This window comes from Oncorhynchus clarkii, chromosome 28 (genome assembly GCF_045791955.1).
Source record: "Oncorhynchus clarkii lewisi isolate Uvic-CL-2024 chromosome 28, UVic_Ocla_1.0, whole genome shotgun sequence".
Lineage (NCBI taxonomy): Eukaryota > Metazoa > Chordata > Actinopteri > Salmoniformes > Salmonidae > Oncorhynchus > Oncorhynchus clarkii.
In genome coordinates, this window is record NC_092174.1 from 41,462,855 (window position 1) to 41,607,033 (window position 144,179).

Consider the following 144,179-nt stretch of genomic DNA (forward strand, 5'->3'; position numbering starts at 1 on the left):
GGGTTCAAATCCAGGCTCTGGCTGGGCCACTCAAGAACATTCAGAGATTTGTCCCGAAGCCACTCCCGCGTTGTCTTGGCTGTGTGCTTAGGGTCGTTGTCTTGTTGGAAGGTGAACCTTCAGCTCCCTGACCAAGGCCCATATCCCCCGATTGCTCAGTTCGGCCGGGCAGCCAGCTCTAAGAAGAGTCTTGGTGATTCCAAACTTCAATTTCAGAATGATGGAGACCACAGTGTTATTAGGGACCTTCAATGCTGCAGAAATGTTTTGGTGCTGTACCCTTCCCCAGATCTGTGCCTCGACACAATCGTTCCTGTCTCGGAGCTCAACAGACAATTCCTTGGACCTCATGCCTTGTGAGGATCAGGTGATGAGTGGCTAATATGCCTATGCCTCCTGTCCTGCTAGCTAACGTTCAATTGCTGGAAAATAGGTGGGACGAACTTAAAGCACATATATCCTACCAACGGGACATTAAAAACTGTAATATCTTATCTTTCACTGACTCGTGGCTGAACGACGAAATTAAGAATATACAGCTGGAGGCTTATACATTCTTACGGCAGGATAGAACAGCAGCCTCTGGTAAGACACGGGGCGGGGGCCTATGCATATATACAGTGGGGAGAACAAGTAGTTGTTACACTGCCGATTTTGCAGGTTTTCCTACTTACAAAGCATGTAGAGGTCTGTAATTTTTATCATAGGTACACTTCAACTGTGAGAGGCGGAATCTAAAACAAAAATCCAGAAAATGACATTGTATGATTTTTAAGTTATTAATTTGCATTTTATTGCATGACATAAGTATTTGATCACCTACCAACCAGTAAGAATTCCGGCTCTCACAGACCTGTTAGTTTTTCTTTAAGGATCCCTCCTGTTCTCCACTCATTACCTGTATTAACTGCACCTGTTTGAACTTGTTACCTGTATAAAATACATCTGTCCACACACTCTATCAAACAGACTCCAACTACATGGCAGGACCTGGTCAATGGCCTGAAGAGAGCTGGGACCACAGTCTCAAAGAAAACCATTAGTAACACACTACGCCATCATGGATTAAAATCCTGCAGCGCACGCAAGGTCCCCCTGCTCAAGCCAGTGCATGTCCAGGCCCGTATGAAGTTTGCCAATGGTCATCTGGATGATCCAGAGGAGGAATGGGAGAAGGTAATGTGGTCTGATGAGATAAAAATAGAGCTTTTTGGTCTAAACTCCACTCGCTGTGTTTGGAGGAAGAAAAAGGATGAGTACAACCCCAAGAACACCATCCCAACCGTGAAGCATGGAGGTGGAATCATCATTCTTTGGGGATGATTTTCTGCAAAGGGGACAGGACGACTGCACCGTATTGAGGGGAGGATGGATGGGGCCATGTATCGTGAGATCTTGGCCAACAACCTCCTTCCCTCAGTAAGAGCATTGAAGATGGGTCGTGGCTGGGTCTTCCAACATGACAACGACCGGAAACACACAGCCAGGGCAACTAAGGAGTGGCTCTGTAAGAAGCATCTCAAGGTCCTGGAGTGGCCTAGTCAGTCTCCAGACCTGAACCCAATAGAAAATCTTTGGAGGGAGCTGAAAGTCCATATTGCCCAGCGACAGCCCCGAAACCTGAAGGATCTGGAGAAGGTCTGTATGGAGGAGTGGGCCAAAATCCCTGCTGCAGTGTGTGCAAACCTGGTCAAGAACTACAGGAAACGTATGATCTCTGTAATTGCAAACAAAGGTTTCTGTACCAAATATTAAGTTCTGCTTTTCTGATGTATCAAATACTTGTCATGCAATAAAATACAAATTAGTTACTTAAAAATCATACTATGTGATTTTCAGGATTTTTGTTTTAGATTCCGTCTCTCACAGTTGAAGTATCCCTATGATTAAAAAAATTACAGACCTCTACATGCTTTGTAAGTAGGAAAACCTGCAAAATCGGCAGTGTATCAAATACTTGTTCTCCCCACTGTATAAACAACAGCTGGGGCACAATAACTAAGGAAGTCTCGGGGTTTTGCTTGCCTGAGGTAGAGTATCTCATAATAAGCTGTAGACCACACTATCTACCTAGAGAGTTTTCATCTGTATTTTTCGTATCTGTCTGCATACCACCACAGACCGATGCTGGCCCTAAAACCGCACTCCATGAGCTGTATACTATATAAGCAAACAGGAAAACGTTCATCCAGAGGCAACGCTCTCAGTGGAGCGGACTTTAATGCAGGGAAACTTGAATCAGTTTTACCTCATTTCTATCAGCATGTTAAATGTGCAACCAGAGGGGGGGAAATCTAGACCACTTTTACTCCACACACAGAGATGCGTGCAAGGCTCTCCCTCGTCCTCCATTTGGCAAATCTGAACATAATTCTATCCTCCTGATTCCTGCTTACAAGCAAAAATTTAAGCAGGAAGCATCAGTGACTCGGTTTATAAAAAAGTGGTTAGATGAAGCAGATGCTAAACTACAGCACTGTTTTGCTAGCACAGACTGGAATATGTTCCTGGATTCTTCCGATGGTATTGAGGAGTACACCACATCAGTCACTGGCTTCATCAATAAGTGCATTTAGGACATTGTCCCCACAGTGACTGTATGTACATACCCCAACCAGAAGCCATGGGTTACAGGCAACGTTCGCACTGAGCTAAAGGGTAGAGCTGCCGCTTTCAAAGAGCGGGACTCTAACCCAAAAGCTTATAAGATATCCCGCTATGCCTTCCGGCAAACCATCAAACAGGCAGAGCATCAATACAGGACTAAGATCAAATCGTACTACACCGGCTCCTACACTCACCGGATGTGGCCGGGCTTGCAAACTAATACAGACTACAAAGGGAAGCACAGCCGAGAGCTTCCCAGTGACATGGGCCTACCAAATGAGCTAAATCACTTCTATGCTCGCTTCGAGGCAAGTAACACTGAAACATGCATGAGAGCATCAGCTATTCTGGACGACTGTGTGATCACTCTCTACGCAGCCGATGTCAGACCTTTAAACATGTCAACATTCACAAGGCCGCAGGGCCAGACGGATTACCAGGACGTGTACTCCGAGCATGTGCTGACCAACTGGCAAGTGTCTTTACTGACATGTTCTGCCTCTCCCTGTCTGAGTCTGTAATACCAGCATGTTTCAAGCAGACCACCATAGTCCCTGTGCCCAAGAACACTAAGGTAACCTGCCTAAATGACTACCGACCCGTAGCACTCACGTCTGTAGCCATTAAATGCTTTGAAAGGCTGGTCATGGCCCACGTCAACACCATTATCCCAGAAACCCGAGACCCACTCCAAATTGCATACCACACCAACAAATGATGCAATCTCTATTGCACACCGCACTGGCCTTTCACACCTGGACAAAAGGAACACCTATGTGAGAATGCTATTCATTGACTGCAGCTCAGCGTTCAACACCATAGTGCCCTCAAAGCTCATCACTAAGCTAAGGACCCTGGGACTAAACACATTCCTCTGCATCTGGATCCTGGACTTCCTGATGGGCCTCCCTCTGGTGGTAAGGGTAGGTAACAACACATCCACCACGCTGATCCTCAACCCAGGGGCCCCTCAGGGGTGCATGCTCAGTTCTCTTCTGTACTCCCTGTTCACTCATGACTGCACGGCCAGGCACGACTCCAACACCGTCATAGAGTTTGCTGATGACACAACAGTGGTAGGCCTGATCCCTGACAACGATGAGATAACCTATAGGGAGAAGGTCAGAGACCTGACCGTGTGGTGCAAGGACAACAACCTCTCCCTCAACGTGATCAAGACAAATGAGATGATTGTGGACTAAAGGAAAAGGAGGAACGAGCACGCCCCCATTCTCATCGACGGGGCTGTAGTTGAGCAGGTTGAGAGCTTCAAGTTCCTTGGTGTCCACATCACCAACAAACTAAAATGGTCCAAGCACACCAAGACACGTGTGAAGAGGGCACAACAAAACCTACTCCCCCTCAGGAGACTGAAAATATTTGGCATGGGTCCTCAGATCCTCAAAAGGTTTTACAGCTGCACCATCGAGAGCATCCTGATGGGTTGCATCACTGCCTGGTATGGCAACTGCTCGGCCTCTGACCGCAAGGCACTACAGAGGGTCGTGCGTACGGCCCAGTACATCACCGGGGCCAAGTTTCCTACCATCCAGGACCTCTATACCAGGCGGTGTCAGAGGAAGGTCCTAAAAATTGTCAACGACTCCAGCCACCCTAGTTATAGACTGTTCTCTCTGCTACCACATGGCAAGCGGTACTGGAGCGCCAAGTCTAGGTCCAAGAGAATCCTAAACAGCTTCTATCCCCCCAAGCCATAAGACTCCTGAACAGCTAATAAAATGGCTACCCAGACTACTTGCATTGGCCCCCCCCCCCCCTTTTCTTCGCTGCTGCTACTCTGATCAATGGAAACAAGATGCACCTGAGATCAATTTGGAGTCTCTTATCACATGGTCTGAAGACTTATGTAAATAAGGTATTTCTGTTTAAAAACTAATTCTGAATTAGCTAAAATGTAAAACAAAAAAAATGTTTTTGCTTTGTCATTATGAGGTATTGTGCGTAGATTGATGAGGAAGAAAAATAATTGAATAATTTTTAGAATAAGGCTGTAACGTAACAAAATGTGGAGAAAGTCAAGGGGTCTGAGCACTTTCCGAATGCACTACATTTTACATATTGTTGTGGTTCATTTCTTTACTATCAAATGAGGAGAGACAAACTGATCACACAAGTCAGAGTTGTACTTAAACTAAATCTTGAATCACTTTTTAATAATAGTGCAGGTCAATACAACGCACACACATAAAGGGAATCGATTGAGTGCTCTATCATAATGTTGGTTGGTCGACGATTCACGGTCAAATGATTCGTTGAGAGCCCCGGGACAAAAGTACAAAGGTCTTTTATGGCCAAGATACACCCCTTTCAACCTACATGACGAACAACAGATCTATAGAATGGGTCACAAGGTTAAGATTTGTATGAAAGATACCTATGACACATTGCAGACAGTATCTGCTGTGTCAACAGTTTTCATTGTATAGACCAGTGTTCGTCCCTCTGACTCCAAACTGGAGCCATCTCTCCCTGGTAGGGTATAGAAAAGCAAAATTAATCCATGCTCTGGAATGCTCTTTAGGTTTTATCACCCAAAATACATTGTAATTTTCCTGTTAGTGTTATCTCCCATCCTCAGTAGAACACACACACACAATAGTTAAGAATACTCTATTCTGTCGAATAAAACAACCATTTGATAAAAGTACTTTTACAGAATCTTGCAATTTTTCCTCTCACAATATGCATTTGACATTTTATTACTGAACAAAAATATAAATGCAACATGTAACAATTTCAATGATATTACTGAGGATATCAGTCAATTTAAATGGATAAATTAAGACCTACTCTATGGATTTCACATGACTGGGCAGGGGCTTAGTCGTGGATAGCCACTGGGAAGCCAGAGCCAGCCAATCAAAATGTGTTTTTCCCTACAAAAGAGCTTTATTACAGACAGAAATTCTCCTCAGTTTCATCAGCTGTCCGGGTGGCTGGTCTCAGACGATCCCGCAGGTGAAGAAGCTGGATGTGGAGGTCCTGGGATGGCATGGTTACATGTGGTCTGCGGTTGTGAGGCCAGTTGGACATGCTGCCAATTTTTCTAAAACAACATTGGAGGTGGCTTATGGTAGAGAAATGAACATTCAATTCCCTGGCTACAGTTCTGGTGAGGACCAACACTTTACATGTCGCCTTTATATTTTTGTTCAGTATACAGTACCAGTCAAAAGTTTGGACACACCTATTCATTCAAGTTTTTTTTTTTTTTTTTTTTTTTTTTAAACTATTTTCTACATTGTAGAATAATAGTGAAGGCATCAACACTATGAAATAACACATGGAATCATGTAGTAACTAAAAAAGTGTTAGTAAACAAATCAAAATATATTTTACATTTGAGTTTCTTCAAAGTAGCCACACTTTGCCTTGATGACGGCTTTGCACACGCTTGTTATTCTCTCAACCAGCCTCATGAGGTAGTCACCTGGAATGCATTTCACCTAATAGGTGTGCCTTGTTAATTTGTGGAATTTATTTATTTATTAATGTGTTTGAGCCAACCGCTGCGTCTTTGTGAGACGCAGAGTAGGTGGAAGGATGATCTCCGCATGTGTAGTTCCCACCATGAAGCATGGAGGATGAGGTGTGATGGTGTGGGGGTGCTTTGCTGGTGACACTGTGATTTATTTAGAATTCAAGGCACACTTAACAGGCATGGCTAACACAGCATTCTGCAGCAATATGCCATCCCATCAGGTTTGCGCTTAGTGGGACTTAGTGAAGCTAGTTGAGAGAATGCCAAGAGTCTTCCTTTTTTGTGGCGGTCCTCATGAGAGCCAGTTTCATCACAGTGCTTGATAGTTTTTGCGACTGCACTTGAAGAAACTTTCAAAGTTCTTGACATTTTTTGGGTTGACTGCCCTTCATGTCCTAAAGTAATGACGGACTGTCGTTTCTGTTTACTTATTTGAGCTGTTCTTGACATAATATGGACTTGGCTTTTTACCAAATAGGACTATCTTCTGTATACCACCCCTACCTGGTCACAACACAACCGATTGGCTCAAACGCATTAAGAAGGAAAGAAATTCCACAAATAAACTTTTAGCAAGGCACACCTGTTAATTGAAATGCATTCCAGGTTACTACCTCATGAGGCTGGTTGAGAGAATGCCAAGCGTGTGCAAAGCTGTCAAGGCAAACATGGGCTACTTTGAAGAATCTCAAATATAAAATATATTTGGATTTGTTTAACACGTTTTTGGTTACTACATATGTGTTATTTCACAGTGTTGATGTCTTCACTGTTAAACTACAATGTACAAATAAAAAAAAACACCTGGAATGATTAGGTGTGTCCAAACTTTTGACTGGTAATGTACATACATATGTAACAGTATAACTTTAGACCGTCCCCTCGCCCATACCCGGGCTCGAACCAGGGACCCTCTGCACACACCAACAACAGTCACCCACGAAGCATCGCTACCCATCGCTCCACAAAAGCCGCGGATCTTGCAGCGCAAGGGGGACCACTACTTCAAGGTCTCAGAACAAGTGACGTCCACGATTGAAACGCTATTTAGCACGCACCACCGCTGACTTCTAGCCGTTTCACATCCGTTACACATACATACATACAGTACCAGTCAAAAGTTTGGATACACCTACTCATTCAAGTATTTTCTTTATTTTTTAGTATTTTCTACATTGTAGAATAAGGCTCAATCTGACCATGAATCTGATTTTAAAGGTTAGGCAATGTTGTATTTGAGCTAACCCTAACCCTTTTCCTAAGCTGCTACGTTAATTATCCTAACCTGCTGCATACATTATCCTAACCTGCTATGAAAAGTCAATTTTGACATAAACTCTGCACTATCAATTCAAAACAATTTACCACTGGATCAGCGGAATTTAGTTCACCGGAAGAGGAATGACCGAGCGTGTGTTTCGTGGTCTCATCTGATTGGTTAAGGATGATAGCGTTTGAACCAATGAGAGGCAGACATCTGTTCACTCGAGCAACTCCGAAATTGCTTTCCCTTCCTTGTCATTCAATGAAATCACAAGACATTACCTGGAAGAGTCTCTTTTGAGGACAACGTTTAAGCTTTAGGCGGTCAAAATGCAGGTCTTGGGATCATTCGCGATAATTCTGTCCATATTTTCTGTTCATTCTACCGTTTATTTCCAAGAACAATTCCTTGATGGAGGTAAGTTCGTGTTATTTCTGACGTTCCACCCTCGTCTAGAAACGTTAGCTAGCTAGCTAGCCCACTTACTCAGGCCATGCACGAGTTTCAAAGATGGACCTGGAAATGTGTTGTCACACTGCCTTCTCTTCAATTTAACTGTATGCTGCATATTTTGTTGCACATGCATTACTTACATGTTAATGCTAGCTATAGTGCTACATATTGAAAGAAAATTAGCTTTGACAATGTAACATTTGCAGACTTAGTTAGGTAACTACAGTCACGTTAGTTAGGCTACACTGGTCTATTCAGACAGAATCATGAGTTCCATTTGTAACATTTTGACTCACCATACCTAATCATCAAGCCATTTGTTTTTGTGTATGTCATCAGAGAAGTGGCTAGTGGCACCTTTAAAAAAATAAACTGAAATTAAGGTTTTTGCCCTCATCAGATGGTGTCCAGACTGTAAAATTACTGTGTTTGAGATGGAGAAGGCCTTATGCCATATTTTACACTGTAAGGCGATATCAGTGACTGGTCTTCATTTTTGATGATTCTGACTGTTCATTGGTTGGTGTATCTTTCTGCAGATGCCTGGAAGACTCGCTGGCTGGACTCTAAGCACAAGGCAGACTACGGAGAGTGGAAACTGACAGCTGGTAACTTCTATGGAGATGCTGAGAAGGACAAAGGTTAGTTCATTATTGCCTCCTGGGTCCATGACCTTACTGGGTCAGTTTCTTTATTGTCTCCTGGCTCAGTGCTGCCTAGCAGTGTTTGGGGTCATTTCAGGAAGTGAACTGAAATTCCTACACTATCTTTTCGGTTTACTTCCTGAATTGATGGAATTTACCACAATTCTGCAGCCTGCTGTTTGGCTGGGGTCTTGAACATGTTCTGTTATTAACTAAGATACTGATAATGGCTGTTGGTGATTTGTGACTATTGTGTTGTCAGCCATTATGACTGTTATACAGCGAGTATTCATCAGTGTTACCATGCAACACTCTGGCTGTGTCCCCAGGTCTACAGACGAGCCAGGACGCCCGTTTCTATGCCGCGTCGGCCCGCTTCGAACCCTTCAGCAACGAGGGGAAGACTCTGGTGATCCAGTTCACTGTGAAACACGAGCAGAAAATTGACTGTGGTGGCGGTTATGTCAAGGTGTTCCCCTCCACCCTTGACCAGGCTGAGATGCACGGAGACTCCCAGTACTACATCATGTTCGGTAGGTACCTCTGTCTGGTCTTATGGGCAGTGCTCTGGCGTGTATTCATTAGGGCACATCATAGAAAATTGTAGCCAAACATTTTGCAACATAAACAAGAGTTCTTTTTTAATATATTATACAAATTCAGGTAGGTCCCTCCCTGTTTTTGTTCCATTTGCTTCCATTTGGTTAGTGAATACACACAGGAGTTTTTCCTAAATTTAACACGTTGTGACATGACCAGGGAAAACTCTGGGTCCTTATTGGAGCCTATGAGTAGGTTTATTTCCTAGTCTAATAACATGGGCAGGAACATCAGGACTGGTGTGTGTGTGTGTGACGATGACTCAATTATATTGGACAGCTTTGTGTTTATTGGATGGAAGGTCTCTACTAGAGGTCGACCGATTATGATTTTTCAACGCCGATACCAATTTATTGGAGGACCAAAAAAAGCCAAAGCCGATTTTATTATTTATTTTAAATATATTCAAACACAAGCTTAGCCTTTTGTTAACAACACTGTCATCTCAGATTTTCAAAATATGCTTTTCAACCAAAGCTACACAAGCATTTGTGTAAGAGTATTGATAGCCTAGCATAGCATTAAGCCTAGCATTCAGCAGGCAACATTTTCACAAAAACAAGAAAAGCATTCAAATAAAATCATTTACCTTTGAAGAACTTCAAATGATTTCAATGACGAGACTCTCAGTTAGATAGCAAATGTTCATTTTTTCCAAAAATATTATTTTTGTTGGCGAAATAGCTCCGTTTTGTTCATCACGTTTGGCTAAGAAAAAGACCGGAAAATTCAGTCACTACAACGCCAAACTTTTTTCCAAATTAGCTCCATAATATCGACAGAAACATGGCAATTGTAGTTTAGAATCAATCCTCAAGGTGTTTTTCACATATCTATTCGATAATATATCAGTCGTGACAGTTGGTTTCTCATCAGAAGCAAACTGAGAAATACTGCAGCTGGAGATTACGTAATAATTGCAACGGAGGACACCAAGCGACCACCTGGTAGATGTAGTCTCTTATGGTCAATCTTCCAATGATATGCCTACAAATACTTCACAATGCTGTCAACACCTTGGGGAAGCGACAGAAAGCCTAAGCTCATTCGTGGCCCATTCACAGCCATATAAGGAGTCATTGGCATGAGGCGGTTTCAAAAAATGCGGCACTTCCTGATTGGATTTTTATCTGGGTTTCGCCTGTAACTGTAGTTTTGGAAACGTCAGTGTTTTCTTTCCAAAGCTGTCAATTATATACATAGTTGAGCATCTTTTCGTGACAAAATATCTTGTTTAAAACGGGAACGTTTTTCATCCTAAAATTAAAATAGCGCCCCCTATATCCAAGAAGTTAACAAGTTTTAGGTTGTAGCTATTATAGGAATTATGACACGTCGACTTTCTCTCTATACCATTTGTATTTCATATACCTTTGACTATTGGATGTTCTTATAGGCACTATAGGCACTATTGCCAGCCTAATCTCGGGAGCTGATAGGCTTGAAGTCATAAACAGCACTGTGCTTCAAGCATTGCTAAGAGCTGCTTGCAAACGCAGTAAAGTTTGAATGAATGCTTACTAGCCTGCTGCTGCATACCACCGCTCAGTCAGACTGCTCTGTCAAATCATAGACTTAATTATAATAAACACAAGTACGAGCCTTTGGTCATTAATATGGTCAAATCCGGAAACTATCATTTTGAAAACAAAACGTTTATTCTTTCAGTGAAATACGTAATTGATCTGTATTTTATCGAACGGGTGGCAACCCTCAGTCTAAATATTGCTGTTACATTGCACAACTTTCAATGTTATGTCGTAATTCTGGAAAATTAGTTCGCAGCGAGCCAGGTGGCCCAAACTGTTGCATATACCCTGACTCTGCGTGCAATGAACGCAAGAGAAGTAACACAATTTCCCTAATTAATATTGCCTGCTAACATGAATTAAATTCAACTAAATATGCAATTAGCACCTCTAGTGCTAATTTGATCATACTCTGTCCTGTGACCTGTACAGGCCCTGACATCTGTGGCTACAGCACCAAGAAGGTCCACGTTATCTTCAACTACAAGGGCAAGAATCACCTCATCAAGAAGGAAGTCAAGTGCAAGGTAAGGTGCTCTGATTTTGAGTTCTGTCCTCTGATTACCGTCTCACTCTCACACACACACACCTACTTTAACCTAAGCGATCTCTCTTCCCCCTCTTCAGGATGACGAGCTGACTCACCTGTACACGCTGATCCTGAACCCAAACCAGACCTACGAGGTGAAGATCGATAATGAGAAGGTTGAGTCAGGCACTCTGGAGGAGGACTGGGACTTCCTGCCGGCTAAGACCATCAAGGACCCCGAGGCCAAGAAGCCCGAGGACTGGGACGACCGCCCCAAGATGGATGATGCTGAAGACACCAAGCCAGAGGTACAACCACTGTCTTTAAACACCATGTGGCACCAAGCCTATTCAAATCAAACTTTTATTTAAACTGCATTTAGATCATATGACACTTATCATATGACACTTTACTGTAAAATACACCCAGTAAAAGAAAGTAGAGGACAGATGCCTCATTATTACTATAGTCAGTGCAGGAGCTGAGTGTATTTTATTTAACTAGGCAAGTCAGTTAAGAACAAATTCTTATTTTACAATGACGGCCTATTCCCCCTGGCCAAACCCGGATGACGCTGGGCCAATTGTGCACCGCCCTACGGCCGGTTGTGATACCGCCTGGAATCTAACCAGGGTCTGTAGTGATGCCTCTAGCACTGAGATGCAGTGCCTTAGGCCACTGCGCAACTCGGGAGGGGCTAGTAGCAACACCACCTCAGATGTTTCATTGTTTGAGTTCCTGTTCTTCTGATAGACTATTAAACTCAAAAGTATTGTGGAGCTCCTGCTCTTAAATATAAACAGGACCAGAGTACCTACACCTATTTTCGTCCAAGTCATATATTATTATTGGTTTTACCATGATATAGTGAGGCTGACCTCGACGTGCCATAGCAGGAAGTGATTTTTATGTTGTGAGCTATGTGTCCAGGATTGGTCCAGTAAGCTATACTGTAGTAGTTAATGACTGTTGTTCCAGGACTGGGATGTGGCTGAGAACATCCCTGACCCTGATGCCAAGAAGCCTGACGACTGGGACGTGGACATGGATGGAGAGTGGGAGCCGCCTGTGATCACCAACCCAGAGTACAAGGTTTGTGTTAAACTAGGCTGGGGCGGTGATCAGTGATCACACTATACCAGTGTTCCTCAACTCCAGTCTACAAGCCCAGAACAAGTGTACCTAATTCAACTAATCAAAGGCTTGCTATAAGTAGTTTGACTCAGATTTGTTAGTGTGGTTCTGGGACAAAAATGTGCAATGGATGGTACTCGAGGACATTAGTTGAGAAACACTATCAGCTTATCAAACTGAACCAAGAGGAGTGTTTTCAGCTAATTTGTCAATGAGATGTGCTTAGCCAGAGTGGTGTTCAAGACCGCAACGTTGTAGAAACATGTTATTCTTGAAAGGGAAGTTCTAGCAACATTGTTTTGCAACAGCTTTTTGTTGCCATTCAGTTTTTGTGAAGCGGAATGGAGGAAGTTGTTTCCTGAAATAATGCCACACAATTTGGACCGTTTGTTGCAAAACTGGTTAGGACTTAACCTTTGTGCAACTGGCACAAGTTGAGGAAGACTCTATAGACATTATCACACTGCATTGTTCTTAGCCCCAGGGCTAGATGCATTGTTCTTAGCCCCAGGGCTAGATGCATTGTTCTTAGCCCCAGGGCTAGATGCATTGTTCTTAGCCCCAGGGCTAGATGCATTGTTCTTAGCCCCAGGGCTAGATGCATTGTTCTTAGCCCCAGGGCTAGATGCATTGTTCTTAGCCCCAGGGCTAGATGCGTTGTTCTTAGCCCCAGGGCTAGATGCATTGTTCTTAGCCCCAGGGCTAGCTTAGCCTGTATTCACATGTATTCCAAAGCCCTGGGATAACGGACAAGTGACCAACATTTTTACTTGGCATTTTAGTAATTTGGTAGATACACTTATCCAGAGCAACTTACAGGCGCAATTAGGGTTAAGTGCCTTGCTCAAGGGCACATCAACATATTTTTCACCTAGTTGGCTCGTGGGATTTGAACCAGCAACCTTTTCGGTTACTGGCCCAAAGCTCTTAACCGCTAGACTACATTTTGTCTCTGACATGCGACCAACTTAGTAATGCCATTTCCTCTTGCATCTTTTTATTTTTTATTTTATTTGACCTTTATTTAACCAGGTAGGCTAGTTGAGAACAGGTTCTCATTTACAACTGCGACCTGGCCAAGATAAAGCAAAGCAGTGTGAACAGACAACACAGAGTTACACATGGAGTAAACAATTAACAAGTCAATAACACAGTAGAGAGAAAAAAGAGTCTATATACATGGACCAGCATTTGATTTCCAACAGTGATGGTTTTTGCTGTCTGACCTCGGAAACTGTTTTTTACTTTTGATATGCGATCTCGCCCCTGTACAGAGATGAATCAAATCAAACTTTATTTGTCACATGCGCCGAATACATAAAAGCTATGAAAAGTGTTTGCTGCCCTTCTAGCAGTTGCTTTAGTTGGGTAAGTACGAAGACATTAGCCAACCTGCATGGCAAACATTTTAGTTTTTGCACGTATTACAGTATTTTGCTCAGATTGAAGGATGAAATGGTATGATTTTACTGATCAAATTAAGTTTCAGTGCAGCTTTTGTGATTGGACAGTGAGCATGCTAGGCATTGTTCTTGACCCTGGCTCACACTGGCTATATTGGCACAGTGTTTCTGGGGCTAACTCCGAAAAGTCGGCGCTAACCGTGCTCCGGAGCAGGGCCAACTAGCCCACTTCTAAAATGTGCAAGAGTGAACATTCGCTTAGCCCCGGGCTAAATATCTTCCTTAACCCTGGGTTAAGGTGCAGGAAGAATGCGCCTACTGCTTTTAAAAACAATGGCTAAGACTAAAGCAACAACCATGCGTTGTCTGCAGGGGGAGTGGAAGCCCAAGCAGATTGACAACCCTAACTACAAAGGAGCCTGGGTCCATCCTGAGATCGATAACCCAGAGTACGCCGCTGACTCTAACATCTACAAGTTTGATGACATCAGTGTCCTGGGCCTGGATCTGTGGCAGGTGAGACTGGACACCACATAATTTTAAATATAACATAATACATTATACATAGATGCTACATCTTTCAAATATGCATTATTTAATTAAATGTATGCATTTTAATGGTGGACACCTGTGAGAAACTCCTATTTTTACCCTCAAGTTTTACCTAACCATGTGACCTTGCCAAGAAACTCCTCAGGGGTTTACTACTAAGGGTCTTTGAAGCTAGCCGACTTCAGTTCGCTTACTACAAAGCAGGGGTCAATGAGCTGGCCAGCTAACGTGCCTAAATATATATAAAAAATATGAGCTTGAAATGGGAACGATCTAGCGGACTCGACAGTCAAAAACACACCGAAGTTTAGCTTTTATTAATGACCCTGAAGATTTGTTCTGGTTGTTTATCAATGTTAGCTGGCGAACCCTCATTGAAGCTGCTTTGTTGTAAGCTAAGCTAACTGAAGCTGGTTGGTTTTAGAAGACTCGGAGTAGATCTTGCTTCCTTTATACTTTACCCCCTATGGACTTATGACGATCTATAGTAATGCTAATTGTAGATAGTAGGGCCTTTTCCTGGTCATGTGAGAAATAAATAGCTTTTTTAAATTTTTATTATCAATGTAGTTAAGACACCAACATCATGAGTTTCTTTTCAGGTGAAATCTGGCACAATCTTTGACAACTTCCTGGTCTCAGATGATGTGAAGGAAGCAGAGGAGTTTGGAGCTGAGACATGGGGTGTTACTAAGGTATGTGATAACTATACTGTGTTGAACTGGCTGGTCCTCTATTCTTCTATGAGTGTGCTTTGTACATTCCCAATATTAACACACCATGTTTCAATTCATCAACCAATCAACTCCTTGGTTATTTGAATCGGGTGTCCTAGTGCTGGGCTCGAGCAGAAATGTTGAACATGCCACCTACCACAATAAGGCTTCCAGTTCACTGTCAATACATGTCCATCTACTGTTACCACCCCTCTTTACACATGTCACAGGAGCCAGAGAAGAAAATGAAACAGGAGGAAGATGACAAGAAACGTAAAGAGGAAGATGAGAAAAACAAAGAACAAGCCACTGAGGCAGAAGAGGAAGGTGAGGATGAGGGTGAGGATGAGGAAGGTGAGGACGAAGAGGAGGAGGAGACTCCAGAGGAAGGAACTGAGGAAGAAGAGGTTCCAGAGAAAGATGAGCTATAGGCTGGCTTGGACACGAGTGGCTGTCTGAATCCCAATTCAACCCCTAGCCACTACATCCTAGTCTCTGGTGTAGATCTGAGAGATTCAAGAAGGATGTCCACAATTTGACTACAATTCCAACAGAGGGCAAGATTGATCTGCCAATTATGCAATCCTCTGAGATCTACACAAGTACCTATGAGCTAGGGGTTGATTTGTGATTTAGGATGTGTGTCCCGCTCTGGCTCTACTAACCAGGGAGTTAACATGGCTGCTATGCATCCATCCCCTGAGAAGCCAATGGGTCCATTGAGAGTTAAAAGCTTTACTGAAGTGTATCCCAAATGACACCCTACCTCTGATATAGTGCAGTTTTGACCAGGACCCCTGGGTAAAAGTATTGCTATATATAATATATTAGGTGATCGGGTGCCATTTGGGATACAGATTGGGTGGTATTGGACTTAGTGATTCACACATCAGCTTGTATGTTTATAGGTGATTTTTGTTTCCCTTATCCAGATATGACATTCATAGGTCCTCCCAATCCAGTACGTCATGCTTAATTGTGTAGTGTGTTCAGTGTCTTTATATCCAACAGCAGTTAATTTACTTTTGTACCGTGTAACATATTCCCCTTGTCCATCGCCTCTGCCATTTATTTTCCGACTCAACTTAACACACCAAGATGTTCTCTGCTCTGACGTGATTCACAAAGTCACTGGTTGTCATCGTTTGGAAATAAATTGGTTCTTGTACCACTGAATGTTTGTAAAGTGCAACATATTTCTCAACGTGCCTTCTCATCCACCTGGCACTTTGTCATTCACATCAGCTCATTGTTATTCTATTGTGTTCTCATTACATCAATTTGTTTCGCACTGAATTTTCCTCACTTGTTTGTTTGTCTTTACTGTTTGTTTCCATACGTGTTCAATGAGATTACATGCTTGGCCAATTAAAACAGTTGTTGGGTTCTCTGCGTTTTGATGAATATTGTGAAAGATTAGTAATTTATAAATTGTCCCTCCTGTTCAATGCTGTGACTGTCAAATACAGTTGGTTTCTGCTTTGAATTTTAAAATTCCTTTTTTTCCCCCCCCTTGAAAGTATGGTGATTGTTTGATCGTTGAATGGCGTTACATCCTAACAATGCCAAGGGTCTGTTGGACACCAAACATATAATTGCTGTCATGTCAACCCCATGTTGTACAGCAATGTCACCTAGGAATGCGCACTTTTCTTATAACAATGTTATTAATACCAAAGTTTTATTAAAATAATTTAACTGAGGTCTTATTATTGACCCCTACATATTATACTGAAAATAGTGTTTGATATTAGACAGTAGGAAAAATTATCTGAGAAGGGTCTTACTCATGATCAACCAATTAGATTTAATTAAAAATACAAAAATAATGAAACAATTTTGCCACGTGGGTGACAACACAATGAATAACACTGGCGTTTTATCGCTTTGGTGCAGTTTTTACATGTGGTACATTTTCACAACTTAGTACAAAACTCTAAACTGCTCAAACGGCAGTTTCAAAACTATAAAGAACATTTTCAATTGACTAAGTACAAACACAGTCACTTTTTCACATCGCAATACATGTTCATATAAAGTAATTGCCTTTCGCAGTGCAACGCTCACATTACTTTTGATAGGATTCTCTTTTGTTAATATAGATTTGACTATTAATCCGATTGCTCCTAATCGATCACTTAAACATTTGGTAAACCTAAACATTTACATATCTGGTTTGTCTCCTACAGATTTTGAGAACTACATAATGAAAATGTATGTGAAGTAGAAACAAAAAGTGTATATATATAAATACTTGAATCTACTATGATGACTTATGATTGTACTTCACAATATGTTTAAAAAAAAATCTGATATTGACAATATTAGAGATGTGCTTTATGTAACAAATGAATGTTTATTGGTCGCGTACACAGATAGTGTTTGTAGCTCTTACAGTGCAGTAATACAATACCAGTACACAAAGTCAAAAACAAAGAAATGCATCCCCTATACAGTAAACATGTATCCAAAGAAAACGAAGTTGCTAAAACTGCATTGGCTAATACAGAACTGTAATACCGTAATATATTTACGTAGCAGGCGCTTTTATTGAAAGTGAAAATAGTCCACACATTTTGGTATTGATCGACTCCACAACTCTGGTGCTGTGAAAGTGAAAATAGTCCACACATTTTGGTATTAATCGAACCCACAACTCTGGTGCTGTGAAAGTGAAAATAGTCCACACATTTTGGTATTAATCGAACCCACAACTCTGGTGCTGTGAAAGTGAAAATAGTCCACACATTTTGGTATTAATCGAACCCACAACTCTGGTGCTGTGAAAGTGAAAATAGTCCACACATTTTGTGTCCACACATTTTGGTATTAATCGAACCCACAAGTGAAAATAGTCCACACATTTTGGTATTAATCGAACCCACAACTCTGGTGCTGTGAAAGTGAAAATAGTCCACACATTTTGGTATTAATCGAACCCACAACTCTGGTGCTGTGAAAATAGTCCACACATTTTGGTATTAATCGAACCCACAACTCTGGTGCTGTGAAAGTGAAAATAGTCCACACATTTTGGTATTAATCGAACCCACAACTCTGGTGCTGTGAAAGTGAAAATAGTCCACACATTTTGGTATTAATCGAACCCACAACTCTGGTGCTGTGAAAATAGTCCACACATTTTTGTATTAATCGAACCCACAACTCTGGTGCTGCTAGTGCCATGCTCTTACAGTATCACATGTATTTATATTGCCCTTCTTACATCAGCTGATATATCAAAGTGCTGTACAGAGAACCCAGACTAAAACCCCAAACAGCAAGCGGAAAGGCTCCCTAGAAAGGCCGAAACCTAGAGAGAAACCAGGCTATGAGGGGTGGCCAGTCCTCTTCTGGCTGTGCCGGGTGGAGATTATAACAACATGGCCAAGATGTTCAAATGTTCATAATATGTATGAACTGAGCCATGTACAGGACCACTACAATACTTGATTACAATACAGGTGGAAGATGTATGATCGCCACCCCCATAAGCGAACCACCCTCCTTCAGGCCATGGATGATATGGGGGGTGATAAGTGCCAGTTTTAAGCCTCGTGAAGTTACTGATACCTCTCACCAAGTCACCTAATGTCTTCCTAGCGCCATAAAATACCGCCCTTGAATTAACGTGGAATGTCAATGGAGGCAAGTTGTTTTCTAAGGCGTCATACTGCCGACGCGTTTACGTCATGTTCATGTCACGTGACACGTACACGTAATGTAGATGTGGTGTTCGAGTCATGATTTATGTGTTAGTTTATTATGGTATTGACAGATCTTACTATGAATGGGCCTCCCAGGTGCCACAGTGGTCTAGGGCACTGCATCGCAGCGCTAGCTGTGCCACCAGAGACCCTGGGTTCGCGCCCAGGCTCTGTCGCAGCCGGCCGCAACTGGGAGGTCTGTGGGGGACGCACAATTGGCCTCGCGTCGTCCGGGTTAGGGAGGGCTTGGCCGGTAGGGATATCCTTGTCTCATCGCGCACCAGCGACTCCTGTGGCTGGCCGGGCTCAGTGTACGGTGTTTCCTCCAACACATTGGTGCGGCTGGCTTCCTGGTTGGATGCGCGCTGTGTTAAGAAGCAGTGTGGCTTGGTTGGGTTGTGTTTCGGGGGACGCATGACTTTTGACCTTCGTCTCTCCCGAGCCCGTACGGGAGTTGTAGCGATGAGACAAGATAGTAACTAAAATACTACGAAATTGGGGGTCAAATGTAAAAAAATAATAATAATTGTTGATTATGCTAAAATAGGCATTTCACCTCAATCACCTCAAAAATTATTAGGCTAGTTGATATCGCAGCCAGCCACCATTACTGTGTAGATTACCATTACTTTCTCACATCAGTACAGACACAATGGCTTCTTTGTTGGAGGTAAGAGGTAGCCTAGGTCTCTAGTGGCGCATTTAAAACAACTCGGAACTCGGCAATCTCTGACTTCCGACTTCAGACAACTGGGAACTCGAGAAAAAAAAAACGAGCTCAGAATGGGAAAAATAGTTTCCAACGGCCATCCAACTCGGAATTCCAATTCAGAAACTCGGGCATTTTTCTCTGACCTGAAAATCACTGATGTCATGATTTGACCTAGTTTGTTCCCCAAAAGTTCCCAGTTTAACAGACACAATCACTGTCACCATGCAAGACATTTCTGTGGAGCTGTTTTATGGTTAAACACAGGGCCTGAACTGAGGGGGTATGTGAGAATATAGGACTAATCCTTGTTATAGAGATGGCCAAAAAAAAACATATGCTACCGCCTGTTTGCTTAACCTTAGAAAAAACAACGGTCCAGATTATATAAAGAGATCTCGGTAATAACAATGATTAACTCCACCATTATTTCCGTAGTCTACAAGCCTCTCAAAGGTATTGCTCAGCCTCAACATCACAGGAAAATGTGGTTGGTTTATTAAATGCTCCGCAGTTTAGAATATTAGTGGTAGCCTATGCCTACCGCAAAAGAAAAAAAACGATATAGAATCGTATGTGTCTATGCAAAGACCATACAGCTTAACAGATACTTTTTTATTCAGGAGAATCTCATTGAATCAAATCACATCACATTGTAATTGTCACATGCGCCGAATACAACAGGTGTAGTAGACCTGACAGGGAAATTCTTACTTACAAGCCCTTAACCAACAATGCAGTTTTAAGAAAAAAAATTGTTTTCGAAAGTATTTACTAAAATAAACTGAAGTTATTAATGTTTTTACACAAAAAAAATATGAAAAATAGAAAAATAACTAATAATTAAGGAGCAACAATAAAATAACAGTAGCAAGGCTATATACATGGGGTACCAGTACTGAGTCAATGTAGAGGCTATATACAGGGGGTACTGGTACAGAGTCAATGTGGAGGCTATATACAGGGGGGAACCGGTACTGAGTCAATGTGGAGGCTATATACAGGGGGTACCGGTACAGAGTCAATGTGGAGGCTATATACAGGGGGTACCGGTACAGAGTCAATGTGGAGGCTATATACAGGGGTTACCGGTACAGAGTCAATGTGGAGGCTATATACAGGGGGTACCGGTACAGAGTCAATGTGGAGGCTATATACAGGGGGTACCGGTACAGAGTCAATGTGGAGGCTATATACAGGGGGTACCGGTACAGAGTCAATGTGCAGGGGTCACCGGTTAGTCAAGGTCATTGAGGTAATGTACATGTAGGTAGAGTGGGGTGGGGACAATGCAAATAGTCTAGGTAGCCATTTTATTAGCTGTTCAGGAATCTTATGGATTGGGGGTAGAAGCTGTTAAGAAGCCTTTTGGACCTAGACTTGGCACTCCGGTACTGCTTGCTGTGCGGTAGCAGAGAGAACAGTCTATGACTATGGTGGCTGGAGTATTTACCAATTTTTTGGGGCCATTCTCTGACTTCCTCCCTATAGGCTGTCTCATCGTTGTCGGGATCAGGCCTACCACTGTGGTGTCGTCGGCGAACTTAATGATGGTGTTGGAGTTGTGCTTGGCCATGCAGTCATGGGTGAACAGGGAGTACAGGAGGGTACTGAGCACTCACCCCAGAGGGCCCCCTGTGTTGAGGATCAGCGTGGCAAATATGTTGTTACCCACTCTTACCACCTGAGGGCGGCCCATCAGGAAGTCCAGGATCCAGTTGCAGATAGAGGTGTTTAGTCCCAGGGTCCTTAGCTTAGTGATGAGCTTTGAGGGAACTATGATGTTGAATGCTGAGCTGTAGTCAATGAATAGCATTCTCACATAGGTGTTCCTCTTGTACAGGTGGGAAAGGACAGTGTGGAGTGCAATAGAGATTGCATCATCTATAAATCTGTTGGGGCGGTATGCGAATTGGAGTGGGTCTAAGGTTTCTGGGATAATGATGTTGATGTGAGCCATGACCAGCCTTTCAAAGCACTTCTTGGCTACAGACGTGAGTGCTATGGGTCGCTAGTCCTTTAGGCAGGTTACCTTGGTGTTCTTTGGCTCAGGGACTATGGTGGTCTGCTTGAAACATGTAGGTATTACAGACTTGGTCAGGGAGAGGTTGAAAATGTCAGTGAAGACACTTGCTAGTTGGTCAGCGCATGCTCGGAGTACACGTCCTGGTAATCCGTCTGGCCCTGCGGCCTTGTGAATGTTGACCTGTTTAAAGGTCTTACATTGGCTACGGGGAGCGTGATCACAAAGTCGTCTGGAACAGCTGATGCTCTCATGCATGCTTCAGTGTTGATTGCCTCTAAGTGAGCATAGAAGTAATTTAGCTTGTCTGGTAGGCTCGTGTCACTGGGCAGCTCGTGGCTGTGCTTCCCTTTGTAGTCTGTAATAATTTGCAAGACTTGCCAAGACTTGTGTATTATATTTCAATCTTAGTACTGTATTGACGCTTTGTCTGTTTGATGGTTTGTCGGAGTGCATAGCGGGCTATTCATTTCAGTGCAGTTGCTTTCTTGTGCATAACCTTAGCCTAAACGGATCCGAAAACACCCCAGCCTGTTTTGATCACAGATCATGATGAAGCCGGAACATTTCAGCTGTTTGTCATTGATTTAGCCCACAATCACCTAGAGATGTGATACACATGAAAACCTATATTTAATCTGGATTTGACAAACTGTCTGCCTGACAAGGACCCTTTGACTTCTCCTCACGTTATATGTGTTACCAATTAGGCTAAATGTATTCTTATTAATAAACTTTTGTTTTCCTATAAATTTGCATAGGCTAACTATTGCGATCAATGTTATTTACCATCTTCTGCTTTTTATGAATCGGGGTAAAAAATAATATATAATTTCGATGTCCTCCCCCACCCCACACATTAATGTTACTTTCCTTACAGATCACAAAGACAGCTAATTTCCACTCCATTCATATGCAAATACTTTTGATTCATACACTGGCTTGTCTGGCTGTCATGTTTTCATTTTAAACAGGCCTTCCCTTATGTACACTGAAATAATATTATTTCAGTAGTCCTGCATTATAATACAAAATAAATCATAGCTCATTAGTACACCCTTGTGGTTGAATATATATATATATATTATATATATATTATTGTATGTAGGATACAACAATGAATAATGTTGAAGTAACAAATACCATCAAGGGATCTGTTACAATTTACAATAATGAACACCTTGTGAAACAGCTTTGAAAACCAATCTGGCAATATTTAAGATTTAAATACAGTACCAGTCAAAAGTTTGGACACACCTACTCATTCAAGGGTTTTTCTTTATTTTTTAAAATGTTTTACATTGTAGAATAATAGTGAAGACATCAAAACTATGTAGTAACCAACAAATTGTCCATCATTACTTTAAGACATGAAAGTTAGTCAATCTGGAACATTTCAAGAAATTTCAAGAAAGTTAATAGTTCAAGTGCTATTATGAAACTGGCTCTCAGGAAAGGGAGACCCAGAGTTACCTCTGCTGCAGAGGATAAGTTCTTTAGAGTTACCAGCCTCAGAAATTCCTGCCCCAAAAATGCTTCACAGAGTTCAAGTAACAGACACATCTCCGCATCAATTGTTCAGAGGAGACTGTGTGAATCAGGCCTTCATGGTTGAAAAAAACACTACTAAAGGACACCAATAATAAGAGGAGACATGCTTGGGCCGAGAAGCACGAGCAATGGACAATAGACAGGTGAAAATCTGTCCTTTAGTCTGATGAGTCCAAATTTTGTGATTTTTGGATCCAACTGCCGTGTCTTTGTGAGAGAGTAGGTGAATGGATGATCTCCGCACGTGTGGTTCCCACTGTGAAGCATGGAGAAGGAGGAGTGATGGTGTGGGTGTGCTTTGCTGGTGACACTGATTTATTTGGAATTCAAGGCACACATAACAGGCATGGCTACCACAGCATTATGCAGTGATACGCCATCTCATCTGGTTTGAGCTTATTGGGACTATCATTTGTTTTTCAACAGGACAATGACCCAACACACCTCCAGGCTGTGTAAGGGCTATTTGACCAAGAAAGAGAGTGATGGAGTGCTGCATTAGATGAACTGACCTCCAGTATCACTTATCCTCAACACAATTGAGATGGTTTGGGATGAGTTGGACCGTAGAGTGAAGGAAAAGCAGCCAACATGCGCTCAGCATATGTGGGAACTCCTTCAAGACTGTTAGAAAAGCATTCCAGGTGAAGCTGGCTGAGAAAATACCAAGAGTGTGCAAAGTTGTTGTCGTGTTTTTACTATCATTAACTGAAGACTTACAGTTTTTTTCATAGATTCTCTGTAATTAGTATTACGCGATCAACTGATTAATCATGTAACTAATTAACTAGGAAGTCAGGGCACCAAGGAAAAATATTCAGATTACAAGGTTATACAGGACCATTCTGGAAGAAAACCTGATGGAGTCTGCAAAAGACCTGAGACTGGGACGGAGATTTGTCTTCCAACAAGACAATGATCCAAAACATAAAGCAAAATCTACAATGGAATGGTTCAAAAATAAACATATCCAGGTGTTAGAATGGCCAAGTCAAAGTCCAGACCTAAATCCAATCGAGAATCTGTGGAAAGAACTGAAAACTGCTGTTCACAAATGCTCTCCATCCAACCTCACTGAGCTCGAGCTGTTTTGCAAGGAGGAATGGGAAAAAAATTTCAGTCTCTCAATGTGAAAAACTGATAGAGACATACCCCAAGCGACTTACAGCTGTAATCGCAGCAAAAGGTGGCGCTACAAAGTATTAACTTAAAGGGGCTGAATAATTTTGCACGCCCAATTTTTCAGTTTTTGATTTGTTAAAAAAGTTTGAAATATCCAATAAATGTCGTTCCACTTCATGATTGTGTCCCACTTGTTGTTGATTCTTCACAAAAAATACAGTTTTATATCTTTATGTTTGAAGCCTGAAATGTGGCAAAAGGTCGCAAAGTTCAAGGGGGCCGAATACTTTCGCAAGGCACTGTAATTTCCTAATATAACCTTTCAGATATTTTCCTATCTGATCCATAGTCTTCTGATTAATGAATGATTTACTTTACCTCACGTTAGTCTCATTCCAAACGTCGTAAATTGTTGGTTATCTGCACGAACCCAGTCTTTACTATGAGTCATCCATACATCAATTGTCTTAAATCATTTATTTATTACTAACTAAGTAATTCACAGAAATGCATAAACAAACAAACAAACAAACATGGTAAATGTAATGATAGGAGAATGTGCCCTGGTGGGCTAAACCGGCATGGCGGCTTGTTAGACAAAAGGGGAAGTGGGGATCGACTAAGAAGTCACTACAGAGTGATAATTACAACAATTGAAATGCTAATCCTTTACACATGAACACTCACTCATTCGGGAACAATTGCAATCAATATATATATTTACGCTCAGTGTGTCGTCTTGATCGCTGGTGAAAAGTTTGTTTCTTTTGTAGAATTGTCCGTCTCTATCCCTCTCTCTGTCTTGGTTATAGGGGATAGTTCAGAGTGACATTCATTCGTTTCGTTATAGAATGGATGTTTCGGCGGTTGTCGTTCTTCACGTTTAATGATACCGAATTCCTAGCTGTAGACTCGTAATTAATATCAAAGAATTGTTCTTATTCTGTCGGTATCGATAGTGTAAGAGGAATCCTCAGGAATTTACGACGTCTCTCTGACCACAGCAACCTAGTTGAAGGAGGCAAGGGGGAGGCAGGGAGAGGGGGATGGGGCTTGCTATACCCAAAGAGGCCAAAGTTATGACACTGTCATCAAGTCAAAGGGTGGCTACTTTTGAAGAATCTAACATCTAAAACATATCTTGATTTGTTTAACACTTTTTTGGTTGCTACGTGATTCCATATGTGTTATTTCATAGTGTTGATGTCTTCACTAGTATTCTACAATGTAGAAAATATAAAGAAAAACCCTTGAATGAGTAGGTGTGTCCAAACTTTTGACTGTTGGTGTATATAAACGTTGATATTTTGTTAGATATTTTGTCCGATTTTTTGTGCACTCACATGGCAATCATAGACTGTAATACATAATTCTGGTGTGTGGAATAGAGAGGAGGTTGATTCTGTGTGGATGGGAAGTTCTGCCTGTCACTTGTTCTCAACAGGCAGTCTCACTCGAAGAGTGAGACTGCAAAGTTCAGGCGCTGCTGCTCTTTTTGTTCTGAGGTGTTTGTAAAAATACAACATAAAATGTCAAGGTACTCCACATGTTGTGGAGTTAGTAAAAGTCAGAAATAGCGTTATAAATATTCACTTACCTTTGATGATCTTCATCAGAATGCACTCCCAGGAATCGCAGTTCCACAATAAATGTTTGTTTTGTTCAAATAAGTTCATCTTTATGTCCAAATACCTCCTTTTTGTTAGCGGGTTTAGTTCACCAATTCACAAGGCACGGGCAAGTCCAGACGAAAGTCCAGAAGAAAAGTCAAAAAAGTTATATTACAGTTCGTAGAAACATGTCAAACGATGTATAGAATCAATCTTTAGTATGTTTTTTCATAAATCTTCAATAATATTTCAACCGGACAATTCCTTAGTCTTTAGAAATGAAAAAGAACGCAGCTCGCCCTCACGTCCTCGCGCGTGACTTAGCTCATGGCATTCTGCCAGACCCCTTAGTCTAACAGCTCTTATTCGCTCCCCCTTAATAGTAGAAGCCTGCAACAAGGTTCTAAAGACTGTTGACAATACTACCCCCTATCCCAAACAGGTTTTAACAGTGACCCCAGCTAGGAGCGAAAGAGCGGCAAGGCTTCCCAGGTCTCGCCTTCCTTTTGTCCTTCTTCCAAGCGAAGTCATTCGCCCGGATGTCGAAGCACTTGGGTCTGCTTGATTCTCCTCCGGTGGCTCTCCTTCTGTTTCTCGTACACCTTGTCCATGTTCAGTCTTACCTTTATTGATAATAGAAATAACTGCAATTTTGGTTCATATTATATTAAAATACATCTTTTATATACAGAGCCTTGCGAAAGTATTCGGCCCCCTTGAACTTTGCGACCTTTTGCCACATTTCAGGCTTCAAACATAAAGATATAAAACTGTATTTTTTTGTGAAGAATCAACACCAAGTGGGACACAATCATGAAGTGGAACGACATTTATTGGATATTTCAAACTTTTTTAACAAATCAAAAACTGAACAATTGGGCGTGCAAAATTATTCAGCCCCTTTACTTTCAGTGCAGCAAACTCTCTCCAGAAGTTCAGTGAGGATCTCTGAATGATCCAATGTTGACCTAAATGACTAATGATGATAAATACAATCCACCTGTGTGTAATCAAGTCTCCGTATAAATGCACCTGCACTGTGATAGTCTCAGAGGTCCGTCAAAAGCGCAGAGAGCATCATGAAGAACAAGGAACACACCAGACAGGTCCGAGATACTGTTGTGAAGAAGTTTAAAGCCGGATTTGGATACAAAAAGATTTCCCAAGCTTTAAACATCCCAAGGAGCACTGTGCAAGCGATAATATTGAAATGGAAGGAGTATCAGACCACTGCAAATCTACCAAGACCTGGCCGTTCCTCTAAACTTTCAGCTCATACAAGGAGAAGACTAATCAGAGATGCAGCCAAGAGGCCCATGATCACTCTGGATGAACTGCAGAGATCTACAGCTGAGGTGGGAGACTCTGTCAATAGGACAACAATCAGTCGTGTATTGCACAAATCTGTACTTTATGGAAGAGTGGCAAGAAGAAAGCCATTTCTTAAAGATATCCATAAAAAGTGTTGTTTAAAGTTTGCCACAAGCCACCTGGGAGACACACCAAACATGTGGATGAAGGTGCTCTGGTCAGATGAAACCAAAATTGAACTTTTTGGCAACAATGCAAAACGTTATGTTTGGCGTAAAAGCAACACAGCTCATCACCCTGAACACACCATCCCCACTGTCAAACATGGTGGTGGCAGCATCATGGTTTGGGCCTGCTTTTCTTCAGCAGGGACAGAAAATTGATGGGAAGATGGATGGAGCCAAATACAGGACCATTCTGGAAGAAAACCTGATGGAGTCTGCAAAAGACCTGAGACTGGGACGGAGATTTGTCTTCCAACAAGACAATGATCCAAAACATAAAGCAAAATCTACAATGGAATGGTTCAAAAATAAACATATCCAGGTGTTAGAATGGCCAAGTCAAAGTCCAGACCTGAATCCAATCGAGAATCTGTGGAAAGAACTGAAAACTGCTGTTCACAAATGCTCTCCATCCAACCTCACTGAGCTCGAGCTGTTTTGCAAGGAGGAATGGGAAAAAATGTCAGTCTCTCGATATGAAAAACTGATAGAGACATACCCCAAGCGACTTACAGCTGTAATCGCAGCAAAAGGTGGCGCTACAAAGTATTAACTTAAGGGGGCTGAATAATTTTGCACGCCCAATTTTTCAGTTTTTGATTTGTTAAAAAAGTTTGAAATATCCAATAAATGTCGTTCCACTTCATGATTGTGTCCCACTTGTTGTTGATTCTTCACAAAAAAATACAGTTTTATATCTTTATGTTTGAAGCCTGAAATGTGGCAAAAGGTCGCAAAGTTCAAGGGGGCCGAATACTTTCGCAAGGCACTGTATATCTTAGGAGGGACAGAAAATAAATTAACAACAGACAATACTTTTTACCTGGTCGAAAACCTCTTCATCGTTCTGTCTCATCATCATCACCGAATGCCCGAAGGTGGTCCACGAAGACGTTCTGATTTGGTTCGACAACTTCCACCACATCAGGTCGAAATCTGATCAAAATTGAAGTGATCTCAAAGTACGTTATATAAAAATAGCAATAGACAAGTCAATCACAATTTTTTTTATACTAGAGTATTTGCAATCATTTTATATTCAATTGCATTGTTTACCTCAATAAACAGCTGCTGATCCCGTCCGTACAGCAGGCGATAGGGTGAGTGCTCTGGACGCCTGGACGCTGCTGTTGTGTGCAAATATAATTACGTTCAGGTTGTCCTCCCACCATTCCTGGTACCCGTTAAGGGACTTGCACATGGCAGTCCCGTTGGTCCGTTCATCCAAACCTGGAGTCACCATACATCTACACAATCACATTATATATAACTCACTGTACTATCAGTGTCAATTTCGAAAAAACTGCAAATTACTGGAGGCATATGCGAAACAATGCTACAACCATTACATTATTAACCACTAACATGTAAGCAAACATTGACTGAAACCAACTAGCCTAGAGCTAACAAGTGCTTAGCCAAGCTAAATTTGGTTAGCCTCAAGCTAGCGAAATGTTAAACGCTATCTTCGTACAAATATTAACACCAACACATTTTCTCGTGACATCACATATTTACATATATTACATAAAGTAAACTGAGCTTTTGTTCATAGAAAATAAAACAAATTTGATCTAAAACATTGTTGAAAAAAAGTACAGAATGTTCAGACGCCATCACTTCTCTTAAATGTAAACCATTAGCAACCTAGCCAACCTCCATTATGATACAATAAATGGGTTCATAAAATAACAAATGAAATAAAACATCAAAACATATGACCATAAATATGTATGTGTCACATATACACATGGCATATACTTGGGTACCACCTTGACATCTCTGATCTGCTTGCCTCAATAAATGAATGCTAGAACATTGGTAGCCAGTGTTAGCTATTTGTATCTAGTCTCCTAATAATTGCATAACGGTGCAAGTTAGACATGTTAACGTTTGTTTGCATGTGAGCATGACTTTTTGTTGTTGTCAATCCTGTCAATGTTGAGGGATCACACATGCCTCAGCACACATAGAAGGTTACTTTGCCTGCTTGCAAATGTGTGCTAAAAGTGGGTCTGTTTCATAGTATTTCTGATTTTTTTTGTTATTTATTTTATTACAGAAAACCACGGAACCACCACTGCAATATAGGCCTACACTCAGATAAAAAGGTGCTATCTACAACCTAAAAGGATTGTTCCACTGTCTCCATAGGAGAATCCGTTCTGGTCCCAGGTAGAACTCTTTCGGGCTCCATTCCACAGAGGGTTTTTCATGGAACCAAAAAGACTTCTACCTGGAACCAAAAAGGGTTGTCCTTTCGTGACAGGCAAAGAACCCTTTTGGAACCCCTTTCTCAAACATCTGCCTGGTAGCACCACCAACTTTGAAGGTTTTCATCAATCTCTGCTCAGACTTAAATAGCAGTGTTCCAAGAACCTCCACCAGGGGTGCTGTAGTATCCTCAAATGGACAAAAAAGGAGACACAAGAGGGCACCCCATATTCATTTTAGATCCCAAGGGGTCTTTATTTTCATACTTATGCTCTCACTCTCATCGCTATCTCATTTGCCATCCACTCATGTCTTTTCTTGGAAGTCCGTACACACACACACACACACACACACACACACACACACACACACACACACACACACACACACACACACACACACACACACACACACACACACACACACACACACATACAACTATAGCATCTTGTTTACATTTCTCACATTTTAGGCGTCCATCTTTGGCCTTGGTTGGATCATGTTGCAATGAGATGGACACAGAGGTATGTATGTACAGTCTTTTTCAGTCTGGTGTCAAATTAATTGAACAGGAGTAGAGGATGAGCATGCTTGTGGAGGGAGAGCAGTGTGGGTGGTGGGTAGAACAGCTGCAGGGACGGTGATTGGTTGCTCTGGCTCATCACTTATTGACTAAAAGAAAGATCGATTTAGAAATGATTTCAACCTTGCCATAGTTCAACAGCTGAAAAGCCTTCACTAACGTACTCCCAGAGATAGCAAGACATTTAGTATTCACTGAATGAAGTAGCCTCTCCATCCCCATTTACAATTTCATTCATCAATTAAACAAATTATACTATAGCACATTCAATTACATTATTGCTCCTCTACATTGCTGCTCCTCTATCTACCTTGTACAATACCATAATCATTGAATGAAGTAGCGTACTCGTACACATTTACAATTTAAATAAATGAATACTAGCCCATAGACTTACATTATTGCTCCTCGACATTGCTGCTCCTCTATCTACCTTGTACAATACCATAGTCATTTAAATGAATACTAGCCCATAGACTTACATTATTGTAGAATAGGCTATTCTGTTATCCACACTATATTTAGATATCGTTTTGATTTCATTGCTCTTGTCAGGCATGATTTTAAGGTCTTCGATCGAAATTATAAGTTGTACCTCGTTCCCTTCTTCAGTGAAAAGTAGTTATGCATCCCACATTCAATTCCGTTCGAGTGTGAATGCGTAGGCCTAGAGACAGTGGAAAAATAAACCCATAGCTCCAGCACACAGTGGAATGTAGGGGTAGTGTATTACAATGTAAAATATGTACATGTATATATCCTATAGCCCCATGTGTGTATATTTTCATTTACAATGTAATTCATCCATGAAATAAATAATACTAGCACATCAAATTACGTTATTATTGTACACTAGTCTACTCCCCTATCGACATAGTAAAGAATATTGCCTATGCTCGTTGTAGACAAAAAGTTATTATTTTCAAATCAACCAAATTTGCCTTAGCAACACAGTAGGGCTAAATATTTCCTAGTGATATCACAACTTAAATATAACCTGCTTACTCCTCAGTCGGATCAAGGACATCTTGGTAATTCTTTTCATCGTCTCTAAGGAAACTATCTTGGCCAGACACTCTCGTAAATCGAGTGCACGGACCCCCTGGGAAAGCCTATGAACTCCTCTATTCGACTGAAAGCCACGGACACAACTCTTATTGGTTCTCTGATGTAGGCTACTGGGAACTGGTAACAACACAGTCTGTGATTGGCTAACAATATTTAGATCTGTATACAGCGAGATAGGACAACATACCATGCCATGAGTTGTTGAGGGAAAGACAGATGACCTATAGATTGGACATCATCTTTTATAGGCCATTAGCTATAACAGGAAATACACAAGCGGTGGCTCAAGGTGGCTACTTTGGCATGTCGGCGTGCACAGGAAAAACGTTAAGTTTCTAACATTTATGGTTTAATACATTTAAATATAAACTATGCACCTTATGACTTTCATTAACACGCAGGCGTCACGCAGACGTTAGCAAGGCGTTTGTATCATATCATGTCAGTCAAACGTTCAATGGTAGGCGACAGCAGTTGTCTAGGCTTAATTCTGGCACATATCATCCCCCACAGACGAGCCATGCAATGATTTACATCCAGACCTACAGTATGTCAGGCTTGAATTCGCCATGCCAAAAGTTTTCCCCCAGTTGCATGAACAATGAGGATATTTACTGCGATTTCGCATTGTGATTACATTGTGAAAGATGTCTTCAATCATCACACATTTGATCACACATGGGATGGAAATTATAGACATTTGATGTTCAGTCAATTTTAATGGGTACTGCAAGTGTGTTGTCTAATGTGAAAACACTGTAATGTCGCATACTACATTCAAAGGGCAATTTTGAAACATGTATCGTAAATGTTTTGCAATTGGATGAACTGGTTGTTAAAATAACTACATTGAAACGATATAATTATTTTGTGTTTTTATGATTAAACCAATGTACTCATTATATTTCACAGTTAACGTATATTTTGAATGGTTGTGTGGTGAAAGATGTCTACAAACAAAATTAATGCACAATGAAAGGCACAATATGTATGACTAGCTGCGTTACAAGTGTTACCAGTTTTTAGTTCTGTACTACTAAAATTCTCCACATACTTGTGAAAATAGTACCAAAGCAATAAAAAAAAAATAGTAATAAAGACAGACAATAAATTAGAAAAATAGTGCGCCTGTTGAATAACAAGCACAGTAAATTAGCAAAATGCCTCGGAAATAAGTGATCCAACTTGAGTGTTTATTCCCATTTATTGAATGTCTGTGTTCTATGATGACCATCATTTCTTTGCCAACATATTTTTCATAAAAGTTATAAGGAATGGAAAATCAAATCAAAGTTTATTTGTCACGTGCGCCGAATACAACAGGCATAGGTAGACCTTACAGTGAAATGCTGAATACAACAGGTGTAGGTAGACCTTACAGTGAAATGCTGAATACAACAGGTGTAGGTAGACCTTACAGTGAAATGCTGAATACAACAGGTGTGGGTAGACCTTACAGTGAAATGCTGAATACAACAGGTGTAGGTAGACCTTACAGTGAAATGCTGAATACAACAGGTGTAGGTAGACCTTACAGTGAAATGCTGAATACAACAGGTGTAGTAGACCTTACAGTGAAATGCTGAATACAACAGGTGTAGGTAGACCTTACAGTGAAATGCTGAATACAACAGGTGTAGTAGACCTTACAGTGAAATGATTACTTACAGGCTCTAACCAATAGTGCAAAAAAGGTATTAGGTGAACAATAGGTAAGTAAAGAAATGAAACAACAGTAAAAAGACAGGCTATATACAGTAGCAAGGCTACATACAGTAGCAAGGCTATATATAGTAGAGAGGCTATATATAGTAGCGAGGCTATAAAAGTAGCGAGGCTACATACAGACACCGGTTAGTCAGGTTGATTAAGGTAGTCTGTACTTGTAGATTTGGTTAAAGTAACTATGCATATATGATGAACAGAGAGTAGCAGTAGAGTAAAGAGGGGGTGGTGGGTGGTGGGACACAATGCAGATAGCCCGGTTAGCCAATGTGCGGGAGCACTGGTTGGTCGGGCCAATTGAGGTAGTATGTACATTAATATATAGTTAAAGTGACTATGCATATAAGATAAACAGAGAGTAGCAGCAGCGTAAAAGAGGGATGGGGGGGCACACAATGCAAATAGTCTGGGTAACCATTTGGTTACCTGTTCCGGAGTCTTATCGCTTGGGGGTAAAAACTGTTGAGAAGCCTTTTTGTCCTAGACTTGGCACTGAATAGAAAAGGGTGAACAATGGAAAAGGGTGTAGCTAGTTCTATTCTATTGTTTTCTTTTATTCGGTGTTACTGAAAATAACAGGTTTTCCCTCCCCTTGCATTCATGCTCCTCCACACCACTGATGTCAACAATGTCGAGCTGTCAGTGGTGAGGCGCGTCGTAGCTTCAAGGGTGTGCGCGCTCTCGACACAGCAGGAAATATGGCGGCGCTCATGACTCTCACCCAGGTAACTCCAAATGCGTACTTTCCAGATGTTTTTGCTATGGTTAAATGGTGTACATTAGCTAGTCATTCACACATCTCGAAAGTGATTGAATTATATGGTAACCACTAGCCGAGAAGTCATAGATTGATGCATGTCCCCTTGTTAGCTGTCTAGCTAGCTGTTAGCATTTTCGCCTGCAATAGGAAGGGAGCCGACAATGTAGCTCAGTTGGTGTAGCTAAATGATTGCTATCTAGCTGTAGCTATGTTTTCCTAATATCATGAATCACATTGACAATCAATGTTTTACTATCGTAGTTGTGTCAGTAACACTATCACTGTCAAACAATTAGCTACTAGTCTATTTGAAGTTAGCTTGCAGCCAAGTCACCAAAAGTTGAACTGTTAGCTGTTAGCTCCAGTGTTTGTTAGCTCAGCTGTAATTTCCTTCTTTATCTTCCTAATCGTCACTGTTCACACCGTTTCTTATGGCTGTTGACTTGCTCATCTTTATTACAAGTAATGTGGGTTGCTCTACTTAAAAGAGATGGTCATGGCAGACTTGAAACCACTTCATACTGACAGTGGCACAGACTTAGACACTGTTGATTCGCTGTAACTTCACCTGTGACAACATAGGTTACATCTTTCAAGTCTTCCCAAAAATGTGTTGAATGTAAGTAGACCAAAATGTGTAAGTAAACGTGCTAGTTTTTTATTATTTTTTAAAAACTATATCTCCCCTGACGTTTCTTGATTTCTCTGCAGTTATCGAGTGGAAACCCAGTTTACGAAGTCTACTACAGACAGGTGAATGAATGATAATTTGTGCCATTCGTGTTTTGTTTGTTACACCTAAAATGTTGTCAATTTATTTGGTATGTCTCTACATAAGCTATAGCCACTCTGCTCCTTCCTACAATTCATTACAATGCAGTTCCAATTAGGGACGTGACAAATGGACAATATTGCTTTTAAGGTTTAAACGGCCATTTTTTTTATAAATCGGTTTTCCGTTAAAACGATAAGAAAACATCATACAATTCCACATTAATTTACAATGCAGAATAATGGTGCTATTACATATGTATGACCGCAAGGGCTGATTAATGAAGTTATATCTACCGTAACCCGTTACAGACAGAACGCAGCTACAGTATATCATGTCGATAGCGACAATTGATAACTTTTCAGACAATTAAAAAAACCGTGCCGCATCAGGTCTGTACCTTTGCAGCGCCGCAGCTCGATATTATTTGGTTGACGGTTCTGATTGCCGAGTGATGGATTTGAGTCCCACTTCAGAAGCGACATTCCTTTACAGACAAGTAAAACGTCCGTTCATATCACCAGACAATGTTTCGTGTCGGCATTTGAAAACCCGTAGTGTAGCATACCCTCACAGACAATCAAACATGCAGTAGCGGAGACGCTTTCAAGGGGCCACATCCCAATACGTCTGAAAAGCGTAATCGATACAGGCTACTGTAATTTCATATGAGACCAAAACTAAGAGTAGGTTACCCCTCTAAGACATCGGTGCGGTGAATAGGCTAGGATACTATACACACAACAGACCGAAGACTGAACACACTTGCTTCATTAGCGAGCAGACAGGCCAGGGAGAGAGAGGCAGAAGCGTGCTCATATGTTTTGGTAATCTTCATCTTGCAGTGTTTTGTCATGCCTTGCAAATTCACCAAGTAGTGTCCGTTTTGCCTCTTCCTCTCTGGTTGTATTTGAATTGCACAACTTCCCCAGGCCTTTCCAGCCTATTGGCTATAACACAGAAAATAATGTATTGTTATAACTGAACTGTGATTTATAATTAAGTGGGGGTAAAATAAATGGTTTTTCGGTTAGGGATTTTTTGTTAACGTTAAAAGGATCCCAATGTTCCAACTTTTACACCCAATAAGTGTTGCAGTTCTAATGTTGCAGAGTGGCTGTATACAGGGCTAATGTTGCAGAGTGGCTGTATACAGGGCTAATGTTGCAGAGTGACTGTATACAGGGCTAATGTTGCAGAGTGGCTGTATACAGGGCTAATGTTGCAGAGTGGCTGTATACAGGGCTAATGAGCAGAGTGGCTGTATACAGGGCTAATGTTGCAGAGTGGCTGTATACAGGGCTAATGAGCAGAGTGGCTGTATACAGGGCTAATGAGCAGAGTGGCTGTATACAGGGCTAATGTTGCAGAGTGGCTGTATACAGGGCTAATGTTGCAGAGTGGCTGTATACAGGGCTAATGTTGCAGAGTGGCTGTATACAGGGCTAATGTTACAGAGTGGCTGTATACAGGGCTAATGTTGCAGAGTGGCTTTATACAGGGCTAATGAGCAGAGTGGCTGTATACAGGGCTAATGTTGCAGAGTGACTGTATACAGGGCTAATGTTGCAGAGTGGCTGTATACAGGGCTAATGTTGCAGAGTGGCTGTATACAGGGCTAATGTTGCAGAGTGGCTGTATACAGGGCTAATGAGCAGAGTGGCTGTATACAGGGCTAATGTTGCAGAGTGGCTGTATACAGGGCTAATGAGCAGAGTGGCTGTATACAGGGCTAATGTTGCAGAGTGGCTGTATACAGGGCTAATGTTGCAGAGTGGCTGTATACAGGGCTAATGTTGCAGAGTGGCTGTATACAGGGCTAATGAGCAGAGTGGCTGTATACAGGGCTAATGTTGCAGAGTGGCTGTATACAGGGCTAATGAGCAGAGTGGCTGTATACAGGGCTAATGAGCAGAGTGGCTGTATACAGGGCTAATGTTGCAGAGTGGCTGTATACAGGGCTAATGTTGCAGAGTGGCTGTATACAGGGCTAATGTTGCAGAGTGGCTGTATACAGGGCTAATGAGCAGAGTGGCTGTATACAGGGCTAATGTTGCAGAGTGGCTGTATACAGGGCTAATGAGCAGAGTGGCTGTATACAGGGCTAATGTTGCAGAGTGGCTGTATACAGGGCTAATGTTGCAGAGTGGCTGTATACAGGGCTAATGTTGCAGAGTGGCTGTATACAGGGCTAATGTTGCAGAGTGGCTGTATACAGGGCTAATGAGCAGAGTGGCTGTATACAGGGCTAATGTTGCAGAGTGGCTGTATACAGGGCTAATGTTGCAGAGTGGCTGTATACAGGGCTAATGTTGCAGAGTGGCTGTATACAGGGCTAATGAGCAGAGTGGCTGTATACAGGGCTAATGTTGCAGAGTGGCTGTATACAGGGCTAATGTTGCAGAGTGGCTGTATACAGGGCTAATGTTGCAGAGTGGCTGTATACAGGGCTAATGTTGCAGAGTGGCTGTATACAGGGCTAATGTTGCAGAGTGGCTGTATACAGGGCTAATGTTGCAGAGTGGCTGTATACAGGGCTAATGTTGCAGAGTGGCTGTATACAGGGCTAATGAGCAGAGTGGCTGTATACAGGGCTAATGAGCAGAGTGGCTGTATACAGGGCTAATGTTGCAGAGTGGCTTTATACAGGGCTAATGAGCAGATTGGCTGTATACAGGGCTAATGAGCAGAGTGGCTGTATACAGGGCTAATGAGCAGATTGGCTGTATACAGGGCTAATGTTGCAGAGTGGCTGTATACAGGGCTAATGAGCAGAGTGGCTGTATACAGGGCTAATGTTGCAGAGTGGCTGTATACAGGGCTAATGAGCAGAGTGGCTGTATACAGGGCTAATGTTGCAGAGTGGCTGTATACAGGGCTAATGAGCAGAGTGGCTGTATACAGGGCTAATGAGCAGAGTGGCTGTATACAGGGCTAATGAGCAGAGTGGCTGTATACAGGGCTAATGAGCAGAGTGGCTGTATACAGGGCTAATGTTGCAGAGTGGCTGTATACAGGGCTAATGAGCAGAGTGGCTGTATACAGGGCTAATGAGCAGAGTGACTGTATACAGGGCTAATGTTGCAGAGTGGCTGTATACAGGGCTAATGTTGCAGAGTGGCTGTATACAGGGCTAATGAGCAGAGTGGCTGTATACAGGGCTAATGTTGCAGAGTGGCTGTATACAGGGCTAATGTTGCAGAGTGGCTGTATACAGGGCTAATGAGCAGAGTGGCTGTATACAGGGCTAATGAGCAGAGTGACTGTATACAGGGCTAATGAGCAGAGTGACTGTATACAGGGCTAATGAGCAGAGTGACTGTATACACGGCTAATGAGCAGAGTGACTGTATACAGGGCTAATGAGCAGAGTGACTGTATACAGGGCTAATGAGCAGAGTGGCTGTATACAGGGCTAATGAGCAGAGTGACTGTATACAGGGCTAATGTTGCAGAGTGGCTGTATACAGGGCTAATGAGCAGAGTGGCTGTATACAGGGCTAATGTTGCAGAGTGACTGTATACCGGGCTAATGTTGCAGAGTGGCTGTATACAGGGCTAATGTTGCAGAGTGGCTGTATACAGGGCTAATGTTGCAGAGTGACTGTATACAGGGCTAATGTTGCAGAGTGGCTGTATACAGGGCTAATGAGCAGAGTGGCTGTATACAGGGCTAATGTTGCAGAGTGGCTGTATACAGGGCTAATGAGCAGAGTGACTGTATACAGGGCTAATGTTGCAGAGTGGCTGTATACAGGGCCAATGAGCAGAGTGACTGTATACAGGGCTAATGAGCAGAGTGACTGTATACAGGGCTAATGAGCAGAGTGACTGTATACAGGGCTAATGAGCAGAGTGACTGTATACAGGGCTAATGAGCAGAGTGGCTGTATACAGGGCTAATGTTGCAGAGTGACTGTATACAGGGCTAATGTTGCAGAGTGGCTGTATACAGGGCTAATGAGCAGAGTGGCTGTATACAGGGCTAATGTTGCAGAGTGGCTGTATACAGGGCTAATGAGCAGAGTGACTGTATACAGGGCTAATGTTGCAGAGTGGCTGTATACAGGGCCAATGAGCAGAGTGACTGTATACAGGGCTAATGAGCAGAGTGACTGTATACAGGGCTAATGAGCAGAGTGACTGTATACAGGGCTAATGTTGCAGAGTGGCTGTATACAGGGCCAATGAGCAGAGTGACTGTATACAGGGCTAATGAGCAGAGTGACTGTATACAGGGCTAATGAGCAGAGTGACTGTATACAGGGCTAATGTTGCAGAGTGGCTGTATACAGGGCTAATGAGCAGAGTGACTGTATACAGGGCTAATGTTGCAGAGTGGCTGTATACAGGGCTAATGAGCAGAGTGACTGTATACAGAAGCACAACCAGCTGATTACATTACCTCCATTCCGTTCCCCCATTGAAGGTGGATCTGGGAGACACTGGGACAGTAGGAGCTGCAGATGCAGCTCAGTTCCTGAAGAAATCAGGCCTTTCAGACAGTACCTTAGGAAAAGTGAGTAGCAGACACACACACACACACACACACACACACACCACGCTCAGTAAACTGCACACTTCATATCCAAGACTCCAACTACGTACAGTTACACCATATTATTTGACCATTTTCAGATCTGGGATTTGGCCGATCCAGAAAGGAAGGGCTTCTTGGACAAACGGGTAAATAAAATGAACCTCTATTACTTCTTACTACCAATTCATTAATGATTTCCCACATGAACCATTGACCAGATCCTCTGTTCCTCCCAGGGTTTCTTTATAGCGTTGAGGTTGGTGGCCTCAGCTCAGGGTGGCAACGACATCAGTCTCAACAACCTCAATCAGACTCTAGCAGCACCCAAGTTTGTGAGTGATACTTTACTTACTTACCACCAACTATATTGTCCTCGTAGGGAACGTGTGTTTGTAGTGTCCTATGTATTATTATGTTTTTAAACAAAAGTAGAAACATGCACTTGATCGTCTCAATCATTTCAGCAATGAACACAAGATGAATGAGTTATCTAGCTAACCCGCCTATATAATCTGAAATATCTTTGTTTTAGCAGTTTCAGTTTTAAATAGGAATGGTCCAATTGACTCAACAACCAAAAAACACATGTCTAAGTTTATCTTTCTTAATGTATCAGAAAATCAACAGTTATTTCTGGTTGTTTATTAAAGTTAGCTGGCGGTTGATACCCCTCTGTTGATCTTATCTTCATTGGGGTAATCTCAGTCGTCATATCAGTTAAGAACTACCGTGGTCTTTATTGAAACAATCTAAGTTGTTTTTTGTATTGTTGCAGAGAGACACAAATACTCCGTTGCTCAGCACATCGCTGAGTACACCTTCATCTGATTCCCACTGGGCTGTAAGGGTGAGCATTCATACCTGTTGTACGTAGAAATTAATCAATCAATGATAGATATGCTGTGCCTTCAGAAAGCATTCATATCATATCAAATCAAAGTTTATTTGTCACGTGCGCCGAATACAACAGGTGTAGGTAGACCTTACAGTGAAATGCTGAATACAACAGGTGTAGGTAGACCTTACAGTGAAATGCTGAATACAACAGGTGTAGTAGACCTTACAGTGAAATGCTGAATACAACAGGTCTAGTAGACCTTACAGTGAAATGCTGAATACAACAGGTGTAGTAGACCTTACATTGAAATGCTGAATACAACAGGTGTAGTAGACCTTACAGTGAAATGCTGAATACAACAGGTGTAGTAGACCTCACAGTGAAATGCTGAATACAACAGGTGTAGTAGACCTTACAGTGAAATGCTGAATACAACAGGTGTAGTAGACCTTACAGTGAAATGCTGAATACAACAGGTGTAGTAGACCTTACAGTGAAATGCTGAATACAACAGGTGTAGTAGACCTTACAGTGAAATGCTGAATACAACAGGTGTAGTAGACCTTACAGTGAAATGCTGAATACAACAGGTGTAGGTAGACCTTACAGTGAAATGCTGAATACAACAGGTGTAGGTAGACCTTACAGTGAACTGCTGAATACAACAGGTGTAGTAGACCTTACAGTGAAATGCTGAATACAACAGGTGTAGTAGACCTTACAGTGAAATGCTGAATACAACAGGAGTAGGTAGACCTTACTGTGAAATGCTGAATACAACAGGTGTAGGTAGACCTTACAGTGAAATGCTGAATACAACAGGTGTAGTAGACCTTACAGTGAACTGCTGAATACAACAGGTGTAGTAGACCTTACAGTGAAATGCTGAATACAACAGGTGTAGGTAGACCTTACAGTGAAATGCTGAATACAACAGGTGTAGGTAGACCTTACAGTGAAATGCTGAATACAACAGGTGTAGTAGACCTTACAGTGAAATGCTGAATACAACAGGTGTAGTAGGTAGACCTTACAGTGAAATGCTGAATACAACAGGTGTAGTAGGTAGACCTTACAGTGAAATGCTGAATACAACAGGTGTAGGTAGACCTTACAGTGAAATGCTGAATACAACAGGTGTAGGTAGACCTTACAGTGAAATGCTTAATACAACAGGTGTAGTAGATCTTACAGTGAAATGCTGAATACAACAGGTGTAGTAGACCTCACAGTGAAATGCTGAATACAACAGGTGTAGGTAGACCTTACAGTGAAATGCTGAATACAACAGGTGTAGGTAGACCTTACAGTGAAATGCTGAATACAACAGGTGTAGTAGACCTCACAGTGAAATGCTGAATACAACAGGTGTAGGTAGACCTTACAGTGAAATGCTGAATACAACAGGTGTAGTAGACCTTACAGTGAAATGCTGAATACAACAGGTGTAGGTAGACCTTACAGTGAGATGCTGAATACAACAGGTGTAGTAGACCTTACAGTGAAATGCTGAATACAACAGGTGTAGGTAGACCTCACAGTGAAATGCTGAATACAACAGGTGTAGGTAGACCTCACAGTGAAATGCTGAATACAACAGGTGTGGGTAGACCTTACAGTGAAATGCTGAATACAACAGGTGTAGTAGACCTTACAGTGAAATGCTGAATACAACAGGTGTAGGTAGACCTTACCGTGAAATGCTGAATACAACAGGTGTAGTAGACCTTACAGTGAAATGCTGAATACAACAGGTGTAGGTAGACCTTACAGTGAAATGATTACTTACAGGCTCTAACCAATAGTGCAAAAAGGTATTAGGTGAACAATAGGTAAGTATCCTTATTCCACATTTTGTTGTGTTATAGCCTGAATTCAAAATGGATTAGCCAGCTAGCTGGGTAATGATGACAAAATGGTTAATGATGACAAAATGAAAACGTGTTTTTCAATTTTCTTTTAGAAAATGAAATACAGAAATATCTAATTTACGTACATAGTAAGTATTCACACACCTGAGTCAATACGTCTTAGAATCAATCACTTTTGGCAGCGATTACAGCTGTGAGTCATTCTGGGTAAGTCTGTAAGAGGTTTGCACACCTGCATTGTAAACATCTTGCCCAGTATTCTTTTCTAAATTCTTCAAGCTCTGTCAAATTGGATGTTGATCATTGCTAGACAACCATTTTCAAGTCTTTCCATCGATTTTCAGGCAGATTTAAGTCAAAACTGTCCACCGTCTTCTTGGTAAACAACTCCAGTGTAGATTTGGCCTTCTGTTTTAGGTTATTGTCGTGCTGAAAGGTGAATTCAACTCCCAGTATCTGGTGGAAAGCAGACTGACCAGGTTTTCCGGTCATGAAAATCCTGGATAATTCATGGATTTTTTTTTTTTTAAATGGTGTTTTCCATGCCTGGAAAAGTTTAGGAACATTATGAAATCCAAAAAGTAATGGAAATTCATTTCTGTTAATGTAATTTATTTAGGCACAGTTTTAAAATACTTTATCGATCAAAATCAAAGGTATCAGCCAGGATCGGAGTGTCATTTGGCGCTCATCACCTGCGTGTTTGTGAGACAGGTGAGCAGTTGTTCAAGGAGAGTCCATTTACAGCAGCAGGTGGAACTAGCCTATAAAATATGATAAGGAACAGACTAATAGCTATGTAGCCAATTCAAAACATATCGTGTACCCTCTAGTTGACTGTTTAACTATTATTAGCATGTTTTCGTCATGTCCCCCAAAAACTTTACAACAACACTTGCGAACACTATTATTGCACACAGAGTGAGTCCATGCAACATATTATGTGACTCGTTAAGCACATTTCTACTCCTGAATGTATTTAGGCTTGCCTTAATTAACCTCTTACGGATATTGAGACGCTTGCTTCTCTCCTAGCCAATAGCCTGGGGAAATGCAGAGTGGCAAATTCAAATAGTACGAGATAAAAACTCAAACTTTCATTAAATCACACATGCAGGGTACCCCAATTAAAGCTACACTCGTTGTGAATCCAGCCAACATGTCAGATTTTAAAAATGCTTTTCGGCGAAAGCATAAGAAGCTATTATCTGATAGCATGCACCCCCCCCCCCCCCCCCCCCCCCCCCTCCCAAGGGGGTTGAATACTTATGGACTCGAGACATTTCAGCTTTTCATTTTTAATTAATTTGCAAAGAAATTGTAAAAACATGATTCCATTTTGGCATTATGTGATATTATGTGTAGGCCAGTAACAACAATTCTCAATTGAATCCATTTTAAATCAGGCTCTAACACAATAAAATGTGGTAAAATTCTAGGGGTATGAATCATTTTTGAAGTCATTGTTTGTAGAACACATACCTTTTGTTAAACAATTGACCTATACATGTTTGACAATGTATTTTTTTTAATGTTGGAGAAATGCAGTGAGCTTAAATCCACAAAGTGATGACCAGAATTATGATGATTATAAACAGGCATAAGTCAATACTGCACCATTGGTAGATGGGTCCTCTGAGCTTCTCTTTCAATTGGTTTTGAGAAGGAGGTGAGGAGTAACCCCATGTAACATCTCTCTCTGTCTCCCTCTTTCCCTGTTTCTCTCTCCCTCTGTCTCTCTCTCTCTCTCTCTCTCCCTGTCTCTCTCTCCCTGTCTCTCTCTCTCCCCCTCTCTCTCTCTCCCTGTCTCTCTCTCTCCCTGTCTCTCTCTCTCCCTGTCTCTCTCTCTCTCTCCCTGTCTCTCTCTCTCACTGTCTCTCTCTCTCACTGTCTCTCTCTCTCTCACTGTCTCTCTCTCTCACTGTCTCTCTCTCTCACTGTCTCTCTCTCTCTCACTGTCTCTCTCTCTCTCTCTCCCTGTCTCTCTCTCTCTCTCCCTGTCTCTCTCTCTCTCTCCCTGTCTCTCTCTCTCCCTGTCTCTCTCTCTCTCTCTCTCTCCGTTTCGCTCGCTCTCTCTCTCTCTCTCTCCATCTCTCTCCCTGTCTCTGTCTCTCTCCCTGTTTCTCTCTCCCTCTCTCTCTCCCTGTCTCTCTCTCCCTGTCTCTCTTTCCCTGACTCTCTTTCCCTGACTCTGTTTCCCTCTCTCTCTCCCTGTCTCTCTCTTTCCCTGGCTCTCTTTCCCTCTCTCTTTCCCTGTCTCTCTCTCTCTCTGTCTCTATCTTTCCCTGTCTTGCCTTTCCTCCAGTCTGATGAAAAAAGGAAGTTTGATGGCATCTTTGAAAGTCTTCTACCAGTCAACGGTCTTTTGTCTGGAGACCAAGTCAAACCTGTCCTGATCAACTCCAAACTACCCATGGATGTGTTAGGAAGGGTAAGCACATGACAAGGTTCTGTCCAAAAACAATCCCTGCCCCCTAGGCCATACCCCCTACCCCCTAGCCCCTACCCCACCCCATCCCCTAGCCCCTACCCCACCCCCTAGCCACTACCCTAGCCCCTAGCCCCTACCCCACCCCCTACCACCTACCCCCTACCCCTTAGCCCCTACCCCATGGCCCCTAGAAAACTCCCTACCACCTAGCCCCTACCCCACCCCCTAGCCCCCACCCCCTAGCCCCTACCCCCTAGCCCCTACCCCACCCCCTAGCCCCTACCCCCTAGCCATTTCATTGGATAGGTATGTGGTAACAGTGGGAAAGCTAGAGCTTATATTGTTGTTATATTCTGTTCTGTAGATTTGGGACCTCGGTGACGTGGATAAAGATGGACACTTGGACAGAGAGGAGTTTTCAGTGGTAAGTTGATTGGAGGAGAGAGCTCATGGAGTTAAGACGCCAATTAGCCTGGTTACACCTTGCATTAACATGTGGTTTTCGTCATCCTTTCATGACAATCCAATCACTAAGACACACCTACGCAAGGTATAAATGGGGCAAATGAAGTTTGCTGAACTGTTTTCTCCTTTCCCCTCCAGGCCATGCACCTGGTGTACAGGGCTATGGAGAAGGAGCCTGTCCCTTCCGTCCTACCCTCCTCCCTCATCCCTCCATCCAAGAGGAAGAAGTCTGCGGGGGCTCTGCCTGGCGCCGTCTCCGTCCTGCCTCCCTTGTCTGCCCTCTCAGGCCTGTCTGGTCTGTCTCGGACAGTCAGCTCTCCTCCCCTGCCCGGCGCTGTAGCGGCTCTGCCTGGCTTGTCTGGTCTGTCTCGGACAGCAAACTCTCCTCCTCTCAAAGACACCCTACACTCCACTCCATCTCACAGAAGCATCACCTCCATCAACAGCGCTGGCAGTCTCTCTCCTAAACCTTCGTTCAAAGCCCCCTCACAGGTACGGTACAGTACAGAGTACAGTATCAATCCACACCCTGCCTGGTGAATGGGTCGGAATGCTGTTACACTGTCCCATCTGTGTCACAAATGACACACTATTCCCTAATCCCTATGTAGTGCACTCTTTTTGACGAGAACCCTATGCGGTTGTGAGATTTGACGATTTTCGCCTTTAATGTTATTGCAGACTGTCCTTGATTCCCTCTAATTATTTGACTAGCACATTGAGAAGGCATTAGGGTTCATCCTCGGACTGTCGGCAGGGTAGGTAACGAATCTCAGAAAGTGTAAGAGGCGGCTGTGCTTTTCTTAGTAAAGCCAGGACGTCGTTCAGTCTTCCTCCCTGTTCCTGAGAAGTCTGTTAAGGGTTACAGCAGCTATATACCAACCTGAATTTCCTCTACCTCCTATACCCACTGGAATGGTTCATCTGTCATAAACCCTAACTCTTCACCCACTGGTTCATCTGTCATAAACCCTAACTCTTCACCCACTGGTTCATCTGTCATAAACCCTAACTCTTCACCCACTGGTTCATCTGTCATAAACCCTAACTCTTCACCCACTGGTTCATCTGTCATAAACCCTAACTCTTCACCTACTGGTTAATCTGTCATAAACCCTAACTCTTCACCCACTGGTTCATCTGTCATAAACCCTAACTCTTCACCCACTGGTTCATCTGTCATTAACCCTAACTCTTCACCCACTGGTTCATCTGTCATAAACCCTAACTCTTCACCCACTGGTTCATCTGTCATTAACCCTAACTCTTCACCCACTGGTTCATCTGTCATAAACCCTAACTCTTCACCTACTGGACTGGTTCATCTGTCATAAACCCTAACTCTTCACCTACTGGACTGGTTCATCTGTCATAAACCCTAACTCTTCACCCACTGGTTCATCTGTCATAAACCCTAACTCTTCACCTACTGGTTAATCTGTCATAAACCCTAACTCTTCACCTACTGGACTGGTTCATCTGTCATAAACCCTAACTCTTCACCCAATGGTTCATCTGTCATAAACCCTAACTCTTCACCCACTGGTTCATCTGTCATAAACCCTAGCTCTTCACCCACTGGTTCATCTGTCATAAACCCTAACTCTTCACCCACTGGTTCATCTGTCATAAACCCTAACTCTTCACCCACTGGTTCATCTGTCATAAACCCTAACTCTTCACCTACTGGTTAATCTGTCATAAACCCTAACTCTTCACCCACTGGTTCATCTGTCATAAACCCTAACTCTTCACCCACTGGTTCATCTGTCATTAACCCTAACTCTTCACCCACTGGTTCATCTGTCATAAACCCTAACTCTTCACCCACTGGTTCATCTGTCATTAACCCTAACTCTTCACCCACTGGTTCATCTGTCATAAACCCTAACTCTTCACCTACTGGACTGGTTCATCTGTCATAAACCCTAACTCTTCACCTACTGGACTGGTTCATCTGTCATAAACCCTAACTCTTCACCCACTGGTTCATCTGTCATAAACCCTAACTCTTCACCTACTGGTTAATCTGTCATAAACCCTAACTCTTCACCTACTGGACTGGTTCATCTGTCATAAACCCTAACTCTTCACCCAATGGTTCATCTGTCATAAACCCTAACTCTTCACCCACTGGTTCATCTGTCATTAACCCTAACTCTTCACCTACTGGACTGGTTCATCTGTCATAAACCCTAACTCTTCACCCACTGGTTCATCTGTCATAAACCCTAACTCTTCACCCACTGGTTCATCTGTCATAAACCCTAACTCTTCACCCACTGGTTCATCTGTCATAAACCCTAACTCTTCACCCACTGGTTCATCTGTCATAAACCCTAACTCTTCACCCACTGGTTCATCTGTCATAAACCCCAACTCTTCACCTACTGGTTAATCTGTCATAAACCCTAACTCTTCACCCACTGGTTCATCTGTCATAAACCCTAACTCTTCACCCACTGGTTCATCTGTCATAAACCCCAACTCTTCACCTACTGGTTAATCTGTCATAAACCCTAACTCTTCACCCACTGGTTCATCTGTCATAAACCCTAACTCTTCACCCACTGGTTCATCTGTCATAAACCCTAACTCTTCACCTACTGGTTAATCTGTCATAAACCCTAACTCTTCACCCACTGGTTCATCTGTCATAAACCCTAACTCTTCACCTACTGGGATGGTTCATCTGTCATAAACCCTAACTCTTCACCTACTGGACTGGTTCATCTGTCATAAACCCTAACTCTTCACGTACTGGACTGGTTCATCTGTCATAAACCCTAACTCTTCACCTACTGGACTGGTTCATCTGTCATAAACCCTAACTCTTCACCCACTGGTTCATCTGTCATAAACCCTAACTCTTCACCCACTGGTTCATCTGTCATAAACCCCAACTCTTCACCTACTGGTTAATCTGTCATAAACCCTAACTCTTCACCCACTGGTTCATCTGTCATAAACCCTAACTCTTCACCTACTGGGATGGTTCATCTGTCATATAAGTAGACTTGTTTGGCAACATTCTCTGAATTGTCTTCGATCCCTGAGTGGTTCTTTTCTTAGTCATCTGTTTGTAAGGAATGTGTCTGATGATTAAGAGGAACAGGTTTCATTGAAAGGGAAACGATGCCACACCCACAATGTGTCATCATAACCTCAGACACAACAACATGACACTTTTTTAAGAAGGCATGTGAACAACCATAGGACATAGTGTCCCTGCTTTAAAGCTACACTCCATAATTTGAGCACATATGCATACCATCAAAGAGTGTTTAATGCCCATTGATTGACATGAATGCATGATTTCTGAAAAGGTAAGATATGCACACGTACTGTAGTTAGGATTAGGATTCTGTCCAAAGAGTGTATCTCCTATTCTCCGGTCCTGTTTTTCTGTCCTCTCTCCTGTCCTCTCTCCTGTCCTCTCTCCTGTGTGCTAGTCACCTGAGGTAGTGAACTGGGTTGATAGTTCTGTCCTCTCTCCTGTCCTCTCTCCTGTCCTCTCTCCTGTGTGCTAGTCACCTGCGGTAGTGAACTGGGTTGATAGTTCTGTCCTCTTTCCTGTCCTCTCTCCTGTCCTCTCTCCTGTCCTCTCTCATGTGTGCTAGTCACCTGAGGTAGTGAACTGGGTTGATAGTTCTGTCCTCTCTCCTGTCCTCTCTCCTGTCCTCTCTCCTGTCCTCTCTCCTGTGTGCTAGTCACCTGCGGTAGTGAACTGGGTTGATAGTTCTGTCCTCTCTCCTGTCCTCTCTCTTGTCCTCTCTCCTGTGTGCTAGTCACCTGCAGTAATGAACTGGGTTGATAGTTCTGTCCTCTCTCCTGTCCTCTCTCCTGTCCTCTCTCCTGTGTGCTAGTCACCTGCAGTAGTGAACTGGGTGGTCCCGGTGGCAGACAGAGGACGTTATAATGACATCTTCCTGAAGACAGACACAGACATGGACGGTCTTGTCACCGGAGGGGAAGTCATGGAGATCTTCATGCTGTCCAACCTTTCTAAGACCATGCTGGCACAGATCTGGTGAGAGACAGAATGGCCTGCACCTTAGACTTACATATTGTTATTTTAACACCTTACAAACACACTGAGTGCACAAAACATTAGGAGCACGTTTGGCTCTTTCCATGACATAAACTGACCAGGTGAATCCAGGTGAAAGCTATGATCCCTTATTAATGTACAGTGGGGAGAACAAGTATTTGATACACTGCTGATTTTGCAGGTTTTCCTACTTACAAAGCATGTAGAGGTCTGTAATTTCTATCATAGGTACACTTCAACTGTGAGAGACGGAATCTAAAACAAAAATCCAGAAAATGACATTGTATGATTTTTAAGTAAATCATTTGCATTTTATTGCACGACATAAGTATTTGATACATCAGAAAAGCATAACTTAATATTTGGTACAGAAACCTTTGTTTGCAATTACAGAGATCATACGTTTCCTGTAGTTCTTGACCAGGTTTGCACACACTGCAGCAGGGATTTTGGCACTACACTTCAACTGTGAGAGACGGAATCTAAAACAAAATCCAGAAAATGACATTGTATGATTTTTAAGTAATTAATTTGCATTTTATTGCATGACATAACATTTGATCACTTACCAACCAATAAGAATTCTGGCTCTCACAGACCTGTTAGTTTTTCTTTAAGAAGGCCTCTTGTTCTCCACTCATTACCTGCACCTGTTTGAACTCGTTACCTGTATAAAAGACACCTGTCCACACACTCAATCAAACAGAATCCAACCTCTCCACAATGGCCAAGACCAAAAAGCTGTGTAAGGACATCAGGGACAAAATTGTAGACCTGCACAAGGCTGGGATGGGCTACAGGACAATAGGCAAGCAGCTTGGTGAGAAGGTAACAACTGTTGGCGCAATTATTAGAAAATGGAAGAAGTTCAAGATGACGGTCAATCACCTTAGGTCTGGGGCTCCATGCAAGATCTCACCTTGTGGGGCATCAATGATCATGAGGAAGGTGAGGGATCAGCCCAGAACTACATGGCAGGACCTGGTCAATGACCTGAAGAGAGCTGGGACAACAGTCTCAAAGAAAACCATTAGTAACACACTACGCCGTCATGGATTAAGATCCTGCAGCGCACGCAAGGTCCCCCTGCTCAAGCCAACGCATGTCCAGGCCCGTCTGAAGTTTACCAATGACCATCTGGATGATCCAGAGGAGGAATGGGAGAAGGTGATGCGGTCTGATGAGACAAAAATAGAGCTTTTTGGTCTAAACTCCACTCGCCATGTTTGGAGGAAGAAGAAGGATGAGTACAACCCCAAGAACACCATCCCAACCGTGAAGCATGGAGGTGGAAACATCATTCTTTGGGGATGCTTTTCTGCAAAGGGGACAGGACGACTGCACCGTATTGAGGGGAGGGTGGATGGGGCCATGTATCACGAGATCTTGGCAAACAACCTCCTTCCCTCAGTAAGAGCATTGAAGATGGGTCGTGGCTGGGTCTTCCAACATGACAACGACCCGAAACACACAGCCAGGGCAACTAAGGAGTGGCTCCGTAAGAAGCATCTCAAGGTCCTGGGGTGGCCTAGCCAGTCTTCAGACCTGAACCCAATAGAAAATCTTTGGAGGGAGCTGAAAGTCCGTATTGCCCAGCGACAGCCCCGAAACCTGAAGGATCTGGAGAAGGTCTGTATGGAGGAGTGGGCCAAAATCCCTGCTGCAGTGTGTGCAAACCTGGTCAAGAACTACAGGAAACGTATGATCTCTGTAATTGCAAACAAAGGTTTCTGTACCAAATATTAAGTTCTGCTTTTCTGATGTATCAAATACTTGTCATGCAATAAAATGCAAATTAGTTACTTAAAAATCATACAATGTGATTTTCTGGATTTTTGTTTTAGATTCCGTCTCTCACAGTTGAAGTGTCCCTATGATAAAAAAATTACAGACCTCTACATGCGTTGTAAGTAGGAAAACCTGCAAAATCGGCAGTGTATCAAATACTTGTTCTCCCCACTGTATAAACAACAGCTGGGGCACAATAACTAAGGAAGTCTCGAGGTTTTGCTTGCCTGAGGTAGAGTATCTCATGATAAGCTGTAGACCACACCGTCTACCTAGAGAGTTTCCATCTGTATTTTTCGTATCTGTCTGCATACCACCACAGTACCTATGATAAAAAAATGACAGACCTCTACATGCTTTGTAAGTAGGAAAACCTGCAAAATCAGCAGAGTATCAAATACTTGTTCTCCCCACTGTATGTTATTAAATCCACTTCAGTCAGTGGAGATGAAGGGGAGGAGATGGTTTAAAGAAGGATTTATTAAGCCTTGAGACAATTGAGACATGGATTGTGTAGGTGGGCCATTTAGAGGGTGAATGGACAAGACAACATATTGAAGTGCCTTTGAATGGGGTTTGGTAGTAGGTGCCAGGCGCACTGGTTTGTGTCAAGAACTGCAACGCTGCTGTTTTTTTTTAAATGGTCAACAGTTTCCTGTGTGTATCCAGAATGTTCCACCACCTAAAGGACATCCAGCCAACTTGACACAACTGTGGGAAGCATTGGAGTCAACATGGGTCAGCATCCCTGTGTAATGCTTTTGACACCTTGTAGAGTCCATGCCCAGACAAATGAGGCTGTTCTGATGGCGGGGGGGGTTCTAGATGTTATGTACACTCGGTGTGTAATGACAGATGTATCTCATCATAAAATGTTTTTGCAAAATTGAGAAACTATTTTCATTGGCCGATCATACAGTGACATATTGGGCATTGTCTTGTTGGACCAGTACAGTACACTTTAACAAAATGTTACTTGCAGTGATCGTGATATGTCATTTTCTTTCCTGCTGAATGTGAATGCATTATGTTAAATTACTCTGGATTAGAATACACAGTACCTGTTAACTTGACTACAGTGTAATGAGAGTAGCAAAATTCTCTTTTAACTTTCCCCAAATTCCCTGTTTTTTTGGAAATCCCGGTTGGGACATTGCTGTAATCAAGAGGGAATAAGCACAAAACCTGCATTTCTGCAACCAGAATTTAGGGGAAAAGCAGCAAAATTTGAACAAGTGACGGTAATTTAGCAAACCCCAAATGTTTTGTATTTTGTTCCTAGGGGTCTGGCTGACACCAAGCAGACCGGAAAGCTGTCCAGAGAGCAGTTCTCTTTGGCCATGTGGCTGATCCACCAGAAAGTCATCAACGGATTGGACCCTCCCCAGACCCTCACAACTGAAATGATACCCCCCTCTGAGAGGTCCACCACCTCTGTTCTTGTAAGTCACTCCCTCACCCCTAGTTCCTCACCTTCTCCCCCTCCTCGTACCCTCTCCCCCGAAATGATACCCCCCTCTGAGAGGTCCACCACCTCTGTTCTTGTAAGTCACTCCCTCACCCCTAGTTCCTCACCTTCTCCCCCTCCTCGTACCCTCACAACTGAAATGATACCCCCCCCTGAGAGGTCCACCACCTCTGTTCTTGTAAGTCACTCCCTCACCCCTAGTTCCTCACCTTCTCCCCCTCCTCGTACCCTCACAACTGAAATGATACCCCCCTCTGAGAGGTCCACCACCTCTGTTCTTGTAAGTCACTCCCTCACCCCTAGTTCCTCACCTTCTCCCCCTCCTCGTACCCTCTCCCCCGAAATGATACCCCCCTCTGAGAGGTCCACCACCTCTGTTCTTGTAAGTCACTCCCTCACCCCTAGTTCCTCACCTTCTCCCCCTCCTCGTACCCTCTCCCCCGAGGTGATTCCCCCCCATGAGAGGACTGCCACTGCCCTCCTGTGTGATACCCCCCTCTAACCCTTCTCACCAACCCTCTACTGCTCTCCTCCCCTCTCCACTTTCTTGTCTTCATCCATCTCTCTGCACCCTCTCCCATCTCCCTAGCGCCTCCTATCTTTAGCTATACTGTACTGCATTTCAAACTCTCTCTGTCGTGTTACTGTCTGGTGTTGTGTCGTGTTACTGTCTGGTGTTGTGTTACTGTCTGGTGTCGTGTCGTGTTACTGTCTGGTGTTGTGTCGTGTCGTGTTACTGTCTGGTGTTGTGTTACTGTCTGTTGTTGTGTTACTGTCTGGTGTTGTGTCGTGTTACTGTCTGGTGTTGTGTTACTGTCTGGTGTTGTGTCGTGTTACTGTCTGGTGTTGTGTTACTGTCTGGTGTCGTGTTACTGTCTGGTGTTACTGTCTGGTGTCGTGTTACTGTCTGGTGTTGTCTGGTGTTACTGTCTGGTGTTGTGTTACTGTCTGGTGTTGTCTGGTGTTGTCTTACTGTTTGGTGTTGTGTTACTGTTTGGTGTTGTGTTACTGTCTGGTGTCGTGTTACTGTTTGGTGTTGTGTCGTGTTACTGTGTCGTGTTACTGTCTGGTGTTGTGTCGTGTCACTGTCTGGTGTTGTTTCACTGTCCTTTGTTTCACAGTGTAAAGCACAATATTTGTACAGATGTATTTCCTGTGGTGTGTCATGACCTATTGTTTATGTATTACCAATGCCAAGGAAGGAATGAATGCATTCTAGTATTTCCAGCCTCACCTCAGAATGTTACTGTTTTCAAGGCGAACACTGCCACCTTCTGGTGGTCTAGAGTGATAACACCACTGTCTGATTCATTTCACTGTGGAATCTTTCTCTTTCTCTCTCTCAGTTCAAAGGGCTTTATTGGCATGGGAAACATGTTTACATTGCCCAAGCAAATGGAATAGACAAACAAGGGAAACATTAGTGAACATTACACTCACAAAAGTTTATAGATGTTTCAAATGTTATATTATTGGCTATGTACAGTGTTGTAACAATGTGCAAGTAGTTGTAAATAAATAATCGGATAAATATAGGTTGTATTTGCAATGTTTGTGCTCCACTTTTTGACCCTTTTCTCATGGCAACGGCCCACAAATCACGCAACTGTGATTTCACACTGCGGTATGTAGCCTAACAGATATGGGAATTTATCAATGTTTGATTTGTTTTCAAATTCTTTGTGGGTCTGTGTAATCTGTGAAAAATATGTCTCTCTAATGTGGTCATACATTTGGCAGGTGGTTAGGAAGTGTAGCTCAGTTTCCACCTCATTTTGTGGGCAGTCTGCACATTGCCTGTCTTCTCTTGAGAGCCATGTCTGCCTATGGTGGCCTTTGCCAATAGCAAGGCTATGCTCACTGAGTCTGTACATAGTCAAGGATTTTCTTAAGTTTGGGTCAGTCACAGTGGTCAGGTATTCTGCCACTGTGTACTCTCTGTTTAGGGCCAAATAGCATTCTAGTTTGCTCTGTTTTTTGGTTGATTCTTTCCAGTGTGTCAGGTAATTATCTTTTCGCTTTCTCATAATTTGGTTGGATCTAATTGTGTTTCTGTCCTCGGGCTCTGTGGGGTCTGTTTGTGTTTGTGAACAGAGCCCCAGAACCAGCAGGCTGAGGGGACTCTTCTATAGGTTGAGCTCTCTGTAGGTGATGGCTTTGTGGTGGAATGTGTAGGCATGGCTTCCTTTTTTAGGTGGTTGTAGAATTTAGCAGCTCTTTTCTGGATGTTGATAACTAGTGGGTATAGTCCTCATTCTGCCATGCCTGCATTGTTTGGGATTTTGCATTGTACACAAAGTATATTTTTGCGGAATTCTGAATGTAGAATCTCATTTGGGTGTTTGTCCCATTTTGTTACTTCTTTGTTGGCGAGTGGACCCCAGACCTCACAACCATAAAGGGCAATGGGTTCGATAACTGATTCAAGTATTTTAGCCAGATCCTAATTGTGATGTTTTATGTTCATTTTGATGGCGTAGAAGGCCCTTCTTTTGCCTTGTCTCTTAGATCGTTCACAGCTTTGTGGAAGTTACCTTTGGTGTTGATGTTTAGGCCTAGGTAGGAATCATTCTTTGTGTGCTCTAGGGGCAACAGTGTCTAGATATAATTTGTATTTGTTGTCTTGGCTACTGGACCTATTTTGGAACACCATTGTGTTGGTCTTACTGAGATTTACTGTCAGGGTCCAGGTCTTTCAGAATATGTGCAGAAGATCTAGGTGCTGCTGTAGGCCCTCCTTGGTTGGGGACAGAAGCACCAGATCATCAGCAAACAGTAGATATTTGACATTAGATTCTAGTAGGGTGAGGCCGGGTGCTGCAGACTGTTGTAGTGCCCTCGTCAATTCATTCATCATTCATCATATGTTGAAGAGTGTGGGGCTCAAGCTGCATCCCTGTCTCACCCCATGGCCCTGAGAAAATAAATCTATGTTTAATTGCCCATTTTAACTGCACATTTGTTATTTGTGTACATTGATTTAATAATGTTATATGCTTTCCCTCCCAACACCGCTTTCCATAAATTTTATAGCAGACCCTCATGCCAAATTTTGAAATCAACAAAGCGCGATAAGACTTGTTTTGTTTGTCAATTGGGGTGTGTAGGATGAATACGTGCTTTGTCATTGGTAAGAAGCCAATTTGTCATTTGCTCAGGAAGTTGTTTTTACTGAGTAAATGTTGGATTTTCTGAGATTACGGCTGACTATTCCACTGTAATTATTGCGGTCAAAATTGTCTCCACTTTTGTGGATTGGGGTGATCAGATCAGTCAATGTTGTTGAAGAGTTTAAGAATAGCCTATTTGAATTTGTGGTCTGTATATTTGATAATTTCATTGAGGATACCATCAACACCACAGGCCGTTTTAGGTTGTAGGGTTTGATCCTTTACTTCAGCCAATGTAATTGGAGACTCCAGTAGGTTCTGGTCTTTAGTAGCTGATTCTAAGTTTACTAAATGATCATGTATATCTTTTAGCTTTTGTTTCTTTGTTATGTGTCCAAACGGTTGGAGAAGTGGTTTTATCCGTACATCTCCATTTTGGATAGATAGCTCTTTGTGTTTCTTTGTTATCTGTCCAAACGGTTGGAGAAGTGGTTTTATCCGTACATCTCCATTTTGGATAGATAGCTCTTTGTGTTTCTTTGTTATGTGTCCAAACGGTTGGAGAAGTGGTTTTATCCGTACATCTCCATTTTGGATAGATAGCTCTTTGTGTTTCTTTGTTATGTGTCCAAACGGTTGGAGAAGTGGTTTTATCCGTACATCTCCATTTTGGATAGATAGCTCTTTGTGTTTCTTTGTTATGTGTCCAAACGGTTGGAGAAGTGGTTTTATCCGTACATCTCCATTTTGGATAGATAGCTCTTTGTGTTTCTTTGTTATGTGTCCAAACGGTTGGAGAAGTGGTTTTATCCGTACATCTCCATTTTGGATAGATAGCTCTTTGTGTTTCTTTGTTATGTGTCCAAACGGTTGGAGAAGTGGTTTTATCCGTACATCTCCATTTTGGATAGATAGCTCTTTGTGTTTCTTTGTTATGTGTCCAAACGGTTGGAGAAGTGGTTTTATCCGTACATCTCCATTTTGGATAGATAGCTCTTTGTGTTTCTTTGTTATGTGTCCAAACGGTTGGAGAAGTGGTTTTATCCGTACATCTCCATTTTGGATAGATAGCTCTTTGTGTTTCTTTGTTATGTGTCCAAACGGTTGGAGAAGTGGTTTTATCCGTACATCTCCATTTTGGATAGATAGCTCTTTGTGTTTCTTTGTTATGTGTCCAAACGGTTGGAGAAGTGGTTTTATCCGTACATCTCCATTTTGGATAGATAGCTCTTTGTGTTTCTTTGTTATCTGTCCAAACGGTTGGAGAAGTGGTTTTATCCGTACATCTCCATTTTGGATAGATAGCTCTTTGTGTTTCTTTGTTATGTGTCCAAACGGTTGGAGAAGTGGTTTTATCCGTACATCTCCATTTTGGATAGATAGCTCTTTGTGTTTCTTTGTTATGTGTCCAAACGGTTGGAGAAGTGGTTTTATCCGTACATCTCCATTTTGGATAGATAGCTCTTTGTGTTTCTTTGTTATGTGTCCAAACGGTTGGAGAAGTGGTTTTATCCGTACATCTCCATTTTGGATAGATAGCTCTTTGTGTTTCTTTGTTATCTGTCCAAACGGTTGGAGAAGTGGTTTTATCCGTACATCTCCATTTTGGATAGATAGCTCTTTGTGTTTCTTTGTTATCTGTCCAAACGGTTGGAGAAGTGGTTTTATCCGTACATCTCCATTTTGGATAGATAGCTCTTTGTGTTTCTTTGTTATGTGTCCAAACGGTTGGAGAAGTGGTTTTATCCGTACATCTCCATTTTGGATAGATAGCTCTTTGTGTTTCTTTGTTTAGTGCGTATCAATTTTCCCAAAAGGGATTTGATTCTATGCATTCTTAAATCACGTTGAGCGGATTTCTGTCATGCTGCTCCTTCTTTTTCTGTATTATCTGAGTGATTCACCAGAGTGAAGCCATAGGCTCATCTTTTCTGCTTCTCTATGGTTTTATTTGGATAGGTTTCTCAACATTCTTTCTTAGGTTTTTACATTCAACATCGTAGGTTTCTACAATACCCTCCGTCTATCCTTAATATTCCTTAATAGTATGCAGCTTGTTCGGCTTCGATGCTTCGTGGTTGATTATTGCTCCGTTCAAGTAGATTGTGATTTTGCTGTGGTCTGATAGGGGTGTCAGTGGGCTGACTGTGAACGCTCTGAGAGACCCTGGGTTGAGTTCAGGGATAAAGTAGTCTACAGTACTACTGCCAAGAGATGCTATAGGTGTACCTACCGTAGGAGTCCCCTCGAAGCCTACCGTTGACTATGTACTACATACCCAGCATGCGACAGAGCTCCTTCCTGTGTTAACGTTGTGGTGATGCAGCAGTAGTGAGATCATCTCTCTCCCTCAGAGCAGAATCTCTCTGACCTACTCTTCTTCTCTCCTCTGTTTCTCCACACCCCACTCTCTACCCCTTTTTTTTTTACCTTTCCTTCTCTTATCTCTCTTCTGTCACCCTGTTCATCCCTCCCCTCTCTTCCTCATCCTCTGCCCCCCCCCAGGACAGCAGCACTTCTACAGAGTCAGCTGACCTGACAGGCATCAAAGAGCTGGATGACATCAGTCAGGAAATCGCCCAGCTGCAGAGGTGAGCCCCTCCCAGAACACTGAGTATTGAACACTGAGCCCAGAACACTGAGCTCAGAACACTAAGCCTAGAACACTAAGCCTAGAACTTTAAGCCTAGAACTTTAAGCCCAGAACACTGAGCCCAGAACACTAAGCCCAGAACACTAAGCCTAGAACTTTAAGCCTAGAACTTTAAGCCTAGAACACTGAGCCCAGAACACTGAGCCCAGAACACTAACCCTAGAACTTTAAGCCTAGAACTTTAAGCCTAGAACTCTAACCCTAGAACTCTAAGCCTAGAACACTAAGCTTAGAACACTAACCCTAGAACTCTAAGCCTAGAACTCTAAGCCTAGAACTCTAAGCCTAGATCACTAACCCTAACCCCTATTGCTCGACTGGAGGACATCTTTGTTTGTCATTTCTTTTAACAGCCAGGGGGAGATCTTCTTCGTTGGATTAAATCTACTTGGATTGTCTGTTGTTCACAGAAATGTACTTTGTGTACAGAATCCTTGCCCAATGACTGAAGCACAGCCAAGGAGATGAGGATAGGAAGCTATGTTTTCCCTACTGATCCTCGTGCCTTGTGGGTTTCCCTGTAAACCGTGTCCTCTTCATACTGCCTCCTCAGCACTCTTATCTTTTACAGTACTCTTACCTTTTTACACTCAGGTAACCTGGTGACACAAAGGCCTTGTTGCCGTGTCTAGCATTGGCTAGGGCAGTGTTTCTCGATCCATACCTCGCAGATCCCCCAGACACTGCACAGTCAACTAATCTCCAAGCACTTGGGGGAGGTAATAACGTACAATTTGACATGGTCTCCTTCTCACCTAGGTGTGTGTGTGTGTGTGTGTGTGTGTGTGTGTGTGTGTGTGTGTGTGTGTGTGTGTGTGTGTGTGTGTGTGTGTGTGTGTGTGTGTGTGTGTGTGTTGTTGCAGAGAGAAGTATACTCTGGAGCAGGACATCAGGGACAAAGAGGAAGCCATCAGACAGAAGAACAAGGAAATTCAGGTGAGACCCACAGGGAGTCAGGGACCCATTTTATGGATGAATCGTTCTTAATGGGTCTAATCCACGGGAAGGGAACTCTCATCCTGAAGTGTCTCATGGACTACACATCTTGTTCAATCACAACTACTCAAAACAGATTGGAGGAAAATATATGACTCCACCCCCCCTCAAACCTAAACTTCCAATTATTTTTGGGATGGAGGTGAGGAGAGAGAGGATGCAAGGAATCAAGGAAAGACAATTGAGAAAGCGCCTATATCTCTATTGCTGAGGTCTGCGCTGGTCTCCTTCCCTTCCACCATTTCCTCAGGAGATGCAGGGGGACCTGGGGAGCGGTGGTCTGGTCTGATTACTGTATGTATTTTAACAGGAGATGCAGGGGGACCAGGGGAGTGGTGGTCTGGTCTGATTACTGTATGCATTTTAACAGGAGATGCTGGAGGACCTGGACCAGGAGAGCGGTGGTCTGCAGGACCTGGAGGCCCAGAAGCAGGATGCTCAGCAGCAGCTGGAGGAGATGGACCAGCAGAGGAACAAGCTGGAGGGCATGCTAAAAGACGTCCACCTGAAGTGTCAGGATCAGTCCACGCTGGTCAGTCAGCAACACACCTATACGATCATGGTCTAGACAGGAAAAACTCTGTCCCCAGTTAGGGCTGTGACGGGCATAGAATTTTGGATGCTGGTTATTGGTCAACCAAATGATCGCGATCACCGTTATAACCGTTTCGACTAGCCAATGATTCATTTGTTGTACTTTTTTAATTTATTCTCCTCTCCTACGCTCCTGACTGCATGTGCTGCTTCTGCAGGGGGCGGGGTGTTGCCTAGGCATCCAAAGACTCATTTGCTACAACACCTTGCTTGTTTCAGCAAGGAACAACAAAGTTAAGGACGTTGTAGAGTCCATGTTACAGCAGAAACGGACTCAACTGTCCCATCTTCAGTCAGCTGTTTGTTCGATGGTGATCTTCATTGGTTACCCGGTTATATGGTATATGTGCCACCCCTAACCCCAGTTTATAGAGGCTTATCTGAATGTCCGAAACAATTGTCCCCATTTACAGGCCGTCACTAGCGCTTATCACATCTTATTTACATAGGATTCCTCTTCTCCCTCCGTCCAGATCTCATCCTTACAGACCCAGATCCACAGTCAGGAGTCTGACCTGCAGAGTCAGGAGAATGAGCTGAGTCGTACCAAGTCTGACCTGAACAAACTGCAGTTGGAGGAGACGCAGCTAGAGCAGAACCTACTGACCGGACGCATGCAGCTAGACTCCATCATCAAGTCACTCAAGGCCACCCAGGATGAGATCAACCAGGTACGTGGATAGAGAGATGCTGTAGTTCATTATCATAGACAAATGTTGTATTAAATGAACATGGTGTCACGTTTGGAGTAGAATGTAACTTTTTAATGGCCATCCGGAAAATAGAAATGTTCCCTGTTTAATAACTAAATGAAAATGTTCCCCATTTTGCTTCTACCTATCCGATTGCTTTCAGATCTAGCGTGTGGTTCTTAAACTTTTGTAGCTCAAGAACCAAATGAGAAATTGACCGTCCTCCCTTGACCCAAATCGTCCTACAAACGACCCCAATTTAGAAGAAATGGTGTGTGATTTCTAGATGTATTCTCATAACTCATAACTACCCACCTCTCACATGCCCAGGGCCCACTTTGTGTCCCCGCCCGTAGTTTAAGAAACCCTGGACTAGAGGGTACGTGCTAGGGGTTGTTTCTGGATGGGACTCTCACAAAAACAGACAGTGTTATTTTTGTAGACTGACAACGCATTGTTCCCGCAGGCTTTTATTAATAACGTTTTAAATGTAGGGTTGTGGCGGCCATTTTGGCAGCCGGTAATTGTTAAGCAAATAACTGTCGGTCTCACGGTAATGTACCATTAATTAACATTAACACGTTAAGCATCTCATGTCTTCCACACACAGCCTACAAGCCACTGATGCAGACCATGATTTATTTTAGACATATCCAAAGAAACATGATATGAAGAAAATGTAGTCTATTTCAGAAGAACATGCTCGGAGTTGTCCCTTATCTGGCTATGCCATATGGCTGTGGGCTACACTAGTGCTCTGAGTTGTCCCTTATCTGGCTATGCCGTATGGCTGTGGGCTACACTAGTGCTCTGAGTTGTCCCTTATCTGGCTATGCCATATGGCTGTGGGCTACACTAGTGCTCTGAGTTGTCCCTTATCTGGCTATGCCGTATGGCTGTGGGCTACACTAGTGCTCTGAGTTGTCCCTTATCTGGCTATGCCATATGGCCGTGGGCTACACTAGTGCTCTGAGTTGTCCCTTATCTGGCTATGCCATATGGCCGTGGGCTTGGGACTAAAAACTGTTGAGAAGCCTTTTTGTCCTAGACTTGGCACTCCGGTACCGCTTGACATGTGGTAGTAGAGAGAACAGTCTATGACTGGGGTGGCTGGGGTCTTTGACAATTATTTGGGCCTTCCTCTGACACCGCCTGGTGTAGAGGTCCTGGATGGCAGGCAGCTTAGCCCCAGTGATGTACTGGGCCGTACGCACTTCCCTCTGTAATGCCTTGTGGTCAGAGGCTGAGCAATTGCCGTACCAGGCAGTGATGCATCCAGTCAGGATGCTCTCGATGGTGCAGCTGTAGAACTTTTTGAGGATCTCAGGTGCTCCGAAGCACCTCTCACTCGCATGGCTCTCTCAGACATCTCAATTCTTATTAGCCAATGTCCGTCACGTGATCCGGTCCTTCTCACAGGCATCTCCGCTCTGAAGTAGGCTACAAGTTAAGAAAGACACATCAGGGACGCAACTGCGCGCGTTCTTCTTATCGTATTCCGAGGCACATGTTGAACTGTCTACATTTACCTTTTGTCAGCCAACAAGATGAGTAGGCCTAACGACCAGCAAAAGCACCAGCCTATGTTCATCTACTATCCCCCAGAGTACAAAAGTTGACATTTTCTATTGGTCAACTCGTCCTTCTGTGTGAGAAATAAATCATTCAAACATAGTCTGGGACAGTTGTGGGATGCGATTAGATCTCAAATTAATACAACCACTAGCATCAACAAGAAACTTTTCTATGCAATGAGGCTGACTCAACCGATCAGAACATTCATCTTGAAATATGATCAACTATCAGGCTATTTATTCACATTATTTATTTAAGGGGGACAGGTGGTCTAGTGGTTAAGAGCGTTGGGCCAGTAACTGAAAGGTCGCTGGTTCGAATCACCGAGACAACTAGGTGGAAATGTGACGATGTGCCCTTGAGCAAGGCACTTGACCCTAAGTCGCTCTGGAAACGAGCATCTGCTAAATGACTCAAATGTTCCAAAATGCAATCAATTAGCGTGAAAACACCTTCCTCAAGTGACCGCAAATGCAATTTATGCATGTAATGCTTTATTATAAAGGTGCTATTTTATGGTGTAAATGATACTCCCTAATCTTGAAACTCACACGCTGGTAATGTATGCCAGTCTACACCGGTTGTAAAGCGGATTAATAATGTGCTTCATTTTAAGAAGTTATTTGGACACTTTAGTTGTGATACAAACCTTATCAAAACATATAGGCCTATGGGCTAGGCTACATGAGGTATGCCACTATGATTTTAAATAGTTGCAAAAATTTTTACAAAGGCATCCGCTATTCACAAATGATAATACGTCATTCACAAGTGATAATATGTCATTCACAAGTGATAATACGTCAATCACAAGTGGTAATACACCCTTCACAAGTGATAATACACCCTTCACAAGTGATAATACGTCATTCACAAGTGATAGGTGACAGTATTATCAGACTATTCTTAATTTAATCTTGTTTAAATAATATATGTGTGAAATTTAAATAGCGAATGTAAGACGCCTTTCCAGTGGTTTATATTCATGCCAGCTAGGTAGGCTATACTTCTGTTGTAAAGTGAAGCAATATGATTAATATTAGCAGAGATGATAAATAAATATAGTGGGCCTAGCCTATAGAAAAATGATGGGATCCTCCTCTTTTAATTAGAGGCCATCACTCTGTTTTCTCCCATAATTGCGTAGCCAATAGAAATGTTGTGCAACATGAGCTCATGGGCTCTCATGAAGTGCTTGATTTACATGTTCCGTTACATTTGTATTGATGTCAGTGATGACAGGGACAATAGAGTGCCGAGTACCAGGCAGTTAGCAATTTTGGTGGGTTTCTAATAACTATCAGCAGCATCAAGCCTTGTTACCGTGACTAAACGGTCACATGGAGTTTAACTGCGGTCATGACTGGTGACTGGCGGTGTGGCGGTAATATGTTCACCGCAACAGCCCCACATACTTACTCTCTTTTACTAGAACTACCGGTGTTACTGGAGACTCACTGACATCCCTTTATCCCTTTAGGCTCGTAGTAAGCTTTCTCAGATCCAGGACAGTCAACAGGAAGTGACTAAGACTATAGAGCAATACAACAACGCTCTGAACGGAACCCACAGCCAGACTCATGCTGGCAGCATGACCAACCTGGCAGACATGAGCGAAGTAGGATTCTCAGTGAGGGAGAACGGAGAATTTGGCGCCAGGGTGAGTAGTGTTGTCATGAAACCAGGGTCGTGTTCATTATTATCACCATGGACTACAATCCTGTTTTGATGTCACTTGTTAAATCCACTTCAATCAGGGGAGGAGACAGGTTAAAGAAGGATTTTTAAGCAACTCAATATTGGGAAGGTGTTCTTAATGTTTTCTACGCTCAGTGTATATTATTATATACCCAGCTATTCATGTGGAGCGCTCACTGTGTTTAGTGTGACCTCACTTCCTGTTGCTCACACCTGACAGACGTGATACCTTTTTATTCAATCTTCATTATGTTAGAGATTACCAGAGGAAGCGTCTACGTCCAGTTCTGCTTGGTAAAGCGGTGTTGTCCCAACGTTGGGCAATCCAGTTCATTTGAATGGAAGTGGAGAAGATTTTGAGGTTGAGCAATCTGAATATTTTTGTCCCCCCAGAATCAGGAGGACTCTTTCAAATCGAGGATAGCCATGTTCAGCAGCAACAAATCAACACCAGAACCCCTTCCAGCAGCAGACCCCTTCCAGACAGAGGACCCCTTCAAATCAGACCCCTTCAAAGGTAACTTTATAAATATATTATACCAAATGAATGTTTATGCAAAATATTGCTGGAACAATTCTGGAATGATTGTAATTCCATGGCCCAGGACTGTATGTTCCAGAGGCTATGAGGTTCTCTTCCTTTAGAGAAAAGTGTGTGGTCATAAGCAACATGTGCTTGGCTAATGAAGTACACCTGAACAGAACAGAAAGGCCTCCATGTGCTTGGCTCATCAAATCAAATCAAATTTATTTATATAGCCCTTCGTACATCAGCTGATATCTCAAAGTGCTGTACAAAAACCCAGCCTAAAACCCCAAACAGCAAGCAATGCAGGTGTAGAAGCACGGTGGCTAGGAAAAACTCCCTAGAAAGGCCAAAACCTAGGAAGAAACCTAGAGAGGAACCAGGCTATGTGTGGTGGCCAGTCCTCTTCTGGCTGTGCCGGGTGGAGATTATAACAGAACATGGCCAAGATGTTCAAATGTTCATAAATGACCAGCATGGTCGAATAATAATAAGGCAGAACAGTTTCAACTGGAGCAGCAGCACGGCCAGGTGGACTGGGGACAGCAAGGAGTCATCATGTCAGGTAGTCCTGAGGCATGGTCCCAGGTCCTCCGAGAGAGAGAAAGAAAGAGAGAAAGAGAGAATTAGAGAGAGTACACTTAAATACACACAGGACACCGAATAGGACAGGAGAAGTACTCCAGATATAACAAACTGACCCTAGCCCCCCGACACATAAACTACTGCAACATAAATACTGGAGGCTGAGACAGGAGGTGTCAGGAGACACTGTGGCCCCATCCGAGGACACCCCCGGACAGGGCCAAACAGGAAGGATATAACCCCACCCACTTTGCCAAAGCACAGCCCCCACACCACTAGAGGGATATCGTCAACCACCAACTTACCATCCTGAGACAAGGCTGAGTATAGCCCACAAAGACCTCCGCCACGGGGGGGGGGGGGGGTGCCAACCCAGACAGGATGACCACATCAGTGACTCAACCCACTCAGGTGATGCACCCCTCCCAGGGATGGTAATGAGAGAGCCCCAGTAAGCCAGTGACTCAGCCCCTGTAATAGGGTTAGAGACAAAGAATCCCAGTGGAAAGAGGGGAACCGGCCAGGCAGAGACAGCAAGGGCGGTTCGTTGCTCCAGAGCCTTTCCGTTCACCTTCCCACTCCTGGGCCAGACTACACTCAATCATATGACCCACTGAAGAGATGAGTCTTCAGTAAAGACTTAAAGGTTGAGACCGAGTTTGCGTCTCTGACATGGGTAGGCAGACCGTTCCATAAAAATGGAGCTCTATAGGAGAAAGCTCTGCCTCCAGCTGTTTGCTTAGAAATTCTAGGGACAATTAGGAGGCCTGCGTCTTGTGACCGTAGCGTACGTGTAGGTATCATGAAGTACACCTGAACAGAACAGAAAGGCCTCCACGTGCTTGGCTCATGAAGTACACCTGAACAGAACAGAACAGAACAGAAAGGCCTCCACGTGCTTGGCTCATGAAGTACACCTGAACAGAACAGAAAGGCCTCCACGTGCTTGGCTCATGAAGTACACCTGAACAGAACAGAAAGGCCTCCACGTGCTTGGCTCATGAAGTACACCTAAACAGAACAGAAAGGCCTCCATGTGGTATATGCTCCATATTAACACCGTTAAATGACAAATGTTTCCATCCACAAGGATCTTTGTCACGTTTTGTCTCAATCCTCTCAGATCCATTTGAAGCCGATGATCCTTTCAAAGAGAGTGATCCATTCAAGGGTGCTTCCTCAGACTTCTTCAAGAAAACGACCGATGTGTTTGCCTCAGCAGATCCCTTCAGTAGAAAACCTACTCCCCCCATCAAGGTAATACATGTTATTATTTAATATATTATTTTCTATGGTAATTTATTTACAGTATGTCATATTTGAATACATTTATATTGAATTATAAGCTGGGTGGGCCGAGCCCTGAATGCTGATTGGCTGACAAACGTGGTATATCAGACCGTATACCACGGGTATGACAAAACGTATACCACGGGTATTTTTACTGCTCTAATTATGTTGGGAAACAGTTTATAATAGCAATAAGGCACCTCGGGGGTTTGTGGTATATGGACAATATACCACGGCTAAGGCCTGTATCCAGGCACTCCGCGTTGCGTCGTGACTAAGAACAGCCCTTAGCCGCGGTATATTGGCCTTATTGTCTTGCTCCCAGGCAGACTAAATAACTTTTTTGCCCGCTTTGAGGACAATACAGTGCCACTGACACGGCCTGCAACGAAAACATGCGGTCTCTCCTTCACTGCAGCCGAGGTGAGTAAGACATTTAAACGTGTTAACCCTCGCAAGGCTGCAGGCCCAGATGGCATCCCCAGCCGCGCCCTCAGAGCATGCGCAGACCAGCTGGCCGGTGTGTTTACGGACATATTCAATCAATCCCTATACCAGTCTGCTGTTCCCACATGCTTCAAGAGGGCCACCATTGTTCCTGTTCCCAAGAAAGCTAAGGTAACTGAGCTAAATGACTACCGCCCCGTAGCACTCACATCCGTCATCATGAAGTGCTTTGAGAGACTAGTCAAGGACCATATCACCTCCACCCTACCTGACACCCTAGACCCACTCCAATTTGCTTACCGCCCAAATAGGTCCACAGACGATGCAATCTCAACCACACTGCACACTGCCCTAACCCATCTGGACAAGAGGAATACCTATGTGAGAATGCTGTTCATCGACTACAGCTCGGCATTCAACACCATAGTACCCTCCAAGCTCGTCATCAAGCTCGAGACCCTGGGTCTCGACCCCGCCCTGTGCAACTGGGTACTGGACTTCCTGACGGGCCGCCCCCAGGTGGTGAGGGTAGGCAACAACATCTCCTCCCCGCTGATCCTCAACACTGGGGCCCCACAAGGTTGCGTTCTGAGCCCTCTCCTGTACTCCCTGTTCACCCACGACTGCGTGGCCACGCACGCCTCCAACTCAATCATCAAGTTTGCGGACGACACAACAGTGGTAGGCTTGATTACCAACAACGATGAGACGGCCTACAGGGAGGAGGTGAGGGCCCTCGGAGTGTGGTGTCAGGAAAACAACCTCACACTCAACGTCAACAAAACTAAGGAGATGATTGTGGACTTCAGGAAACAGCAGAGGGAACACCCCCCTATCCACATCGATGGAACAGTAGTGGAGAGGGTAGCAAGTTTTAAGTTCCTCGGCATACACATCACAGACAAACTGAATTGGTCCACTCACACAGACAGCATCGTGAAGAAGGCGCAGCAGCGCCTCTTCAACCTCAGGAGGCTGAAGAAATTCGGCTTGTCACCAAAAGCACTCACAAACTTCTACAGATGCACAATCGAGAGCATCCTGGCGGGCTGTATCACCGCCTGGTATGGCAACTGCACCGCCCTCAACCGTAAGGCTCTCCAGAGGGTAGTGAGGTCTGCACAACGCATCACCGGGGGCAAACTACCTGCCCTCCAGGACACCTACACCACCCGATGTCACAGGAAGGCCATAAAGATCATCAAGGACATCAACCACCCGAGCCACTGCCTGTTCACCCCGCTATCATCCAGAAGGCGAGGTCAGTACAGGTGCATCAAAGCTGGGACCGAGAGACTGAAAAACAGCTTCTATCTCAAGGCCATCAGACTGTTAAACAGCCACCACTAACACTGAGTGGCTGCTGCCAACACACTGACACTGACTCAACTCCAGCCACTTTAATAATGGGAATTGATGGGAAATGATGTAAATATATCACTAGCCACTTTAAACAATGCTACCTTATATAAATGTTACTTACCCTACATTATTCATCTCATACGCATACGTATATACTGTACTCTATATCATCGACGGTATCCTTATGTAATACATGTATCACTAGCCACTTTATACTATACTATGCCACTTTGTTTACATACTCATCTCATTTGTACATACTGTACCCGATACCATCTACTGTATCTTGCCTATGCTGCTCTGTACCATCACTCATTCATATATCCTTATGTACATATTCTTTATCCCCTTACACTGTGTACAAGACAGTAGTTTTGGAATTGTTAGTTAGATTACTTGTTATTACTGCATTGTCGGAACTAGAAGCACAAGCATTTCGCTACACTCGCATTAACATCTGCTAACCATGTGTATGTGACAAATAAAATTTGATTTGATTTGATTTGATTTGATTTATTGCTTATATTATATTGTTTGTAATTTTGTTCATATTTATTGAATATATTGGTATTGAAATTCCATCCTGTATTTAGTTGAATGAAAGTATCTGGATGGAGTTGATCTTAGTGGTGTTTCTCTTCCTGTCTCTGTCTCAGCCTGGTGGCAGTCTGTCGGGTAGCAGGAATCTCTTAACCTCCCACAGCCCCCGGCCCAGCCCCAGCCCCAAGCCTGCAGGTACCTCGCCTCTGCAACACACAACCTCTTTTACACACTCACACTCACACTCTCACTCACTCACTCACTCACTCACTCACTCACTCACACTCTCACTCACTCACACTCACTCACTCACTCACACACTCACTCACTCACTCACTCACTCACTCACTCACACTCACTCACTCACTCACTCACACACTCACTCACTCTTGTATCTACATTTGAATGACTGTTTTTAGTCAGTGTAGTTACACTCCCACTCCTGTATCTACATTTGAATGACTGTTTTTAGTCAGTGTAGTTACACTCCCACTCTTGTATCTACATTTGAATGACTGTTTTTAGTCAGTGTAGTTACACTCCCACTCTTGTATCTACATTTGAATGACTGTTTTTAGTCAGTGTAGTTACACTCCCACTCTTGTATCTACATTTGAATGACTGTTTTTAGTCAGTGTAGTTACACTCCCACTCTTGTATCTACATTTGAATGACTGTTTTTAGTCAGTGTAGTTACACTCCAGATTATTCAGCTGCAAGTGACATTTAGAGTAAAAAACAACAACAACAAAGACGAGATAAAACGTGTTCTGACCTCTCAGCATCCTATCAGTTATGAAGATAATGTTCTGTGTCTTTCAAAAAGAAGCGGCTATCAAAATATTTGTTTTCTGCTGTCAGAGAACATTTACAGCCAGGGCTATCAAAATATTTGTTTTCTGCTGTCAGAGAACATTTACAGCCAGGTCATAAGAACTTATCAAAATACTATGTCAGGTCATTAAGTACTCTGAATCAAAATATTTGTTTTCTGCTATGTCAGAGAACATTTACAGCCAGGTCATTAAGTACTCTGAATCAAAATATTTGTTTTCTGCTGTCAGAGAACATTTACAGCCAGGTCATTAAGAACTCTGAATCAAAATATTTGTTTTCTGCTATGTCAGAGAACATTTACAACCAGGCCATTAAGTACTCTGAATCAAAATATTTGTTTTCTGCTATGTCAGAGAACATTTACAGCCAGGTCATTAAGTACTCTGAATCAAAATATTTGTTTTCTGCTATGTCAGAGAACATTTACAACCAGGTCATTAAGTACTCTGAATCAAAATATTTGTTTTCTGCTATGTCAGAGAACATTTACAACCAGGTCATTAAGTACTCTGAATCAAAATATATTTGTTTTCTGCAAAATATTTGTTTTCTGCTGTCAGAGAACATTTACAGCCAGGTCATTAAGTACTCTGAATCAAAATATTTGTTTTCTGCCATGTCAGAGAACATTTACAGCCAGGTCATTAAGTACTCTGAATCAAAATATTTGTTTTCTGCTATGTCAGAGAACATTTACAACCAGGTCATTAAGTACTCTGAATTTCACAACATTTAGAAGCAGAAAAGGATAATCAAACTCCTATCTGTATATCACTGAGATACATCTATCTGTATATCACTGAGATACATCTATCCGTATATCACTGAGAGACATCTATCTGTATATCACTGAGATACATCTATCTGTGTATCACTGAGATACATCTATCTGTGTATCACTGAGATACATCTATCTGTATTTCACTGAGATACATCTATCTGTATATCACTGAGATACATCTATCTGTATTTCACTGAGAGACATCTATCTGTATATCACTGAGATACATCTATCTGTATATCACTGAGATACATCTATCCGTATATCACTGAGATACATCTATCTGTATATCACTAAGATACATCTATCTGTATATCACTGAGATACATCTATCTGTATATCACTGAGATACATCTATCCGTATATCACTGAGAGACATCTATCTGTATATCACTGAGATACATCTATCTGTGTATCACTGAGATACATCTATCTGTGTATCACTGAGATACATCTATCTGTATTTCACTGAGATACATCTATCTGTATATCACTGAGATACATCTATCTGTATTTCACTGAGAGACATCTATCTGTATATCACTGAGATACATCTATCTGTATATCACTGAGATACATCTATCTGTATATCGTTAAGATACATCTATCTGTATATCACTGAGAGACATCTATCTGTATATCGTTAAGAGAAAAGGAAAGTTGTGATAGACTTCTGAATAAAAGCCCTCATTCACTGCTGCCCAGGTGACGTGTTCCTGCACATTTAGACTATTTCTGGGCATTAGTTTGTGGAATACAACTTAAAACTCACTGTAACTTCATATTTTCCTGTGGCGGAGGTCTATATTTAGTAGGCTACCTACGCATTTAACTGCTGGCCAACTAAAAATAACCTTGGAAAAACAGGAGTTGCAGTGGAGGCCAAACATAACAGAAACTGTGTGTCTGCGTGTGTCTTTGTCTGCGTGACTTGAAAATGAACACCAGAACACTCGCACCCCTGCTTTAACCAGTTCAGCTCTCTCCCCCCCTCTCCTCCTTCCCCCTCTCCTCCTCCCTCCTCCCCTCCTCCCCCCTCTCCTCCTCCCCTCCTCTCCCCCGCCCTCTCCTCCTCCCCTCCCCCCCTCTCCTCCTCCTCTCCTCCCCCCTCTCCTCCTCTCCTCCTCCCTCCTCCCCACCTCCCCCCTCTCCTCCTCCCCTCCTCTCCCCCCCTCTCCTCCTCCCCTCCCCCCTCTCCTCCTCCCTCCTCCCCCCTCTCCTCCTCCCCTCCTCACCTCCCCCCTCTCCTCCTCTCCTCCTCCCCTCCTCTCCTCCCCCCTCTCCTCCTCTCCTCCTCCCCTCCTCTCCTCCTCCTCTCCTCCCCTCTCCCCCCGCCCCTCTCCCCCCCCACCCTCTCCTCCTCCCCCCTCTCCTCCCCCCTCTCCTCCCCCCTCTCCTCCTCCCCTCTCCTCCTCCCCTCCTCTCCTCTCCTCCTCCCCTCCTCCCCTCCCCTCCTCCCCTCCTCTCCTCCTCCCATCCTCTCCTCCCCTCCTCCCCTCCTCTCCTCCTCTCCTCCCCTCCTCTCCTCCCCCCCTCTCCTCCCCTCCACTCCTCTCCTCCCCTCCTCCCCTCCTCTCCTCCTCCTCTCCTCTCCTCCTCCTCCCCTCTCCTGCTCCCCTCCTCTCCTCCTCCCCTCCTCTCCTCCTCCTCTCCTCTCCTCTCCTCCTCTCCTCCTCTCCTCCTCCCCTGTTCATTCCATTCATCCTCCTCTATTGAACTGCGAGCCTTTATGCCTCAGTCACTGAGAGGAGGAAGTTGTTTTAAGTTAGGGCTGACACTCCTACGCACCAGTGAAATGACACCCCTCCACAGGAATAAGGGACACACTGTGGGGGAAACTTAGAGCTATGCCACGAGAAGGAAAACACTGTGTAACACACGTCATACTGCCCCTTTATCGTCACACACATTCTCAAGTCACAACAGAGTCGTTTCATGCCATTTCAGATGCCATGACACCCACCATCTCAGAATATTCAGAAATGGTTTCTGTAGTCAGAATCGGGTAAGATTGGCATTCCTAAAACATTATTTTGTTGTAATGTAATTTTATTTCTGACATTACGCAAATTTATTGCACCTAAATTGGCTATTAAAATTTATAGGATTCGGATAATATTCAATAAATATAGAACCCAAAATCTGATTTGGACCAAACTTCTTCCTACCAATGAATCAGACATTAGAAATCTCCAAGAGATGGTCAAAAACCACCCACCGAACCCCCCACACCCCACGCCAATCCCACCCCATCAACCAGTACACAGTATCAGTTCTCTATGTTTGACAAGTAGTATGAAGCTGATGCTTGGAGTATTGCTTCTTCATAATATGTAATGTATTCCCTTCGAATCTGGTGATGTGTTTTTTTCCCCCCTGTTCAGAGAAATTAGTCATTTATGTTGCTTGCATTATTTACCATAAAGTAGTGTGAAAGTACCAGGTTTTGGCCACTAGATGCCGCTGTTCCTGATAAACCGGCACACTCTTTTATCAATTTTGCTGGTCTGTTGTGGTTATTATATAGATCACAACGTTTCCTAAGCAATTTTGGGTAGAAAACGAATAGATTTGGCTCATGATGAAAAATAAATTGTGTGGTCATCCTCACAATTCAAGCCACTCCTTCATGAAGCAATTCAGTTTGACCTTATTTTACGCTTAATCAGTGTCCAGGAAACGACCGCCTTTGTGTGTGGTTTATTCCCTTCCAGAAAGGTTCTGGATTAGCTACTGTTGTGGTCTTCAATGGTAAAAGTCTCAAAGACACACTGTTTAGTGTTTTTCAATTGTTATGGTATTGGGTTGGGTTGGGTTTAATTGTAAATGTCACTAATCATAATACATAGAGGTTTTTCCTGAGAATTTTATTGAAAAACATAAGACTGTCATGCAATTTATTATTTTATTAGGGTTGTCACCAGGTTCACATGGAATACATTACATAGTATAGAGAAGCAATACTCCAAGCCACAGCTTCATACTACTTCATAGAGAACTGATACTTTATACTGTTTGTTGGGTTGGGATTTGCATAGGATGTGGATGGTCCGTGGGTGGCTTTTGACAAAAAAATGGGATTCCTCACGTCTTCCTCATTGGTAGGACAAAGTTTGGTCCATCTCGGATGTTGGGTACTATATTGTTCGAATATTATCTGAATCCTGTAAATTTAAAATGGCCAATTTGGGTGCAGTTAATTAACTTAATTTCTCAGAGATCAAATTACAGTGCATTCGGAAGGCATTCAGACCCCTTGACTTTTTTACAGCCTTATTCTAAAATTGATTAAATAAAACATTATCCTCATTAATCTACACACAATGCCCCATGATGACAAAGCAAAAACAGATTTTTATAAATTTGCACAAATTTATAAAAAAAATTAAAACAGAAATACCTTATTTACATAAGTATTCAGATCCTTTGCTATGAGAACCAAAATTGATCTCAGGTGCATCCTGTTTCCATTGATCGTCCTTGATGTTCCTACAACTTGATTGGAGTCCTCCTATGGTAAATTCAATTGATTAGACATGATTTGGAAAGGCACACACCTGTCTATATAATTGACAGTGCATGTCCGAGCAAAAACCAAGCCATGAGGTCGAAGGAATTTTCCGTAGAGCTCCGAGACAGGATTCTGTCGAGGCACAGATCTGGGGAAGGGTACCAACAAATTTCTGCTGCATTGAATGTTCCCAAGAACACATTGGCTTTCATCAATCTTAGTGCTTGCTGCCCGGCCAAACTGAGCAATCAGGGGAGAAGGGCCTCGGTCTTGGTCAGGGAGATGACCACTCCTCAGTAAAATGCACATGACAGCTCGCTTGGAGTTTATTATTTAAACATATTTTAGGTGGTAGATCAGCTTTAATATTGGAGATAGATTGTAGCTTCCATCAATGAAATTGTCTGCGTCACTTCCAATACTCCATATATATATATATGTTTTGTGTGTGTGTGTGTGTGTATGTATATATATATATATATATATATATATAAACACTACTGTTCAAAAGTTTGGAGCCACTTAGAAAGGTCCTTGTTTTTGCAATTTTTTTTGTCAGTTTAAAATAACATCAATATGATCAGAAATACAGTGTAGACATTGTTAACCTCTCTGGGATATGTGGGACGCTAGCGTATCACCTGGCCAAAAGCCAGGGAGAATGCAGAGCGCCAAATTCATATGAATTACTATAAAAATCAAACTTTCATTAAATCACACATGCAAGATAGCAAATTAAAGCTACACTTGTTGTGAATCCAGCCAACATGTCAGATTTCAAAAGGGCTTTTCGGCAAAAGCAAACGATGCTATTATCTGAGGATAGCACCTCCGTAAACAAAGAGAGAAACCATATTTCAACCCTGCAGGCGTGACACAAAACGCAGAAATATTAATGCTTTACCTTTGACAAGTTCTTTTGTTGGCACTCCAATATGTCCCATAAACATCCCAACTGTTCCTTTATTTCGATTAATTCCGTCGATATATATCCAAAATGTCGCAGTTGATCCAGAAAAACACCGGTTCCAACTTGCGCAACGTGACTACAAAATATCTCTCAAGTTACATTTCAAACTACTTTTGTAATACAACTTTAGGTATTTTTTAACATAAATAATCACTAAAATTGAAGATCAGCGCATTTCAAGTGACCCTCGTTCAAGATGGCCGTACTTCTTCATTACACAACGGAATAAGGGCAGGGTAGGGTAGCCGGGTAGCCTCGTGGTTAGAGCGTTGGACTAATAACCGAAAGGTTGCATGTTCAAAACCCCGAGCTGTCAAGGTACAAATCTGTCGTTCTCACCCTTGAACAGGCTGTTCCTAGGCCGTCATTGAAAATAAGAATTTGTTCTTACTGACTTGCCTAGTTAAATAAAGGTAAAATAAAAAATAACCTCAACCAATTTCTAAAGACTGTGGAAGCGATAGGAACTGCAAGAAGGTCCCTTAGAAATCTGGATTCCCAATGAAAGTCCATTGCAAAGAGAGTGACCTCAAAAAAAAAATCTGAATCGTTTGTCCTCGGGGTTTCGCCTGCTAAATAAGTTCTGTTTATACTCACAGACATGATTCAAATAGTTTTAGAAACTTCAGAGTGTTTTCTATCCAAATCTACTAATAATATGCATATCTTATCTTCTGTGGATGAGTAGCAGGCAGTTGAATTTGGGAATGCAGTTCATCCAGACGTGAAAATACTGCCCCGTCACCAAGAAGTTAATGTTGTAAATGACTATTGTAGCTGGAAACAGCAGATTTTTTTAAATGGAATATCAACATAGGCGTACAGAGGCCCAGTATCAGCAACCATCACTCCTGTGTTCCAATGGCACATCGTGTTAGCTAATCCAAGTTTATCATTTTAAAAGGCTAGTTGATCATTAGAAAACCCTTTTGCAATTATGCTAGCACAGCTGAAAACTGTTGTTTTGATTAAAGAAGCAATAAAACTGGTCTTCTTTAGACTAGTTGAGTATCTGGAGCATCAGCATTTGTGGGTTCGATTACAGGCTCAAAATGTCCAGAAACAAAGTACTTTCTTCTGAAACTCATCAGTCTATTCTTGTTCTGAGAAATGAAGGCTATTCCATGTGAGAAATTGAAAAAAACTGAAGATCTCGTACAACGCTGTGTACTACTCCCTTCACAGAACAGCGCAAACTGGCTCTAACCAGAATAGAAAGAGGAGTGGGAGGCCCCGGTGCACAACTGAGCAAGAGGACAAGTACATTAGAGTGTTTAGTTTGAGAAACGGACGCCTCACAAGTCCTCAACTGGCAGCTTCATTAAATAGTACCCACAAAACACCAGCCTTAATGTCAACAGTGAAGAGGCGACTCTGAGATGCTGAGGCAGAGTTCCTCTGTCCAGTGTCTGTGTTCTTTTGCCCATCTTAATCTTTTATTTTTATTGGCCATTTTATTGGCCATTTATTGGCCATTTATTTTTACTGGTGTTGTACTAACTACAGAAACGATTTCAGAACAATTTGAGATGGTGGCGGTCAGTCCTTTTTCTTGTGCTATTTGAGGTGGAACTATATAAAATATTTTGTTACAATGGTTTATTTATTTTTTTGAAACCTACAGTTGGAAAGGTATTTGTTAAGTCAAAAAGGCATACCACTATGTTAGTAACCCACCACAGCGCTGCTCACAGTAACCCACCACAGTGCTGCTCACAGTAACCCACCACAGTGCTGCTCACAGTAACCCAGCTCAGTGCTGCTTGCAGTAACCCACCACCGTGCTGCTCACAGTAACCCAGCTCAGTGCTGCTCACAGTAACCCACCACAGTGCTGCTCACAGTAACCCACCACAGTGCTGCTCACAGTAACCCAGCTCAGTGCTGCTCACAGTAACCCACCACAGTTCTGCTCACAGTAACCCAGCTCAGTGCTGCTCACAGTAACCCACCACAGTGCTGCTCACAGTAACCCAGCTCAGTGCTGCTCACAGTAACCCACCACAGTGCTGCTCACAGTAACCCACCACAGTGCTGCTCACAGTAACCCACCACAGTGCTGCTCACAGTAACCCACCACAGTGCTGCTCACAGTAACCCACCACAGTGCTGCTCACAGTAACCCACCACAGTGCTGCTCACAGTAACCCAGCTCAGTGCTGCTCACAGTAACCCACCACAGTGCTGCTCACAGTAACCCACCACAGTGCTGCTCACAGTAACCCACCACAGTGCTGCTCACAGTAACCCAGCTCAGTGCTGCTCACAGTAACCCACCACAGTGCTGCTCACAGTAACCCACCACAGTGCTGCTCACAGTAACCCACCACAGTGCTGCTCACAGTAACCCACCACAGTGCTGCTCACAGTAACCCAGCTCAGTGCTGCTCACAGTAACCCAGCTCAGTGCTGCTCACAGTAACCCACCACAGTGCTGCTCACAGTAACCCACCACAGTGCTGCTCACAATAACCCACCACAGTGCTGCTCACAGTAACCCAGCTCAGTGCTGCTCACAGTAACCAAGCTCAGTGCTGCTCACAGTAACCAAGCTCAGTGCTGCTCACAGTCACCCACCAGAGTGCTGCTCACAGTCAACCACCACAGTGCTGCTCACAGTAACCCACCAGAGTGCTGCTCACAGTAACCCACCAGAGTGCTGCTCACAGTAACCCACCAGAGTGCTGCTCACAGTAACCCACCAGAGTGCTGCTCACAGTAACCCACCAGAGTGCTGCTCACAGTAACCCACCACAGTGCTGCTCACAGTAACCCACCACAGTGCTGCTCACAGTAACCCACCACAGTGCTGCTCACAGTAACCCACCAGAGTGCTGCTCACAGTAACCCAGCTCAGCGCTGCTCACAGTAACCCAGCTCAGCGCTGCTCACAGTAACCCAGCTCAGCGCTGCTCACAGTAACCCAGATCAGTGCTGCTCACAGTAACCCACCAGAGTGCTGCTCACAGTAACCCACCACAGTGCTGCTCACAGTAACCCACCACAGTGCTGCTCACAGTAACCCACCACAGTGCTGCTCACAGTAACCCACCACAGTGCTGCTCACAGTAACCCACCACAGTGCTGCTCACAGTAACCCAGCTCAGTGCTGCTCACAGTAACCCAGCTCAGTGTAATTAGTTAGTCAGATGCGGACGTCAGTCTTCTACTATTTAGGTTTGGAAAGTCCTAGTACAGACTGCCCCGTTTCTCTGCATTCTCTCTGTGTGGTTTCCCAGGCAGCTTCAGTAGCTCGTTTGTTCCCTGGATGTTTCCATATGAAGTGTTTTTATGGCTGTTGTGTTGTTGTTCTGTTGTAGATGGCTTCGGAACAGTGGACCCTTTCGGTGGCAACGCTTTTGGAGGAAAGAGTGGATTCGCAGACTTCAGTCAAATGTCTAAAAAGGTAGGTTACCGGGGAGCATTGTGGATGTAAATAATATATAAGTACTGCTTTTTAGCAATATATTCCCATATAAATATGGTATTATTATCCACCTGAATACAGGGAGGCTGTCTGACTGTCAAGGCAACGAGATGTAGGCTCTTAACTAAAAGCTTGTGAAAAATATAGTATCTCTGTTGTAAAAAATGTCAATTTTGGATGTTTTTTTGTGTGTCTTTATTCTGGCATTGTGAGCAGAAACCAATCAACCCTGTGCTACCACCTAAGAACACACCTAACAGGCCTGCGCCTCCTTATGGTAGGTGTGTGTGTGTGTGTGTGTGTGTGTGTGTGTGTGTGTGTGTGTGTGTGTGTGTGTGTGTGTGTGTGTGTGTGTGTGTGTGTGTGTGTGTGTGTGTGTGTGTGTGTGTGAGAAGGAAGTCAATATGATGGTACTTATAATACACAGTTCTTCCTTTTAGTTAGCAAAAAACAACAACAAGTGATACTCTTAAGTTAAAGGCATACCTTTAAAATACCAGAAAATAAACTCTAAAAGCGTAAGTTTAAACACCTTTCTAGGGTAACACCACAAGACTAAAATAGTCTATTATTAAATCGGTTTATCGAATTCATTTTCTTTAAAAAACTAAGTTCTGTAGTCAGTCTCTTGTTTATTGTGGCTGTCTTCAATGGCACCCTATTCCCTACACAGTGCCACCTATTCCTTACACAGTGCCACCTATTCCCTACACAGTGCCACCTATTCCTTACACAGTGCCACCTATTCCTTACACAGTGCCACCTATTCCTTACACAGTGCCACCTATTCCCTACACAGTGTCACCTATTCCCTACACAGTGCCACCTATTCCCTACACAGTGCCACCTATTCCCTACACAGTGCCACCTATTCCTTACACAGTGCCACCTATTCCCTACACAGTGCCACCTATTCCTTACACAGTGCCACCTATTCCTTACACAGTGCCACCTATTCCCTACACAGTGTCACCTATTCCCTACACAGTGCCACCTATTCCCTACACAGTGCCACCTATTCCCTACACAGTGCCACCTATTCCTTACACAGTGCCACCTATTCCCTACACAGTGCCACCTATTCCTTACACAGTGCCACCTATTCCTTACACAGTGCCACCTATTCCCTACACAGTGCCACCTATTCCTTACACAGTGTCACCTATTCCCTACACAGTGCCACCTATTCCCTACACAGTGCCACCTATTCCTTACACAGTGCCACCTATTCCTTACACAGTGCCACCTATTCCTTACACAGTGCCACCTATTCCCTACACAGTGCCACCTATTCCCTACACAGTGCCACCTATTCCCTACACAGTGCCACCTATTCCCTACACAGTGCCACCTATTCCCTACACAGTGCTACCTATTCCTTACACAGTGCCACCTATTCCCTACACAGTGCCACCTATTCCTTACACAGTGTCACCTATTCCTTACACAGTGTCACCTATTCCTTACACAGTGCCACCTATTCCATACACAGTGCCACCTATTCCATACACAGTGCCACCTATTCCATACACAGTGCCACCTATTCCCTACACAGTGCCACCTATTCCCTACACAGTGCCACCTATTCCCTACACAGTGCCACCTATTCCCTACACAGTGCCACCGATTCCTTACACAGTGCCACCTATTCCTTACACAGTGCCATCCTTACACAGTGCCACCTATTCCTTACACAGTGCCACGAGTTAGTTGGAAGGAGGAGGAGTTAGTTAGTTAGGAGGAGTTAGTTAGTTAGGAGTTAGTTAGTTAGTTAGGAGTTAGTTAGTTAGGAGTTAGTTAGTTAGGAGTTAGTTAGTTAGGAGTTAGTTAGTAGTTAGTTAGTTAGTTAGGAGGAGTTAGTTAGTTAGGAGGAGTTAGTTAGTTAGGAGGAGTTAGGGGGAGTTAGTTGGGAGTTAGTTAGTTAGGAGTTAGTTAGTTAGTTAGGAGTTAGTTCGTTAGGAGTTAGTTAGTTAGGAGGAGTTAGTTAGTTAGTTAGGAGGAGTTAGTTAGTTAGGAGGAGTTAGTTAGTTAGGAGGAGTTAGTTAGTTAGTTAGGAGGAGTTAGTTAGTTAGGAGGAGTTAGTTAGTTAGGAGGAGTTAGTTAGTTTGTTAGGAGTTAGTTAGTTAGTTAGGAGTTAGTTAGTTATGAGTTAGTTAGTTATGAGTTAGTTAGTTAGTAGTTAGTTAGTTAGTTAGGAGTTAGTTAGTTAGTTAGGAGTTAGTTAGTTAGGAGGAGTTAGTTAGTTAGGAGGAGTTAGTTAGTTAGGAGGAGTTAGGGGGAGTTAGTTAGTTAGGAGTTAGTTAGTTAGTTAGGAGTTAGTTAGTTAGGAGGAGTTAGTTAGTTAGGAGGAGTTAGTTAGTTAGGAGGAGTTAGTTAGTTAGTTAGGAGGAGTTAGTTAGTTAGTTAGGAGGAGTTAGTTAGTTAGTTAGTAGGAGTTAGTTAGTTAGGAGGAGTTAGTTAGTTAGTTAGGAGGAGTTAGTTAGTTAGGATGAGTTAGTTAGTTAGTTAGTTAGGAGTTAGTTAGTTAGGAGTTAGTTAGTTAGTTATGAGTTAGTTAGTTAGTTATGAGTTAGTTAGTTATGAGTTAGTTAGTAGTTAGTTAGTTAGTAGTTAGTTAGTTAGTTGGGAGTTAGTTAGTTAGTTAGGAGGAGTTAGCTAGTTAGGAGGAGTTAGTTAGTTAGGAGGAGTTAGTTCGTTAGTTAGGATGAGTTAGTTAGTTAGGAGTTAGTTAGTTAATTAGGAGGAGTTAGTTAGTTAGTTAGGAGGAGTTAGTTAGTTAGGAGTTAGTTAGGATTAGTTAATTTGTTTGTTAGGGTGAGTTTGTTAGGATGAGTTTGTTAGGATTAGTTTGTTGAGTTAGTTAGTAAGGAGGAGGAGTTAGTTAGGAGGAAGAGTTAGTTAGTTAGTTAGAAGGAGTAGGAGTTAGTTAGACTGAGGAGGAATTAGTTAGACGGAGGAGGAATTAGTTAGACGGAGGAGGATTTAGTTAGACGGAGGAGGATTTAGTTAGACGGAGGAGGAGTTAGTTAGACGGAGGAGGAGTTAGTTAGACGGAGGAGGAGTTAGTTAGGAGGAGGAGTTAGTTAGTTAGGAGGAGGAGTTAGTTAGTTAGACAGAGGAGGAATTAGTTAGGAGGGGGAGTTAGTTAGGAGGGGGAGTTAGTTAGGAGGGGGAGTTAGAAGGAGTGGGAGTTAGTTAGGAGGGGGAGTTAGTTAGGAGTTAATTAGTTAGTTAATTAGGAGTTAGTTTAGAAGGAGGAGGAGTTAGTAGGAGGAGTTAGTGAGGAGGAGTTAGTTAGTTAGTTAGGAGGAGTTAGTTAGTTAGTTAGGAGGAGTTAGTTAGTTAGGAGGAGTTAGTTAGTTAGTTAGGATGAGTTAGTTAGTTAGTTAGTTAGTTAGTTAGTTAGTTAGTTAGGAGGAGTTAGTTAGTTAGTTAGGAGGAGTTAGTTAGTTAGTTAGTTAGTTAGTTAGTTAGGAGTTAGTTAGGAGAAGTTGGTTAGGAGGAGGAGTTAGTTAGGAGGAGGAGTTAGTTAGGAGGAGTTAGTTAGTTAGGAGGAGTTAGTTAGTTAGGAGTTAGTTAGTTAGGAGGAGTTAGTTAGTTAGGAGGAGTTAGTTAGTTAGTTAGGAGGAGTTAGGGGGAGTTAGTTGGGAGTTAGTTAGTTAGGAGTTAGTTAGTTAGTTAGGAGTTAGTTAGTTAGTTAGGAGTTAGTTAGTTAGGAGGAGTTAGTTAGTTAGTTAGTTAGGAGGAGTTAGTTAGTTAGGAGGAGTTAGTTAGTTAGGAGGAGTTAGTTAGGAGGAGTTAGTTAGTTAGTTAGTTAGGAGGAGTTAGTTAGTTAGGAGGAGTTAGTTAGTTAGGAGGAGTTAGTTAGTTTGTTAGAAGTTAGTTAGTTAGTTTGTTAGAAGTTAGTTAGTTTGTTAGAAGTTAGTTAGTTAGTTAGGAGTTAGTTAGTTATGAGTTAGTTAGTTAGTTATGAGTTAGTTAGTTATGAGTTAGTTAGTTAGGAGGAGTTAGTTAGTTAGGAGGAGTTAGTTAGTTAGGAGGAGTTAGTTAGTTAGGAGGAGTTAGGGGGAGTTAGTTGGGAGTTAGTTAGTTGGGAGTTAGTTAGTTAGGAGTTAGTTAGTTAGGAGTTAGTTAGTTAGGAGTTAGTTAGTTAGTTAGGAGGAGTTAGTTAGTTAGTTAGGAGGAGTTAGTTAGTTAGTTAGGAGGAGTTAGTTAGTTAGTTAGGAGGAGTTAGTTAGTTAGTTAGTTAGGAGGAGTTAGTTAGTTAGTTAGGAGGAGTTAGTTAGTTAGGAGGAGTTAGTTAGGATGAGTTAGTTAGTTAGTTAGTTAGTTAGGAGTTAGTTAGTTAGTTAGGAGTTAGTTAGTTATGAGTTAGTTAGTTAGTTATGAGTTAGTTAGTTATGAGTTAGTTAGTTATGAGTTAGTTAGTAGTTAGTTAGTTAATTAGTAGTTAGTTAGTTAGTTGGGAGGAGTTAGTTAGTTAGTTAGGAGGAGTTAGTTAGTTAGGAGGAGTTAGTTAGTTAGGAGGAGTTAGTTAGTTAGGAGGAGTTAGTTAGCAGTTAGTTAGTTAATTAGGAGGAGTTAGTTAGTTAGTTAGGATGAGTTAGTTAGTTAGTTAGGAGGAGTTAGTTAGTTAGGAGTTAGTTAGGATGAGTTAATTTGTTTGTTAGGGTGAGTTTGTTAGGATGAGTTTGTTAGGATTAGTTTGTTGAGTTAGTTAGTAAGGAGGAGGAGTTAGTTAGGAGGAAGAGTTAGTTAGTTAGTTAGAAGGAGTAGGAGTTAGTTAGACTGAGGAGGAATTAGTTAGACGGAGGAGGAATTAGTTAGACGGAGGAGGAGTTAGTTAGACGGAGGAGGAGTTAGTTAGACGGAGGAGGAGTTAGTTAGACGGAGGAGGAGTTAGTTAGACGGAGGAGGAGTTAGTTAGACGGAGGAGTTAGTTAGGAGGAGTTAGTTAGGAGGAGTTAGTTAGTTAGGAGGAGTTAGTTAGGAGGAGGAGTTAGTTAGTTAGTTAGGAGGAGTTAGTTAGTTAGTTAGGAGGAGTTAGTTAGTTAGTTAGTAGGAGTTAGTTAGTTAGGAGGAGTTAGTTAGTTAGTTAGGAGGAGTTAGTTAGTTAGGATGAGTTAGTTAGTTAGTTAGTTAGGAGTTAGTTAGTTAGGAGTTAGTTAGTTAGTTATGAGTTAGTTAGTTAGTTATGAGTTAGTTAGTTATGAGTTAGTTAGTAGTTAGTTAGTTAGTAGTTAGTTAGTTAGTTGGGAGTTAGTTAGTTAGTTAGGAGGAGTTAGCTAGTTAGGAGGAGTTAGTTAGTTAGGAGGAGTTAGTTCGTTAGTTAGGATGAGTTAGTTAGTTAGGAGTTAGTTAGTTAATTAGGAGGAGTTAGTTAGTTAGGATGAGTTAGTTAGTTAGTTAGGAGGAGTTAGTTAGTTAGGAGTTAGTTAGGATTAGTTAATTTGTTTGTTAGGGTGAGTTTGTTAGGATGAGTTTGTTAGGATTAGTTTGTTGAGTTAGTTAGTAAGGAGGAGGAGTTAGTTAGGAGGAAGAGTTAGTTAGTTAGTTAGAAGGAGTAGGAGTTAGTTAGACTGAGGAGGAATTAGTTAGACGGAGGAGGAATTAGTTAGACGGAGGAGGATTTAGTTAGACGGAGGAGGATTTAGTTAGACGGAGGAGGAGTTAGTTAGACGGAGGAGGAGTTAGTTAGACGGAGGAGGAGTTAGTTAGGAGGAGGAGTTAGTTAGTTAGGAGGAGGAGTTAGTTAGTTAGACAGAGGAGGAATTAGTTAGGAGGGGGAGTTAGTTAGGAGGGGGAGTTAGTTAGGAGGGGGAGTTAGAAGGAGTGGGAGTTAGTTAGGAGGGGGAGTTAGTTAGGAGTTAATTAGTTAGTTAATTAGGAGTTAGTTTAGAAGGAGGAGGAGTTAGTAGGAGGAGTTAGTGAGGAGGAGTTAGTTAGTTAGTTAGGAGGAGTTAGTTAGTTAGTTAGGAGGAGTTAGTTAGTTAGGAGGAGTTAGTTAGTTAGTTAGGATGAGTTAGTTAGTTAGTTAGTTAGTTAGTTAGTTAGGAGGAGTTAGTTAGTTAGTTAGGAGGAGTTAGTTAGTTAGTTAGTTAGTTAGTTAGTTAGTTAGGAGTTAGTTAGGAGGAGTTGGTTAGGAGGAGGAGTTAGTTAGGAGGAGGAGTTAGTTAGGAGGAGGAGGAGTTAGAAGGAGTTAGTTAGTTAGGAGGAGTTAGTTAGTTAGGAGTTAGTTAGTTAGGAGTTAGTTAGTTAGGAGGAGTTAGTTAGTTAGGAGGAGTTAGTTAGTTAGTTAGGAGGAGTTAGGGGGAGTTAGTTGGGAGTTAGTTAGTTAGGAGTTAGTTAGTTAGTTAGGAGTTAGTTAGTTAGTTAGGAGTTAGTTAGTTAGGAGGAGTTAGTTAGTTAGTTAGTTAGGAGGAGTTAGTTAGTTAGGAGGAGTTAGTTAGTTAGGAGGAGTTAGTTAGGAGGAGTTAGTTAGTTAGTTAGGAGGAGTTAGTTAGTTAGGAGGAGTTAGTTAGTTAGGAGGAGTTAGTTAGTTTGTTAGAAGTTAGTTAGTTAGTTTGTTAGAAGTTAGTTAGTTTGTTAGAAGTTAGTTAGTTAGTTAGGAGTTAGTTAGTTATGAGTTAGTTAGTTAGTTATGAGTTAGTTAGTTATGAGTTAGTTAGTTAGGAGGAGTTAGGGGGAGTTAGTTGGGAGTTAGTTAGTTGGGAGTTAGTTAGTTAGGAGGAGTTAGTTAGTTTGTTAGAAGTTAGTTAGTTAGTTTGTTAGAAGTTAGTTAGTTTGTTAGAAGTTAGTTAGTTAGTTAGGAGTTAGTTAGTTATGAGTTAGTTAGTTAGTTATGAGTTAGTTAGTTATGAGTTAGTTAGTTAGGAGGAGTTAGGGGGAGTTAGTTGGGAGTTAGTTAGTTGGGAGTTAGTTAGTTAGGAGTTAGTTAGTTAGGAGTTAGTTAGTTAGGAGTTAGTTAGTTAGTTAGGAGGAGTTAGTTAGTTAGTTAGGAGGAGTTAGTTAGTTAGTTAGGAGGAGTTAGTTAGTTAGTTAGTTAGGAGGAGTTAGTTAGTTAGTTAGGAGGAGTTAGTTAGTTAGGAGGAGTTAGTTAGGATGAGTTAGTTAGTTAGTTAGTTAGGAGTTAGTTAGTTAGTTAGGAGTTAGTTAGTTATGAGTTAGTTAGTTAGTTATGAGTTAGTTAGTTATGAGTTAGTTAGTAGTTAGTTAGTTAATTAGTAGTTAGTTAGTTAGTTGGGAGGAGTTAGTTAGTTAGTTAGGAGGAGTTAGTTAGTTAGGAGGAGTTAGTTAGTTAGGAGGAGTTAGTTAGTTAGTTAGGAGGAGTTAGTTAGCAGTTAGTTAGTTAATTAGGAGGAGTTAGTTAGTTAGTTAGGATGAGTTAGTTAGTTAGTTAGGAGGAGTTAGTTAGTTAGGAGTTAGTTAGGATGAGTTAATTTGTTTGTTAGGGTGAGTTTGTTAGGATGAGTTTGTTAGGATTAGTTTGTTGAGTTAGTTAGTAAGGAGGAGGAGTTAGTTAGGAGGAAGAGTTAGTTAGTTAGTTAGAAGGAGTAGGAGTTAGTTAGACTGAGGAGGAATTAGTTAGACGGAGGAGGAATTAGTTAGACGGAGGAGGAGTTAGTTAGACGGAGGAGGAGTTAGTTAGACGGAGGAGGAGTTAGTTAGACGGAGGAGGAGTTAGTTAGACGGAGGAGGAGTTAGTTAGACGGAGGAGGAGTTAGTTAGACGGAGGAGTTAGTTAGGAGGAGTTAGTTAGAAGGAGGAATTAGTTAGTTAGTTAGGAGGAGTTAGTTAGTTAGGATTGGTTAATTAGTTAGTTAGGATGAGTTAGTTAGGATGAGTTTGTTAGGATGAGTTTGTTAGGATGAGTTAGTTAGATGAGTTAGTTAGTAAGGAGGAGGAGTTAGTTAGTTAGGAGGAGGAGTTAGTTAGTTAGACGGAGGAGGAATTAGTTAGGAGGGGGAGTTAGTTAGGAGGGGGAGTTAGAAGGAGGGGGAGTTAGTTAGGAGGGGGAGTTAGTTAGGAGTTAATTAGTTAGTTAATTAGGAGTTAGTTTAGAAGGAGGAGGAGTTAGTAGGAGGAGTTAGTGAGGAGGAGTTAGTTAGTTAGTTAGGAGGAGTTAGTTAGTTAGGAGGAGTTAGTTAGTTAGGAGGAGTTAGTTAGTTAGTTAGGAGGAGTTAGTTAGTTAGTTAGTTAGGAGGAGTTAGTTAGGAGGAGTTGGTTAGTTAGTAGGAGTAGTTAGTTAGGAGGAGTTAGTTAGAAGGTTTACCAATCAAAATATTACAGATATAAATAAAAAAGCACAGGTATCATCAAGCAGCATTGGCCCACATTCAGGTTTAAAAAAACATGAGGGCAGTGGAATGCCATGGAATGTCAAATAAGAGTAGTTGATCCAACTCAAACGTTAAAGATTGAGGGTAAGTAATAGTTTGTAGCATCAATTTTTTCAGAACGACTCATTTGTTCGCTAACACTGTCTTATTAAACGTGTGTGTGTGTGAGCGTGTGTGTGTGTCATGTTAGTACTTCCCTTTTTCTCTCCTGCTCATTGTGGTCGTCTTGTGAGGGTGCGGAGCCCTCAGTTTCTTCTCCTTTCGAAGGAGCTGGTAAACAGGAAAGCTGTTGGAACAGATAAGGTCTGTTTTGGCTTGAGCACTGACTGATTACTGATACTGATTGTATAGTTTACCATCCAAACCCAGTGTCCAGATTAAGATAGGAAATAACCAGCAGGTCCAAGTTAGGCTGCCAGCAGGTCAACAGCAAGTTGAAAAATCTGAAGGTGTGTGGTCTGCCCAGATCTACCTCAGTGTGTGTGGTCTGCCCACATCTACCTCAGTGTGTGTGGTCTGCCCACGTCTACCTCAGTGTGTGGTCTGCCCACGTCTACTTCAGTGTGTGGTCTGCCCACCTCTACCTCAGTGTGTGGTCTGCCCACGTCTACTTCAGTGTGTGGTCTGCCCACCTCTACCTCAGTGTGTGGTCTGCCCACGTCTACTTCAGTGTGTGGTCTGCCCACGTCTACCTCAGTGTGTGGTCTGCCCATGTCTACCTCAGTGTGTGGTCTGCCCAGGTCTACGTCAGTGTGTGGTCTGCCCACCTCTACCTCAGTGTGTGGTCTGCCCACCTCTACCTCTGTGTGGTCTGCCCACCTCTACCTCAGTGTGTGGTCTGCCCACATCTACCTCAGTGTGTGGTCTGCCCAGATCTACCTCAGTGTGTGGTCTGCCCAGATCTACCTCAGTGTGTAGTCTGCCCAGATCTACCTCAGTGGTCTTCCCAGGTCTACCTCAGTGTGTGGTCTGCCCAGGTCTACGTCAGTGTGTGGTCTGCCCACCTCTACCTCAGTGTGTGGTCTGCCCACCTCTACCTCAGTGTGTGGTCTGCCCAGGTCTACGTCAGTGTGTGGTCTGCCCAGATCTACGTCAGTGTGTGGTCTGCCCAGGTCTACGTCAGTGTGTGGTCTGCCCACATTTACCTCAGTGTGTGGTCTGCCCACATCTACCTCAGTGTGTGGTCTGCCCACATCTACCTCAGTGTGTGGTCTGCCCACTAGAGGTTGACACGGGAGTGAAAATTCAGTCCTTTCTATAACCCCGGGAACTTTCCTGTCCCTTCCTGAGAAAAATCACTCTCATCCCGTCCTCATTTTTTCACACACAAATATGTAGGCTATTGTCTTTGTTTTGGACGTATTTAAAATAATTTCAGTAATGCAATATACGACTGTGGTATGTGGTTGTCTTACCTATTTTAGTTCAAATGTACTGAATGTGGGCCGTGTATCTCTGGATGAGAGTGTATTCTAAATAACCTGGATGTAGATCATTAAGGATGAGGACAGAGACCACGGCAGGATGGTCTGCTCAGCACAGCACTGGCATTAAACTGTAGTCTACAGCTGAGCACATTAAACTGTAGTCTACAGCTGAGCACTGAGCACATTAAACTGTAGTCTACAGCTGAACACTGATCACATTAAACTGTAGTCTACAGCTGAGCACTGAGCACATTAAACTGTAGTCTACAGCTGAACACATTAAACTGTAGTCTACAGCTGAGCACATTAAACTGTAGTCTACAGCTGAGCACATTAAACTGTAGTCTACAGCTGAACACTGAGCACATTAAACTGTAGTCTACAGCTGAGCACTGAGCACATTAAACTGTAGTCTACAGCTGAGCACATTAAACTGTAGTCTACAGCTGAGCACTTAGAAACATTTACAACGTATTTAAAAAACACTGAGCGGCACTACTGCATTGTCTGTCAACCTTTTTTAAATTTCACCTTCCAGGTCATCTATAAGTCTTTGATAGGTAAAGCTCCGCCTTATCTCAGCTCACTGGTCACCATAGCAACACCCACCCGTAGCACGCGCTCCAGCAGGTATATCTCACAAGGTCATCCCCAAAGACAACACCTAATTTGGCCGCCTTTCCTTCCAGTTCTCTGCTGCTAATGACTGGAACGAATTGCAAAAATTGCTGAAGTTGGAGACTTATATCTCCCTCGCTAACTTTAAACGTCAGCTGTCAGAGCAGCTTACCGATTGCTGCAGCTGTACACAGTCCATCTGTAAATAGCCCATCCAATCTACCTACCTCATTGTCGCACTGCTTTGCTTTATCTTGGCCAGGTCACAGTTGTAAATGAGAATTTGTTCTCAACCGGCCTACCTGGTTAAATAAAGATGAAAGGAAAAAAGTTAGCACAGGTTTAGTTAAATAAACAAACAATTGTGCGGTAAGATTGCTAGGAGTGGAGGAGCTGTGCCGCTTCAGGCCACTTGTCCCGCTCTCTGATTGGTCGACTATTATGTTTCTTTACAGGCTGTGTACTCGGTTCCTTCCTTGTACACTGACGTAGGTTGGCATCTGACTCTGAGGTAGCCTAATGACTGGCAACAACTGGAGCGAGGTGCGGGTGGGTGAGCTGACGGAAGAGGGAGGGGGAAGTCATCATTTATTACTTATTTATTTCAACTGTATTAGGCCACAGTTGTTTTTATGAAATGCTCCATTTCCGCCCCCAAAAAATCACTTTACAACTATTCCTGTAGACTGTTGATCCTGTCCTGTACTGCCTGTTCCTGTAGACTGTTGATCCTGTCCTGTAGACTGTTAATCCTGTCCTGTACTGCCTGTTCCTGTAGACTGTTGATCCTGTCCTGTACTGCCTGTTCCTGTAGACTGTTGATCCTGTCCTGTACTGCCCGTTCCTGTAGACTGTTGATCATGTCCTGTAGACTGTTGATCCTGTCCTGTAGACTGTTGATCCTGTCCTGTACTGCCCGTTCCTGTAGACTGTTGATCCGTTCCTGTAGACTGTTGATCCTGTACTGTCCGTTCCTGTAGACTGTTGGTCCTGTCCTGTAGACTATTGATCCTGTCCTGTAGACTGTTGATCCTGTACTGCCCGTTCCTGTAGACTGTTGATCCTGGCCTGTACTGCCCGTTCCTGTAGACTGTTGGCCTGTACTGCCCGTTCCTGTAGACTGTTGATCCTGTCCTGTAGACTGTTGATCCTGTCCTGTAGATTATTGATCCTGTCCTGTAGACTGTTGATCCTGTACTGCCCGTTCCTGTAGACTGTTGATCCTGGCCTGTACTGCCCGTTCCTGTAGACTGTTGGCCTGTACTGCCCGTTCCTGTAGACTGTTGGCCTGTACTGCCCGTTCCTGTAGACTGTTGGCCTGTACTGCCCGTTCCTGTAGACTGTTGATCCTGGCCTGTACTGCCCGTTCCTGTAGACTGTTGATCCTGGCCTGTACTGCCCGTTCCTGTAGACTGTTGATCCTGGCCTGTACTGCCCATCCTGTAGACTGTTGATCCTGGCCTGTACTGCCAGTTCCTGTAGACTGTTGATCCTGGCCTGTACTGCCCATCCTGTAGACTATTGATCCTGGCCTGTACTGCCAGTTCCTGTAGACTGATGATCCAGTACTGTAGACTGTTGATCCTGTCCATAACTTGACTCTAGAACTTGACTCCCATTTCTGCCAGATTCCTGCAAGACCCGTGTTAACCTCTACTGCCCACATCTGTGTGTGTGTGTGTGTGTGTGTGTGTGTGTGTGTGTGTGTGTGTGTGTGTGTGTGTGTGTGTGTGTGTGTGTGTGTGTGTGTGTGTGTGTGTGTGTTCTGCCCACATCTCCCACGGTGTGTGTGCCCTGTGTTTCTCTTCCTGTGTGACTCTCATAGCAGCAGCCACAGTTCAGATGTGGTGGTGGTGTCAACTATTCACCCTCGCTACATTATCTCTCTCTCACTTCTCGTCTCACCTCGCTCTCACCTCTCTCTCTTTCGCCTCTCTCTCGCCTCACCTCTCGCTCTGTCTCTCTCGCTGCTCTCTGTCTCTCTTGCCTCTCCCTCTCTCTCGTCTCTCTCGCCTCTCTCTGTCTCTCTCGCTCTCGCTCTATCTCTCTCGCTGCTCTCTGTCTCTCTTGCCTCTCCCTCTCTCTCTCGTCTCTCTCGCCTCTCTCAGTAAAATGTCAAACAAGTACACAAATAATTAAAATGTTTAAAAAAGTACAGAGAATCCAATTAAAACCCCAAATAACACCGATTAAGTAGCCGAGTAAACACTCCTTGTCTCGGGTGACTGAGGTCCTTAATGATCTTCTTGGCCTTCCTTTGACACAGAGTGCTGTAAATGTCCTGGAGGGCAGGCAGCGTGCCCCTGATGATGTGTTGGTCTGACCGCATCAGCCTCTGGTGTGCCTTGTGGTTGAGGGCAGTGCAGTTGGCGTACCAGGCGGTGATGCATACCCGGCAGAATGCTCTCGGTGGTGCATCTGTAGAAGTCTTAGGGGCCAAATTTCTGAGGCGCTGTTTAATGTCAGGTCCTCAGTTATGTGTACGACGAGGAACTTGAAGCTTTTGACCCTATCCACTGGTGCCCCTTCGATGTGGATGGGGTTGTGCCCCCTCTTCTGTCTCCTGAATTCCACGATCAGTTCCTTAATGTTGATGTGGAGGGAGAGGTTATTTTCCTGGCAACACTCCACCAGGACCCTCCCCTCCTCCCTGTAGGGCGTCTCGTCATTGTTGGTAATCAGTCCTACTGCTGTTGTATCGTCTCCAAACTTGATGATTGAGTTGGAGTCATGCGTGACCACGCCGTCATGGGTGAACAGGAAGTACAGGAGGGGGCTGAGCACGCACCCCTGTGGGGCCCCAGTGTTGAGGATCAGCGTGGCGGAGGTGTTGCCTACCTTCACTGCTTGGGGTCGGCCTGTCAGGAAGTCCATGACCCTGTTGCACAGAGAGGAGTTCAGAACCAGAACCCTGAGCTTAGTGACGAGCTTGGAGTGCACTATGGAGTTATGGATTGCATCGCCCGTGGATCTTTTAGGGCGGTATTGCTGTGGGTCTAGGGTGTCGGGTACGGTGGAGCTGATGTCGTCCTTGACGAGCCTTTCAAAGCACTTGATGATGACAGAAGTGAGTATTCGTGTGCTACTGGGCAGATAGACAGTTCAGTTACCTTAGCTTGTCTTGGGTACAGGAACAACGGTGGCCACAGACCGGTGGTTGTGAGTCAACTATTCAGCCTCTTATCTCTGAGAGGAGGGGGGTGGACTATAGCTAGTCTTTACTGCTGCTCCTTCGGTCACCCAGCTGGTCCTTCGATCACCCAGCTAGTCCTTCGATCACCCAGCTGCTCCTTCGGTCACCCAGCTGCTCCTTCGGTCACCCAGCTGCTCCTTCGGTCACACAGCTGCTCCTTCGGTCACACATCTGCTCCTTCGGTCACACAGCTGCTCCTTCAGTCACCCAGCTGCTCCTTCGGTCACCCAGCTGCTCCTTCGGTCATCCAGCTGCTCCTTCGGTCACCCAGCAGCTCCTTCGGTCACCCAGCTGCTCCTTCAGCTGTTCAGTGTGTTTCCAAATTGATTTCTATCAATCTAAAATTGTATCCATGCACTTCACATAGGTATCAAGACACTTTATAGGGCTTGATGCATAGAAAAGTTGACCACAAAAGCCCACTACAACAGTGTGGTTGTTTAACACAGTAGCTAGCATGATGGTAGTCTGATGGTTTTCTAGGTTTCTTTCTAAGGCCACAATTTTGACGGACAGCCAGTGTTCAGTTTCAGTATTTATCTGAAGGTCGGTCAAGGCTCCATCTGTTGATGTGTTAAGTGTTGTATGTCAGGACTGAGGGAATAGAGAGACACAGTCTGATCATTACAACAATACAAAACACACACATACTAGGTTGGGCAATGACTCTCTTTTTATTTGCGCAATTAATGGACAATTAATGGACAATTAATGGACAATTAATGGACAATTAATGGACATTTCCCTCCGTTTTCCAGACATACGTTATTTTGTACATTTTAAAGGTCATTTTAAATGAGAGAAAACAGTGGATGGATGATCTCTCTGTCGTTGTGTTAGATGTGTATAGTAATTCAACTGTAGACAACTATAGGGTGTATTGCTGCTACTGTCAGTACTGAGAGAAAGTGATGGTGTTTTCTCTACAGCCCTGCTGATACAAGGCACAGAGAAAGTGATGGTGTTTTCTCTACAGCCCTGCTGATACAAGGCACAGAGAAAGTGATGGTGTTTTCTCTACAGCCCTGCTGATACAAGGCACAGAGAAAGTGATGGTGTTTTCTCTACAGCTTTTTTGGAGTCAGTCGGTGTCCAAAATGGCACCACTCTATTCCCTACGTAGGGAATAGGGTGCTATTTGAGACATACTGGAGGCAGATCCTCAGTTTCCTCGTGGTTAGCACCTTATGGAACCAGTACTCCTCCCACAATGCCTCTGCCCCTAGTACCAGTGTCTCAGTCACACACACATAGTACCAGTGTCTCAGTCACACACACATAGTACCAGTGTCTCAGTCGCACACACACATAGTACCAGTGTCTCAGTCACACACATAGTACCAGTATCACACACATAGTACCAGTACCAGTATCACACTCATAGTACCAGTATCACACACACATAGTACCAGTGTCTCAGTCACACACACATAGTACCAGTGTCTCAGTCACACACATAGTACCAGTGTCTCAGTCACACACACACACAACCAGTGTCTTAGTCACACACACCACACACACACACACAACCAGTGTCTCAGTCTCACACACACACACACACACACACACACACACACACACACACACACACACACACACACACACAACCAGTGTCTCAGTCACACACACACACACACACACACACACACAACCAGTGTCTCAGTCACACACACACAACCAGTGTCTCAGTCACACACACACACACACACACACACACACACACACACACACACACACACACACAACCAGTGTCTCAGTCACTCACAGAACCAGTGTCTCAGTCACTCACAGAACCAGTGTCTCAGTCACTCACAGAACCAGTGTCTCAGTCACTCACAGAACCAGTGTCTCAGTCACTCACAGAACCAGTGTCTCAGTCACTCGCACAACCAGTGTCTGTCACTCACAGAACCAGTGTCTGTCACTCACAGAACCAGTGTCTCTGTCACTCACAGAACCAGTGTCTCAGTCACTCACAGAACCAGTGTCTCAGTCACTCACAGAACCAGTGTCTCAGTCACTCACAGAACCAGTGTCTCAGTCACTCACAGAACCAGTGTCTAATTCACTCACAGAACCAGTGTCTGTCACTCACAGAACCAGTGTCTGTCACTCACAGAACCAGTGTCTCAGTCACTCACACAACCAGTGTCTCAGTCACTCACACAACCAGTGTCTCAGCGCCAGGCTCTCAGTCAGGCAGCTTCCTTCTACTACTTTCATAACACACTGCAACACATACTTCTCCTAATGTGTCTCAATGTAGTTGTGACATTTTAATCGACCCACGTTTTGATCCCAGGGTTTCTGTATATAACGAGACACCATTTCATCTTGTTATGTCAGTCAATCATCAATCAGTTTAAGTTCCACCAAATATTATTTGTGTAGTGCTTGTAACGAATACATTATTGGCACAAAAAGTTTAACGGTAGCCTGAAACTAATGTGAGAATGTTATGTCATTCAAATACTGTACTCTTTAAACATATTCTAGAAGCACAAGTGCTGTGAGTTTTGTTTTGTTTTGATTGATACTGAATGTTAATCAGATCTTCAAGCAGAACCTAATATTAGATAAAGGGGAACCTGAGTGAACAAATAACACAACAATTACACACTTATTTCCTAAACAAAGTTATGCAACACCCAGTGCCCCTGTGTGAAAAAGTAATTGTCCCCTTATACTCAGTAACTGGTTGTGCCACCTTCAGCTGCAACGATTCAAACCAAACGCTTCCTGTTGATCAGTCCCTCACCAATTTTGGCCAATTCTTCAATGCAGAACTGGGTGTTGTATAAGTTTTGTTAATTTAAATAAATAAAATAATTATCAGTTTTTTTTTTTTTTTTGTATTTGTAAACTCAAATTCCCTTTATCTAATATTAGGTTTTTACTTGAAGGTCTGTTAACATTATCAAAACTCTGTACAACAACATTCCTGTATGTAGGATCTGTACAACAACATTCCTGTATGTAGGATCTGTACTCTGTACAGCAACATTCCTGTATGTAAGATCTGTACAACAACATTCCTGTATGTAGGATCTGTACTCTGTACAACAACATTCCTGTATGTAGGATCTGTACTCTGTACAACAACATTCCTGTATGTAGGATCTGTACTCTGTACAACAACATTCCTGTATGTAGGATCTGTACTCTGTACAACAACATTCCTGTATGTAGGATCTGTACAACAACATTCCTGTATGTAGGATCTGTACAACAACATTCCTGTATGTAGGATCTGTACTCTGTACAACAACATTTCTGTATGTAAGATCTGTACAACAACGTTCCTGTATGTAGGATCTGTACTCTGTACAACAACATTCCTGTATGTAGGATCTGTACTCTGTACAACAACATTCCTGTATGTAGGATCTGTACTCTGTACAGCAACATTCCTGTATGTAGGATCTGTACTCCGTACAGCAACATTCCTGTATGTAGGATCTGTACTCTGTACAGCAACATTCCTGTATGTAGGATCTGTACTCTGTACAGCAACATTCCTGTATGTAGGATCTGTACAACAACATTCCTGTATGTAGGATCTGTACAACAACATTCCTGTATGTAGGATCTGTACAACAACATTCCTGTATGTAGGATCTGTACAACAACATTCCTGTATGTAGGATCTGTACAACAACATTCCTGTATGTAGGATCTGTACAACAACATTCCTGTATGTAGGATCTGTACTCTGTACAACAACATTCCTGTATGTAGGATCTGTACTCTGTACAACAACATTCCTGTATGTAGGATCTGTACTCTGTACAACAACATTCCTGTATGTAGGATCTGTACAACAACATTCCTGTATGTAGGATCTGTACAACAACATTCCTGTATGTAGGATCTGTACAACAACATTCCTGTATGTAGGATCTGTACAACAACATTCCTGTATGTAGGATCTGTACAACAACATTCCTGTATGTAGGATCTGTACAACAACATTCCTGTATGTAGGATCTGTACTCTGTACAGCAACATTCCTGTATGTAGGATCTGTACTCTGTACAACAACATTCCTGTATGTAGGATCTGTACTCTGTACAACAACATTCCTGTATGTAGGATCTGTACAACAACATTCCTGTATGTAGGATCTGTACAACAACATTCCTGTATGTAGGATCTGTACTCTGTACAACAACATTCCTGTATGTAGGATCTGTACTCTGTACAACAACATTCCTGTATGTAGGATCTGTACTCTGTACAACAACATTCCTGTATGTAGGATCTGTACAACAACATTCCTGTATGTAGGATCTGTACAACAACATTCCTGTATGTAAGATCTGTACAACAACATTCCTGTATGTAGGATCTGTACAACAACATTCCTGTATGTAGGATCTGTACAACAACATTCCTGTATGTAGGATCTGTACAACAACATTCCTGTATGTAGGATCTGTACTCTGTACAACAACATTCCTGTATGTAGGATCTGTACTCTGTACAGCAACATTCCTGTATTGCTTTGCCTTCTCCAAACCTATCAAGAGTTCTCTCACATGACTTGGGTTGGGTGGTGACGGTGCTACTGTTTTGGTAAAACCAAGGGACCCTTTACAAATTCAAAACACCTTTGGAGATTCACTTGGCAGCAGAAAAGATCGTTTTACTCTTCCTTCCTCGCCGGCAAAGAGTCTCTTCTAGAGGGGTTTGTTCTGTAAGTTTGAGCTCAATGGTTCTTCCTATTGTCCAGTCTCTGCCGCTGCTACTTTCTGCTTCCTGTTTGTAGTGGTCATCTCAGAACATCTAGAGCAGAATATAAGTTGTTGTTTTTTGTTTTCTGCTAATCATTCAACACCTCGAGCTGCAGTAGCTGTTGCTTTGCAACCTTTCACCATTCAATAGATGATATGAATGTAACAATGGGATCACCTGTACCCTGGTGTTGACGAACAAACCTCAGCAGACATCAGATTACCATCCTTCATCTTGTTTGAATGACCAGTTCCTGTTTCTCCTCTAGTCGCCAGTCTCCAGGGTTAGGATCAAATTCCAGATAATTCACTCAAGGACACTTGAAATTCCAATTCTCTTCAATACTTTTCAATACGGAAAGTTTAGGATTTGGAAGTTGTTTTACTTTCTGAATCGACCGGAATGGAATTGGAATTGACCCCCAACCCCTGCTAGTCTCTCCCCTATTGCGTCGTCGCGCAATAGGAGGCTGGTTGATAGCTGTTCCTGCGACGTCTCTGACATCTGGCTAATCAAACTTAAAAAATAAAATAAATAAAAAACGTGTCTTTAACACGGTTGATTGTTCATTTGTGTTGCGTTGAACAATGAACAATCATCTATACTGTAATAGTTCTGCGGTGGCTTCCGCTCCCTCAGTCGGTGTTCTGCTCGTACGTCGTACCGCGTGACTCTCTGTCGTTTTAGAAGATGTACAGTACGTGTCAGAGTCTCTGTCTTTAGTCTCCACGCCGGCTGGTACAGCAGATGCCTTGCATTTTCTTTTGCGTTTCTTCTTGTTGTATTCTACTGCCTTTTCTTGTTGATATTGTTTACCTAGGTCCTGGTGTGTGTGTGTGTGTGTGTGTGTGTGTGTGTGAGTGATCTGCCCTGCATTATTTGTGTAGGTGCCTGTTATTTTTTTAAAATAATTTGTATGTTTAGTATTGTATTGTAATGTGTTTTTCTCCCAGGACTGGAAAGTGTCAAGGTAAGGTTACTAAGAGAAGGGTGTGATGACCAAATGGAATATTTTGCATACAAAGAACCTTTCTAAATTCCACTCTCTACATGGATGAGCACTCTGATTGGTGATCACTATTGACATCCTGAATGGATGAGCACTCTGATTGGTGGTCACTATTGACATCTTCAATAAAGGTGGCTTTACACACGGAATAGAAAATGGAGATACGTTACATTTGGTAGCACCAGAAATCCTCTAAATGTATCATTTTTTCCTCTCTGATTTGAAGAATTCAATATTTAATCGATCAGCATTAATTAAATAAATCACCATGAGCTGGTTTTACCACAGTTGGAACTCACAGTTTTCATATTTAATCAAATTCAACTTCTCAGTTCAAAAACCATCATTTGATCTCACATGTTTTTTATCGCTCACTATTGTCTCCAAATGTAAAAGTTGAGTATGAGATCTTTTGACACGCGGGCTTCAGGTGTCTTGTGGGTATCTCTCCCCTTGTATCCAGTGTGTAACTTGTCCCCCTACCTTCCTGTAGTCAGGAAGTGAGTCAGAGCAGCTGGCGTGGGCGAAGAGGGAGACTCCGCCCACAGGAACAGAAGGACCCGGACCTGTCCATCGCCCTCAGCAAGGATAAAAACTAAAAACCCTATTAGACTCATGACAATAACCACAGTCCCGTTAGACACTCACAACGACACACACCTCCTGACCACAGTCCTGTTAGACAGTCACAACGACACACACCTCCTGACCACAGTCCTGTTGGACACAACGACACACACCTCCTGACCACAGTCCTGATACAAGCTGAATAAAACAATGCAACTGACTGATATCATGCAGTACAGCACAACAAACAGCTTCACCACGAGCAACAGTTCCTCAACAGCCCAAATACTACCGTCTGACTAGAGCCTGAGGACAGTGTGTCTTCGGACTAGACTACAACGCTTGTACACCCCCAATATAAACCAGAGTACACCCTGACAACAACTACAACTTCACCCTGACAACAACTACAACTTCACCCTGACAACAACTACAACTTCACCCTGACAACAACTACAACTTCACCCTGACAACAACTACAACTTCACCCTGACAGCAACTACAACTTCACCCTGACAACAACTACAACTTCACCCTGACAACAACTACAACTTCACCCTGACAACAACTACAACTTCACCCTGACAACAACTACAACAACTTCACCCTGACAACAACTACAACTTCACCCAGACAACAACTACAACTTCACCCTGACAACAGCCTCCCGCTGCAGCTCCGTGACGTTCTGACAACAGCCCCTCTAGACTGTGGCCCAATCATCCCCTAACCCCTGTGCCCAAATTTGCCCCTAAACCCTGCGCCCAAATCGGCCCCTAAACCCTACGCCCTATGCTAATCTGAGAGGATTTGACAGGTGTAAGTAATCTGGCAATAGCTCCAGCGTGCTCTCTGATAGGCTAGGTGGAAGTTTCACTATATTGCTTATACCGATCAAATCCTCTCCGATCTCTACAAGTGCATATGGTGTAGGGTTTAGGGGTCCATTTTTGGATTGGGCCTAGGACTTGAGGATGGGATGGCAGCCCCTCTACCGATCCAGCTCCGCTGAAGCCAGACTCTATCAACACTAACCTACCAAAGCCTCTCTTTTAACCTCTTTGTCATCGTCAGCCTCAGTGGTTAATTCCAGTTAGCTGCATCACAACTAAAATCAGCTCAGCTCCTTTTTCTTTTTTTAAGCCTCGATTTTAGTCCGACTTGACTGACTGACAGCCTAAATCAAGAGTGACTTAACTCTGACTTGGCTAAGGTCAGGGGTCGTTCTGACTCTAGTAGACCCCGTAGTTCTTCTATGGGGAGACTCTGGGTGCTTGACTTTGTTTTTGCTTCATCATTTGTTGTGAGGAAATAGCCAAGATTTTAACATTTTTTATTTAATTTTTTATTATTTATATAGGGGAAAAATCATGCACTTGTGGTTTATGAAGTATCTGTATATGTACTATTATAACTGTTTAATATACCCTTAAAAACATTCATGCTAAAAGTCTGTTATAGCGTACTGTTTTTCTGTCAGTAAGTGTGCTTGTGTTCATGATTTCTTGTTGAAAATCTCCTTTTTCGTAAGGAAATGTTTAGATTATGGAAATACGGATATTCTTTGTTACTTGTCTCGGGGGTTCTGTACTTTTATTGCCTTCCACCCCAACAGAAGAATGACAAATTCAAAAACTCTCCTGCCTTAAAGGATATGGGGGGCTGTTGACCTTTCACCTCTCACTGTCAACATTTAGATTGTATTTTTGTTGTAATCTCTTAATGCTAAACTCTATAATGCATTCAGTGTGTTTATTTTGACGTGTTTCATCTGTTATTGATTTATTCAACTAGGGCATTAGAATTACTACGTTTCTTTTTATATTTCATTCATTTTCAGGAGAAAATATATTATTTCACTCTCAAGCACCACACTCAATAATCACTCAGTTTGATCCTGGCCACTACCTGGCGTAAGGATGTGCTATCCTAATGCCTTGTAATTCACTGATGATCGGGGTTGTTTGGCACATACAATGTGTGTTTATGACCTCCTATGGTTGTCTCAAATTGCACCCCTATTCCCTATAGGGGGCCCCTGGTTAAAAGTAGTGCATTATATAGGGAATAGGGTGGCATTTGGGCTACAGACACAGTGTGTGTGTGTGTGTGTATATTCTGGGAACTCTGTGCTGCAGCTCATTCTCCAGTGTTGACCTGAAGGAGTATTTTATTGGTCACACTGGGATGCATTAATAAGTCATGTCCACAATGATGTCTGTCTTACTTATCCACAACCACAATGGCTCATTTCATGTGGAACAGTATATATGACTATAAATATTCCATCAAGGTTGAAATAATTGAAATCCTGTGTATACCTTTGAATATAAATAAAACCTCATGTAACATTCCAGGAAGTGGTTGGTGTCTTGTTTAAAAGAGAAACACTCTCTCTACCTCCTTTTTTCCTCTTTCTTCTTTCTCCTCTCTCCTATCTCTTTTCTCCTCTCCCTCTCCTCTTTCTCCTCTCTCTCACTCTCTCCTTTCTCCCTCTTTCCTCCTCTCTCCCTCTCCTCTTTTCTCCTCTCCCTCTCCTCTTTCTCCTTTCTTTCCCTCTCTCCTTTCTCCCTCTTTCCTCCTCTCTCCCTCTCCTCTTTTCTCCTCTCCCTCTCCTCTTTTCTCCTCTTTCCCTCTCTCCTCTTTCCCTGTCTTTCTCTCCCTCCTTTATTTCCCTCTCCTTTCTTTCTCTCTTTCTTTCTCTCTCTCCCTCCTTTCTTTCTCTTTCTTTCTCTCTCCCTCCTTTCTTTCCCTCTCTCTTCTCCCCTCTTGCCCTCTCCTCTTTCTCACTCTCTTTCCCCTCTCCCCACTCTGTAATACAAATTACTTTCACAAGAACAGAAAAGTGAAAGGAGAATGTTAGATTTGCGTTTCACTACTAAATTAGTTATTTTTTGGCAGGCTTCTACTTGTTGGCAGATTGAACTGAAATCTGTGATGAACCTTGTTCCTCTGCAAATGGTCAAATCCTCTCAAATGGACCAATAGTCAATGCAATGTGGCTAAATGCAGGTATTGAGTGAGAGGTACCAAGTGCAGCTGCCTGCTCCTGCCAGTCTCCTTCAGCGACAGAGTAGTGTCACTTCTAATGGGAAGCGTGACCAGTTAGCAGCTCAGGTAATATGTTTTTGAAGGAGTGTGTATCATTTCGGGTGAATGTAAGGACCTCTGACGTCCATGTGTAATTTAGCCATTGGATATGTGTGTTCCAAAGGGCACCCTATTCCATAAAATAACAAAAAGTAGTCCACTAAATAAAAGACATCTCCCCAGCCCAGTCAGCCTCTAATTATGGACATATGTTTGTATTTATAGGCTGAACCCACACAAAAAATACTGGCCTTGTCAGAGTAACAGCTGGAAAACATTGTTTCAATTTAACAAAGTCTTTGAGGTTGAGAAGAGGTGTAGAGTAGCAGTGTGCATCCGCTTATAGTCTAATGAACTGTGTGATAGATTGTATGTGTGATCTTAGGTCTGTCCTACTACATCCATCTACAGTGTAAATATAACGCCTGTATTCAGGGCTGGATGTGGTTTTACTAAACTAGTACAATGTCTGAACAACTTTCTCAAAACAAGGAAAATGTCTGTTGACTATCGGACTTAATTGCATCATTGCACACATCGTGATATCAATCAAGAATGAAATACAAATCAATAATATATTTCAATGTATTTTAATATTTACAATAAATACACCATTTACAGTATAAAATGAATACAGACTTCAGTCAAAAATAAGGATACACAAGACATCTAGCCCTGGTAGTGTACAATGAGTCTGGACCCATATTTTTGCACCCAAACCATACCACACAATTTCATCCAAAAGATTTCCATGAAAACAGAAAACAGTTGAGGGTAAGGTAAGCTACAGTATTTGGGCCATTCAAATCATTGAGGCAGTTTTCAATAACAAAACATATTTCACTAATAGCAGACTATGTAAACGTGTCTTATTTTGGTGCCCTTCTAGTTCTGCAGTGGACACTTTTACAGGTAGAATAATTGAAAGGCACTTTTGTGTTGAACACAGCACTCCAGTTTTTTCCAAGGAAAGAGAAGGAGAAGCACAGGGCCAGCCTCACGTACAACCAAACACCCTACCAAGCGTTTCTAAAGCTTTACAATAACAATAACCAAGGTAGTACCAGCTACATTACTAGAAAATAATCACACTAAACATTTATCAATATACATATATTTTTTTAAACAAGAACTAAAAAACATTGGCATGTTTAACATCTTAAATATAGAAAAAGACAGATAAACCAAATAGGCCTGAAGGTCACCCCTTAATAATAACCCACCATCAGTCCAAGTCCTGTACGTCACATTCACATGTGTCGCTTCATGTGAAGCGCAAGGTGGTCGGACCGGGAGAATGCGCGCTCGCACAGGTGGCACTGGAAAGGCCTGTGACCGGTGTGTTTGCGGAAATGCCGTGTCAGTTCGTCGGAGCGAGCGAATTTCCAGCCGCAACCGTCCCAACTGCAATGGTATGGCTTTTCACCTGCAGAGAGAAAGAAGAGAGAAACGTCAGCATAAGCTTCCGTTGGAAATAACGTCAACAGTCAAGCAACTTCACCAAGAATACGGCTGTGTAATAGCATATATGCCTTATGTTAGACGTAATGTTGCGTAATTCGTCAAAAAAAACAATACGATATATATTTCTTACCAGTGTGCGTTCTGTGATGTGCCTTCAGATGTGAACTCTTGGTGTAAGTCTTTCCGCACCCAGCGAATGTGCAGGTGTGCGTAGCCGTGCGCTTCCGCGGCCAGGTGCGGCGACCTCTCTTGGGCTTGGTCTCCAGTAGTTCCAGCGGAGAGGACGGGGGCGTCAGCAGTACCCTCTGTGTGTTCGGATGCATGCTCAGTCCCTTCTCGTACATGCCGAACTGGTGAGCGCCTTGGTATGTTCCAAGCTGCATCTGTGCTGCTGGAGGCGCTCCGGGGCGTTGGTGTGTGTACGTCCCCGAGGAGTGGTAGTTCTGTGGGAAGCTCATAGAGTGGCCCATCGGTACCTGCTGGCGGCACTCGGAGCTCCCCTGGTCGTTGGGGCTGAGCGGTGGCGTCATGTTGCTGGCTGCCCGCGGAGAGACGGCTACTCTCGGCTGCTCAAAGGACATCATACACGACACGTTTCCCTCTTGCTTGATTTTTGGACAACTCTGGGGGCCCATGCTCATAACGGGTCCATAACCGTCCATGGACGGCTCCACTTTGATGTTATCAATAATGTCCTGTCTAATGGGAAAAAGTGCAGAGTTGACATAAAACCGTCCTTGGACGCTATAGGTATTACGCGTAATATCGACTCCGTAGTCGTTCTCTCCCTCGGACCTGAGAAGCTCCGCCATCAGGCTGGTGCTGTAGGGGGGAGGCGGGGAGCTATGCTCGCTGGACGGGTAGGATGGCATAGGGCTCCCGGTGGTGAACAGGTTGCCTGGATAATCCACTGAGGGCATGTTATACAACGCTACACCTGCTCCCAGCGCAGCGGTAGGCATGCTGTCTGATCCAGTGGTGTTTGCCAGAATGAAATCCAAATCTAAGTAGCTACTCAGATCTTCGTCGTCTTTCCTTTCGATGCTCCGACAGTCCATGTTCTGTACCATATCAAGCATGGAGCAGTTGGAAGACATCGGTTTGTCCATGTCGCTTTTCCACCTCTGCAACAACCAATAGGAAAAAATACATTAGATATAGGACACAATACACACAGAGGTGAATCTCCAAGCAGAAGGCGACACCGAAACACACACATGATCATACAAGTTTGAGGTTTGTACTTACATTTTCTAAACTTTTGGTTTGGTTTGCGAATGTCGAGATGGGTGGCAAAATCACACCGGATAAAGCCATTTAAAAGATACAATAAATGCTTATTTGTTTCTTGTCAAAGTTGATTCAGTGAGTGAGTGCCTTTCTCAGCTCACTTTCCACCAGAAAGTTGCGCTTGAAAGACACCAAGCAGTGGGTCGTCCAAGCTTATAAATATGGTAGCCGAGTAGCTGGACCAATTGTGCGCCAGCGAGGAAATACGTTCAGGATGATGGTAAATTTAGCTCCGTTATATAAAGCCGATGAGCTCCGCTCTGTCTCTCTCTGTCTCTCTCCACTCTGTCGTTCAGCCGAGCCTATAAAGCATTGGGGAACCTCCCTCCACGCGGGCGATTCATAGACCAACCCATCTGGAGGCGGAGGGAGTGCAAGCGTGGCACGTACTTGTCAAAAACATACAAATATCTCATCATTACACATACATAATGTGGCCAAAGGAATGAAGTTACATCTGAGAAAGATAAAACAGGACACATGTTTCATTGACTTTGCCCATTTAATTTCTTACAGTTTAGTTGTACTTTGTCAGTAATTTAAATCTAAATTCAACTCACAATTTACACTGAACCTTGAATTACCATTAAACAAATATGTAAAATAGGGTTTGGGATAGCCTAGAGAAAAACATTCAGAACATGTATGTAACGATGCTAAATTAGATATCTTATTACATGTTAAAAATGTTTACATTATTTATTTATTGTAGGCCTATGCTCAGTCAATGTGAGCTAATTTAATTTAAACCTGTTTAACCCTCTAGAAGACTAATGTCCCCTCTCAGCATGCATGTCTAAATGTAACTATATCAGGCGCTTGGAAACTGTTTTCACAGATGTTTTTCACAGAAGTTTTCACAGTTGTTTTCACAGTTGTTTTCACAGATGTTTTCACAGTTGTTTTCACAGATGTTTTCACAGTTGTTTTCGCAGGTGTTTTCACAGTTGTTTTCACAGATGTTTTCACAGATGTTTTCACAGATGTTTTTCACAGAAGTTTTCACAGTTGTTTTCACAGTTGTTTTCACAGATGTTTTCACAGTTGTTTTCACAGATGTTTTCACAGTTGTTTTCGCAGGTGTTTTAACAGTTGTTTTCACAGATGTTTTCACAGATGTTTTCACAGATGTTTTCACAGTTGTTTTCACAGATTTGAACTGCTTTTAGACACGTGATGTTAACATGATCTCCCCTATGAGCGATCCTATTCAGGTTGAAATAAACAGCGGTTTGAATCAGTGGTCAGAATGTTGATGGGGTTGATGACGCTTGCCTTAGCCTACCCTACCCTACCCTACTTTACCCTACCCTACCCTACCTTACCCTACCCTACCCTACCCTACCTCACCCTACTTTACCCTACCCTACCCTACGTTTCCCTACCCTATACTACTTTACCCTACCCTACCTTACCCTACTTTACCCTACCCTACCCTACCTTTCCCTACCTTACCCTACTTTACCATACCCTACCCTACCCTACCTTACCCTACTTTAGCCTACCCTACCTTACCCTACCTTGCCCTACCTTACCCTACCTACCCTACCTTACCCTACTCTACCCTACCCTACCTTACCCTACCATACCCTACTTTCCCTACCCTACCCTACCTTTCCCTACCTTACCCTACCCCACCCTACATTACCCTACCCTACCTTACCCTACCTTACCCTACCCTACCTTACCCTACCTTACCCTACTGTCCCCTACCCTACCCAACCTTTCCCTACCTTATCCTACTTTACCCTACCCTACCCAACCCTACTTTACCCTACCCTACCTTTCCCTACCCTACATTTCCCTACCTTATCCTACTTTACCCTACCCTACCCAACCCTACTTTACTCTACCCTACCTTTCCCTACCCTACATTTCCCTACCTTATCCTACTGTCCCCTACCCTACCCTACCTTTCCCTACCTTATCCTACCCAACCCTACTTTACCCTACCCTACCTTTCCCTACCCTACATTTCCCTACCCTACCCTACCTTTCCCTACCCAACCCTACTTACCCTACCCCACCTTACCCTACCCTACCCTACCTTTCCCTACCTTATCCTACTTCACCCTACCCTACCTTATCCTACTGTACCTTACCTTGCCTCACCCTACCTTACCTTACCTTAACCTACCCTACCCGACCTTACCTTACTTTACCTTACCACACCCTACCTGACCCTACCCTGTCCTACCCTACCTTACCTTACCTTAACTTACCTTACCCTTCCCTACCTCACCCTACCTTACCCTACCTTACCCTACCTTACCTTACCCTACCCTACCCTACCCTACCTTACCTTACCTTACCCTACCCTGCCTTACCTTACCTTACCCTACCCTACCCTACCCCACCTTACCCTACCTTACCTTACCTTAACCTACCCTACCCGACCTTACCTTACTTTACCTTACCACACCCTACCTGACCCTACCCTGTCCTACCCTACCTTACCTTACCTTAACTTACCTTACCCTTCCCTACCTCACCCTACCTTACCCTACCTTACCTTACCTTACCCTACCCTACCCTACCCCACCTTACCCTACCCTACCCTACCCTACCTTACCCTACCTTACCCTACCTTACCCTACCTTACCTTACCCTACCCTACCCCACCTTACCCTACCTTACCCTACCTTACCTTACCCTACCCTACATTACCCTACCTTACCCTACCCTACCCTACCCCACCTTACCCTACCTTACCCTACCCTACCCTACCTTACCCTACCTTACCCTACCTTACCCTACCCTATCCTACCTTACCACACCCTACCTTACCCTACCTTACCCTACCCTACCCTACATTACCCTACCCTACATTTCCCTACCTTATCCTACTTTACCCTACCCTACCTTATCCTACTTTACCTTACCTTGCCTCACCCTACCTTACCTTACCTTAACCTACCCTACCCGACCTTACCTTACTTTACCTTACCACACCCTACCTGACCCTACCCTGTCCTACCCTACCTTACCTTACCTTAACTTACCTTACCCTTCCCTACCTCACCCTACCTTACCCTACCTTACCTTACCTTACCCTACCCTACCCTACCCCACCTTACCCTACCTTACCCTACCCTACCCTACCCTACCTTACCCTACCTTACCCTACCTTACCCTACCTTACCCTACCTTACCTTACCCTACCCTACCCTACCCCACCTTACCCTACCTTACCCTACCTTACCTTACCCTTCCCTACCTCACCTTACCCTACCCTACCCTACCCCACCTTACCCTACCTTACCCTACCCTACCCTACCTTACCCTACCTTACCCTACCTTACCCTACCCTATCCTAACTTACCCCACCCTACCTTACCCTACCTTACCCTACCCTACCCTACATTACCCTACCCTACCCTACCTTACCTTACCCTACCCTACCCTACCTACCTTGTAATAATATTGTTATTTCAATGTTACTACACCGGCATAAGAGCCACATAAAGTAAAGCTTTGATGTAACCAGTTCCCTAAGCTGATAGGCTTGCCATCTGGGATTGAACTCATTCTACCAAAAAAAAAAAGAATCCATTGATAACATTTACATTATATAATTAATTCAAGCATTATAATGTAGAAAAAGCTGCTCAGGTATTATACAATCTCTCTGAACAGCTTTACTGCTTGCCAAGGAGTCTGTGTTCTGTTCTGTGGAACGTGTGTCATCCTACAGACTTCCAGTAGTCCTGGAAAGGAAAAGGAAGTGTGAGCATGTATGTGACCACCTGACCCGTGACCCTAACTCTCACACCACCACTTCTTCCCGACCAACCACCAATGAGAGTGTTCTGCTGTCGAACCACCTTCTCTCAGAGTGTGAATCAGACATCTCTCAGTTCGAAATTCCACCCTACTCCCTACGTAGTGCACTACTTGTGACCAGAGCGGTATGGGCTCTTTTCAACAGTAATGGAATAGGGAGTAGGGTATCATTTGGGATGGGAGACAATGGCCTCTCTAAACAGGAGACAAACGACTCTCTGAACTGGAGACAAACGACTCTCTGATCGGGAGACAAACTGCTCTCTAAACAGGAGACAAACAACTCTCTGAGCGGGAGACAAATGACTCTCTGAACTGGAGACAAACGACTCTCTGAACTGGAGACAAACGGCTCTCTGAACTGGAGACAAAAGGCTCTCTGAACTGGAGACAAACGACTCTCTAAACAGGAGACAAACGACTCTCTGAACGGGAGACAAACGACTCTCTGAACTGGAGACAAACGGTTCTCTGAGCTAAGTGACACTCTGAACTGTTTGCTTGTAGCTAACAAGAGTGTGAGGAACTCAACTTTGTTCATACAGAGTGATACTTGACTTACTTGAATTAAATGCTAAATGCTAAAAGGAGATAAAGGCTTCCTCTACAGTGCCTCTCCACTGAAGCTTGTTTTTTTTTTTTTTTTTTTTGCATCTTTGAGGTATAATTCCTTAGTAAATGGATGAGGTATAATTCATTAATAAATGGATGAGGTATAATTCATTAGTAAAGGGATGAAGTATAATTCATTAATAAAGGGATGAGGTATAATTCATTAATAAAGGGATGAGGTATAATTCACGAATAAAGGGATGAGATATAATTCATTAATAAAGGGATGAGATATAATTCATTAGTAAAGGGATGAGGTATAATTCATTAATAAAGGGATGAAGTATAATTAATAAATAAAGGGATGAGGTATAATTAATTAATAAAGGAATGAGGTATAATTCATTCATCAAGGGATGAGGTATAATTCATTAATAAAGGGATGAGGTATAATTCATTAATAAAGGGATGAGGCATAATTCATTAATAAAGGGATAAGGTATAATTCATTAATAAAGGGATGAGGTATAATTCATTATTAAAGGGATGAGGTATAATTCATGAATAAAGGGATGAGATATAATTCATTAATAAAGGGATGAGGTATAATTAATTAATAAAGGGATGATGTATAATTCATGAATAAAAGGATGAGATATAATTCATTAATAAAGGGATGAGGTATAATTCATTAATAAAGGGATGATGTATAATTCATTAATAAAGGGATGAGGTATAATTCATTAAAAAAGGGATGATGTATAATTCATTAATAAAGGGATGAGGTATAATTCACGAATAAAGGGATGAGATATAATTCATTAATAAAGGGATGAGGTATAATTCATTAGTAAAGGGATGAGGTATAATTCATTAATAAAGGGATGAAGTATAATTAATAAATAAAGGGATGAGGTATAATTCATTAATAAAGGGATGAGGTATAATTCACGAATAAAGGGGTGAGATATAATTCATTAATAAAGGGATGAGGTATAATTCATTAATAAAGGGATGAGGTATAATTCATTAATAAAGGGATGAGGTATAATTCATTAATAAAGGGATGAAGTATAATTCATGAATAAAGGGATGAGATATAATTAATTAATAAAGGGATGAGGTATAATTCATTAATAAAGGGATGATGTATAATTCATGAATAAAGGGATGAGATATAATTCATTAATAAAGGGATGAGGTATAATTCATTATAAAGGGATGATGTATAATTCATTAATAAAGGGATGAGGTATAATTAATTAATAAAGGAATGAGGTATAATTCACGAATAAAGGGATGAGATATAATTCATTAATAAAGGGATGAGGTATAATTCATTAGTAAAGGGATGAGGTATAATTCATTAATAAAGGGATGAGGTATAATTCATTAATAAAGGGATGAGGTATAATTCATTAATAAAGGGATGATGTATAATTCATGAATAAAGGGATGAGATATAATTCATTAATAAAGGGATGAGGTATAATTCATTAATAAAGGGATGATGTATATTTCATTAATAAAGGGATGAGGTATAATTAATTAATAAAGGAATGAGGTATAATTCACGAATAAAGGGATGAGATATAATTCATTAATAAAGGGATGAGGTATAATTCATTAGTAAAGGGCTGAGGTATAATTCATTAATAAACGGATGAGGTATAATTCATTAATAAAGGGATGAGGTATAATTCATTAATAAAGGGATGAGGTATAATTTCATTAATAAAGGGATGAGGTATAATTCACGAATAAAGGGATGAGATATAATTCATTAATAAAGGGATGAGGTATAATTCATTAATAAAGGGATGAGGTATAATTCATTAATAAAGGGATGAGGTATAATTCATTAATAAAGGGATGAGGTATAATTCATTAATAAAGGAATGCGGTATAATTCATTAATAAAGGGATGATGTATAATTCATTAATAAAAGGATGACTACATGAAGCATGCTACTAGATCAAATGAGTTGAGGATGCGGATGAGGTGGGGATTCACATAGACAATTAAAAGGCCACTAGAGTGAATCGAGTTTGATTGGCTTGACTCTGTAGACGTTATTATGCTTTAAAACCTACTCGGAGCTCACGTCTGCAGAAAATGAACCAAATTGGACATGATGTTTTGAGTGACAGTGACATTGTTGATGAGTAAGAATGCCACAGAATGAGCAACGCCCAAAAAGCTGGTTTTTCTTGAATTAAAGATTTACACAATAGTGTGACTATTGGGCAATGCAACAAAAAAAAACAATTTCACAACTATGTACTAGAATGATGAAATGCATAGGTCTGACATACTAGTTCACACCCTACACTTTAAATTAGTTATTTTCACCTCTACACACAGGGGAGGAACCTGACAGACTAGACTACTGGAATTCTTTACATTTGGTTGTTATTAGTAAAAAAATAAAAATAATATCACCTGCCCATTGGAGCAACCACAGAGCATGCTCAACTAGCATGACTTGTCAGGTCGCTTGCCCTGGGAAATAGGGCAACCCTTAATGTCAAAGTCATTGTAACTCATTCCTTATCTGTGTGGTAAATTGATAGCATGTCTGTCATTTTTATCATATTGAAGAGGGTTAAATCTTCAGGCCGATGATTGACACATTCCTCATTTTGTCTACCTGCTACTTCCAGCCAGCTGTGTGTGAAAAACGAACGCCGTTTCATATTTTAAGTAGAAGTTGTGCACAAATAAACTTATAGTTGAACAAAGTGCCCTATAATATAGACATCATGGAATATTTTATAAATCATTATTTTGTTTATATGAATGCAATACTGAATGTTATCAGATCTTTAATCAAAACTTAATATTAGATAAAGGGAACCTGAGTGAACAAGTAACACAACCATTACACACCTATTTCATGTACTCCCATTAACAAAGTTATGGAACACCCTTGTTGTGAAAAAGGAATTGCTCCCTTATACTCAATAACTTTAGCTGCACTGACTCCAACCAACCACTTCCTGTAGTTGTTGATCAGTCTCTCACATCACTGTGGAGGAATTTACTGTAGCTGCACTGACTACAACCAACCACTTCCTGTAGTTGTTGATCAGTCTCTCACATCACTGTGGAGGAATTTACTGTAGCTGTACTGACTCCAACCAACCACTTCCTGTATTTGTTGATCAGTCTCTCACATCGCTGTGGAGGAATTTACTGTAGCTGCACTGACTCCAACCAACCACTTCCTGTAGTTGTTGATCAGTCTCTCACATCGCTGTGGAGGAATTTACTGTAGCTGCACTGACTACAACCAACCACTTCCTGTAGTTGTTGATCAGTCTCTCACATCACTGTGGAGGAATTTACTGTAGCTGCACTGACTCCAACCAACCACTTCCTGTAGTTGTTGATCAGTCTCTCACATCGCTGTGGAGGAATTTACTGTAGCTGCACTGACTCCAACCAACCACTTCCTGTAGTTGTTGATCAGTCTCTCACATCGCTGTGGAGGAATTTACTGTAGCTGCACTGACTCCAACCAACCACTTCCTGTAGTTGTTGATCAGTCTCTCACATCGCTGTGGAGGAATTTACTGTAGCTGCACTGACTCCAACCAACCACTTTCTGTAGTTGTTGAACAGTCTCTCACATCACTGTGGAGGAATTTACTGTAGCTGCACTGACTACAACCAACCACTTCCTGTAGTTGTTGAACAGTCTCTCACATCACTGTGGAGGAATTTGTCCACTCTTCCATGCAGAACTTCTTTAACTGAACAACATTTGTGGGTTTTCAAGCATGAACTGCTCATTTCAAGTCCTGCCACAACATCTCAATTGGGATTAGATCTGGACTTTGACTAGGCCAATCCAAAACTTCAAATATGTTTATTTTTAGTCATTTTCATGTAGACTTGATTGTGTGTTTTGGATCATTGTCTCGCTGCGTAACTCAGCTACACTTCAGCTTCAGCTCACAGACAGATGGCCTGACATTCTCCTGTAGAATTATTTTATACAGAGCAGAATTCATGGTTCCTTCTATTAAGGCAAGTCGTTCAAAGCATCCCCAAACCATCACACCACCACCACCATGCTTGACGGTTGGTATGAGGTTTTTTTCTGTGGAATGCAGTGTTTAGTTTTTCCAGGCATAATGGGGCCCTGTCATGTCGTTTTTGTGTTATTTGTTCACTCAGGTTCCCTAATTATCTAATATTAGGTTTTGGTTGAAGATCTGATAAAATTCAGTATAAAAAAATATGCAAAAATAAAGAAAATCAGAAAGGGAGCAAATACTTTTTCACTGTACTTTTTCACTGTACTTTTTCACTGTACTTTTTCACTGTACTTTTTCACTGTACTTTTTCACTGTACTTTTTCACTGCACAGACTGAATATCCCTTTGAGCATGGGGAAGTTTGGATGGTGTATCAATACACCCAGTCACTACAAAGATACAGGCGTCCTTCCTAACTCCGTTGACGGTCAGGAAGGAACCTGCTCAGGGATTTCACCATGAGACCAATGGTGACTTTAAAACAGAGTTGAGTGGCTGTGATCGGAGAAACCTGGATGGATGGATCAACAGCATTGTATATTACTCCACAGTACTAACCTAAACGACAGAGTGAAAAGAAGGAAGCCTGTACAGAATAAAAAATATAGCAAAATATGCATCCTGTAAAAGGCACTAAAGTAAGACTTGCAAGACTTTAAATGGCTGTCTAGCAATGATCAATAATCAACTTGACAGAGCTTGGATCATGTTTTTAAGAGTAATGGACAAATATTGTACATTCCAGGTATGGAAAGCTCTTTTACGCTTGCATTTCCTAGCACACAACCAAGGCTTCCATTCTCCCCCGTCACAAGAGGACTCGTGGCTGATTTATGATGAAGTCGTCAACCCTGTTACTTTATTCGTCACTTAACAGGCACTAGCTATAGTCCATTAAATGTTTTTTAACCTCTTCAGATGGAAAACATGTTTTCTAGTAAGTTAAATGTGCTCTTTATGACGGTATGTTTTTTCACCAAGGTACACTACTCAAAAGACATCTGATTGGTGGAAGGACTCTTCTATTCGTATAACAGTCTTCATTTTGATACATCTATTTTACATTCTATTATGTACAGACTTCTCATACTAGTATACTCCGTACTCGTTCTTCTTCTATTGTTTGTTTCCATTTGTTATTTTTGGACTTTTGTATTTGGCATTTGACTCTTGACAGATATCGTTATTGTACAACATTGTTGAAGAGAGTTAGCAAGCAAGCATTTCACTGTACCGTGTGTACAGTACGTGACCAATACACTTTGATTAGATTTGGAGAGGGAGTGAAAGAGCTTTCGCTGTGTCTCTGGTACTTGTGAAAGAGAGGGAGACCTTTGGATGGATGTCGGGTGCTTGTAGTGGGAGAGAGCGGGAGAGCTTTGGATGGGTGTCGGGTGCTTGTAGTGGGAGAGAGTGGGAGAGCTTTGGATGGGTGTCGGGTGCTTGTAGTGGGAGAGAGTGGGAGAGCTTTGGATGGGTGTCGGGTGCTTGTAGTGGGAGAGAGTGGGAGAGCTTTGGATGGGTGTCGGGTGCTTGTAGTGGGAGAGAGTGGGAGAGCTTTGGATGGGTGTTGGGTGCTTGTAGTGGGAGAGAGTGGGAGAGCTTTGGATGGGTGTCGAGTGCTTGTAGTGTGAAAGAGAGGGAGACCTTTGGATGGATGTCGGGTGCTTGTAGTGGGAGAGAGCGGGAGAGCTTAAGATGGGTGTCGGGTGCTTGTAGTGGGAGAGAGTGGGAGAGCTTTGGCGCTATGGACGGGTGCTTGTACTGAGAGTGATGGAGAGCAGAAGAGCTTTGGCTGCGTGTCTGGTACTTGCATAGAAAGTGGGTGAGCTTTGAAACTACTAACTGGTAGGTTAGGTTAATGGTGCCTGTATTGGGAGAGCTGGAGAGCAAAAAAGCGGGAGGACGAGGGAGAGCTGCACATACCAGGCAGGAAGTCCTTCTAGAGAGTGAGGAAGATAAGGAGAAATAGTGTGTGTGAGAGAGAGTGAAACAAAATCACAGAATGATGGTACTGAGAGACTTAAGACTCCTGTTGGAGGGACTGAGAGACTTAAGACTCCTGTTGGAGGGAATAACAGACTTACCGTCTGCTGTTGGAGGGACTGAGAGACTTAAGACTCCTGTTGGAGGGACTGAGAGACTTAACGTCTCCTGTTGGAGGGACTGAGAGACTTAACGTCTCCTGTTGGAGGGACTGAGAGACTTAACGTCTCCTGTTGGAGGGACTGAGAGACTTAAGACTCCTGTTGGAGGGAATAACAGACTTACCGTCTGCTGTTGGAGGGACTGAGAGACTTAACGTCTGCTGTTGGAGGGACTGAGAGACTTAACGTCTCCTGTTGGAGGGACTGAGAGACTTAAGACTACTGTTGGAGGGAATAACATACTTACCGTCTCTTGTTGGAGGGACTGAGACTTAACATCTCCTGTTGGAGGGACTGAGAGACTTAACGTCTCCTGTTGGAGAGACTGAGAGACTTAACGTCTCCTGTTGGAGGGACTGAGAGACTTAACGTCTCCTGTTGGAGGGACTGAGAGACTTAACATCTCCTGTTGGAGGGACTGAGAGACCTAACGTCTCCTGTTGGAGGGACTGAGACTTAACATCTCCTGTTGGAGGGACTGAGAGACTTAACGTCTCCTGTTGGAGGGACTGAGAGACTTAACGTCTCCTGTTGGAGGGACTGAGAGACCTAACGTCTCCTGTTGGAGGGACTGAGACTTAACATCTCCTCTTGGAGGGACTGAGAGACTTAACGTCTCCTGTTGGAGGGACTGAGACTTAACATCTCCTGTTGGAGGGACTGAGACTTAACATCTCCTGTTGGAGGGACTGAGACTTAACATCTCCTGTTGGAGGGACTGAGACTTAACATCTCCTGTTGGAGGGACTGAGAGACTTAACATCTCCTGTTGGAGGGACTGAGACTTAACATCTCCTGTTGGAGGGACTGAGAGACTTAACGTCTCCTGTTGGAGGGACTGAGACTTAACATCTCCTGTTGGAGGGACTGAGAGACTTAACGTCTCCTGTTGGAGAGACTGAGAGACTTAAGACTCCTGTTGGAGGGAATAACAGACTTACAGTCTGCTGTTGGAGGGAATAACAGACTTGCAGTCTGCTGTTGGAGGGACTGAGAGACTTAACGTCTCCTGTTGGAGGGACTGAGAGACTTAACGTCTCCTGTTGGAGGGACTGAGAGATTTAACGTCTCCTGTTGGAGGGACTGAGAGACTTAACGTCTCCTGTTGGAGGGACTGAGAGACTTAAGACTCCTGTTGGAGAGACTGAGAGACTTAACGTCTCCTGTTGGAGGGACTGAGAGACTTAAGACTCCTGTTGGAGGGACTGAGAGACTTAACTTCTCCTGTTGGAGGGACTGAGACTTAACATCTCCTGTTGGAGGGACTGAGAGACTTAACGTCTCCTGTTGGAGAGACTGAGAGACTTAACGTCTCCTGTTGGAGGGACTGAGAGACTTAACGTCTCCTGTTGGAGAGACTGAGAGACTTAACGTCTCCTGTTGGAGGGACTGAGAGACTTAACGTCTCCTGTTGGAGGGACTGAGAGACCTAACGTCTCCTGTTGGAGGGACTGAGAGACTTAACGTCTCCTGTTGGAGGGACTGAGAGACCTAACGTCTCCTGTTGGAGGGACTGAGAGACTTAACGTCTCCTGTTGGAGGGACTGAGAGACCTAACGTCTCCTGTTGGAGGGACTGAGACTTAACATCTCCTGTTGGAGGGACTGAGAGACTTAACGTCTCCTGTTGGAGGGACTGAGAGACTTAACGTCTCCTGTTGGAGGGACTGAGAGACCTAACGTCTCCTGTTGGAGGGACTGAGACTTAACATCTCCTGTTGGAGGGACTGAGAGACTTAACGTCTCCTGTTGGAGGGACTGAGAGACTTAACGTCTCCTGTTGGAGGGACTGAGACTTAACATCTCCTGTTGGAGGGAATGAGACTTAACATCTCCTGTTGGAGGGACTGAGACTTAACATCTCCTGTTGGAGGGACTGAGACTTAACATCTCCTGTTGGAGGGACTGAGAGACTTAACATCTCCTGTTGGAGGGACTGAGACTTAACATCTCCTGTTGGAGGGACTGAGAGACTTAACGTCTCCTGTTGGAGGGACTGAGACTTAACATCTCCTGTTGGAGGGACTGAGAGACTTAACGTCTCCTGTTGGAGAGACTGAGAGACTTAACGTCTCCTGTTGGAGGGACTGAGAGACTTAACGTCTCCTGTTGGAGAGACTGAGAGACTTAAGTCTCCTGTTGGAGGGAATAACAGACTTACAGTCTGCTGTTGGAGGGAATAACAGACTTGCAGTCTGCTGTTGGAGGGACTGAGAGACTTAACGTCTCCTGTTGGAGGGACTGAGAGACTTAACGTCTCCTGTTGGAGGGACTGAGAGATTTAACGTCTCCTGTTGGAGGGACTGAGAGACTTAACGTCTCCTGTTGGAGGGACTGAGAGACTTAAGACTCCTGTTGGAGAGACTGAGAGACTTAACGTCTCCTGTTGGAGGGACTGAGAGACTTAAGACTCCTTTTGGAGGGACTGAGAGACTTAACTTCTCCTGTTGGAGGGACTGAGACTTAACATCTCCTGTTGGAGGGACTGAGAGACTTAACGTCTCCTGTTGGAGAGACTGAGAGACTTAACGTCTCCTGTTGGAGGGACTGAGAGACTTAACGTCTCCTGTTGGAGAGACTGAGAGACTTAAGACTCCTGTTGAAGGGAATAACAGACTTACAGTCTGCTGTTCGAGGGACTGAGAGACTTAACGTCTCCTGTTGGAGGGACTGAGAGACTTAACGTCTCCTGTTGGAGGGACTGAGAGACTTAACGTCTCCTGTTGGAGGGACTGAGAGACTTAACGTCTCCTGTTGGAGGGACTGAGAGACTTAAGACTCCTGTTGGAGGGACTGAGAGACTTAACTTCTCCTGTTGGAGGGACTGAGACTTAACATCTCCTGTTGGAGGGACTGAGAGACTTAACGTCTCCTGTTTGAGAGACTGAGAGACTTAACGTCTCCTGTTGGAGGGACTGAGAGACTTAACGTCTCCTGTTGGAGAGACTGAGAGACTTCAGACTCCTGTTGGAGGGAATAACAGACTTACAGTCTGCTGTTGGAGGGACTGAGACTTAACGTCTCCTGTTGGAGGGACTGAGAGACTTAACGTCTCCTGTTGGAGGGACTGAGAGACTTAACGTCTCCTGTTGGAGGGACTGAGAGACTTAACGTCTCCTGTTGGAGGGTCTGAGAGACTTAACGTCTCCTGTTGGAGGGACTGAGACTTAACATCTCCTGTTGGAGGGACATAGACTTAACATCTCCTGTTGGAGGGACTGAGACTTAACATCTCCTGTTGGAGGGACTGAGACTTAACATCTCCTGTTGGAGGGACTGAGACTTAACATCTCCTGTTGGAGGGACTGAGACTTAACATCTCCTGTTGGAGGGACTGAGAGACTTAAGACTCCTGTTGGAGGGACTGAGAGACTTAATCTTCTCCTGTTGGAGGGACTGAGACTTAACGTCTCCTGTTGGAGGGACTGAGAGACTTAACGTCTCCTGTTGGAGGGACTGAGAGACTTAACGTCTCCTGTTGGAGGGACTGAGACTTAACATCTCCTGTTGGAGGGACTGAGACTTAACATCTCCTGTTGGAGGGACTGAGAGACTTAACGTCTCCTGTTGGAGGGACTGAGACTTAACATCTCCTGTTGGAGGGACTGAGACTTAACATCTCCTGTTGGAGGGACTGAGAGACTTAACATCTCCTGTTGGAGGGACTGAGAGACTTAACATCTCCTGTTGGAGGGACTGAGACTTAACATCTCCTGTTGGAGGGACTGAGACTTAACATCTCCTGTTGGAGGGACTGAGAGACTTAACATCTCCTGTTGGAGGGACTGAGAGACTTAACATCTCCTGTTGGAGGGACTGAGACTTAACTTATCCTGTTGGAGGGACTGAGAGACTTAATCGTCTCCTGTTGGAGGGACTGAGACTTAACGTCTCCTGTTACAGTCCAGCAAAGTGTCCCTCAAACCTAACAAAAACTTAAGCTGTGATCTGCATATTTTGAGTCATTCAACATGAATTTGTGTCATGCCACAGTATGTGTTCTATTAATGTGTATTAGCGTATTACTTTGTTAAAGACTGTCACACACAGGACTGCAGTGAGACGTTTGAAAACAGAGGTTGACGTTTTCAGCTGCCATGTTACGTTCCACGACACATTCATACTATACTCTTAGAAAACAAAATGCTATCCAGAACCTAAAAGGGTTATTTGGCTGTCCCCATAGGAGAACCCTTTAAACAACCATTTTTGGTTCCAGTTAAAACCGTTTTGGTTCCAGTTAGAACCCTTTTGGTTCCAGATAGAACCCTTTTGGTTCCAGTTAGAACCCTTTTGGTTCCAGTTAGAACCATTTTGGTTCCAGTTAGAACCCTTTTGGTTCCAGTTAGAACCATTTTGGTTCCAGATAGAACTATTTTGGTTCCAGATAGAACAATTTTGGTTCCAGATAGAACACTTTTGAGTTCCATGTATGAGTGTAGGAACCTAACACAACCAGTGTCTGGAAAGAACTAAACCCAAATATAAGTTTCAGACCCATTTAGCTTTCACTATGTGTTTTTATGGAAACCCATCTCTCCCAAACATGCAGTTCTCACTCTAGTAATGACTACATGTGGATCTAATTGAGTAACATTGAGACCGAGAAATGAAGCACAGAGCGAGAGAGAGGTAGAAAGAGAGAGAGATTGAGAGGGTGAGAGAGATTGAGAGGGAGAGAGAGATTGAGAGGGAGAGAGAGATTGAGAGGGTGAGAGGGAGAGAGAGGTAGAAAGAGAGAGAGATTGAGAGGGTGAGAGAGATTGAGAGGGAGAGAGAGATTGAGAGGTAGAGAGAGATTGAGAGGGTGAGAGAGAGAGGTAGAAAGAGAGAGAGATTGAGAGGGTGAGAGAGATTGAGAGGGTGAGAGAGAGGTAGAAAGAGAGAGAGATTGAGAGGGAGAGAGAGGTAGAAAGAGAGAGAGATTGAGAGGGAGAGAGAGAGGTAGAAAGAGAGAGAGATTGAGAGGGTGAGAGAGATTGAGAGGGAGAGAGAGATTGAGAGGGTGAGAGAGAGAGAGGTAGAAAGAGAGAGAGATTGAGAGGGTGAGAGAGATTGAGAGGGTGAGAGAGATTGAGAGGGAGAGAGAGATTGAGAGGGTGAGAGAGAGAGAGGTAGAAAGAGAGAGAGATTGAGAGGGTGAGAGAGATTGAGAGGGTGAGAGAGAGAGAGAGATAGGTAGAAAGAGAGAGAGATTGAGAGGGTGAGAGAGATTGAGAGGGTGAGAGAGAGGCAGAGAGAGACTGACATACAGAGCAGTGTAGAGGGGGGATGTGGCCCAATTTACTATCTGTTAATACTCTGAATCATACTGGTTTCTCTGTTAACACTCTGAATCATACTGGTTTCTCTGTTAACACTCTGAATCATACTGGTTTCTCTGTTAACACTCTGAATCATACTGGGTTCCCTGTTAACACTCTGAATCATACTGGTTTCTCTGTTAACACTCTGAATCATACTGGTTTCTCTGTTAACACTCTGAATCATACTGGTTTTTCTGTTAATACTCTGAATCATACTGGTTTCTCTGTTAACACTCTGAATCATACTGGGTTCCCTGTTAACACTCTGAATCATACTGGGTTCCCTGTTAACACTCTGAATCATACTGGGTTCCCTGTTAATACTCTGAATCATACTGGTTTCTCTGTTAACACTCTGAATCATACTGGGTTCCCTGTTAACACTCTGAATCATACTGGTTTTTCTGTTAATACTCTGAATCATACTGGTTTCTCTGTTAACACTCTGAATCATACTGGTTTCTCTGTTAACACTCTGAATCATACTGGTTTCTCTGTTAACACTCTGAATCATACTGGTTTTTCTGTTAATACTCTGAATCATACTGGTTTCTCTGTTAACACTCTGAATCATACTGGTTTCTCTGTTAACACTCTGAATCATACTGGTTTCTCTGTTAACACTCTGAATCATACTGGTTGCTCTGTTAACACTCTGAATCATACTGGGTTCCCTGTTAACACTCTGAATCATACTGGGTTCCCTGTTAATACTCTGAATCATACTGGGTTCCCTGTTAACACTCTGAATCATACTGGGTTCCCTGTTAACACTCTGAATCATACTGGGTTCCTTGTTAACACTCTGAATCATACTGGTTACCCTGTTAACACTCTGAATCATACTGGTTACTCTGTTAACACTCTGAATCATACTGGGTTCCCTGTTAACACTCTGAATCATACTGGTCACTCTGTTAACACTCTGAATCATACTGGGTTCCCTGTTAACACTCTGAATCATACTGGTCACTCTGTTAACACTCTGAATCATACTGGGTTCTCTCCATCTGACACACATGTCTGTGTTGGCTGTGAAAATGTTTTATTCCTCTTAAAGTGCAAATAATGGAATTTTTTTTCTGTGAGCAATGAACAAGAACAGTCTCTGTCTGTGTCCCAAATGGCATCAAATTCCCAGTTTCGCACTACTTATGACCAGGGTCCCATTGGGCTCTGGTCAAAACTAGTGCACTATATATGGAACAGGGTGCCATTTGGAACACAGTTATATGGAACAGAGGTTTCATAAGGTTGCCTGGTCCAATAGGATAGCCTGTCAATGTTGTAACAGACAGAGAGAGAGCGAGTGGATCTCTAACCCATAGTAACACCAGTAAGGAAAACAGAAATCAGGGTAAGACATTGGGCTCTTTGGAGTTGATCTATCTCGTCACTGACGAAAAGTTTTCTATTTTAGGTGAAACCATATACACTTCTGCTTTGTCTAAGTTTTTGTGTCAATATACTCAGGGCATGGTACTATTTGTAATTCTCTATTTTCTATTCTCAGAGCTTTGAAGCATTACATTTGTGAAGCATTCGGTGTTATTAAATAGATAGATGGAGACCCTCAGTGATCGAGACTGAGTTACTTAGAAGACTGGAGAGGACTGGGAGGGGGGACTGGAGAGGACTGGGGTGGGGGACTGGAGAGGACTGGAGGGGACTGGAGAGGACTGGAGGGGACTGGAGAGGAATGGAGGAGACTGGAGAGGACTGGAGGGGACTTAAGAGTTAGGAGACAGGTAGGTATGTATGTATTAGGGTTCAGGAGAGAGGTAGGTTTTAGGGTTAAGGAGAAAGGTAGGTCTGTCTGTCTGTCTGTCTGTCTGTCTGTCTGTCTGTCTGTCTGTCTGCCTGCCTGTTTGTCCAGTGGGCTTTTGCTATGTCAGTGCTGACTCTACAGTAGGTAGATCTTCCTCCACAGAGGCTTATGTGTGTGTGTGTGTGTGTGTGTGTGTGTGTGTGTGTGTGTGTGTGTGTGTGTGTGTGTGTGTGTGTGTGTGTGTGTGTGTGTGTGTGTGTGTGTGTGTGTGTGTGTGTGTGTTTATCTATATGCCAGACAGGTCTTCCTCCAGGTCAAACGGCTGGTTCCTGTCTAGGTTTCAGCCAACCACCATAAAACTTTGACTACAAAGGGAGGGTGTGATGTTGCACTATTCTGGCCTGGCAAAGCTAATGTCTCATGTCATTTTGACGTAGGCAACACCATTGGGGATTCTAATGCTGGTCTATGTCATGCACATTAGGACTTCAGAACATTGTTCTTGATATTTTCTCTGCAAAAAATAAAAATAATTAAGTAACACTGCTAAAGAGAACTGTATCAGAGACAATATGTTGTTTATACCTTGGACCTAACTGTCCTATCTGTCCTATCTGTTCTATCTGTCCTAACTGTCCTATCTGTTCTATCTGTCCTATCTGTCCTAACTGTCCTATCTGTCATAACTGTCCTAACTGTCCTGTCTGTCCTAACTGTCCTATCTGTCCTATCTGTTCTATCTGTCCTATCTGTCCTATCTGTCCTATCTGTCCTATCTGTCCTAACTGTCCTATCTGCCCTATCTGTCCTATCTGTCCTAACTGTCCTATCTGTCCTATCTCCTAACTGTCCTAACTGTCCTATCTGTCCTATCTGTCCTATCTCCTAACTGTCATATCTGTCCTATATGTCCTATCTGTCCTAACTGTCATATCTGTCCTAACTGTCCTATCTGTCCTAACTGTCCTATCTATCCTAACTGTCCTATCTGTCCTAACTGTCCTATCTGTCCTATCTGTTCTAACTGTCCTAACTGTCCTATCTGCCCTATCTGTCCTATCTGTCCTATCTGTCCTATCTGTCCTAACTGTCCTATCTGCCCTATCTGTCCTATCTGTCCTATCTGTCCTATCTGTCCTATCTCCTAACTGTCCTAACTGTCCTATCTGTCCTAACTGTCCTATCTGTCCTATCTGTCCTATCTGTCCTATCTGTCCTATCTCCTAACTGTCATATCTGTCCTATCTGTCCTATCTGTCCTCTCTGTCCTATCTGTCCTAACTCTCCTATCTATCCTAACTGTCCTAACTGTCCAAGGTATAAACAACGTATTGTCTCTGATACAGGGGTGTAACAGGGACTGACTTCTGCACTTTAAGTTTGACTGAACAGAAGTAACGTGGTCAGAAGAACGAGATCCTGTCTGTGGTCGTATTCGGGCACAACGTGGTCGTGATTCGGCACGACGTGGTCGTGATTCGGCACGACGTGGTCGTGATTCGGCCGCGACGTGGTCGTGATTCGGGCGACGTGGTCGTGATTCGGGCGACGTGGTCGTGATTCGGGCGACGTGGTCGTGATTCGGCACGACGTGGTCGTGATTCGGCACGACGTGGTCGTGATTCGGCCGCGACGTGGTCGTGATTCGGCCGCGACGTGGTTGTGATTCGGGCGACGTGGTCGTGATTCGGGCGACGTGGTCGTGATTCGGCCGCGACGTGGTTGTGATTCGGCCGCGATGTGGTTGTGATTCGGGCGACGTGGTTGTGATTCGGGCGACGTGGTTGTGATTCGGGCGACGTGGTTGTGATTCGGGCGACGTGGTCGTGATTCGGCCGCGACGTGGTCGTGATTCGGCCGCGACGTGGTTGTGATTTGGCCGCGACGTGGTTGTGATTCGGGCGACGTGGTTGTGATTCGGGCGACGTGGTTGTGATTCGGGCGACGTGGTCGTGATTCGGCACGACGTGGTCGTGATTCGGGCGACGTGGTTGTGATTCGGGCGACGTGGTCGTGATTCGGCCGCGACGTGGTTGTGATTCGGCCGCGACGTGGTTGTGATTCGGCCGCGACGTGGTTGTGATTCGGGCGACGTGGTTGTGATTCGGGCGACGTGGTTGTGATTCTAACTGTCCTATCTGTCCTAACTGTCCTATCTGTCCTATCTGTCCTATCTGTCCTAACTGTCCTATCTGCCCTATCTGTCCTATCTGTCCTATCTGCCCTATCTGTCCTATCTGTCCTATCTGTCCTAACTGTCCTATCTCTCCTATCTCCTAACTGTCCTAACTGTCCTATCTGTCCTATCTGTCCTATCTGTCCTATCTCCTAACTGTCATATCTGTCCTATCTGTCCTATCTGTCCTAACTGTCATATCTGTCCTAACTGTCCTATCTGTCCTAACTGTCCTATCTATCCTAACTGTCCTATCTGTCCTAACTGTCCTATCTGTCCTATCTGTCCTAACTGTCCTAACTGTCCTATCTGCCCTATCTGTCCGATCTGTCCTATCTGTCCTAACTGTCCTATCTGCCCTATCTGTCCTATCTGTCCTATCTGTCCTATCTCCTAACTGTCCTAACTGTCCTATCTGTCCTATCTGTCCTATCTGTCCTATCTCCTAACTGTCATATCTGTCCTATCTGTCCTATCTGTCCTCTCTGTCCTATTTGTCCTAACTGTCCTATCTGTCCTAACTGTCCTATCTACCCTAACTGTCCTAACTGTCCAAGGTATAAACAACGTATTGTCTCTGATACAGGGGTGTAACAGGGACTGACTTCTGCACTTTAAGTTTGACTGAACAGAAGTAACGTGGTCAGAAGAACGAGATCCTGTCTGTGGTCGTATTCGGGCACAACGTGGTCGTGATTCGGCACGACGTGGTCGTGATTCGGGCGACGTGGTCGTGATTCGGCCGCGACGTGGTTGTGATTCGGCCGCGACGTGGTTGTGATTCGGCCGCGACGTGGTTGTGATTCGGGCGACGTGGTTGTGATTCGGGCGACGTGGTTGTGATTCTAACTGTCCTATCTGTCCTAACTGTCCTATCTGTCCTATCTGTCCTATCTGTCCTAACTGTCCTATCTGCCCTATCTGTCCTATCTGTCCTATCTGCCCTATCTGTCCTATCTGTCCTATCTGTCCTAACTGTCCTATCTCTCCTATCTCCTAACTGTCCTAACTGTCCTATCTGTCCTATCTGTCCTATCTGTCCTATCTCCTAACTGTCATATCTGTCCTATCTGTCCTATCTGTCCTAACTGTCATATCTGTCCTAACTGTCCTATCTGTCCTAACTGTCCTATCTATCCTAACTGTCCTATCTGTCCTAACTGTCCTATCTGTCCTATCTGTCCTAACTGTCCTAACTGTCCTATCTGCCCTATCTGTCCGATCTGTCCTATCTGTCCTAACTGTCCTATCTGCCCTATCTGTCCTATCTGTCCTATCTGTCCTATCTCCTAACTGTCCTAACTGTCCTATCTGTCCTATCTGTCCTATCTGTCCTATCTCCTAACTGTCATATCTGTCCTATCTGTCCTATCTGTCCTCTCTGTCCTATTTGTCCTAACTGTCCTATCTGTCCTAACTGTCCTATCTACCCTAACTGTCCTAACTGTCCAAGGTATAAACAACGTATTGTCTCTGATACAGGGGTGTAACAGGGACTGACTTCTGCACTTTAAGTTTGACTGAACAGAAGTAACGTGGTCAGAAGAACGAGATCCTGTCTGTGGTCGTATTCGGGCACAACGTGGTCGTGATTCGGCACGACGTGGTCGTGATTCGGCACGACGTGGTTGTGATTCGGCCGCGACGTGGTTGTGATTCGGCCGCGACGTGGTTGTGATTCGGGCGACGTGGTTGTGATTCGGGCGACGTGGTCGTGATTCGGCTGCGACGTGGTCGTGATTCGGCCGCGACGTGGTTGTGATTCGGCCGCGACGTGGTTGTGATTCGGCCGCGACGTGGTTGTGATTCGGGCGACGTGGTTGTGATTCGGGCGACGTGGTTGTGATTCGGGCGACGTGGTCGTGATTCGGCACGACGTGGTCGTGATTCGGGCGACGTGGTTGTGATTCGGGCGACGTGGTCGTGATTCGGCCGCGACGTGGTTGTGATTCGGCCGCGACGTGGTTGTGATTCGGCCGCGACGTGGTTGTGATTCGGGCGACGTGGTTGTGATTCGGGCGACGTGGTTGTGATTCTAACTGTCCTATCTGTCCTAACTGTCCTATCTGTCCTATCTGTCCTATCTGTCCTAACTGTCCTATCTGCCCTATCTGTCCTATCTGTCCTATCTGCCCTATCTGTCCTATCTGTCCTATCTGTCCTAACTGTCCTATCTCTCCTATCTCCTAACTGTCCTAACTGTCCTATCTGTCCTATCTGTCCTATCTGTCCTATCTCCTAACTGTCATATCTGTCCTATCTGTCCTATCTGTCCTAACTGTCATATCTGTCCTAACTGTCCTATCTGTCCTAACTGTCCTATCTATCCTAACTGTCCTATCTGTCCTAACTGTCCTATCTGTCCTAACTGTCCTAACTGTCCTATCTGCCCTATCTGTCCGATCTGTCCTATCTGTCCTAACTGTCCTATCTGCCCTATCTGTCCTATCTGTCCTATCTGTCCTATCTCCTAACTGTCCTAACTGTCCTATCTGTCCTATCTGTCCTATCTGTCCTATCTCCTAACTGTCATATCTGTCCTATCTGTCCTATCTGTCCTCTCTGTCCTATTTGTCCTAACTGTCCTATCTGTCCTAACTGTCCTATCTACCCTAACTGTCCTAACTGTCCAAGGTATAAACAACGTATTGTCTCTGATACAGGGGTGTAACAGGGACTGACTTCTGCACTTTAAGTTTGACTGAACAGAAGTAACGTGGTCAGAAGAACGAGATCCTGTCTGTGGTCGTATTCGGGCACAACGTGGTCGTGATTCGGCACGACGTGGTCGTGATTCGGCACGACGTGGTTGTGATTCGGCCGCGACGTGGTTGTGATTCGGCCGCGACGTGGTTGTGATTCGGGCGACGTGGTTGTGATTCGGGCGACGTGGTCGTGATTCGGCTGCGACGTGGTCGTGATTCGGCCGCGACGTGGTTGTGATTCGGCCGCGACGTGGTTGTGATTCGGCCGCGACGTGGTTGTGATTCGGGCGACGTGGTTGTGATTCGGGCGACGTGGTTGTGATTCGGGCGACGTGGTCGTGATTCGGCACGACGTGGTCGTGATTCGGGCGACGTGGTTGTGATTCGGGCGACGTGGTCGTGATTCGGCCGCGACGTGGTTGTGATTTGGCCGCGACGTGGTTGTGATTCGGCCGCGACGTGGTTGTGATTCGGGCGACGTGGTCGTGATTCGGCCGCGACGTGGTCGTGATTCGGCCGCGACGTGGTCGTGATTCGGCCGCGACGTGGTTGTGATTCGGCCGCGACGTGGTTGTGATTCGGGCGACGTGGTTGTGATTCGGGCGACGTGGTTGTGATTCGGGCGACGTGGTCGTGATTCGGCACGACGTGGTCGTGATTCGGGCGACGTGGTTGTGATTCGGGCGACGTGGTCGTGATTCGGCCGCGACGTGGTTGTGATTCGGCCGCGACGTGGTTGTGATTCGGCCGCGACGTGGTTGTGATTCGGGCGACGTGGTTGTGATTCGGGCGACGTGGTTGTGATTCTAACTGTCCTATCTGTCCTAACTGTCCTATCTGTCCTATCTGTCCTATCTGTCCTAACTGTCCTATCTGCCCTATCTGTCCTATCTGTCCTATCTGCCCTATCTGTCCTATCTGTCCTATCTGTCCTAACTGTCCTATCTCTCCTATCTCCTAACTGTCCTAACTGTCCTATCTGTCCTATCTGTCCTATCTGTCCTATCTCCTAACTGTCATATCTGTCCTATCTGTCCTATCTGTCCTAACTGTCATATCTGTCCTAACTGTCCTATCTGTCCTAACTGTCCTATCTATCCTAACTGTCCTATCTGTCCTAACTGTCCTATCTGTCCTATCTGTCCTAACTGTCCTATCTGTCCGATCTGTCCTATCTGTCCGATCTGTCCTATCTGTCCTAACTGTCCTATCTGCCCTATCTGTCCTATCTGTCCTATCTGTCCTATCTCCTAACTGTCCTAACTGTCCTATCTGTCCTATCTGTCCTATCTGTCCTATCTCCTAACTGTCATATCTGTCCTATCTGTCCTATCTGTCCTCTCTGTCCTATTTGTCCTAACTGTCCTATCTGTCCTAACTGTCCTATCTACCCTAACTGTCCTATCTGTCCAAGGTATAAACAACGTATTGTCTCTGATACAGGGGTGTAACAGGGACTGACTTCTGCACTTTAAGTTTGACTGAACAGAAGTAACGTGGTCAGAAGAACGAGATCCTGTCTGTGGTCGTATTCGGGCACAACGTGGTCGTGATTCGGCACGACGTGGTTGTGATTCGGCCGCGACGTGGTTGTGATTCGGCCGCGACGTGGTTGTGATTCGGGCGACGTGGTTGTGATTCGGGCGACGTGGTCGTGATTCGGCTGCGACGTGGTCGTGATTCGGCCGCGACGTGGTTGTGATTCGGCCGCGACGTGGTTGTGATTCGGGCGACGTGGTTGTGATTCGGGCGACGTGGTTGTGATTCGGGCGGCGTGGTCGTGATTCGGCCCGACGTGGTCGTGATATGGTACGACGTGGTCGTGATTCGGGCGCGACGTGGTCGTGATTCGGCCGCGACGTGGTCGTGATATGCCTCTAGAAATGGATGGTTTTATTTAGAGTCTGAGCCTGAGACATGGGGCCATGTAATAGACTCTCTCTTTGTAAACCGAACAACAACAAGGCTGAGACTCATAATGAAAGTCTGATACGGCGCGTGCCGAAAAACCACCATGTTGTTTGTGTGGTAGGATGTGATTGATTACTTAATCAGGTGTGGCAACTTCTGATATTACACACACATACACAAACACACAAACACACACACACACACACTTAGACACACACACACACACACCCGGCAGGGGGTACCGGTACTTTAAAGGTCAGACCAACAGATTTCTAAACAGCTTTTATCCCGTGGCCCTAAGACTGTTAAATGCCTAACAACAACAGCTTCCCCTCACTCCTGCGCTGCTGTTAAAATTATTATTGATTAGATGTATTACTACCACTATGCTGCGGTTGGGTATTATATTGCTTCAGTCCTCTCCAGTCCACCCCAGTCCTCTCCAGTCCACCCCAGTCCTCTCCAGTCCTCTCCAGTCCTCTCCAGTCCACCCCAGTCCTCTCCGGTCCTCTCCAGTCCACCCCAGTCCTCTCCAGTCCACCCCAGTCCTCTCCAGTCCTCTCCAGTCCACCCCAGTCCTCTCCAGTCCACCCCAGTCCTCTCCAGTCCTCTCCAGTCCACCCCAGTCCTCTCCAGTCCACCCCAGTCCTCTCCAGTCCTGCCCAGTCCTCTCCAGTCCTCTCCAGTCCACCCCAGTCCTCTCCAGTCCACCCCAGTCCTCTCCAGTCCTGCCCAGTCCTCTCCAGTCCTCTGCAGTCCACCCCAGTCCTCCCCAGTCCTCTCCAGTGTTGCCCAGTCCTCTCTAGTCCATCCAGTCCTTCCAGTCCTCCCCAGTCCTCTCCAGTCCACCCCAGTCCTGACCAGTCCTCCCCAATCCACCCCAGCCCTCACCAGTGCTCCCCAGTCCTGCCCAGTCCTCTCCAGTCCTCTCCAGTCATTATTTTTAATTGTCAGTCGCTCTATAAAGCGTATCTTCAGCGCTATGGATTGAATAGAGCCCTACACTTACATACACCCACCCACCACTGTTGTCATACTGTTTACAATTAATAGTAGTGTCATTATAAAACATGTGTTCTCTCTCTCTCTTCTCTCTCTCTTCCGCCTCTCTTCCCTCTCTCTCTCTCTCAATTCAATTTCAATTCAATTTCAATGTAAGGGCTTTATTGGCATGGGAAACATATGTTAACATTGCCAAGCAAGTGAAGTAGATAATGAACAATAAAAAATTAACAGTCCCTCTCTCTCTCTCTCTCTCTCTCTCTCTCTCTCTCTCTCTCTCTCTCTCTCTCTCTTCACTCTCTCCCTCTCCCCCTCTCTCTCTGTCTCTCTCCCTCTCTCCCTCTCACTCCCTCTCTCTCTCTCTTTCTCTCTCTCTCTCTCTCTCCCTCTCTCTCTCTGTCTCTCTCCCTCTATCTCTCTCTCTGTCTCTCTCCCTCTCTCTCTCCCCTCTCTCCCTCTCCCCCTCTCTCTCTGTCTCTCTCCCTCTCTCCCTCTCACTCCCTCTCTCTCTCTCTCTCTCTCTCTCTCTCCCTCTCTCTCTCTGTCTCTCTCCCTCTATCTCTCTCTCTGTCTCTCTCCCTCTCTCTCTCTCGGTCTCTCTCCCTCTCTCTCTCTCTCTCTCTCTACCCCTCGCTCTCACTCTCTCTTCCCTATCTCCCCTCTGTCTCCCCTCTCTCCGTCTCTCTCCGTCTCTCTCTCTCTCTCTCGCTCTCTCTCTCACTCCCCCTCGCTCTCACTCTCTCTTCCCTCTCTCCCCTCTCTCTCCCCTCTCTCCTTCTCTCTCTCTCTCTCTCTCTCTGTCTCTCTTTCTCTCTCTCTCTCTCTCTCTCTTTCTCCCTCTCTCTCTCTCGCCTGCTGTCTCTCTCTCAATTTAATTCAAGGGCTTTATTGGCACGGGAAACATGTGTTAGCATTGCCAAAGCAAGTGAAGTATTTAATAAACCAAAGTGAAATAAACAATACAAGTTAACAGTAAACATTACACTCACGGAAGTTCCAAAATAATAAAGACATTTAAAATGTAATATTATTTATACATACAGTATTGTAACGATGTGCAAATAGTTAAAGTACAAAAGGGAAAATAAATAAACATAAATATGGGTTGTATTTACAATGATGTTTGTTCTTCACTGGTTGCCCCTTTCTTGTGGCAACAGGTCACAAATCTTGCTGCTGTGACACTGTGGTATTTCAACCAATAGATATATGGGAGTTTATTTTTCGAATTCTTTGTGGATCTGTGTAATCTGAGGGAAATATGTGTCTCTAATATTGTCATACATTGAACAGGAGGTGAGGAAGTGCAGCTCAGTTTCCACCTCATTTTGTGGGCAGTCTGCACATAGCCTGTCTTCTCTTGAGAGCCAGGTCTGCCTATGGCAGCCTTTCTCAATAGCAAGGCTATGCTCTCTCTCACCCCCCTCCCCTGTCTCTTTCTCTTTCTCTTTCTGTTTGTTATCAGAGTAATGTTACCACACACTAGGGACTAGCGTACATAACTGAGCCATGATGCACGTTTATTATGCACCCCTCAACTGCTCTAAAGATCACTTCACGCTGTCTCACAAGCTGAATGGCCAGTGCTTAGCAACGACATTCGTGGTGACGTAAATGTGATGACACAGCACCCTGTCTTACTCCTTATTTCTTTTGTTGTTAGTAGAAAACATTTGTTCTCTCTCTATCTTCTCTCTCTGTGTCTGTATCTCTCTTCCCTCTCTCTATCTTCTCTTTCTGTGTCTGTCTCTATCTTCTCTCTCTGTGTCTGTCTCTCTCTATCTTCTCTCTCTGTGTCTCTCTCTCTATCTTCTCTCTCAGTGTCTGTCTCTCTTCCCTCTCTCTATCTTCTCTCTCTGTGTCTGTCTCTCTCTATATTCTCTCTCTGTGTCTGTCTCTCTCTTCCCTCTCTCTATCTTCTCTCTCTGTGTCTGTCTCTCTCTTCCCTCTCTCTATCTTCTCTCTCTGTGTCTGTCTCTCTCTATCTTTTCTCTCTGTGTCTGTCTCTCTCTATCTTCTCTCTCAGTGTCTGTCTCTCTCTTCCCTCTCTCTCTCTCTCTCTCTCTCTCTCTCTCTCTCTCTCTCTCTCTCTCTCTCTCTCTACTTACTTACTTACTGACTTTATTGTCCCCATGGGGAAATGTCGTTGTAGTGTCATGTACACGTTTAAAGTGGCATATAAATACAAAACAAAATTGACAATGCAACTTTAATAACCTTTCTCCTTAACCCTAAACCATACCTACCTGTATCCTTAACCCTAAACCATACCTACCTGTCTCCTGAACCCTAAACCATACCTACCTGTCTCCTTAACCCTAAACCATACCTACCTGTCTCCTGAACCCTAAAACATACCTACCTCTCTCCTGAACCTTAATACATACCTTCCTCTCTCCTGAACCCTAATACATATCTACCTGTCTCCTGAACCCTAATACAGACCTACCTGTCTCCTAACTAAGTCCACTTCAGTCCACTTCAGTCCCCTCCAGCCCTCTCCAGTCCCCTCTAGTCCTCTCCAGTCCACTCCTGTCCTCTCCAGTCCTCTCCAGTCCCCTCCAGTCCTCTCCAGTCCCCTCCAGTCCACTCCTGTCCTCTCCTGTCCTCTCCAGTCCTCTCCAGTCCCCTCCAGTCCTCTCCAGTCCCCTCCAGTCCCCTCCACTCCTGTCCTCTCCTGTCCTCTTCAGTCCTCTCCAGTCCCCTCCAGTCCTCTCCAGTCCCCTCCAGTCCCCTCCTGTCCTCTCCTGTCCTCTCCAGTCCTCTCCTGTCCTCTCCAGTCCTCTCCAGTCCCCTCCAGTCCTCTCCAGTCCCCTCCAGTCCACTCCTGTCCTCTCCTGTCCTCTCCAGTCCTCTCCAGTCCCCTCCAGTCCTCTCCAGTCCCCTCCAGTCCCCTCCACTCCTGTCCTCTCCTGTCCTCTCCAGTCCTCTCCAGTCCCCTCCAGTCCTCTCCAGTCCCCTCCAGTCCACTCCTGTCCTCTCCTGTCCTCTCCAGTCCTCTCCAGTCCCCTCCAGTCCTCTCCAGTCCCCTCCAGTCCCCTCCACTCCTGTCCTCTCCTGTCCTCTTCAGTCCTCTCCAGTCCCCTCCAGTCCTCTCCAGTCCCCTCCAGTCCCCTCCTGTCCTCTCCTGTCCTCTCCAGCTTCCTCCAGTCCTCTCCAGTCCCCTCCAGTCCCCAACGGTCCTCTCCGGTCCTCTCCGGTCCTCTCCGGTCCTCTCCGGTCCCCCCTCCGGTCCTCTCCGGTCCCCCCTCCGGTCCTCTCCGGTCCCCTCCGGTCCTCTCCAGTCCTCTTCTGTCCTCTCCAGTCCCCTCTAGTCCTCTCCAGTCCCCTCCAGTCCTCTCCAGTCCCCTCCAGTCCTCTCCAGTCCTCTCCAGGCCACTGGACAAACAGGCAGGCAGACAGACAGACAGATAAAAAAAGACTAACCTGCTGGCCTTACTGAGTCGATAGCAACATTAGCCCAAGCTATTTGGGAGGGATATCACACCTGGCACAAATGATTGTCAAGTTTTTCTTGCCGATGGGTGCCCTATACCTGCGCCCAGAAGGGAGTAGTTCAAAGTCGGGGTACGGGGTGGCTTGGGTCTAAAATTATTTTGTGAGTCTTGCGGAGGGCCCTGACCTTAAAGATCTCATCTCATCCTCTCTCTCCCTCTCTCTCCCCTCTCTCTCCCCTTTCTCTTCCCTCTCTCTCCCTCTCTCTCCCCTCTCTCTCCCCTCTCTCTTCCCTCTCTCTCTCCCCTCTCTCCCTCTCTCTCCCCTCTCTCTTCCCTCTCTCTTCCCTCTCTCCCTCTCTCTCCCCTCTCTCTCTCCCCTCTCCATGATGTGTGTTTCTCTGCCTGTGTGTTTCTTATTCACCACACCTGCTCTAAAGATGGGATCAATTCACACTGTCTCACAAGCTAAATGTCCAGTGCTGAGCAACGGCATTCATAGTGGGGGACATCTCTCTCTCCCCCACATCTCTCTCTCCCATCTTCATCAGCGACGGCATCTCGGCTGCCATTTTGGTTCAATATGGCTGCTGATCCGAGGCTCTGAGGGTGAAGGAGGTTGTGGCCCCTGGGGGCCTGGAGGGGTCTCTCTCCCAACCAGCTGCACCCTCTTTAATCACCTAACAGGGTGATTATTAGGGGGCCCATCGAAACTGTCAGAGCCAGTTTTCTCGCTTAGATGCTCACGTGAGCCTTAACCCATGTTCAAGGTGTCTTGTTACACCAGGCATTCTGCTCTAAGAACTAGTACATAATGAATCTGGACTCCATTAATTGGGGGGAGACACTTCTCCTACAAAGAGGCAGGTACTAGACAGGGTCAGGGTTCTCCTACAGGTACTAGACAGGTGCAGGGTTCTCCTACAGGTACTAGCCAGGGTCAGGGTTCTCCTACAGGTACTAGACAGGGTCAGGGTTCTCCTACAGGTACTAGACAGGGCCAGGGTTCTCCTACACGCACTAGACAGGCAGAGCAGGTCACACACTTCAACCTGTGACAGGTAGGGGCCAGGAGGGACCAGGGGTAAGCAGCCAGGGAGGGAGGGAGGGCAGGGGTCAGGTTGACCCAAAGAGTGTTCCATAAGGGGCCAGGGAGGGTCAGGAAGGTCAGGGACAAAAACGCTTAATGCACTCAGGTTAGATGAGTGGCCTGGGGCTGTGGGGCATTATGGGACTGTGCAGCTGCTCTGTCTGACTCTTACCCCAGGCATTCTAACAGATAACCGATTATTATTAACACAACACCAGGCATAAGTGGCATAGCACAGACCTGCTTTCCTAATAACACAGGACCACTCGTCTAGCTGTCCTACATGCCACCCGGTGACATGTTTACTGCCATTTTATAGCATTTATGTTGGACAAGTTCAGGTCGTTAGGTAGTTAGGACTATCTTTAGGATTATGAAATGTGACAAGATTAGGTTCAGTATTCACGAAGTTGAGAATTTAAAAAAAAAGCAATGCTTAGTACAAGTGTCATTAAACGGAAAGAGCCTCTCGTTTGTGTTGGCATAATGCTGCTGAGTGTCAGAGAGAGAGGCAGGCTGGGTGCTTCGGAGTGGTGTTATCTGCTTTAATGCCGTTGGTTTTAAACCACTTCCTGTTTTCACTACTAGTGAATCTTCTCACAGTTAGGCCATTGTTTCCTCCTGTGTGTGTGTGTGTGTGTGTGTGTGCGTGGGTGCCCATTGCTGTGTGTGTGTGTGTGTGTGTGTGCCTCTGTGTGTGTGTGTTTATGCGTGTACATTCGTTTGAAAAAAGGGTTCAAAAAGTGTTATGGAAAGAGACACAGAAACTGAAAACCCTAGAACACTTTGGAACCCAAAGTGTTCTAGGGTTTTTCTGAGTGTTTTCCTATGGAGACCCTTTTAGGTTCTGGATGACACTTGTTTTTTCTAAGACTGTACGCGCGTGTGTGTGTGTGTGTGTGTGTGTGTGTGTGTGTGTGTGTGTGTGTGTGTGTGTGTGTGTGTGTGTGCGAGAGTATTCTCGCCTGCCTCTTTGTTTTCCACAGTGGGTCGGTTTGTGGAACCAATCAAGGAAGACAGTGTGATTTTCACGATGTTGTTGGTCTACTCACACTGTCATGAAATCATTCTCCTCAAACTGCAGGACAATTGGTGTACATGTGATTCATTCAATTGTAATCTGTGATTTGAATACTAACCTGGGATCCCAGATGTAATGGAGTGCATCAAGAGAGAAAGAGAGAGAGAGAGAGAGAGAGAGAGAGAGAGAGAGAGAGAGAGAGAGAGAGAGAGAGAGAGACTGAAAATGAACAGAAAGAAATGAGGAACAGAGAAGGAATCTCGACAGAGATACACGCCACATAGGTAGCCCACACGTACCACACCATATCAGCCTCACAGGGAAGAGGTTCACCGGTGGTTTTAAACATCTTTGCTCTAATCAAATTGTTGGTTTCTAATACTGAATAGCTGAACACACAGACTCTCAAAGGTTCTCTTTTATGCTTATATTTTATGTTGTTATTTCAATTTTTTTATATATTTTTTTATTATTGGTAGTTGAGGTTTCTATAGAGAGGCCTCAATCCGCAGCATGTGAAAAGTAAAGGGCATTGGTCTATGATCACCATAAAACATTGTTCTGTTGGATGCTGAAATAGAAATGAAATAGACCAGAATTAGGGTACAGTGGAAATATATGCCTGGGTGTGGCACATTACAACCATCACACAAATTATGGGCTGGTGGGAGATTGTTCGGCTCTAGCAAACTGGAACAGAGCGTCGGCCATTTCGGAGATGGAAAGGGAGCCAGTCATTTCCTGAGTCCGGCCAGGGATCTGCTGAGATGCTAGGAAACTGTGTGAGCATGACGTAGGGTACTGTATAATGGTGGTTAGTAAGGTATGTGATGGTAACATACTGTATAATGGTTGTTAGTAAGGTATGTGATGGTAACATACTGTATAATGGTGGTTAGTAAGGTATGTGATGGTAACATACTGTATAATGGTGGTTAGTAAGGTATGTGATGGTAACATACTGTATAATGGTTGTTAGTAAGGTATGTGATGGTAACATACTGTATAATGGTGGTTAGTAAGGTATGTGATGGTAACATACTGTATAATGGTGGTTAGTAAGGTATGTGATGGTAACATACTGTATAATGGTGGTTAGTAAGGTATGTGATGGTAACATACTGTATAATGGTGGTTAGTAAGGTATGTGATTGTAACATACTGTATAATGGTTGTTAGTAAGGTATGTGATTGTAACATACTGTATAATGGTGGTTAGTAAGGTATGTGATGGTAACATACTGTATAATGGTGGTTAGTAAGGTATGTGATGGTAACATACTGTATAATGGTGGTTAGTAAGGTATGTGATGGTAACATACTGTATAATGGTGGTTAGTAAGGTATGTGATGGTAACATACTGTATAATGGTGGTTAGTAAGGTATGTGATGGTAACATACTGTATAATGGTGGTTAGTAAGGTATGTGATGGTAACATACTGTATAATGGTTGTTAGTGTGGTATGTGATGGTAACATACTGTATAATGGTGGTTAGTAAGGTATGTGATGGTAACATACTGTATAATGGTGGTTAGTAAGGTATGTGATGGTAACATACTGTATAATGGTGGTGAGTAAGGTATGTGATGGTAACATACTGTATAATGGTTGTTAGTGTGGTATGTGATGGTAACATACTGTATAATGGTGGTTAGTAAGGTATGTGATGGTAACATACTGTATAATGGTGGTTAGTAAGGTATGTGATGGTAACATACTGTATAATGGTGGATAGTAAGGTATGTGATGGTAACATACTGTATAATGGTGGTTAGTAAGGTATGTGATGGTAACATACTGTATAATGGTGGTTAGTAAGGTATGTGATGGTAACATACTGTATAATGGTTGTTAGTGTGGTATGTGATGGTAACATACTGTATAATGGTGGTTAGTAAGGTATGTGATGGTAACATACTGTATAATGGTGGTTAGTAAGGTATGTGATGGTAACATACTGTATAATGGTGGTTAGTAAGGTATGTGATGGTAACATACTGTATAATGGTGGTTAGTAAGGTATGTGATGGTAACATACTGTATAATGGTGGTTAGTAAGGTATGTGATGGTAACATACTGTATAAGGTTGGTTAGTAAGGTATGTGATGGTAACATACTGTATAATGGTGGTTAGTAAGGTATGTGATGGTAACATACTGTATAATGGTTGTTAGTGTGGTATGTGATGGTAACATACTGTATACTGGTTGTTAGTAAGGTATGTGATGGTAACATACTGTATAATGGTTGTTAGTGTGGTATGTGATGGTAACATACTGTATAATGGTTGTTAGTGTGCTATGTGATGGTAACATACTGTATACTGGTTGTTAGTAAGGTATGTGATGGTAACATACTGTATAATGGTGGTTAGTAAGGTATGTGATGGTAACATACTGTATAATGGTGGTTAGTAAGGTATGTGATGGTAACATACTGTATAATGGTGGTTAGTAAGGTATGTGATGGTAACATACTGTATAATGGTGGTTAGTAAGGTATGTGATGGTAACATACTGTATAATGGTGGTTAGTAAGGTATGTGATGGTAACATACTGTATAATGGTGGTTAGTAAGGTATGTGATGGTAACATACTGTATAATGGTGGTTAGTAAGGTATGTGATGGTAACATACTGTATAATGGTGGTTAGTAAGGTATGTGATGGTAACATACTGTATAATGGTGGTTAGTAAGGTATGTGATGGTAACATACTGTATAATGGTGGTTAGTAAGGTATGTGATGGTAACATACTGTATAATGGTGGTTAGTAAGGTATGTGATGGTAACATACTGTATAAGGGTGGTTAGTAAGGTATGTGATGGTAACATACTGTATAATGGTGGTTAGTAAGGTATGTGATGGTAACATACTGTATAAGGGTGGTTAGTAAGGTATGTGATGGTAACATACTGTATAGGATATGTCGTGGTTAGGATCGCCACTCATTGTCAATTACAAGAGCAAACTGAGAAAAAAAATGCATCCCAAATGGCACCCTATTCCCTACATAGTGCACTATGTTTTGGTCCCAAATGGCACCCTATTCCCTACATAGTGCCCTATGTTTTGACCCGAGGCCATTGGGTAACATTTGTGACGCTGACTATATGTTCTTAGACTAGTTTCCTTTCCTGTTTAAAAAAAACAAAACAAAAACCCCAGTCAAATCAGAATGTTCTCCATAACCCTGAGGTGAAGTGTACAGTCTTCAAAGTTGCTGTTACGGGTCATTCTCAGGTTTAGAACGACGACACTGAAACTCCCTCCCTCAGCACGATTAAAGAGAAGGAATCCAGACGTCAACATTCATACTGTATGTTCTGTGGTGCGTTTTCTTTTCTCATTACGGTGAAGCTAAGTTGTTTTTAGCCAATCTCTTGAAAGTTATCTGCGTCACAAATTCCACCCTATGTACTGCATCACTTTCAATCAGGGCCCATAGGGCTGTGGTGTGGACTAGCACACTTTAGACTATCATTTGGGACATAACTTTTGTGATTCTTTAGTTCAGTGCTTTTCTTAGAATGTGATTGCAAGTTCTGTGATTGTTCTCTTTTCCGGAGACTTCTGAACCCCTTTGTCTCTGGCGCCCTGGCCTGTTGCTTACTCATTAGGGAATTCTGTCAGTGCTCCCATCGCTTGGTCAGACAGACACACACGCACACACGCACACACACACACACACACACGCACACACACACACGCACACACGCACACGCACACGCACACACACACACACACATATAAACACAAGTAGTCATCAGTGTGAAAACTGTGCTGTCTGAGTTTTCTGGAAGGGCCTCCTTTTATACCTCTTAAAATAAGCCCTATGTCATTGGCCAACAGAATAAGTTCTCAGCGAATCAAGTTGGTCCAATTAGAGAGTAACACTTCCTGGACTGAGAAAGATGTTTCCTGTTGATAGTAGCGTTGAGCTGGAGAAGGGGGAGGAGGATGGGGGAGGTAGTGAGGGGAGCGAAAAGGTAGTGAGGGAAAGAGAGGGGAGGTTTAGGGGGAGGAGGGGAGGGGTTAACAGCATGATGAAACTCTGCCGTGTTTCTGACCTCCGTGGTCTTTGTGGAAAAAGTGACGGAGGTGGCAAAGTGTAGTGTGTGTGTGTGTGTGTGTGTGTGTGTGTGTGTGTGTGTGTGTGTGTGTGTGTACACGGATACAACACACAGAGGACTGCCAGGAATCATCCGTGTTAGGTCAGAGTGAATACACACCAGTTTCTTCCCCTACTATGACTGCCTGGTCTATCAATCACTTTTCAGTGTTGTGTACTGTGCAGTTTAACCTTCAGTCGAATCATTAGTCACCAACGTGTTACTCTCAACCACAGGTCCAGGATCAGATTACTCAAACCCTAATCCTAAGCCTTAACCATACATATCTGACTCTGAGTTAGGGTTGCAAAATGTCTGGGAAAACTGAGAATTTGGGAAAAGTTACCTTGGTTGTCACTCCAATTCAGAGTCAGATATGTACTCGTGGTTAAGGCTTGGGATTGGGGTTTGAGTAATCTGATCCTGGACCTGTGGTTGAGAGTATCACGTTGGTGACAAACACTTTAAAGACAGCGGTTTGACCAGGCCTTGGCCAGTTAAAGTAGGGGAGGAAATTGGAACATCCCTGCTTCTACATATTCCCACTAACTGATTACTGTAAGTGGTTGTGAAGTCAGAGTAAAAACAACAACATCCGTTGAACTTTTCTTATTTTTACTGGTGGGATCTGATACAACACTATTCGCCTAACAACAAACACACATTAGTGTGTGTGTGTGTGTGTGTAAGTGGTCAGTAGAGTCTATGTGCTGTGCTGTTGACCCGCTAGTGGAATAATACTAGAGAAGAACAGGGTTGAGCTGTTCTCTGTTCTCTGTTCTCTGTTCTCTGTTCTCTCTCTCTCTCTCTCTCTCTCTCTCTCTCTCTCTCTCTCTGTCTTTCTGCTCTCTCTCCCTCTCTCTCTGTCTTTCTGCTCTCTCTCTCTCTCTGTCTTTCTGCTCTCTCTCTCTCTCTGTCTTTCTGCTCTCTCTCTCTCTGTCTTTCTGCTCTCTCTCTCTCTCTCTCTCTCTCTCTCTCTCTCTCTCTCTCTCATTCTCTCTCATGCTCTCTCTCTCTCTCTCTCTCTCTCTCTCTCTCTCTCTCTCTCTCTCTCTCTGTCTTTCTGCTCTCTCTCTCTGTCTTACTGCCCTCTCTCTCTCTCTCTCTCTCTCTCTCTCTCTGTCTTTCTGCTCTCTCTCTCCGTCTTTCTGCACTCTCTCTCTCTGTCTTTCTGCTCTCTCTCTCTCTCTCTGTCTTTCTGCTCTCTCTCTCTCTCTGTCTTTCTGCTCTCTCTCTCTGTCTTACTGCCCTCTCTCTCTCTCTCTCTCTCTCTCTCTCTCTCTGTCTTTCTGCTCTCTCTCTCCGTCTTTCTGCACTCTCTCTCTCTGTCTTTCTGCTCTCTCTCTCTCTCTCTGTCTTTCTGCTCTCTCTCCCGACCCCCGTCTCTCTTTCTCTCTCTCCATCTGACACATATACACTCCACTCTCTCTCTTTCACTATGTGACATGAAGAAAAATGATGCCTGTTCTGTTAGGGTTGGAGATAAGAGGACTTGTGTTTTCCTGTGAAACAACACAGAGGTGTGTGTAGATCTGTGAAGAGATGGTGTGAGTAAAGTATGATCTGATGATTTCTCACGCATGTCTTTCTGTTACTCTCATACACACTCTCACATACATGCTGAAAACCACAGCCCCACTTAAAGTAAAGTAGAAGCAATCTTGTAATTACAAGGTAACACACTCAGTGGGGACACCATCAACTCAAAGACTCAAATAGAATTTGTGATTAACATGAGATCACAACATTTTTGCTACTTAGTGTACCCGTGAGAATCGAGACCTCTTCCTATCAATCACTCTACTACATGAAAGTAGTATAAAGGTATAGACTGCAGGATGAAGTATCTCTCTCTTTTTCTCACCATCTCTCTCAGTTGTTTCAGGAGGTATGGGGGCTGTATGGTTGGAGAGGATGGGTTAAATTGACAATGGTAATGTGTGTAATGTGATTGTGTTGAGGGTGCGGTGCAGTGGTACTCCATGCGTTTTTAGGACGTGGATACTTGGGGGGGTTTTATACTATAAAAAGTAAAGTCTCTCCATCTCTCTCTATCTCCATCTCTTCCCTCTCTCTATCTCCATATCTTCCCTCTCTCTATCTCCATCTCTTCCCTCTCTCTATCTCCATATCTTCCCGCTCTCTATCTCCATATCTTCCCTCTCTCTATCTCCATATCTTCCCTCTCTCTATCTCCATCTCTTCCCTCTCTCTATCTCCATCTCTTCCCTCTCTCTATCTCCATCTCTTCCCTCTCCCTATCTCCATCTCTTCCCTCTCTCTATCTCCATATCTTCCCGCTCTCTATCTCCATATCTTCCCTCTCTCTATCTCCGTATCTTCCCGCTCTCTATCTCCATATCTTCCCTCTCTCTATCTCCATCTCTTCCCTCTCCCTATCTCCATCTCTTTCTCTCTCTCTATCTTCATCTCTTCCCTCTTTCTTTCTCAATTCAATTCAATTCAATTCAATTCAATTCAAGGGCTTTATTGGCATGGGAAACATGTGTTAACATTGCCAAAGCAAGTGAGGTAGATAATATATAAAGTGAATATATAAAGTGAAAAACAATACAAATTAACAGTAAACATTACACATACAGAAGTTTCAAAACAATAAAGACATTACAAATGTCATATTATATATATACAGTGTTGTAACAAGGTACAAATGGTTAAAGGACACAAGATAAAATAAATAAGCATAAATATGGGTTGTATTTACAATGGTGTTTGTTCTTCACTGGTTGCACTTTTCTCGTGGCAACAGGTCACAAATCTTGCTGCTGTGATGGCGCACTGTGGAATTTCACCCAGTAGATATGGGAATTTTTCAAAACTGGATTTGTTTTCGAATTCTTTGTGGATCTGTGTAATCTGAGGGAAATATGTTTCTCTAATATGGTCATACATTGGGCAGGAGGTTAGGAAGTGCAGCTCGGTTTCCACCTAATTTTGTGGGCAGTGTGCACATAGCCTGTCTTCTCTTGAGAGCCATGTCTGCCTACGGCGGCCTTTCTCAATAGCAAGGCTATGCTCACTGAGTCTGTACATAGTCAAAGCTTTCCTTACGTTTGGGTCAGTCACAGTGGTCAGGTATTCTGCCACTGTGTACTCTCTGTTTAGGGCCAAATAGCATTCTAGTTTGCTCTGTTTTTTTGTTAATTCTTTCCAATGTGTCAAGTAATTCTCTTTTTGTTTTCTCATGACTTGGTTGGGTCTAATTGTGCTGCTGTCCTGGGGCTCTGTGGGGTGGGTTTGTGTTTGTGAACAGAGCCCCAGGACCAGCTTGCTTAGGGGACTCTTCTCCAGGTTCATCTCTCTGTAGGTGATGGCTTTGTTGTGGTTTGGGAATCGCTTCCTTTTAGGTGGTTATAGAATTTAACGGCTCTTTTCTGGATTTTGATAATTAGTGGGTATCGGCCTAATTCTGCTCTGAATGCATTATTTGGTGTTCTACGTTGTACACGGAGGATATTTTTGCAGAATTCTGCGTGCAGAGTCTCAATTTGGTGTTTGTCCCATTTTGTGAAGTCTTGGTTGGTGAGCGGACCCCAGACCTCACAACCATAAAGGGCAATGGGCTCTATGACTGATTCAAGTATTTTTAGCCAAATCCTAATTGGTATGTTGAAATTTATGTTCCTTTTGATGGCATAGAATGCCCTTCTTGCCTTGTCTCTCAGATCGTTCACAGCTTTGTGGAAGTTACCTGTGGCGCTGATGTTTAGGCCAAGGTATGTATAGCTTTTTGTGTGCTCTAGGGCAACTGTGTCTAGATGGAATTTGTATTTGTGGTCCTGGTGACTGGACCTTTTTTGGAACACCATTATTTTGGTCTTACTGAGATTTACTGTCAGGGCCCAGGTCTGACAGAATCTGTGCATAAGATCTAGGTGCTGCTGTAGGCCCTCCTTGGTTGGTGACAGAAGCACCAGATCATCAGCAAACAGCAGACATTTGACTTCGGATTCTAGCAGGGGGAGGCCGGGTGCTGCAGACTTTTCTAGTGCCCGCGCCTACTCGTTGATACATATGTTGAAGAGGGTGGGGCTTAAGCTGCATCCCTGTCTAACCCCACGACCATGTGTGAAGAAATTTGTGTTTTTTGCAAATTTTAACCGCACACTTGTTGTTTGTGTACATGGATTTTATAATGTCGTATGTTTTACCCCCAACACCACTTTCCATCAGTTTGTATAGCAGACCCTCATGCCAAATTGAGTCGAAGGCTTTTTTGAAATCAACAAAGCATGAGAAGACTCTGCCTTTGTTTTGGTTTGTTTGGTTGTCAATTAGGGTGTGCAGGGTGAATACATGGTCTGTTGTACGGTAATTTGGTAAAAAGCCAATTTGACATTTGCTCAGTACATTGTTTTCATTGAGGAAATGTACGAGTCTGCTGTTAATGATAATGCAGAGGATTTTCCCAAGGTTACTGTTGACACATATTCCACGGTAGTTATTGGGGTCAAATTTGTCTCCACTTTTGTGGATTGGGTGATCAGTCCTTGGTTCCAAATATTGGGGAAGATGCCAGAGCTAAGTATGATGTTAAAGAGTTTTAGTATAACCAATTGGAATTTGTTGTCTGTATATTTGATCATTTCATTGAGGATACCATCAACACCACAGGCCCTTTTGGGTTGGAGGGTTTTTATTTTGTCCTGTGACTCATTCAATGTAATTGGAGAATCCAGTGGGTTCTGGTAGTCTTTAATAGTTGATTCTAAGATCTGTATTTGATCATGTATATGTTTTTGCTCTTTATTCTTTGTTATAGAGCCAAAAAGATTGGAGAAGTGGTTTACCCATACATCTCCATTTTGGATAGATAATTCTTTGTGTTGTTGTTTGTTTAGTGTTTTCCAATTTTCCCAGAAGTGGTTAGAGTCTATGGATTCTTCAATTGCATTGAGCTGATTTCTGACATGCTGTTCCTTCTTTTTCCGTAGTGTATTTCTGTATTGTTTTAGTGATTCACCATAGTGAAGGCGTAGACTCAGGTTTTCCGGGTCTCTATGTTTTTGGTTGGACAGGTTTCTCAATTTCTTTCTTAGATTTTTGCATTCTTCATCAAACCATTTGTCATTATTGTTAATTTTCTTCGGTTTTCTATTTGAGATTTTTAGATTTGATAGGGAAGCTGATAGGTCAAATATACTGTTAAGATTTTCTACTGCCAAGTTTACACCTTCACTATTACAGTGGAACGTTTTACCCAGGAAATTGTCTAAATGGGATTGAATTTGTTGTTGCCTAATTGTTTTTTGGTAGGTTTCCAAACTGCATTCCTTAAATCTATAGCATTTCTTAATGTTACTCAGTTCCTTTGGCTTTGATGCCTCATGATTGAGTATTGCTCTGTTTAAGTAGACTGTGATTTTGCTGTGGTCTGATAGGGGTGTCAGTGGGCTAACTGTGAACGCTCTGAGAGACTCTGGGTTGAGGTCAGTGATAAAGTAGTCTACAGTACTACTGCCAAGAGATGAGCTATAGGTGTACCTACCATAGGAGTCCCCTCGAAGCCTACCGTTGACTATGTACATACCCAGCGTGCGACAGAGCTGCAGGAGTTGTGACCCGTTTTTGTTGGTTATGTTGTCATAGTTGTGCCTAGGGGGGCATATGTGGGAGGGAATGCTGTCACCTCCAGGCAGGTGTTTGTACCCCTGTGTGCTGAGGGTGTCAGGTTCTTGTCCGGTTCTGGCATTTAGGTCGCCACAGACTAGTACATGTCCCTGGGCCTGGAAATGATTGATTTCCCCCTCCAGGATGGAGAAGCTGTCTTCATTAAAATATGGGGATTCTAGTGGGGGGATATAGGTAGCACACAGGAGGACATTTTTCTCTGTTAGGATAATTTCCTTTTGAATTTCTAGCCAAATGTAGAATGTTCCTGTTTTGATTAATTTAATGGAGTGAGTTAGGTCTGCTCTATACCAAATTAGCATACCCCCTGAGTCCCTTCCCTGTTTCACACCTGGTAGTTTGGTGGATGGGACTACCAGCTCTCTGTAACCTAGAGGGCAAC

At 43.5% G+C, this 144,179-nt stretch overlaps 3 protein-coding genes across 4 annotated transcripts; 2 read left to right on the top strand and 1 right to left on the bottom strand.

Annotated features, from left to right (window-relative positions):
* Window positions 1–7,553: 7,553 nt before the first annotated feature.
* On the top strand, window positions 7,554–16,419 carry LOC139387258 (calreticulin 3b). Its single transcript, XM_071133369.1, has 9 exons — window positions 7,554–7,790; window positions 8,366–8,467; window positions 8,800–9,003; window positions 11,032–11,126; window positions 11,227–11,436; window positions 12,107–12,220; window positions 14,038–14,181; window positions 14,820–14,912; window positions 15,164–16,419. The coding sequence occupies exons 1-9, from the start codon at window positions 7,703–7,705 to the stop codon at window positions 15,362–15,364; spliced, it is 1,251 nt and encodes a 416-aa protein (XP_070989470.1). The 5' UTR covers window positions 7,554–7,702; the 3' UTR covers window positions 15,365–16,419.
* A 16,998-nt stretch (window positions 16,420–33,417) lies between these two features.
* On the top strand, window positions 33,418–99,601 carry LOC139387007 (epidermal growth factor receptor substrate 15-like 1). 2 transcript variants are annotated; one of them, XM_071132950.1, is made up of 22 exons: window positions 33,418–33,505; window positions 34,252–34,293; window positions 38,742–38,831; window positions 38,951–38,998; window positions 39,089–39,184; window positions 39,628–39,699; window positions 43,867–43,992; window positions 44,357–44,416; window positions 44,596–44,949; window positions 48,324–48,487; window positions 51,579–51,738; window positions 57,380–57,465; window positions 58,391–58,463; window positions 58,894–59,055; window positions 59,591–59,788; window positions 62,865–63,044; window positions 63,476–63,599; window positions 65,317–65,450; window positions 67,949–68,027; window positions 77,252–77,337; window positions 77,575–77,635; window positions 97,172–99,601. In XM_071132950.1, the coding sequence occupies exons 1-22, from the start codon at window positions 33,479–33,481 to the stop codon at window positions 97,180–97,182; spliced, it is 2,433 nt and encodes an 810-aa protein (XP_070989051.1). In that variant the 5' UTR covers window positions 33,418–33,478; the 3' UTR covers window positions 97,183–99,601. The 2 variants fall into 2 exon arrangements, with proteins under 2 accessions (XP_070989051.1, XP_070989052.1); XM_071132951.1 differs by having other exon boundaries at window positions 63,482–63,599.
* Window positions 99,602–100,909: 1,308 nt separating this feature from the next.
* On the bottom strand, window positions 100,910–103,368 carry LOC139387430 (Krueppel-like factor 2). The gene is made up of 3 exons (XM_071133586.1): window positions 103,048–103,368; window positions 101,930–102,923; window positions 100,910–101,761 (listed from the first exon to the last, which is right to left on the bottom strand). The coding sequence occupies exons 1-3, from the start codon at window positions 103,114–103,116 to the stop codon at window positions 101,586–101,588; spliced, it is 1,239 nt and encodes a 412-aa protein (XP_070989687.1). The 5' UTR covers window positions 103,117–103,368; the 3' UTR covers window positions 100,910–101,585.
* Window positions 103,369–144,179: the final 40,811 nt, after the last annotated feature.

Excerpts from the sequence above, each read along its gene's own strand:
- LOC139387258 (XM_071133369.1), top strand. The coding sequence starts at position 7,703 with ATGCAGGTCTTGGGATCATTCGCGATAATTCTGTCCATATTTTCTGTT. Across the intron at positions 7,791-8,365 it reads AGAACAATTCCTTGATGGAG|ATGCCTGGAAGACTCGCTGG; the intron begins GTAAGTTCGTGT and ends ATCTTTCTGCAG. Across the intron at positions 8,468-8,799 it reads AGATGCTGAGAAGGACAAAG|GTCTACAGACGAGCCAGGAC; the intron begins GTTAGTTCATTA and ends CTGTGTCCCCAG.
- LOC139387007 (XM_071132950.1), top strand. The coding sequence starts at position 33,479 with ATGGCGGCGCTCATGACTCTCACCCAG. Across the intron at positions 39,700-43,866 it reads ATTCCCACTGGGCTGTAAGG|TCTGATGAAAAAAGGAAGTT; the intron begins GTGAGCATTCAT and ends CCTTTCCTCCAG. Across the intron at positions 68,028-77,251 it reads CCCCAGCCCCAAGCCTGCAG|ATGGCTTCGGAACAGTGGAC; the intron begins GTACCTCGCCTC and ends GTTCTGTTGTAG.
- LOC139387430 (XM_071133586.1), bottom strand. The coding sequence starts at position 103,116 with ATGGCTTTATCCGGTGTGATTTTGCCACCCATCTCGACATTCGCAAAC. Across the intron at positions 102,924-103,047 it reads AAACCAAAAGTTTAGAAAAT|AGGTGGAAAAGCGACATGGA; the intron begins GTAAGTACAAAC and ends TGGTTGTTGCAG. Across the intron at positions 101,762-101,929 it reads ACATCACAGAACGCACACTG|GTGAAAAGCCATACCATTGC; the intron begins GTAAGAAATATA and ends TTCTCTCTGCAG.